This window comes from Aethalodelphis obliquidens, unplaced genomic scaffold, assembly GCF_003676395.1.
Source record: "Aethalodelphis obliquidens isolate GAN/ISIS:26980383/991018 unplaced genomic scaffold, ASM367639v1 scaffold65, whole genome shotgun sequence".
Lineage (NCBI taxonomy): Eukaryota > Metazoa > Chordata > Mammalia > Artiodactyla > Delphinidae > Aethalodelphis > Aethalodelphis obliquidens.
In genome coordinates, this window is record NW_020838009.1 from 10,862,409 (window position 1) to 10,986,176 (window position 123,768).

At 49.4% G+C, this 123,768-nt stretch overlaps 3 protein-coding genes across 4 annotated transcripts; 2 read left to right on the forward strand and 1 right to left on the reverse strand.

The window, feature by feature from the left end:
* Positions 1–50,497: 50,497 nt before the first annotated feature.
* MFGE8 (milk fat globule EGF and factor V/VIII domain containing) lies at positions 50,498–64,629 on the forward strand. Its single transcript, XM_027089075.1, has 9 exons — positions 50,498–50,641; positions 53,356–53,484; positions 53,871–54,002; positions 56,190–56,371; positions 56,791–56,946; positions 57,634–57,778; positions 62,298–62,482; positions 63,607–63,762; positions 63,884–64,629. The coding sequence occupies exons 1-9, from the start codon at positions 50,569–50,571 to the stop codon at positions 64,019–64,021; spliced, it is 1,296 nt and encodes a 431-aa protein (XP_026944876.1). The 5' UTR covers positions 50,498–50,568; the 3' UTR covers positions 64,022–64,629.
* Positions 64,630–67,432: 2,803 nt separating this feature from the next.
* Positions 67,433–83,523, forward strand: HAPLN3 (hyaluronan and proteoglycan link protein 3). 2 transcript variants are annotated; one of them, XM_027089077.1, is made up of 5 exons: positions 67,433–67,819; positions 75,652–75,831; positions 77,790–78,158; positions 80,624–80,926; positions 81,831–83,523. In XM_027089077.1, exons 2-5 carry the CDS (start codon positions 75,708–75,710, stop codon positions 82,115–82,117), a joined length of 1,083 nt encoding a protein of 360 aa, XP_026944878.1. In that variant the 5' UTR covers positions 67,433–67,819; positions 75,652–75,707; the 3' UTR covers positions 82,118–83,523. The 2 variants fall into 2 exon arrangements, with proteins under 2 accessions (XP_026944878.1, XP_026944877.1); XM_027089076.1 differs by lacking the exon at positions 67,433–67,819 and adding an exon at positions 68,521–70,290.
* Positions 83,524–84,467: 944 nt separating this feature from the next.
* Positions 84,468–120,686, reverse strand: ACAN (aggrecan). The gene is made up of 16 exons (XM_027089252.1): positions 120,386–120,686; positions 118,248–118,631; positions 117,158–117,332; positions 115,718–115,845; positions 113,692–113,985; positions 112,265–112,669; positions 110,232–110,406; positions 109,606–109,733; positions 108,003–108,296; positions 105,996–106,211; positions 99,838–102,936; positions 88,247–88,405; positions 87,741–87,823; positions 86,733–86,877; positions 85,740–85,922; positions 84,468–85,367 (listed from the first exon to the last, which is right to left on the reverse strand). The coding sequence occupies exons 1-16, from the start codon at positions 120,453–120,455 to the stop codon at positions 85,291–85,293; spliced, it is 6,015 nt and encodes a 2,004-aa protein (XP_026945053.1). The 5' UTR covers positions 120,456–120,686; the 3' UTR covers positions 84,468–85,290.
* Positions 120,687–123,768: the final 3,082 nt, after the last annotated feature.

The window sequence follows — 123,768 nt, forward strand, 5'->3', positions numbered from 1 at the left end:
GGATCCCGCATTCCTTGTGGCCCGGGAAACTAGGACATAAAACAGAGGCAGTGTTGTAGCAGATTCAGTGGAGACTTTGACAATGATCCACATCAAAAAATGAAAGAAAGAAAGAAAGAAATGCACTCTGGGATTGCTCTGCAACAATATAGGGAATTGAGATCACTTCTCCAACAATGTATGCATTTGCTTCACTAATATCAATTTTGTACCTTACTGCTATTTCTGTGACTTTCTGCATCCAGAAAGACCTTTCATTTCAATGCCAAATCATAGTATAATCCTTCTGAAGACATTTTCATTAGCAATTAAGCTCAGTATGTGTAGTAGCCACAATGCATATAAATCTTTTGAAGTGCTGACAGTACAAAAACTAAGTTTGCACATGTGCCAGCAATGGCATCCACGTGATAAGAGCCACCTGGCTGACAGTTATTGTAAAACACAGCCTGATTTCAGAGATGTTAAAATTGGGGGAAAATGTGAATTTTATTTAATTAATTAATTAATTTTATTTATTATTTTATTTTTTGTGTATTTAAAAGTCAACGAGAGATTGGTTCAAGATGGCGGAGCAGAAGGACATACGCTCACTTCCTCTTGCGAGAGCACCGGAATCACAACTAACTGCTGAACAATCATCGACAGGAGGACATGGGAACTCACCAAAAAACATACTCCACATCCAAAGAAAAAGGAGAAGCCTCAATGAGATGGTAGGAGCGGTGCAATCACAATAAAATCAAATCCCATAACTGCTGGGTGGGTGACTCACAAACTGGAGAACACTTATACCACAGAAGTCCACCCACTGGAGTGAAGGTTCTGAGCCCCATGTCAGGCTTCCCAACCTGGGGGTCTGGCAATGGAAGGAGGAATTCCTAGAGAATCAGACTTTGAAGGCTAGCGGGATTTGATTGCAGGACTTTGATGGGACTGGCGGAAACAGAGACTCCACTCTTGGAGAGCACACACAGAGTACCGTGCACATCAGCACCCAGGGGAAGGAGCAATGATTCCATGGGAAACTGAACTGCACCTACCTACTAGTGTTGGAGTGTCTCCTGCAGAGGTGGGGGGTGGCTGTGGCTCACTGTGGGGACAAGGACACTGGCAGCAGAAGTTCTGGGAAGTACTCGTTGGTGTGAGCCCTCCTGGAATCCGCCATTAGCCCCACCAAAGAGCCGGGTAGGTTCTAATGCTGGGTCGCCTCAGGCCAAACAACCAACAGGGAGGGAACCCAGCCCCATCCATCAGCAGACAAGCAGATTAAAGCTTTACTGAGCTCTGCCCACCAGAGCAACAGCCAGCTCTACCCAACACCAGTCCCTCCCATCAGGAAGCTTGCACAAGCCTCTTAGATAGCCTCATCCACCAGAGGACAGACAGCAGAAGCAAGAACCACAACTCTGCAGCCTATGGAAGGAAAACCACATTCACAGAAAGATAGACAAAATGAAAAGGCAGAGGACTATGTATCAGATGAAGGAACAAGATAAAACCCCAGAAAAACAACTAAAAGAAGTGGAGATAGGAAACCTTCCAGAAAAAGAATTCAGGATAATGGTAGTGAAGATGATCCAGGGCCTCGGAAAAAAAACGGAAGCAAAGATTGAGAAGATGCAAGAAATGTTTAACAAAGACCTAGAAGAATTAAAGAACAAACACCTAGAAGAATTAAAGTACAAACAGAGATGAACAATACAATAACTGAAATGAAAAATACACTAGAAGGAATCAATAGCAGAATTACTGAGACAGAAGAATGGATAAGTGACCTGGAAGACAGAATGGTCAAATTCACTGCTGTGGAACAGAATAAAGAAAAAAGAATGAAAAGAAATGAAGACACCCTAAGAGACCTCTGGGACAACATTAAATGCAACAACATTCACATTATAGGGGTCCCAGAAGGAGAAGAGAGAGAGAAAGGACCTGAGAAAATATTTGAAGAGATTATAGTCGAAAACTTCCCTAGCATGGGAAAGGAAATAGCCACCTAAGTCCAGGAAGCACAGAGAGTCCCAGGCAGGATAAACCCAAGGAGAAACATGCTGAGACACATAGTAATCAAACTGACAAAAATTAAAGACAAAGAAAAATTATTGAAAGCAACAAGGGAAAAATGACAAATAACATTCAAGGGAACTCCCATAAGGTTAACAGCTGGTTTCTCAGCAGAAACCCTACAAGCCAGAAGGGAGTGGCATGACATATTTAAAGTGATGAAAGGAAAGAACCTACAACCAAGATTACTCTACCTGGCAAGGATGTCATTCAGATTCGATGGAGAAATCAAAAGCTTTACAGACAAGCAAAAGCTAAGAGAATTCAGCACCACCAAACCAGCTCTACAACAAATGCTGAAGGAACTTCTCTAAGTGGGAAACACAAGAGAAGAAAAGGACCTACAAAAACAAACCCAAAACAATTAAGAAAATGGTCATAGGAGCATACATATCAATAATTACCTTAAAAGTGAATGGATTAAATGCTCCAACCAAAAGACACAGGCTTGCTGAATGGATACAAAAGCAAGACCCATATATATGATGTCTACAAGAGACTCACTTCAGGGACACATACAGACTGAAAGTGAGGGAATGGAAAAAGATATTCCATGCAAATGGAAATCAAAAGAAAGCTGGAGTAGCAATACTCATATCAGATAAAATAGACTTTAAAATAAAGAATGTTACAAGAGACAAAGAAGGACACTACATAATGACCAAGGGATCAATCCAAGAAGAATATATAACAATTATAAATATATATGCACCCAACACTAGGAGCACCTCAATACATAAGGCAATTGCTAACAGCTATAAAAGAGGAAACTGACAGTAACACAATAATAGTCGGGGACTTTAACACCTCACTTACACCAATGGACAGATCATCCAGAAAGAAAACTAATAAGGAAACACAAGCTTTAAATGACGCAATAGACTAGATAGATTTAATTGACATTTATAGGACATTCCATCCAAAAACAACAGATTACACTTTCTTCTCAAGTGCACATGAAACATTCTCCAGGATAGATCACATCTTGGGTCACAAATCAAGCCTTGGTAAATTTAAGAAAATTGAAATCATATCAAGCATCTTTTCTGACCACAATGCTATGAGATTAGAAATCAATTACAGGGAATGAAACGTAAAAAACACGAACACATGGAGGCTAAACAATACATTACTAAATAACCAAGAGATCAATGAAGAAATCAAAGAGGAAACCAGAAAATACCTAGAGACAAATGACAATGAAAACACGCTGATCCAAAACCTATGGGATGCAGCAAAAGCAGTTCTAAGAGGGAAGTTTATAGCAATACAAGCCTATCTCAAGAAAGGGCTTCCCTGGTGGTGCAGTGGTTGAGAGTCCGCCTGCCGATGCAGGGGACACGGGTTTGTGCCCCGGTCCGGGAAGATCCCACATGCCGTGGAGTGGCTGGGCCCGTGAGCCATGGCCACTGAGCCTGCATGTCTGGAGCCTGTGCTCCACAACGGGAGAGGCCACAACAGTGAGAGGCCCGCATACCGCAAAAAAAAAAAAAAGAAACAAGAAAAATCTCAAATAAACAATCTAACGTTACACCTAAAGGAACTAGAGAGAGAAGAACAAAAAAAACCCAAAGTTAGCAGAAGGAAAGAAATCATAAAGATCAGAGCAGAAATAAATGAAATAGAAACAAAGAAAGCAAGAAAAGATCAATAAAACTAAAAGGTGGTTCTTGGAGAAGATAAACAAAATTGGTAAGCCATTAGCCAGACTCATCAAGAAAAAGAGGGAGAGGACTCAAATCAATAAAATTAGAAATGAAAAAGGAGAAGTTACAACAGAACCACAGAAATGCAAAGCATCATAAGAGATTACTACAAGCAACTCTACACCAATAAAATGGACAACTGGAAGAAATGGACAAATTCTTAAAAAGGTATAACCTTCCAAGACTGAACCAGGCAGAAATAGAAAATATGAACAGACCAATCACAAGTAATGAAATTGAAACTGTGATTTAAAATATTCCAACAAACAAAAGTCCAGGACCAGATGGCTTCACAGGTGAATTCTATCAAACATTTAGAGAAGAGCTAACACCCATAACACCCATCCTTTTCAAACTCTTCCAGAAAATTTCAGAGGAAGGAACACTTCCAAACTCATTCTATGAGGCCACCATCACCCTGATACCAAAACCAGACAAAGATACCACAAAAAAAGAAAATTACAGACCAATGTCACTGATGAATATAGATGCAAAAATCCTCAACAAAATACTAGCAAACAGAATCCAACAATACATTAAAAGGATCATACACCATGATCAACTGGGATTTATCCCAGGGATGCAAGGATTCTTTAATATATGCAAATCAATCAATGTGATACACCATATTAACAAATTGAAGAATAAAAACCATATGATCGTCTCAATAGATGCAGAAAAAGCTTTTGACAAAATTCAACATCAATTTATGATAAAAACTCTCCAGAAAGTGGGCATGGGGGAACCTACCTCAACATAATAAAGGACATATACGACAAACCCACAGCAAACATCATTCTCAATGGTGAAAAACTGAAAGCACTTCCTCTAAGATCAGGAAAAAAACAAGGATGTCCACTCTCACCACTATTATTCAACATAGTTTTGGAAGTCCTAGCCACGGCAATCAGAGAAGAAAAAGAAGTAAAAGCAATACAAATTGGAAAAGAAGAAGTAAAACTGTCACTGTTTGCAGATGACATGATACTATACATAGAGAATCCTAAATATGCCACCAGAAAACTACTAGAGCTAATCAATGAATTTGGTAAAGTTGCAGGATACAAAATTAATGCTCAGAAATCTCTTGCATTCCTATACACTAACAATGAAAGATCAGAAAGAGAAATTAAGAAACAATCCCATTCACCATTGCGACAAAAAGAATAAAATACCTAGGAATAAACCTACTTAAGGAGGTAAAAGACCTGTACTCAGAAAACTATAAGACACTGATGAAAGAAATCAAAGATGACACAAACAGATGGAGAGATATACCGTGTACTTGGATTGGAAGAATCAATATTGTGAAAATGACTATACTACCCAAAGCAATCTACAGATTCAGTGCAATCCCTATCAAATTACCAGTGACATTTTTTACAGAACTAGAACAAAAAATCTTAAAATTTGTATGGAGACACAAAAGACCCTGCCAAAGCAGTCTTGAGGGAAAAAAACGGAGCTGGAGGAATCAGACTCCCTGACTTCAGACTATACTACAAAGCTACAGTAATCAAGACCATATGATACTGGCACAAAAACAGAAATATAGATCAATGGAAGAGGATAGAAAGCCCAGAGATAAACCCACGCACCTATGGTCAACTCATCTATGACAAAGTGGCAAGGATATACAATGGAGAAAAGACAGTCTCTTCAATAAGTGGTGCTGGGAAAACTGGACAGCTACATGTGAAAGAATGAAATTAGAACTCTCCCTAACACCATACACAAAAAATAAACTCAAAATGGATTAAAGACCTAAATGTAAGACTGGACACTATAAAGCTCTTAGAGGAAAACATAGGAAGAACATTCCATGACGTAAATCACAGCAAGATCCTTTTTGAGCCACCTCCTAGAGAAATGGAAATAAAAACAAAAATAAACAAATGGGACCTAATGAAACTTAAAAGCTTTTGCACAGCAAAGGAAACCATAAACAAGACGAAAAGACAACCCTCAGAGTGGGAGAAAATATTTGCAAAGGAATCAACGGACAAAGGATTAATCTCCAAAATATATAAACAGCTCGTGTAGCTCAATATTAAAAAAAACAAACAATCCAATCAAAAAATGGGCAGAAGACCTAAATAGACATTTCTCCAAAGAAGACATACAGATGGCCAAGAAGCACATGAGAAGCTGCGCAACATCACTAATTATTAGAGAAATGCAAATCAAAACTACAGTGATGTATCACCTCACATCAGTTAGAATGGGCATCATCAGAAAATCTACAAACAGCAAATGCTGGAGAGGGTGTGGAGAAAAAGGAAGCCTCTTGCACTGTTGGTGGGAATGTAAATTGATACAGCCTCTGTGGAGAACAGGATAGAGGTTCCTTAAAAACTAAAAATAGAATTACCATATGACCCAGCAATCCCATTACTGGGCATATACCCAGAGAAAACCATAATTCAAAAAGACACAGGCACCCCAATGTTCATTGCAGCACTATTTACAATAGCCAGGTCATGGAAACAACCTAAATGCCCATCAACAGACGAATGGATAAAGAAGATGTGGTACATATATGCAATGGAATATTACTCAGCTATAAAAAGGAACGAAATTAGGTCATTTGTAGAGACATGGATGGATCTAGAGACTGTCATACAGAGTGAAGTAAGTCAGAAAGAGAAAAACAAATATCGTATATTAACGCATATATGCGGAACCTAGAAAAATGGTACAGATGAACCAGTTTTCAGGGCAGAAACAGAGACACAGATGTAGAGAACAAACATATGGACACCAAGGGGGGAAAGTGGAGGGGGGTGGGGGGATGGGGGTGGGATGGGATGAATGGGGAGATTGGGATTGACATGTATACACTGATATGTATAAAATGGATGACTAATAAGAACCTGCTGTATAAAAACTAAATAAAATAAAATTCAAAAAAAAGAAGAAAATTAAACAATACCCTAATCTAACACACATCCCCCCAAAAAAGTCAATGAAATATGACAAAATTGGTTCCTTCTGGGAAAGGAACAGGATGGCTGGAGAATGACTGGGAGAGAGACATTGCATTGTATACCCATTTGCATTTTGAGTTTTGAGCCTTGCAAATTTATAACATGTCATATAATATATATATGTATATATATATATACATATACATACATACATATGTATACATATATATATGTTTATATTTTAACTGGCTCCAATCTTAACAAGACCTGCTTTGTGATTCCAGGACCCAAGCCCCAAATCTCCAAGTCACCTTTGGGCTCCTCAGTGGTAGTAGACCGTGTTTTTAATGTAGCTTAAGATTGAATTGGCGTTTTGGCAGGCTCCCTCACATGCTAACAGTTCATTTCAAGGTTATAGTAAAAAAACAAACAAAAGAAAACAAAACCTCTAAACTTCTAAGTCCCTTATCCATACTTTTTTTTTTTTTTTTTGGCACGCCATACAGCTTGCATGGTGTGGGATCTTATTTCCCCAACCAGGGATCGAACCCATGCCCCCTGCATTGGGAGTGTGGAGTCTTAACCACTGGACTGCCAGGGAAGTCCCTTTTTTTCTGTTTTGAATGTGGAGGGATAGGTGGATGAGGGAGGAAGTTTATATTTATTCTTGTAAAATAGGATGCTGTTGGTGTCAGCCCATTTTTCTAAAACTATGGTTTTCAAACTCTATTGCACATCACAGCCACCTGGAGAGCTTATGAAAACAGAGGTATCTGGGCCCCATTCCCAGAGTTGATTCAGTCCATCTTGTGTGGGGACCAAGAATTTGGATTTCTAACAAGTTCCCAGGTGATGCTGATGGTGCTAGTCTGTGGAGTACACTTCTACCATCGGTCTAGCTAGCCTGTCCTTATGAGTCATGATGCCATTCTCCATGTATTAGCTGTCCCTCCCAGCCTGTTTTCTGTATCTTCATCTAAGTCATTGATAAAAGGTTGAACTGGGAGAGACTGAGGACACAGCTTTGCAGCAAGGCACTTCAGACTGACATGGATCCACTCACTGGCCCTCGTGGGATATGATGGATTTCTATCAGCGAGAATGCCAATAACCATACTCTTCAGCTTGTAAGTCTCCATCCTGTCCCTGGAAACAGCACAAGGAACTCTGTGAAAATCTTGCTGAAATCTAGGCAAGCCCAGTGTTCATTCTTGTTCATCCTTTTGAGGGTTGTTGTCATGCCCTAATTCAAGGCTGTGTGATCTTAGGCAACTGCCTTGTCTTCTTCCATTACATTTGGGTGGGGCAGGGAAAGCTCAGGTGCACATGTTTGAGTTAGTCATTCTGGTTGGTATCACTGGTCCCTGAAAGACCCCTCTCCAGACCAATGGTACCAAACAAGATGCGTTGTTTTATTTAATTGATTAGTTCCCTTGCTAATCAGAATAGCCCAGGATTTTGTTGCAGTAACAAACACCCCCAAGTCCCAGAAGCTTAAAGCAACAAAAGTTTATTTCTCACTAAAACTAACTGTTCCATGCAGGTTGGCAGGGTGGAGGGAGGGGAGGGGGTCATGACCTTGTCTTCACTCAGGGATCCTGGCTGATGGATGTTTCTTCTCAACTTGTGCTTTCCTGAGCATTTGCAGTAGGGAAACAGAGCACTGGATGACCTCCCACAAGAAATTGAATGCTCTGGTCTAGAATTAGCACACATGACTTCCACTCACAACTCCTGGGACAGAACTAATCCCACAACCCTGCCCAACTCTGGGTGAAGGTGGGCAGAGAAGTGCAATCCTCCCACATGTTTGGGAGGAAAGGAGAATAGCCTATGGGTGAGGTTTAGAAGAATCCATGACCTTTGCTTTCATCTCCCTTCTTCACTCCCACCCTCTTCTTTCTCTCCATAAATAGGAGTCTAATGTGTTTGATGTGTATACTTTTATTTGTGTGTGTTCTTGCAAAAGATATCATGTTGTTTTACGGGCATCTGCTTTTAATTTACATAGATGTTATTGTGCTATAGGCATTATTCTATTTCTTTTCTTTCCACTCAACAGTCTGTTTTTAATATGCATCCATTTTGCAAAATATGCCTCTAATTTGTTACTTCTGATGGATGCATTTACTACATTTTACATATTTACTCACCCAGTGGTGGGCACCTAGATTGCCTCTAACTCTTTGCTATTACAATGCTAACATGAACATCCTTATAGATGGAATAATAAGGGAATTTCTTTGGGAAATTTACTTAGGAGCAGAATTGCTGGTTATGGAGTGTGCGTATTACTCAACTAAGTAGTACCAGATTGGCCCCCCTGCATCGGTCTGCACTCCTACCAACAGTGAATCAGGGTTCTCCTGCCTCCAAATCCCTGCCAAGCCTAGACATTAGCCAGCTTTCTAGTTTTTGCCCTTCTGATGGGGATGCCAGTGGGGTGTATTATTGTTTTAATTTTGTATTTCTTCAATTACTAATAAGTTTGAGCATCTCTTTAAATGTTTGTTAGCCTTTTGGGTTTTAATCTTAGAATTGAGCTATTTACAATTTTTGCCCATTTTTCCTTTCGAGTTCCTATAGGATTCTTTTTACTTGATTAGAAGGAATTTTTATATGTTTATAACTACCCTTTAGGTCTTTAACGTCGCATATGTATTTTGTCAGTCTGTGAGATGAATGTTAACTTTCTTCATGATGTCTCTCATTGAATCATAATCCTTAGTTTTATAATCTGTCCATTTTTTTTTGCTTATGGCTATGCTTCCCTGTCGCTGCATTCTCCTATATTATCATTTTCATGCTTTATTATTTTCCATTTCAAATTTAGATATCAAATCCACTGGATTTCCAGCTTTGTATAGTATTAGGAAGCAATTTTATTTGTCTCTATGTAGGTAGTCAGTTTTCCTAGCACAATTTTATTAAATACCCTGCTTTTTCTGCATTATAAGTGGTGATTATTTATTATATATTGAGTTCTTATGCATACATTGGCCTATTTTTAAAAAAATATATCTATGTTTCATTTATTTCTATCTTTTCTCCTTCTATCTTGATAATTCCCACCATAGGCTTCTCTCACTAATACATATTTCAAAGAATCAACTTTTGGTTTTATTCATTTTCTTTATTTCTTTTGTTCTCTTACATAAAAATTTTTGACTCCTTCTTATTTCTTTAGGCCTACTCTATTGCTCCCTTTCTCCAACTTCCTGAGCTAAATGTTTACTCATTTATTTTAAACCTTTCTTGTTCCCTGGTAAATATAAGTAAAACTATATATTTACATCTCCAAATACTGTTTTTAGCAATGTCACTTAGTGTTTGACATGTAATGTTTTCATTGTCATTTAGTTGTAAGTATTATATAATTTCCCTTATGATTTTTTAACCCAAGGTGTTAAAATTGTATGTTATTTTGTTTCCAAACATGAGATTTTTAGTCATCATTTTGTGATTGATTTTTTTAAAGAAGCTTCTCTCTGGTGCTTGCAAACAGCTCTCTGCATCTCAGAGGCAGCACAGGGCATCAAATCGTTCTCATGCTGCCATGTCTTTGATGCAGCTAGGAAAGATTTCTCCACTTTTAAAGACTTATGTTTTACTTTTTTTTTTGTTTTTTGTTTTTGAAATAGGTTAGACAAAAGAGGAATTTATCAGAAGGACATAGGGGTGTGTCACATAGTCAAGTCCCGGGAAGGTCAGAGGGGAAACTGAGACTTAGAAAACCTCCAACCAAGGACTTGAAAACCACCAGAACTCTCACCACCCTTTTCTCTGCTTCTGTCTGTGTATCAATTTCATTCTCTTTCACTGCACATGCACCAGAGAAAGACCAGCTGTGTTCTCTCTGAAATTCAACAACTCCTGGGAAAGTTGCTGATTGGCTGGCCACCTGGATCAGATTCCATCCCAGATCAATCAACTTCGACCAGAAGGGTGGGGTCTATAAGAAAGAACATGGCAGCTTCCATGACTCCAGTCCAAATGGTTAGAGTGTGACAGAGGAGAAGCATCTTCTTTCTTTCTTTTTTTTTGTTTCCAAAATTCAATTTATTTAAACTAAAACACACACACACAAACCAAACAAATAAAACAACAACAACCAAAAACAGTTCACTTATTTCTCCTACCCTCCAATTATAATTATTATTGGTCAGAAAACATAGTCTGTGTGATGATGATTCTCTGGTATTTATTAAAGCTTCCTCTGCGGCCAAGTACACAGGAAATGTCTTGTAAATATCCCATATGTGCTGGAAAAGAATGTGTGCTCTCTGATTTGGGTTGTAGAGTTCTACATAACCTAATAGCTCAAGCTTACCAATTTTATGTTTTAGGTCTTCAAGAATTCCGCCTTTTTGTTACTGTTGTTGTTTCTGTGGGTCAGAAATTTAGGTGTGGCTTGATTGGGTAATTCTGGCTCATAATCTCTCATGAGGTTGCAGTCAAGATGTAAACCAGGGCTGCAGTCATCTGGAGGCTCGGCTGGGGCTTGAGGGCCTGTTTCCAAGATTGCTCACTCACGTGGCTGTTGGCAGGTGGCTGTTGGCAGGTGGCCTCAGTTCCTCACCACATGGGCCTCATCATAGGGCTCCTTGAGTGCCCTCGTGAGATGGCAGCTGGCTTTCCCCACAGCAAGCAATCCAAAAGAGTGAGAGCAAGGAAGAAGCCACAATGCTTTTTATGACCTAGTCCTGGAAGTCACACCCTGTTACTGCCTCCATAGTCTATCTATTAGAAGTGAGCCACTAAGTCCAATCCACACTCAAGGAGCAGGGACTCAATCACCCCTTCAAGAGAGGATTATCAAAGAAGTTACACACATATTTAAAAACCACCCAACCTACTAATATCCTCTCTTAACTCTTTGAAGATTCTTAAAATAAATTCATATTGACTTTGCTTCAACGGATATATTTTGTTGTTTTCTGTGTGTGTGTGTGTGTGTGTGTGTGTGTGTGTGTGTGTGTGTTCCTTTTTTGATGGGATGTACCTCTCAGGTACCTGGTATTTTGGCCTTGAAGTCCATGTTTCCATGGTGGTATCTAACACTGTCTTTTGGGCAAGTTCATGCCCTAGTCTGTGCCCCTGGATGAGTTTAAGGAGAGTGGCTTGGATGAAGCCAGGCATAGAGCCCCAGGCACCATGCAACCACTACCGATCCCCATTCTCCCCTCTCTGTTTGTGGCAGGGCCACCAACTAAAGCTTCTGCTCAGGGATTCGCTTTTGAACACTTAGAAAGAAGCAGTGCTGTGAGGTGGGAGCTCCTCCCCGGAACACTACCAGCCCTGGTGGTGGGACAGAGAAGCGGGGAGAAACGAATGTCTGGGGGAAGCTGGTCAACCACACCTGTTTCCACCAGTTTCTCACCCCAGCAGAGCTACTGGGGTGCCCTGATATTACCCTACCAACACCTGAAGCCAGAGCTATTGCTCCAGCTCCTGTCACACAGAGGGAGTGGGGCAGCAATGACCGTCCCAATCAATGTGGGGAAGAAGCAAGAGGAAGGATGGAAAGATCTCTTGCAACCCCTTCTCCCACGGATGTGTCAGGCCTCTCTACCCCCCGTTGATATCCCACTCCCCACTCTCCAAACTCCCACCACACACATACTGGTTCACCACAGCCTTTGGGCTTCCTGGGAGCTCATAAGGTTTTAGGTTTGTTTCTCAGATCCAAGCTTCTCTCTGCTTCTACGGTTTCTCCAACATTAATTTTGTGAATAGACACCCATAGCCCACGCTAGATTGCCACCTTTTAAGGAATCAGAGGTAATTCCACCCCTGCACTCCTTTCCTCAGCGTCTCTATAAAATAATGGAGGTAGTTTAGATCAGGGTCACACACTCCAATGCCTGCTGGAGTAGGCAGATTACCGATGGGTGAAGCTGGCGATGGGTGAGGCAACAGGGAATGATGGGGCCTGGGGTGAACTGGAGTGTGCCAGCACATGCTTTGTCTATTGAGGTCAGGGATACCCATTGCCCGGCAGGAATGTAGGCCAGTATCCTCATGAAGCCAGAAAGGTAGATTTGATGGGAAATTCATTTGTTTAAGCACGTGAGGGTTGAATTCAGCTGGGAGTCACTAGTTTGAGTGAAATCCCTGTCAAACCCCTGGTTTCTTAATCCCTAAAGATCCTTTTCAGATTTAACAAGCCAGGAGTCTTGGAGTCTAGAGTATTCCCCCCAAGTAACCTTTCAGGGGAGAACTTTCTCAAAAATGGAAACAAGGTCTGTCTGGCATAACCCAGTCTTAACACGCCCACAGTGCAGTCTTGTCCAGTTTACCAGCCTGCTGTTCTTAGAGTCTGCTTGTTTTTCTTTTGGAAAATTAGAACAACATTTTCCTATTTCCAGTTAGGTGGAGCCTCACCCATTCTTAAAAATTCCTTAAAGATTACAAACATTGCTGGGGCTTAGAATGTAACCAAAGCAGCCCTTGTTGACTTTAGAGGATTTTTAAAAATTTTCTTATTTAAAAATAAACCTCACCTCATTCTGTGCTTTATTTTCCCTCACATTCCCTTCTTATGATATTCTATCATCATCTGAAAAATGTTTGTCTTGACTTTAAACTTCAGATCAGGTTTTGACTCTTCCGTCTCACACTTCCCCTTCCCCAACCTCCATCAGATCAATATAGAATTCCACCATAGCTGTGTGATCTTGAGCAAACTCTCTATACTCTCTGTACCTTGGTATGCCCTTCTATAAAATGGGGAAGTTGAACTGGCTGGTCACCAACTCTCCTTCTAGAGCTGAGTTTTGGGGTTAGGGATCCTTTTGCTAATTGGTTAAAAACCGTGGACCCTCATTCCAGAAAAATGAACACATGGTTTATACTGGCTTACTTTGTTTTGTCTGCCAAGACTACCATTCCCCCCTTCTTTCAGAGGACATTCTTCCCTGACTTCAACTATTAGGCTCTAAATGGGCTACCAATAAAAATACTTGGCTGAGAAGAGTGAGGTGTCAAGTCCTTTTTGTTTTCTTCTGTTTTTGAATGGAACCAGAATGGAAGATTTCTTTTCCTCTTTGGTAGAAAGCCAAGGATGTGAATCCAGATCTGCCTGGGGCCATTTTCTGGCTTTGCAGAGAAAGCCCTTCTGTGTAGGCCACAGGGAGAGAGAAGCCTGGAGATTGGGAGGGGTGGGATGTGTGAGGGGAAGGGGTGAGAGAGTCCTCCAGGCATTTCAGGTCTGGATCCAGCTGTCCCTGAAGCTAGCCCTTTCCTACCCTTTCTTCCTTTGGTCCAATGAGCCAATTTTTTTTTTTTTTTTTTTTTTGGTTTGTGTGAGTTTGTATAACTGGCATTTGCAGCATAAGTCCTGGTTAGTATAGGCACGAACTTACCCTACTTTGTATCATATTGATTCTTACATTTTAATACTGTCCCATTCCTTGTCCTCATTGTCCTCACAAGATTCTAGCTAAGCTCTTTTTTTTTTTTTTTTTTTTTTTTTGCGGTACGTGGGCCTCTCACTGTTGTGGCCTCTCCCGTTGCGGAGCACAGGCTCCGGACGCGCAGGCTCAGCGGCCATGGCTCACGGGCCCAGCTGCTCCGCGGCATGTGGGATCTTCCCGGACCGGGGCACGAACCTGTGTCCCCTGCATTGGCAGGCAGACTCCCAACCACTGCGCCACCAGGGAAGCCCCTAGCTAAGCTCTTTTAAGGCACCTTTAAAATGCCTTCTGCAACTCCTTACACATGTACTCAACTAGTTTTGACAGAATTAAACAGAATTTTAGTTATTTTCTCCTATGGATTCATGTCATCAGCCCCCTCTCTCATAAAACTATAGTTTTTGGAGGACGAGGACACTGTTTTCTACTTTTTAAAAGTTCCTGAAAGGTGCTTTGCACACAGTAAGAACTCACAAAATGCTGGGGATTGAGCTGGTGGTAATGACCACATCAGAAGAGAAGCCTGCTAACTTCGTGCACTGTAACATTCTCAAACACGCTGTGTGCGCTGGCACCACTGACAGCGCGAGTCACACGGATGACAAGGTCACATGGCAACAGAGACCCTTCTGCCGGGAGTCCACCCTGGAAGCTGAGAGTACACGTGACTCCCCCCAGCACCTCCCTCTCCCCAGGGAATTTCAGTCAGTCCCGGCTAAAGAGGACAGCAGCTTCTGGAATTTCCCCCAAGAAAGTAGCCCTGCGCAGTAAGAGCCTAAATAGGAATCGCGGTGGCCACAGCCACAGTCTGTTTTTAACACAAGGACCAGAAGGGCCTGGCCTGGTTAGTGGCTCCTGTCCTGGGAAGCTCCTGATATTACAGCGAGGGAGCTGGGTGCACACACAACACACATGTACACACACCAAACACGTTGTCAGCAGACAAATAACATGCTTTACCTACTTATGTAACTGCAACTTTTCAAAAACATTTTCTCAAGCACATTTACTGTCAGGAGCATGTGTGGAGGTGCGGGTGGATGTGTGAGGGTGTGATACCCTCAGTGAAGTATTCTGACTTGCGAGTCCCACATATCCGAGAACCTTAGCCGGGGTGGTTAAGGGGAGGCGAGAAAGCACTGGGCCCTGTTAGCCACTAGAGGGCACTGGGGAGCAGGACATCGCAAATTCGGGTGAGCGCCGCATTTCCCTCCTCGCATCTAGAAGGCCAGAGGAGGGGCCTCTTTAACAGATAGAAAGCAAGGTACGTGGCCAGCGGTGAATGAGTGGGAACAGAGCTGCACCACCCAGTACTGTGCTTTGGGCATTTCATGGCTTCCGCTACCAGGAAAGGCCAGGGAAGTTCCCCCTCTGTGGTTAAGCTCCAGCAGCCCTAGGGATGTGTCTTAGCTTCATCACAATTCTAAATTGGGCTTCTTTGTCCTAGCCAGTTGTCCAGCCCCTAAGCCAAATCTGTGTGTCTTCTGTCTCACTAAGGCACTGAAGGCAGGTCCCGTAGGCAGTGAGGGGATTAGGTAAGTGTGGGGAAGGAGATAGAAACCCACAATGGCCTTGTTGTCTTGCCTGAAGGCAGCAGCAGGAGACCTGCTTCAGGAGAAGGGCAACCTCAGTTTTTCCAGGTGAGTGGGTGTCCAGGAAGTGCCCACAGAGTTGGTTCCAGGACAATGAGTCATTTATTGGGAAAATGGCAAAAGAATTTATTCGCCAAGACTATGGAGACATTTTACCAGGGAACCGGTAGGTCTTTTTCCGTTGCTGCCCTGATGTTGTCACTGGCAAGGCAACCCAATGTAGAAGACATCAAAAGGATTCCTGACCCTTAAAAGGCCTTTTGGGCAACAGACTATGGTCCACCCCAGCCCAGGATAGTTAACACACCAAGGGTGCTCCCCTGTGCTTAGAAGGGTCAAAGGAAACTTTCTCCCTTTTAAAATCCTCAACCCCACACCCCTTCTAAATCAGTAGAACGCATTGCCTTCTTATTGAATGAGCAGCTACAGAACCTCTGCTGGGTCAAGAAACACTTACAGTGCTCTGCATGTAATAGACAAGGTAATTAAACTTACAAGCTTTTGCACAGTAAAGGAAACCATAAACAAAATGAAAAGACAACCTACGGATTGGGAGAAAATATTGGCAAGTAGTGCGACCGACAAGAGCTTAGGTTCTAAAGTGTACAAACAGCTCATACAGCTCAATATCAAAAAGAACAAACAACCCAATCAAAATATGGGCAGAGACCTGAACAGACGTTTCTTCAAAGAAGACAGACAGATGGCCAACAGGCACATGTAAAAGATGCTCAGCATCACTGATTATTAGAGAAATGCAAATCAAAACTACAGTGAGGTATCACCTCACACCAGTCAGAATGGCCATCAATAAAAAGCCTCCAAATGGGAATTCCCTGGCAGTCCAGTGGTTAGGACTCTGCACTTTCACTGCAGGGGGCGCAGGTTCAATCCCCGGCTGAGGAACTAAGATCCCACAAGCCGTGCGGCACGGAAAAAAAAAAAAAACCCAGAAAACTCTCCAAATAATAAATGTTGGAGAGGGTGTGGAGAAAAGGGAACCCTCCTACACTGTTGGTGGGAATGTAAATTGGTGCAGCCATTATGGAAAACAGTATGGAGGTTCCTTAAAAAACTAAAAATAGAGCTACCATATGACCCAGCAATCCCACTCCTGGGCATATATCCAGAAAAGAGGAAAACTCTAATTTGAAAAGATACATGCACCCCAATGTTCATAGCAGCACTATTTAAAATAGCTGAGATATGGAAGCAACCTAAATGTCCATCAAAAGATGAATGCATAAGGAAGATGTGGTGTGTGTGTGTGTGTGTATATATATATATAAAATGGATATATAATGGAATATTACTCAGCCATAAGAAAGAATAAAATATTGCCATTTGCAGCAACATATATAGACCTAGAAATTATTATACTAAGTGAAATATTTGTCAAAGACATATATGATATCACTTATTCATGGAATCTAAAAAAAATAATACAAATGAACTTATTTACAAAATAGAAACAGATTCAGACATAGAAAACAAGCTTATGGTTACCAAAGGGGAAAGGTAGGGAGGGATAAATTAGGAGTTTGAGATTAATAGATACACACTACTATTTATAAAATAGATAAACAGCAAGGGCCTACTGTATAGCACAGGGAACTATATTCAATATCTTTTAATAACCTATAATGGAAAAGAATCTGAAAAAGAATATATATACATAACTGAATCACTTTGCTGTACACCTGAAACTAACACAATATTATAAATCCAGTACACTTCAATTTAAAAAATAGATAAGGTCTGTGGAATGAATGATCATTTCACTGAGAAAATTAAGGGCCTAGTTAAATCCCAAACTTCCTTCACTCTCCCTCACACCAAGACTATTTTCCAAAGTGGTTGCACCATTTTATATTCCCAGTAGCAATGTTTGAGAATTCCAATTTCCCTACATCCTTACTAACACTTTTTATTGTCTGTCTTTTTGGTTATAGCCATCCTACTTTGTGTGAAGTAGTATCACGTGGTGATTTCGATTTGTATTTCTCCAGTGGCTCATGATACTGAACATCTTCTCATGTGATTTTTGGTCGTTTGTATATCTTCTTTGAAGAAATATCTACTCAAATCCTTTGCTCATTTTTAAACCGGGCTGTCTTTCTGTTGTTGTAAGTTCATTATATTCTGGATATTATTAGGCTCTTATCAGACAAGTGATTTGCAAGTATTTTCTCCCATTCTTAAGGTTGTCTTTTACTTTATCAATAGTGTCTTTTGAAGTACAAAAGTTTTCAGTTTTTTTTTTTTTTTCCGGTACGCGGGCCTCTCACTGTTGTGGCCTCTCCCATTGCGGAGCACACGCGCCGGACGCTCAGGCTCAGCGGCCATGGCTCACGGGCCCAGCCGCTCCGCGGCATGTGGGATTTTCCCGGACCGGGGCACGAACCCGTGTCCCCTGCATCGGCAGGCGGACTCTCAACCACTGCACCACCAAGGAAGCCCTGTTTTCAGTTTTGATAAAGCCTAATTTATCTTTTTTCTTTTGTTGCTTATGCTTCAAGTATCATACATAAAAACCCATTGCTTGACCCAAGTTCACAAAGATTTACTACTATGTTTTCTCCTAAGAGTTTTTTAATTTTAGCTCTTATGTTTAGATTTTGATCTATTTTGAGTTAATTTTTGTATATGGTATAAGCTAGGGGTCCAACTTGTTTTGCGTGTGGATATCAACCAATCCTAGCACCATTTGCTGAAAAGACTTTCTTTCCCCAATTGAATGGTCTTTTTTTTTTTTTTTTTCTTGGCCATGTAGAGCGGCATGTGGGATCTTAGTTCCCCGACCAGGGATCAAACCCGAGCCCCTTGCATTGGAAGAGTGGAGTGGTAACTACTGGACCACCAGGGAAGTCCCCACCAATCGAATGGTCTTGACACCCTTGTCGAAAATCAGTTTCCCATAAATATGTGGAGTTACATCTAGACTCTCAGTTCTATTCCCCTGATTTATGTCTATCCTTATTCCAGAACCACATAGTCTTAATTAATGTAACTTTGTAAAGTAAGTTTTGAAATTGGAAAGTGTGAGCCCTCTAACTTTGTTCTTTTTCAAGATTGTTTTAGCTATTCTGGGTCCCTTGCATTTCCATATGACTTTTAAGATCAGCTTGTCAATTTCCGCAAAAAGGCAGCTGGAATTTTGATAGGGACTGAGTTGAACCTGTACATTAATTTGGGGAGTATTACCATCTTAACAATAGAACAACAGAAGTCTTACAGTCCATGAACAGCTATGTCTTTCCATTTATTTAAGTCTCCTTTAATTTCTTTCAATGATGTTTTGTAGTTTTTTATGTAAAAGTCTCGTGCTTTTCTTGTTAAATTTATTCCTAAGTATTTTTTTCTTTTTGATGCTATTGTAAATGGAATTTTCTTAATTTCATTTTTGATTGTTTACTTCTATTGTATGAAAATACTGTTGCTCTTTGTATATTGATCTTATATCCTGCAACCTTGCTGAGTATATTAGTTTTCATAGTTTGTGTGTGTGTGTGTGTATGTGTATTTCTTCGGATTTTCTGCGAATAGAGATAGTCATCTCTGAATACCTGTAAATAGAGATAATTTTACTTCCTCCTCTTCAATCTGGATGTATTTTATCTGTTTTTCTTGCCCGGCTGCTCTGGCTGGCACCTCCAGCACAATGCTGAATAGAAGTGGTGAGAGCAGACATCCTTGTTCCTGACTTTAGTGGGAAAGCATTCATTCTTTCACCATTACATATGATATTATCTGTGGGGTTTTTTTTTGTGTGTGTGTATGCCATTTATTAGGTTGAGAAAGTTCACTTCTATTCCTACTTTGGTGAGTATTTTTATCATGAAAGGGTATTAGATTTTGTCCAATGCTTTTTCTGCATCGGTTGAAATTATTGTGTGTTTTTTTTTGTCCTTTATTCTATTGATATGGTGCATTATGTTGATTGATTTTCATTGTTAAACCAGTTTTTCATTCCTGGGGTAAATCCTACTTGGTCATATTGGGTAATCCTTTTTGTACGTTGCTAGATTCTATGCATTCTTTTTTTCTATTTTAGGTCATATACCTATTTTCTTCATAGATTAGTTTTTACCCAGCTTCTTAAAATATACTTACATTATAACAATAATTCATGTACACAATACAGAAATAGTAATTCTTTCAGTATAACAAATTATAACATGAAATATCAATGTCTTCTGCTTTATGTTCCCCAACCCACAACCCAGAGGTAGTCATTTTGACATCTCTGTTTTGTGGCTCTGTCTTGGGGCCTTTGTTTTTTTGGGGTTTTTTTAGAGCAGTTTTAGGTTCACAGCAATACTGGGCAGAAGGTACAGAGATTTTCCACATACTCTCACATCCTGCACATGCATAGGCTCCCCTATTATCAACATCCCCCACCAGAGTGGTACATTTGTTACAATTGATGAACCTACACTGACATCATCATCACCCAAAGTCCACAGTTTACATTAGGGTTCACTTGTGGTGTTGGACTTTCTATGGGTTTAGACATATTTGTCATGACATGTGTCCACCATTTCATATTTCTTGATTTATCAGCGTTTGACTATATATGGGGTACGTACTTTTCAAGCTCACACTCTCAGCTCCCTTCCCACCTTTCCTCTCCCCAGTGTTGATTATCTATCTGTTTTCTCCTAGTGGTATGATAGATTGTGTTTTCAAAGTTGATTGCAACAATATCTCCCATCCCACATGCTCTCTGGCAATATTAATTTACCTTTCTTCCATAAAGAGATGGAGTCTATCTTTCCCTTCCTTTGAAGTTTGGCTGGCCTTGGGACCTATCTCGACCTATAAAATGCAAGCAAAGTGATGATGTGTATCTTCCAAGGCTGGACATTAAGAGATCTGTAACATCTGTCTTCACCTCTTGAAATGTTCCTTCTTGGAACACAGCCGTCATCCTGTGAGGAAGCCAAAGCAGACGTTAGAGAGGCTGACATGGAGAAGAGGGGCCCCTGGCCGGGGCCCCCGGCTGAGCTTTAAGCTGGTAGTGAGCGCCCACTGCTAGTCATGTGAGGGAGGCTATTTTGGAGCACCAAGCTATCCCAGCTCCTCAGCTAATGCCATGGGAAGCGGAGCCGCCCAACCTCGCTTTGCTTGAGTTCATGACCCATAGAATCATGAGCAAATAAAATGATTGTTGTTTTCAGCCACTAAATGTTGCAGCCGTTTGTTATACAGCAATAGGTAACTGAAAGACATGGTTAATTTATAATTTTAAATTCTATCCTTAAACTTCTATTTATCGATTCACTTCCCACTACATAAAATTTGTTCATCCTGTTGTGGACAAAGAATGTCGCCTGCCATTTCATTAAACAAAGGATATTGTGGCCATCAAGCCAGCAGCCACTGAAGCTGCTCCCAAGGGTATAGTCTGAGGGGATTCAGGCTGGAGAAAAACAGGATACTGGCTCTAGATAGTTAAGATGCATGTCAAAAGAATGATTTCAATAAGCCCAGATTCTTGCATGTTTCCATAAATAGAAAAGCACCAAAGTCATTAACATGAGATGTCTGTTTTTATGATTAGCAGTAATCTTTTGATGTTCCACAACATGGTTGGGGTTTTTTGGTTTGTTTTTCAGAAAAACTGCTATATATCCTGGCTCTTCCCTTACCTCTTTGGAATTGTCCCTCAAAGCTATCTGAAACGCTATATCCCAGGCTAAAGTCCTCAGTAAGTTTAAGTTGTGCACTTTTTTTTCAGACACTGATCTTTCCCCCGCATTTCCCAACCTCTATGACTGTATCATTATTTCTACTTTGTCAATGTTTAAAAAAGGTACGTTCTATTTTATAATTATGATAAACTATTCTGTGCATACAAACCTACTCTGTGCAGTGTATTCTCTGCATTATTTAGCTTTGCTCTGTCAAACATGGTAGCCATGAGTCACACGTGGCTATTGAGCACTTGAAATGTGGCCAGTCTGAATTGATTTGTGCTATATGTGTAAAAACACACCAGATTTCTAAGATTTAGAGCTAAAAACAGAAAAGTAAAATATCTCATTAATAATTTTAATATTGATTAAATGTTGAAGTGGTATTTTGAGTATGTTTGATTAAATGAAATAGATTATTAAAATTAATTTTACCTGTATTAAGCAGTTTGGGCTGCTATAACAAAATACTAACAGACTGGATGAATGGCTTAAACAACAGATATTTATTTTTTCACACTTCTGGAGGCTGGCAAGTCCAAGATCAAGGTACCAGCAAGCTTCATTCTGAGGCCTCTTCTCTTGGTTTGTAGGTGGCTGCCATCTCTCTGTGTGCTCATATAACCTTTTCTTTTTTCTTTATTTTAAATTTAAAAATTTATTTACTTTTTTTGGCTGCATCATCGACATGTGGGATCTTAGCTCCCTGACTAGGGATCGAACCCACGCCCCCTACAGTGGAAGGGCTGTAAGACACCGCTTGGTTAAGCAGTGTCTTAACCACTGGACCACCAGGGAAGTCCCACATGACCTCTTCTTTGTGTGAGTGAATAGAGAGAGAGACAGAGAGCTCTGGTATCTCCTCCCCACACCCTCCTTTTACTGAGATATAATTTACATACAACACTATAAGTTTAAGGTGTGATGATCACCTTATCATCAAATCATCAATGTCATGATTTGATACACAAATATATTGTGAAATGATTACCACAAAAAGCTTAGTTAAAACTTTTATCACGTCACATACTTTTTTTTTCAATGTGCGAACACTTAAGATTGACTCTTTCAGCAACTTTCAAGTATGTGATACAGTATTGTTAACTAGTCAACATGCTGTACATTATCCCCAGAACTTATCTATCTTATAACTGGAAGTTTGTACCCTTTGACCACCATCACTCATTTCCCCCATCCCCAGCCCCTGGCAACAACCGATCTACTCTCTGTTTCTATGAGTTCAGCTTTTATTAGATTCTACATACAGAATTTGCCTTTCTCTGTCTGACTTATTTCATTTAGCATCATGCCCTCAAGGTTCATCCACGTTGGTGCAAATTGCAAGATTTCCTTCTTTTCCATGGTCTAATAATCTTCCATTGTATATATAAACCACATTTTCTTTATCCATTCATCTGTTGATGGACACTTAGGTTGTTTCCATGTCTTGGCTATTCTGAATAATGCTTCAGTGAACATGGGAGGGCAGATATCTCTCTGAGATAGTGATTTCATTTCCTTTGGATAAATATTATACCTAGAAGTGGGATTGATGGTTTGTAAGGTAGTTTTACTTTAAACTTTTTGAGAAACCTCCATACTATTTTCAGTAGTGGCTGCACTAATTTACATTCTAACCAAAAGTGCACTGGTATCTCATCCTCTTGTAAGGACACCAATCCTATCAAACTAGCGCCCCACCCTTATGACTTTATTTAACTTTAATTACTTCCTTAGAGGCCCCATCTCTAAACACAGCCACACTGAGGGTTAGGGCTTTAACATATGAGTTTCGGGGGACACAAGCATTCAGCCCATAATATCACCCATTTCTTTTTACTTTTGTAATATGTCTACTAGAATATTTAAAATTACAAATGTTGTTCACACTATATTTCTTTTTTTTTTTTTTTTTTTTTTTTTTGCGGTACGCGGGCCTCTCACTGTTGTGGCCTTTCCCGTTGCAGAGCACAGGCTCCGGACGCACAGGCTCAGCGTCCATGGCTCACGGGCCCAGCCGCTCCGCGGCACGTGGGATCCTCCCGGACCGGGACACAAACCCGTGTCCCCTGCATCGGCAAGTGGACTCTCAACCACTGTGCCACCAGGGAAGCCCCACACTATATTTCTATTGGCAGCACTGGACTAGATATTGGGTTTAAAAAAAAAAATTATAGTGGGCTGAATGGTCAACACACCCACCCAAATATGTCCATGTCCAAAACCTGTGAATGTGACTTTACTTGGAAAAAACTGCCTCACAGATGTAGTTAAGCTAAGGATCTTGAGAGGAGGATATCATCCTGGATTATCTGGATGAGCCCTATTTCCAATGACAGGCATCCTTATAAAAGACCCACAGATGAGAAGACACAGAGGAGAGGAGGAGACAATGTTACCCATGGATCCAGAGATTGGAGTGATGCAGACACAAGCCAATGCGTGCCTGGAGCCACCAGAGGCTGAAAGACACAAGGAAAGATTATCCTCTCGGGCCTTTGCTTACACCTCGATTTCAGACTTCCGGCTACCAGAACTGTGAGAGAACAAATTTCTGTTGTTTTAAGCCACCAAGTTTGTGGTAATTTGTTACAGTAGTGCTAGGAAGCCAATACATCAATAAATATCATTTACAGTATTAGGACACAAAATTATGATTGGATCCATAAAGAAATAAATGTAATTCTTTGTACTACACTTGTGCTGCTTGAAGGAGATGTTCTAAGAATCAAGGTCAAATGGATTCTTGTTTATGATACTCCCTCTATTTCTGAAAATGAGCTTGTTTCAGATCAGTGGTTGCTTTTGGTCAGAGAGGACTGACTGGGACATGAGGGAATTTTCTGGAGTGATAGAAATGTACTTTATCATGATAGTGGTGTAAATAAGTGATGTTAAATGAGATTACACATTTGTGGCAGCTGATTGAGTGGTACTGTTAAGATCTGAGTACTTTTCCAAATGTATATTATACCTCAATTTTAAATGAAACAAATAAATAGCTTCTGATGGGGTTCAGGGCAGGGTGCCCCAAAATATGCCACTGTGGCATGTTGACTGAGTTAAAGTTACTTGAGAAACAGCAGGTGCAAGGACACTCTGACCCTCCTCTCTGTGCCCCTGAAAGCAGGAAATAAATCTCCCACACAAAAGGTCCCTTCCCTGCACCAGGAGGTTAAGAGACACCCTTGTCGCCAGAGATAAGGATTCAGCGCCCAGAAGGCTGTGTAAACAAACTCTACTTTGTTTCTTCACTAATTAGTACCCAAGCCTAAATTCCTTTGTCTTGTCAGTTCTTCACAAATTTATTGTCTCTTTGTCTAAAAGATATAAAAGCTGACCTGCTTTGGTCATTTCTTTGAGTCTCATATTTCTATGAACTCCCATACATACCAGATTAAAATTAGATTTTTTCCTGTTAATGTCACATGTTAATTTAATTATTAGACCAGCCAGAAGAACCTAGAAAGGCAGAGGGAAATTTTTTCCTCCCCAGCACTTTATATATGGATCACGACTGTCTTATACCCCTTTTTTTTTTTTTAATTAATTTATTTATTTATGGCTGTGTTGGGCCTTCCCTGCTGCATGCGGGCTTTCTCTAGCTGTGGCGAGCAGAAGCTACTGTTCGTTGCCAGGGCATGTGGGATCTTCCCAGGCCAGGGCTTAGAACCTGTGTCCCCTGCATTGGCAGGCAGATTCTTAACCACCATGCCACCAGGGAAGTCCCTTATACCACTTTTTGTTTTCCCTAGAGTTTTAAAAATTGCTTCCCCTTTTTTTCATTGATGGGGAGAAAAGAGCATCTCTTTCATAAACATTATCTGTTGGTTGAAATCTACTTTCTCCTTGAAAGCATTCTTCATGTAACTCCTGGACCTCTTGCTCTAACTGAGCCACTAATTTACAGGTCTGTGGACAACTGTCATTCTGGGATTTTTTTTCCCCCATTGTGCATTTCTTTTTCCTGAATTCCTTTTTCATTTTGCTAGAGTTTGTCCTTGAATCTTTTTTTTTCTTTTTTCCAGAAAAGGTGCATGGGAAGTCAATAGTCTGAGTCCTTCCATATCTGAAAAAAAAATTTATTTGGAGCTTCCCTGGTGGCGCAGTGGTTGAGAGTCTGCCTGCTGATGCAGGGGACATGGGTTTGTGCCCCGGTCTGGGAGGATTCCACATGCCGCGGAGCGGCTGGGCCTGTGAGCCATGGCCGCTGGGCCTGCGCGTCCAGAGCCGGTGCTCCTCAACGGGAATGACCACAACAGTGAGAGGCCTGCGTACGGCAAAAAAAAAAAAAAAAAATTTATTTGATCTTTTGGCTGGGCATACAATTATAGAATCAAAACAACATTCCCTGAGGACTTGGAAGGCATTGTTTCAATCTTCTAGAATCCAATATTGCTGATGAGATGTTTTAGGCTAGTTGGATATTTATTCTTTTGCAGGTAACCTGTTTTTCCCTCTCCAGAAACTTAGGATTTCTTTCTTTTTTTTTTTTTTTCCATTATCCTTAGAGTGCTGTAATATCATCAAGGCTGTGTCTAGGAGTTTTGTTGGGGTTTTGTTTTGTTCCTTTGTTTATCTTGCTTGACACATGAGTCTTTGCAAGCTGAAGATTCATGTCTTTCTTCAATTTATGGATATTTTCTTCTATTATTTCCATCCTCTCTGTCTCCTTCCTTCCTTTCTCCTTTTTCTCTGGAATTTTCATATGGACTACTTTCCTGTCCCTTACTTTTTTTTTCCCCCTGTTTTGGAATTTCTTTATTGGCTAGCCCTTCAAGTGCTGGAGTTTCCCCAGCGACCAGCCAAAGGGTCTCTTGTCACTCACCACTTCCTCTCGGGATGATTACATCTACTCCCATAGCTTACCTCCCTCCTGTATTTTGAGGCCTGTCCAAACTATAGTGCCATAAGTCTCAGGAGTTCAGACACAAATTTCCTTCTACCTGCTCAGTCCACACAGTATTTCACAGGTAACTTAAAATCCTAACGAAAATCACTTCCTTCCCACTTGTAAAGAAAAACAACACACTCCTGTGTGTCTCCTTTACTCTCAGTTTGCTACTACAACACTTCTGACACTTCCGGTCACCATATGTGTGTTTGTGGTATTGGGGTGGGAGGTTCTCATATTAAACAATTCTGTGACACCAGCCAGATGTCCTACAATTAACTCAATTCTGACACTATCTACCTGGAGATAACATCACATCCACAGGTGAAGCACCGCCCCCCCCCCCTTTAGACATCCATTGCCAGTCACATGTCCAGGTGGTCACCTGGGCTTCTGACCAACCAGCTGTAAATTGGAGGTTCTCGCCACCCCTTCCTCGAGTTTGATTCATTCGTTAGAGCAGCTCATAGAACTCAGGAAAACAGTTTACCTACTAGTTATTTGTTTATTACAAAGGGTAAAGGAACAGCCAGATGAAGAGACTCATAGGGCGAGGTGCAGAAGCATCCTGAACGCGGGGGTCTCTGACCCCGTGGAGTTTGGAGTGTGCCACCATCCTGGCATGTAGATGCACTCTTGTTCATCAACCCATCCTTTTGGCTTTTTAATGGAAGTTTTATTACATAGACACAATTGATTAAATCACTGGCCATGGGCAATGGAACGCACTTTGCAACTCCTCTCCCCTCTGCAGAGGTTGGGGGTGGGGCTGAAAGCTCCAATCCTCTGATCACAGGGTTCATTCCCCTGCCAACCAGCCCATCCTAGGGGCTTTCCAAAAGTCTCCTCATTAATATAAACTCTGGTGTGATTGAAAGGGGCTTGTTATGAATAACAAAAGGCATCTTGATGGGTCTTATCACTTAGGAAATTCCAGGAGTTTTAGGAACCCTGTGCCAGAAATGGGGAAAGACCAAATATATATTCTTACCATAAATCACAATATCACACTATCCTTTCGCCAACTCTCTCCACATCCTTTGTCCCCTGTGTCAGTTAATGGCTTCACCGCCCACCCAGCCTCTCAGACACTGGCAGACACCTGCTTCTGTCCCCTAGGCCTCGGGGGAGTCTCCTACACCCACAGCACCTGTCCCTCCCTTTCCGTGCCACAGGGTCTGGCTCTGTTCCTGCCCTGGTTCTTTACTATCATCTCCTCCAGGGCTCCCTTTCTCTGTCCCACTATTTCCATTGTCCGCATTTTTGTGGAAATGAGAGAGAAGATGGGGAGGGAGGAGCGAGGAGGAGAAGGAAGTAGGAAGGGAGGAAAGATTAGAGGCTGGGGGGGATGGGTCATTCCTGAAGGGGGAAGGCTGTCGATGGGCCTTGGATCCATACACTTGTTTTTATACTGCTGGAATGAGGATAAAATCATTCTCACGGATAGCCTTAAAGGGGAAAAGAGGTCAGCAAAGGGCGACAGGCATGCTGAGGGCTGAATGTGGAAGGGGGACATAGAGAGGTCCGGGAGAGGAGGTTCTGGAAGAAGGGAAAGAGTTCTCCAGCTCACTCTGTGCAGGGCTTTTTAGAACAAGTTGGGGGGGGGGAGGGGAGCCCCTCTTTCTTCTCGAAACCCCCCTCACATCCCTAATGTGAACCAGGGGCCTCAGTCCCAGCAGCCCCACAGATAGTGAGGATGGCTGAGATCTGGGAATCCAGGAAAACCTGGATTGGTTCTGGTTGGACAGGAACAGGGTGGCAGAGAGAGGGATTTCTTTTTTTTTTTTGCGGTACGTGGGCCTCTCACTGTTGTGGCCTCTCCCATTGCGGAGCACAGGCTCCGGACGCGCAGGCTCAGAGGCCATGGCTCACGGGCCATGGCTCCGCGGCATATGGGATCTTTCTGGACCGGGGCACGAACCCGTGTCCCCTGCAATGGCAGGTGGACGCTCAACCACTGTGCCACCGGGGAAGCCCGGGATTTCTTTTAAGGAATGGGTTGATGGGTCTGAAATTTCTAGGACAGCTGGCAGGCTGGAAACTGGTGCCGCAGAAGTTTTTCTTACCCAGGAAACAGATTTTGCTCCTACGACATTCAACTGATTGACTGGAGCTGACTCACAGGATGGAGGATCATCTCCTTTACTAGAGTCAACTGACTCTAGTTAATCATGTCTACAAAATATTGGGCTGGCCAAAAAGTTCGTTCGGGTCTGCCATACGTCGTTACGGAAACCCAAACGAACTTTTTGGCCAAGCCGATAGCTTCACAGCAACTCCTAGATTCATGTCTGATTAAATACTGGATACTCTACCCTAGCCAGGTAGACACATAAAATTAACCATCATTGTAGGTAAGGTGGGGAATAGAACAAGCAGATTTTGTGTTTCTATTTCAAGGCAGCAGAGAATCACGTGGAGTGGAAAACAGCAGTGTCTTCACATGACTCACCATTTTGAATGATAGTCAAGCAGTTTCCTGAGGTTTAGCTCCTGTTGATTTGAACGCCGGTTAGTTGGTTTCACAGAAGCCCTGATGCTTTTCCAGCATCAGTGCTTTCCAACTGGATGTTGGATAATGATGGAATGGAGACTCAGATTATTTCCGGTGTTTGAATTTTAATAGGAGTAGGAAGGATAGGCCAATAGGCAAGCCATAACACCACCTTGGGGGAACACTGCTGGGTTAGTCAGCTTCCACTGGGTTATGATGCAGTAACAAACCACACCCACGTCTCAGTGGCTTGGAACAGCCACAGCTTGTTCCTCACTCACGTTACATGTCCGTGGCTACAGCTCTGTCCATGTGACTGCTCATTCCAGGACCCACGCTGAAGGAGGATCTCCTATCTGGAACCTGGTATTCCCACGACAAAAAAAAAAGAGCAAGGTTGCTGCAAGAAACACGCAATGGCCCTTCAGGGCCCTGCTCGGAGGTGGCAACAGTCACTTGCACTCCCATCTCACGGGCGGTGCTAAATCACAAGGCCGCGTCTGACACTGTGGTGGGGAAGGTATCCTCTTCCCTTCATGGTGGGGATAACAATCCTTTCACAGGAAGGGAGGGCAGTAGATAATGGGAACCACAGCACAGTATCCCAGGCCCAGTCCTCTTGCTTCTCAGAGTTACAACTGGCCTCTTTAACAGCATAATTTAACCAACACAGCGGACAGTGAAGAAAATCGTTTTACGCCAGGGAGTCCGTGGGAGGGAGCACAGTAATAAAACCAGGTGTTACTGACCCGGGTCCTTGGACTCTTTAACCAATAGAAATTGATAAGAAGCCAGATGAGAAATTTCGGCAAGTCTTTACTGGGACTCTGGCTGCAGCACGAGGGAGAGAAAACAAGCAACAGGACCCTTGCTTGCTCCCTGGAGGGAGGGGGATGAGCTGGTCCCTTAAATGGGGTGACGGTAGAGGCGGATCAGTGGGTCTGGCTGGAGGGACAGCTTAGGGGGTCTGCCCACCCTCTTTGTGGTGCTGTGTGCAGGGATCACGCACAGGACCCAGTTTTGCTCTCAGCGCCTCACAAATGGCAGCTGGGTTTTGGCCTTTCCGTATCTCGTTCATAATTTGCCCTAACTGTGCATGTATACTGTGATTTTTAGCCCCTTATAGTTCTTTGTGTTTTGTTGCTCAAGGAGATGTTTGTCCAGGTGCAAGCACTGCAGCGAAGGGTCCCAGGTCCCAGGTCCCAGCCTAACTCACAGGCACTGGGTGAAAGGGTCAGAACTTGGGCAAGGGCTCTCTTTCCTGTTCCTGATATTCTGGCCAGGGTGTCAGAAGGAGGCCCAGCCCTCCTGGGGCTACTGGGATTTCCCTCTGGCCTCGGCTTAGGGCACTGCCCTCCCTGGGGTTATGGGTTCAGTCTGTCTGGGACCCTGGTGGTAGGATTCTTTTGGGTGTTTTTTTCCCTGATAAACAAAGTGAGGGGACAGAAAGGATGAGCTGGCCACACTGTCTGAAACCTCAGGAAGTGCTGTGGTTTGGACTGTTGTAAACATCTGGATGCAGTTGGTGGTATGGGCAGACGCAGACGGAGAGGAGAACCGCACTCTTTGGAAGCCACAGGCCCCGATTTCTCTATCGTTTCCCCCTCACCCCTGCCCCCTTATTTTGGTAAAAGAATCAGATTGTTAGAATAGAATTTCAGATCAAAAGCAGAATTATATAATCATAAAAAGTAAGATTGGGAGGGACGCTGGATATCATCTGGGTGCAGCCTATTGAAAAAAGAAAGCCCAGATATGGTACATGACCAGCCTGAGGTCTCCCAGGAAAAACTGAGCATGCTGCATCCTGTCACCCTGGGGACCCAGCATCCAGTGGGTACTGGGTCTGTGTTTGCTCAATGAGAGAATAACAAGGTGGACTCATCCATGGATCCCACTCCAGGACTTCCAGGCGACAGGGCTCCCAGTGAAAGACCAGGCAGCTGTGTAGAGGTCTTCAAGATCTGAGAGTCCTCCTCTTGTTTACTTAGTGGTGGGGAAGGGCACCGTGATGCCTCTCCTGATTTGTGACTCCAGCTTTTCAAGATTGTGTCAACTCAATGGAAAAGCATTTTTGGATGTCCTGTGAATAATCTGTGACCCACATACCCAACAAGCAAATCAGCACACTAACTCTTGGGCCTATGGGTCTGGCATTTCTGGTGGGGAAATGGCAGAAGTGTCAATGTTGTGGTCTGGGGGAAGTGAGACTCTGAGACTTTACTTCTATTTCCTTCATCCAGACTTTCCCAAAGCTGGTGCTCTGAGATTCCACTTCAGAAGGTGAATGCATACAGGTGGGAATGGAATGTAGGAAATGCCAAATTAAATAAAATTCAACAGGTTGTGTTAACAGTAACAAAACCTATCTTTATTGAGCCCTTACTACCTGCCAAGCACTATTCCCAATGCTCTAAATGTACTTACCTAACAAAATGCCCATAACGTAGATACTGCTATGAAAACACTGGGGCACAGAGAGGGTCAGGAACTTGTCTAAGGTCACACAGCTAGAAGGCAGTGAGAGTTGAGATTTGAACCCTGACAGTCAGGCTCCAGAACCCACACTCAGCCTATATCACATTACCTCTAGCAATGATTATCACTATTGATTGAGCACTTACCTTGGGAGTGGGAGTGGGGGAGCATTCGGCTAGTGCCTTAGAGCTACCTTATTTCATTTACTCCGGAACAATCCCTTTAGGTGTGAGGTAATAGTTCCACTTAATGCATGAAGAAACAGGCTCAGAGAGATTGAACAACTCGCCCAGGGTCCCAGCATTAATTTGTGGTTAGACTGGGATTCCAACATCGACTTGATTCCCAGATCCCTGCTTTCCCAGGTTCTTAAATGTTGATCATTGTTGAAAGTGGATGATATATCCAAAGGGTTTAATTTTACTATTCACTTCACTGTGTGTATATGAAAATTGCCTTAAAAAAACCCAACACCGGGCTTCCCTGGTGGTGCAGTGGTTGAGAGTCCGCCTGCCGATGCAGAGGACACGGGTTCGTGCCCCAGTCCGGGAAGATCCCAAATGCCGCGGAGTGGCTAGGCCTGTGAGCCATGGCCACTAAGCCTGCGCGTCCGGAGCCTGCGCTCTGCAACAGGAGAGGCCACAACAGTGAGAGGCCCGCATACCGAAAAAAAAAGAAACACCACCAACTATGCCCTTAGCCACTGTGTTGTCCAAATTCCACAGGTTTCGGTGTGTTTCCTTGATGGGTCAGGAAGGGAAAGAGGGGAAGGTTAGACCTGGGTCGGCAGAATTTCTTTTCCAACCATAGAACCCCTTTTTTTATTCTTTGAAGCATTGTGTGAGACAGGGATTCTTTTTTTTTTTAAGAATTAAAAAAACTTTTTTATTTATTTTTGGCTGCTTTGGATCTTCGTGGCTGTATGCAGGCTTTCTCTAGTTATGGCGAGCGGAGCTACTCTGCATGCCGTGTGCAGGCTTCTCATTGCGGTGGCTTCTCTTGTTGCAGAGCACGGGCTCCAGTAGTTGCAGTACGTGGGCTCAGTAGTTGCAGCATGCGGGCCCTAGAGCACGAGGGCTTCAGTAGTTGTGGCGCACGGGCTCCGTAGTTGTGGTGCACAGGCTTAGTTACTTCGCGGCATGTGGGATCTTCCCGGACCAGGGCTTGAACTTGTGCCCCCTGCATTGGCAGGTGGACTCTTAACCACTGTGCCACCAGGGGAGTCCCAAGACAGCGATTCTGAGCCCTTTCTTTGGGAAGCGGATCTCTCTCTCTGTGGGGACACTCAGCCCTGCCTGGGTCTGTGCCATCAGAGAGCTGCCTCCTGGGTGGCTCTGGTCCTGGGGCTGGGTATCAGCAGGAAGTCAGGAGGAGTGGGGGAGCTGGGTCCCATGGAGCTGGCTGTCAGAGGATGTGCTCCAGACACTGTCCAACGAGGCACTGAGGAAGCCTCGCTGAGCCGTGGCCTGGGATGTACAGACACACCCAGGGTACAGGAGAGGGTCCCCTAGTATTTCCAGGTCACTGCGGGAGGTGGATGTGTCACGTCAGGCTGGGAATCTATTACCACAATGTGTCTTTGTCACACACCTTTTCATTTGCAAGACACTTTCCCACACAGCAACTCACTTCATCTTCATGACACCCAGGTAAGGTGGGCCGGGTGGTGTCACTTCCTCCATTTTATGGCGCTGAGAGAGGAATGTATGTGACTCACCAAGGTCACACCATCAAGGTCACACAAGGGAGAGGGGGGTGTGAGCCCAGGTGTCAGTGCCCTTGCCACTGTCTCACCCAGCATCGCTGGGTTGGAATCTTTACTTTTGGGGGATCTCTTTGGTCTAGAAAGTGTGGGTGCAGCTGGAGATCAGGTGGGCATGCTTGGAAGGGACCACACAAGCAGGAGGGGTGGACAGAGCTGGGTGTGAAATGCCTGACTTCGGGAGAGATGGGTTCTTCATGCAGGCTCTGGTTTAGGATGGCAAGAGGCTGGATTCTTGAGCAAGGGAGGCTGGAAGTGGAGGAGGGGCCATAGGGAGGGAGAGAACAGGTGCAGGAAGGGATTCCAGGGACCCTTGGATCCTGACCAGTTTACCAGGCGTGTCCCTCTTGTGAGCCCAGCCTCCACCAGGGGCCGGCGGGTGGAGGGATGCTGAGCCTCCAGGCTGACCCGCTGTTGGGCCGCCCCTCTCCTGCGTCCTCCCCTCCCACATTCCATCAGCCATTGTTCCTTTTACTGTTGTTTACTTCTGCTCTCAAACCTCCTCATTATTGTCTTGTGTTATCACCAGGGGTTTTACTATGAGTGACACTGACCTTCTTTGGTTCTTCGTTCCATGACTTTCTTAAAAAAGAAAAGAAAGAAAAAGAAAAGAAAAATAAGTCATTTGGATGTTTACAAAAAAGAAAAGCAAGGTAGGGTCCTGTCATCTAGGCTTGGAAAGGCATAGCCACCAATTACACTTCTGAGTTGAAGGAGCAGAATTGTGATTCTGGTTTGATATTTTTTGTTTGTTTTTGTAAAATATGCATAACATAAAATTCGCTATTTTAAGGTGTTCAGCTCGGTAGGAGTTAGTACATTCACAATGTTGTGCAACCATCACCACTGTCTAGTTCCAGAACATTTCTTCACTCCGAATGGAAACTTTTTATCTCTTAAGGAGCCACTCCTCATTCCCCTGTCCCCTAGTCCCTGACAACCACTCATCTGCTCTTTTTCTCTGTGGATTTTCCTGTTCTGGATATTTCATATAAACAGACTCATACAACACGTGGCTACTCTCGACTGGCTTCTTTCACTTAGCATAGTATTTCTAAGGGTCATCTATGTTTCAGCGTGTATCAGTACTACACTTCCTTTTATCGCTGAATAATATTCCATTGCATGAATATACCACATTTTGTTTATCCATTTATCAGGTGATAAACATTTGGGCTGTATTCCACCTCTATGGTGAATAGTGCTGCTATGAACATCTGTGTACGTGTCTTTGTTTGAATACCTGTTTTCCATTCTTTTGGGAATATATCTAGGAGTGGGATTGCTGGATTGTATGATATTTCTCGGCTTAACTTATTGAAGAATCCTGGTTTGATTTTTGATATGTAGTTCGAATCCTAATTTTAATGTCAGTTCCCCATAGAATACATGTAGAGTGATACCAAGCCACGTTTCAGGACAGGGGTGCCAGGTCATACTGCTAGCAGAGTATGCAGTATGCATAAATTTCTGTTGTTTTAAACCACCAAGTTTGTGGCTTGTTATTTTTATTTATTTATTTGTGCAGTCACAGGCCAGTAAGAGACTATCTCCCCCATGGGCCTGCCTCTGGCTCCTGGGAGTTTGGACAACAATAATGGTAACAGCTAGCATGCATTTAGTGCTTATTATATTCTAGGCACTGTTCTGGATAAAAAATGTGAATGAAAGGACACTTACCATTTTATTTGAACCCCTGCCCATGGCTACATACATTGTCCATTTTAATATGACTTCAGTTGTTCAATAAAAATGGCTAGGTGTGTATGGGGTTGCGAGGTTATTTCACAAGCTTTGGCTTACTATGTCCCTGCCCCGCAATCACTGTCGGAGGATCATGTGTCTGAGGTCCTGGGACCTACAAGAGAGGTAACATAGTATAGTGATTGCTAACATCTGGGTTCAAATGTGGTCTGCACCACCTCCTAGCTGTGTGATCTGGGTCAGCTTCCTTAAACTGTCTGTGCCTGTGTTCTCCATCTAGAAAAATAAGCACATCTTCACAGGGTTGTCGTGAGGTTGATAAGCCTTAATACATGTAATATACATGTGCACGTCCTAACCCCCAGAACCTGTGAATGTGACCTTATTTGGAAAAAGGGTCTTTGCAGATGTATTTAAGGTAAGGATCTTAAGATGAGATCATCCCTGATTATCCACAGGGGCCCTAAATCCAATAACAAGTGTCCTTATAAGAGACAGAAGAGGCAGCAACACACAGGGAAAAAGCCATGTGAACATGGAGGCAGAGCTTGCAGTGATGCAGCCACAACCCAAGGAATGCCTGGAGCCACCAGAAGCCGGGAGAGGCGAGGATGCACTCTCAACCTTGAGCCCTTGGAGGGAGCGTGGCCCAACCAACACCTTGATTTTGCATTCTGGCTTCCAGAACTGTGAGAGAATAAATTTCTGTTGTTTTAAACCACCAAGTTTGTGGCTTGTTATTTATATTTATTTATTTATTTATTTGTGCAGTCACAGGAAACTAATACCACACTTAAAAAACAGAACTCTTGCCAAGTGCTCGGTGAGTTAGCGACTATTATATAAGGGTTAGCTATGATCTTGTTTGCTAGGTGGTGTGAACTGCAGTCCAGGGTGTGCTGGGCCACAGACCCCTTCGGGCCTTACTTTGAGACTAGGGAGGGCTCTGCAGTTTTGGAAAGGATGTGGTGGCCCACGCTTCTATCCCCAGAGGACACCCCTTCCCAGGGAACCAGGGATTGACCCAGAATTTCAGTCGACCTCTGGACTCAGGTCAGGTCCCCCAGCATCATGGAACATCTGGTCACAGGGAGATGCTCTGAGGAGCTCTTCTATCAGGGCCCAGGTCTGGGGCTGCTGCTTTGAGGGCCTTTGGGACAGTGAGGACATTCAGCCCACACTGCCCAGGGACAGAGGGTGAGTTCTGACCTGGTACACCCGAGGCCGGCTGATTCAGGGACCTCACTCTTGTCTGCTCATCTCCTTGGCAGGCCATGAACGAGGCCCTGGCCGGAAATGCGGACTCCAGCTGTGTTCACTTGTGGTGGCTTTGTTCTTGGGGGAGGACGAGGCTGAAATTCAAGGAATTTCCAAATGGAAATTGGAAGCAGCTGCTACACACAGTCAGGGCTTTCTATTGTCAGACTTGATTTTAAGTCATTTAACACATTACCTTGTTAATCTTTACGGCCACCCCATGCTGTGCGAACTATTACTTTGTTGCTCTTCTTAGGCATGGATCCAGGTTTGTGAGGCTCTGAAGCTTATAAATTTGGGGGGCCCTCTTTAATTAAATTGCAATTATATAATAATAAATACAAAATTAGGTTCAGAACCTTGACAAATGAAGGGTCGCAAAGCTTTGTTAGCTTTGCAAATGCAGAAATTAAATCTACAAGAGGCTATTTGCCCAAGGTCACACAGCCTGTAATCAGCAAAGGGGGAATATAAAGCCAGCTCTGCCTGACTCTTCACCATCACCCTGCGCTTCCCTGCAAATGAGAACACACACACGTAGCATCGAGTATGTGCATCGAGTATGTGCCAGTACTGTTCTAAGCACTTTACATATTTTAAATCATTTAATTCTCACAACAACCCTGTGATGTACAAGTTATTTTTACTCCCCACTTTTGTATCTGACATTGAGGCACAGAGAGGTTAAGTAATTTGCCCGAGGTCACACAGCAGTAGATGGGAACCCTAAGACACTGGTTTGCTGAGACATACAGCAGGAGTTTGTGGTAAACAGAACCTAGAAGGTGACCTTGGGTCATCTTCAGTACCAAGCGCTCTTGAAAGACAAAACAAAACAACAACTGAACCTGAACCTCTTGTTTTATGGCTTCTCTAAGACCTTAACTTGTAACCCCAGCCAAAACCTTGGGTCTCAGTCTGAACTTACGGCAACTTTGTCAAGATCCAGGGTTTAAAAGAGAATAAACTGTACCTTAAAGAGATAGGGTGGTGAGTTTATCAGAACTCATCTTGTTAAACGATATGTATCATATTCTTTTTAGTTTTTAAGATTTTTTTTTGATGTGGACCATTTTTAAAGTCTTTATTGAATTTGTTACAATATTGCTTCTGTTTTATGTTTTATTTTTCTTTTTTGGGCATGAGGTATGTCGGATCTTAGCTCCCCAACCAGAGATCGAACCATCACCCACTGCACTGGAAGATGAAGTCTTAACCACTGGACCATCAGGGAAGTCCTTGTGTCATACTCTTTTTTTTTTTTTTTTTTTTTTTTGCGGTACGCGGGCCTCTCACTGTTGCGGAGCACAGGCTCTGGATGCGTAGGCTCAGCGGCCATGGCTCGCGGGCCCAGCCGTTCCGCGGCATGTGCGACCTTCCCGGACTGGGGCACGAACCCGTGTCCCCTGCATCGGCAGGCGGACTCTCAACCACTGCGCCACCAGGGAAGCCCCTGTGTCATACTCTTTGACCCAATCATTCTTACGGTAATCTGCTCTGAAGAAATCATCTTAAGGATGATGCTTTATGCATAAAAATGTCAACTACAGAGTAAAAACTGGAAAATAATTCAAATGTTCCACAATACCAGAATGGCTAAACAAATCATGGATGAAGAATTGGACAACAAGCAGATGTGATGTTTACAGAGTTATGATAACATAGGAGAATACTTACATCATTAGTTTAGGCTTTAAAAATAGTTTATAAAATTATATATGTAGTTTATTAGTTATGTATCAAGGGATAACACATTATTATAAAACATTGTGGCTTAAAACAACACAAACATTTATTATCCCACAGTTTGTGTGGGTTGGGAATCTGAGCACAGCTTAGCTGTGTCCTCTGCTTCTGAGTTTCTTAAGAAGCTACAAAGTGTCAATCAGGGCTGTGGTTTCGTCCAAAGACTCAACCGTGGCAGGATCTGCTTCCAAGCTCACTCACATGGCTGTCGGCAGGATTCAGGACCTCAAGGCTGTTGGGATGAGGCTGCCCTCAGTTCCTTGCTGGGTGGCCCTCTCTATCAGGGCAAGCATATGAGAAGAGCCAGAGAGAGAGAATGCCAGCAAGATGCAATTCAGTCCTTTATAACCTAATCTTGAAAATGACATTCTGGGAATTGCCTGGCGGTCCAGTGGTTAGGACTCCATGCTTTCACTGCTGAGGTGTGGGTTCAATCCCTGGTTGGGGAGCTGAGATCCCACAAGCCGAGTGGTGCGGCCAAAGTAAAATAAATAAATAAATAAAAAGAAAATGACATTCTATCACTTTTGTCATACTATATTCATTATAAGCAAGTCACCAGATCCAGTGCATACCCAAGCGGAGGAGATTACACAAGGGTGTGACCACCCAGAGGTGGGGGTCAATGAGGGCCATTTTAGAAGGCTGCCTATCACACAGGGCACAATTTTTAACTTTGTCAAAATTGCATCCATAGGACAAAGATGAAAAGAACACAGGCGGCCGAATGATGATGTGGTTCCTTCTTGGTTAGAGGATTAAGATATTGTTTCTTTCCTTCTTAAAATGCTTCCATATTTTCTAAAGTCCTGATAAGGAGCATGTAATTCTTGTGAAAAGATGTTGCTCAGTTTTATTGACTGCCCAACCAGGGAAGAGTCTGACCACTGTGAAGCCATGCTCCTGTGTGGGGTAGAGTCAATGCGAGGGCAGTGGGCACAGGATCAGGCCACCTGAACCCATTGCCTTGGTCTTGCCCAGGAGTGGGAATGGAACATCCTGACTCTGAATTTGAGCAGCTGGACCCAAAGGGAAGAGGTAAACTGACACCAATGAGTTGCGAGCAAGAATTCTGGGTGACCTCTGGCCCATCCTGGATGCTGCTAGGGGAGGACTGCAGAGGCTGGCTTTAGACCCCAGTACTCTCATCTGGAGGATGAGGGGCCAATTCCCCAAAGACAGAGCCTGCTGCCTTGGTCTCCCCAGCCGAATACACCAAACTCATTCTCAACTCATATCTTTGCTGTCACTGATCCTCCTTTGTGGAAGCCCCTCTCCTTTTTTTCTCTGCTTCAAGGCTCAATTTAAGATCTACTTCCTCATGGGGCTAGATCACCCCTGGGAATCCCAACTATACAGTATAGACTTACACCACTCATCCAACCTTTGGTCCTCTCTGTCTTGAAATGCCTCTTCTCCCCTTCTCTCTTGCAAAACAATAGTAGCTGATAGAGCTATGGGTCAGGTGCTTCCTCTGGACAGTTTACATGCCTTCTATGGATTATCTCATTTAATCCTCAAAACAAGCCAGGCAGCTGCTTTTATCAAATCCATTTTCCAGACAAGGAAGCGGAAGCTGAAAGCAGTGTAGTATCTGACTTGAGGCCACATAGCTGGGAAGCGGCAGGGCCAGGACTCCAAGAACATATACTAGTCTGCGTTTAACCTCTTTGTTCCTGACCTATCTTCAGATTAAGCTAGAAGCTCTAAGAGGTGCCTTAGACCTCTTGATGTCCCCAAGGCACAGCTGAATGGCTAGAACTAACTGGGCATGCAATGTCAGTGGAGAAGTGGGGAAGGGAGTGTGGGCATTTTGAAAAGGTTCATCTCCAGCTGATGCCGAGCTTGGAGTTGGGAGGAGAAACCACAGATAGAAATGTGTTCCCTCTGCAAATGGGCCTCTGGGGTGAACCTGGTCTGTCAGGAGGCTAGATTCTGGATCCAACCTCATTGCCGTTAGGCCCCAGCCCAAAGTCCTGCCTTGTTCAGCCAGGGTCTGGACCCCTTGCTCTTCTGAAGGCCGACCTTGAAAGCCAGGTCATCATGGAAGGGTCTGACTTTTACTTGGTGCTGGTGTCTCCAAAGATCTTAACAGTTTTTCTAGTTTCTACAAAGGTTCCCAAGGCCCCTGGGAACAGGATTCCAGTCCAAGATCTGCCATCCATCACTTTTAGCTGTGAGACCTTGGACAGGTCCCTTCTGGACCTCAGGGTCCCACCCGTGCCTGCTCTGCACCGTTCCTTGTTCAGCAGTGCGAGCCAGTGCACATGCGTGTGTGTGTGCGTGCGTGTGCTTTGTAAACCCCACACTCTTAACACCACTTCCTGTCACGCACTGGGCATCCTGCTGGCATTTTATTTATGTTAACTCACTTTATCCTCACAGCAATCCAGCGAGGTACTCACTGCTACCCTTGGGTGTTGTTTTCTAATTCAAATTCTATTTTTTAATATATAGTAATTGGAACAATTCAAAACTTTAAAGTTCCAAAAAGTACACTCTGAAAAGTCTCCCTCCCTCCCCTGATCCTCAGCCACCCAATTTCCTTTCCTGGCGGCAACTTTTTGTTTATCCTTCCAGAGTCGCTTCATGCACACACAAGCGAACCTGTGTAAATATCATGTCCCCTCCCCCGCCTTCTCCAGTGGTGTCACACTAGCCATGCAGTCTGCACCTCGCCTCCTTTACTTTGCAATATACCCTCCCCTCATTATTTTAAATGAGAGGACCCTGAGATTCCCGGGGTTACGGAGCCTGGATGGCTAATCAGGTCTCTTTGAATGCAAAGCCTGTGCTGATTCTGGGAGGGAGCATCCACTGGCCTGGGCCTCCTGGGTGTGCCTATTCAGGGCTTTTCCTCAATGGGCCTGGGCAGCTCTGACTGCCATACGTCCCGGTGCCAAGAGAGCTGGGAAAGAACCAACCAGTGGCCCAGCCTGGCAGAAGGTTCTAGGACCTGGAGATAAAAGGGTTTTGTTCTCCTCCCCCTGAAGACTGGCAGAAGTTGGCCTGTCCGGCCACGCTGCCTTTCTCTCTGCTCTCTATAAGAGCAAAAAACGTTTTCTCTTCCTGCCAAGACCTGATGGCAGTTCGGCGGGTCCTGTGGTGGTCCCTCCAAGGGCCCGGCTCCCACGCCTTACCTCCTTTTGATGGCCTTGCCGGCGATGGGCAGCCACGGGGATCCCTGCCAAGACCTGGGGACCTGGCCTCCCTGGGAATGTGCATCTGCTCCATGTCTGGATCTAATTGCTGTGCTGGGAAGGAACTCTCCGTGCCCATGGTCTGCGCCAAGCGGACTTCTGGGGTTGGCATGGGGGTAGGAGGCCAGAGAGAGCTGGCTAGCCTGGCTGATGAGGAAATGTCGTTGGTAGTTAAGTGTGTTTCTCTGCTTTTCCCTACAAAGAACCCCATTGGTGGCCTCTCTGTCACCTGCTGTCCCCCAGGCTCTCTGCTCCTCAACAACACTCAGTCTGAAAGGTCCCCTGGGAGGCTGCAGGCGGCTTCCTTCCGGTGCACTTGCTTCCCAGGGAGCCTGCTACCGTCCAAGCTCGCTGGCTGAGGGAGGGTGGCCGGGCTGGAGGCTGGGAGCTGCCCACCGCTGACGGTTCTGATGAGGTTTCTTCCCAGGAGAGCCAGTGTCGCAAACCAGGATCTATTCTTTTTGCCCTCAGAGCCTGGGCTTCCAAGCAAAACACCCGCAGCTGTGTGCCCAAGCAAACAGCAGGTGGGAGGTCTGTCTGGGTTGTCCTCCGAACTGTGAAATGGGCACAATGAGGAGATCTGATGGCTGCGGGGGAGGCCAGATGAAGCGGGGACGGGGGCAGGCCACAGCCCGAGTCTCTATGGGGGAAGTTTGGCTGGAAGAGCAGAAATAGGGGGCCTGCTGGAGGGTGGGGAGAGGAGAGGGCTTTGTGTTGCCTGGGGCCCACACTCGCCCCCGGGGGAAGTGAGCCCTTAAACTGGCATTAGGGAGACATACCCCTAGGCGTCTTCAGCAGTGAGTCTGTCCTTTGAGGGATGGCAAGGAGGGGCATCCAGTGTTTGGAGTATAGGGCCTGCCCCCTGACAACTGAGCAGCACGATGTGGTCCGAGCCCACTTCAAGGGGCTGCTGGTGGCAGCTTGAGGTCACGCAGGCGGGAGATTTCAGTAGCAGCAGTGGGGAAAATGGTCAGGGTGATTGGTGTGGGCAAGAAAGAGCCTGTGGATTCTCTGGTGCGGGGAGGGGGGATGGCAGGACAGCAGGTTTGCAAGAATTCTCTCGGAAGTGCTGGGGAAGCCATCTGGGGACTGTCACTCTGAAGACACAGGAGCCAGGTGCCAGTGCTAAGGCTGAAGGGGGAGGGCTTTGAGACACTCCTCCCTCCACATTCATCAGGGAGGTCTGGCAACTAGTGGGCATCCACTTGCTACTTCAAAGAGGAAATGGATTCTCAGAGTTCTGCTGAGATCCCTGGCGTTGAAAGGCTTTAGAGCTGCAGCCGGGAGGCCTTATGGAGACAGGCATGGAGTGTGCGGTGTGTGATTCCAGCTGTTTGTCCGGTCTCTGAGAGCCACCGTGGTCTTTGCTAGAGTGTGTCACGGGGTCCCTGTCTCCATCTGCCTTGTTAGCCTTGGATAAGCTTGCTTTCCCACTTGGCTTTGAGCCCCTTCTGGTCACCTTTATGTCCCGTTGGCACTCAGCACCAGCCTGGCAGTTACTAAATGCTCAGCGTGAGGATGGAGAATTCAGTGAATCATCTGTAACTTTCCAGGGCCACTTTGCAAGGGTGGATAAGTAATCTGGATCAACTGTGGCTAGTAATTTGAGGAGTCCCTCCCCTCCTAGTAGAAAAGAGATCTTTTAGTAAATATAATAAGGCAGCAAAGTCAAGTTTAGAGGTGATGCGAAAGGTCTGCCTAAACAGCTGACTCTCACCTTGATGAATCTGACGGGGCCTCCTGCAGGCTACTAGACCCCGCGCATCATGTAGCTGGTCCTGGTTACCCCACCACAAAAATGGCAGAGCCACAGGTTCCATCTCACTTTGGAGGACTCAGAATTCCATGGCCTTCTCGTCTGCTAATGTTGCCTTGGGGCCAGCAGGCACTCAAAACCTCTTAATTTCCTCCTGCCCCTTCTTCTCCAAGTATCTGGGGAAGCTGGGCTGAGGTGAGGGAGAGCATCTTTGCAGAGCTGGGCAGGTGAAAGCACGCAGGTTCTGCCTTCTTCCTGCGTCTGCCCCCAAGTGAACGTCCCCATTTTCACATCCTGGGTTGCCACCTTAGAGCTGATGATTTTCACATCTATCTGTATGGATCAAATGGCTCTCAGGAGCTTTATTGCCAACTTCCTGGATGCCTTAGGACATCTCAGCTTTACATTCCCAAACACAAAGATCACCGGAAGAATGATCTCCCCCCTACCCCCCCTTCCACCCCCGAGATAGAGGGGCGAAGGAGGAGGAGGGCCACCCTCCGTTAAGGATGCAATTGCGCCTTTACAAGCGGTCACTTCAGAGCTCCAGCCGGCTCTTTGTGTGTGTAGCTGAGTGCAGCCTTTAAGGAATCTGTTCTGGCTGGGACGCTTGCTTTCGCATCCTGGCAGCCCAAGGGGCTGGGGGCGGGGTGGTGTGAAGTTCTAACTCAGTATCTGAGGGTCCTTAGGGACATTGTTTTGTCCTCCTTAAGGGTTGGGTGGTGCTATTTCTGAGAACGAATGTTTGCCCTTTGGAAACCTGGGAGTATCTGATTCAGCAATGATGCACTGGATTAATGGGAAAATGAAGGGGCTTTTCTGCTAGTCGCCTTGCTCGTGAGACCTTGAAGGGGTCTGGGCTTGGTGGGCCAAATCTTCCCCAGCCAAAGGCCACCACACTGTCAGGAGTCCCCAGGGCATTAATCAGTATTCTAGATTCTAGAAAGACAAATAGACTCTAGAATCTTAATTCTAGAAAGACAAATAGCTTAGACCTGTGGAAATGCTGGGGAAGGAGTAGATTCCGGCTCCAGGCCTGTGTCTCAGGGAGTTCCTCAGCTGAGGTTAGCAAACACTTGGAGAGTGAGGGTGGGAGGGGTGCAAGGCTAGGAACTGGCACACACACACACACCCCCACAAGGGTCCCCTGAGAAGGATTTAATGTTTTAGGATCAAGAGATTGGCAGTGCTAGGTAAGGGCTTTAGGAGCTCCAGGTCTTGTTGAGAACTGGAGGGTAAAACAAGATTCATTACAAACCATTGTTGACAAGGAAAAAAACTTTTCCTCTATCCTCTTATGATCTGTTTCTGAGGGCCTGTGAATTAAACTGACAAAAGACAGATTAACAAGAATTTATTTACACACAGGAGTGCTCAGTGGTGAGTAACTCAAAGGGGGGTTACAATTAGGGGTTGTGTATTAACTTAGCAAGGGAAAGGGTAGAGGGAGAAAAGGCTCCTATGGAAGGAATAGGTTTCTCTAAGAGAACTAAGGGGACATAAGAATGTTTGTGATAATATTGTCTGAAAAGGTGTGAGTGGTCTTTCTGTCTTCTTCAGAGCCCTAAAACTCCTCCAGAGAGGGGTTTATGGTAGGTTTACTCTTGGTCTCTTCCTGGGAGCAGACCCACCCCAAAGAGGGCATTTATGGCAATCCTCATTTCTCAAAATTTTCTGCTTTTAGTCATATCGGGAAGCTCCAAGAAGGCTTCTTTCTGCATCTACTGAGTTTCAGATGTCTTCAGCTTAAAATAATCTCTATACCAACTCTGAGGTTCTGAATGGGCCCTCACACCACCTGGCTTCGCAGTTGCTCAATAAATATTTTTGAATGACTGAATGAACACAGTAGGGATTAGGTAGGGAGGATGTTGATTGATGGCAAAGCACGTGTGACACCGGGGATTGGGGCAGGAGGTGTGGTCCAAATTCCCCTCTCTGGTGAGAAGGTTGCCCCATACAGCCAAGCTGGGGTCCCTCTGGGCTCAGCAGCATACTTAGAATCTGGCAAAGACTGGGTAGACCAACTTCTTCACTTGGCAACTTTACAAAAGGTCATCTGACATCTGCTAGGACTTGGGAGTTGAGTGCTAAGAGGTTTTGGGGCCAGAGCTACAGAGTAGTAGGTTTGGAGCAAGCAATCAGAAATTTTAAGTCTGCTGCTCAGTTCATTGAGAGTTAAATAACAAAACTCAACCAAGTACATTTTAAAGATCTAATTAGCTTTATTGAACGATTCATAAATTGGGCAGCATCCCAGGTAGCAAGTAGAAAGGAGCTCTGCTGAGCTGGAGAAAAGGAAAGATTTTTAAAGGCAGAGAGGGGGCAGAAAGAGGAAATTATTAGCAAAAAATGCATTGTTTCAGGCAAGGTTGCCCTCCTAAGGGGAACGGAATATCTCATTAGTGCTGACCAGGTAATTTCAGGTTGGTTAAAGATTACATTCCTGGGGGAGGTTGTAACTGCAGTTAGGTTAGGTATTAAGTCTTGGTTTGCTAAAATGGGGCTTTAACACAAGTGATTCCATTTTGGACCTGTTGTCTCATTTTTTTTAACAGGAGGGTTGAGTTTTTCTTGGAAGAAATGGCAAAATGAGTGTCTGACAAATTCTCCTGCGGCTGCTGACTTGAAAAGGGGGCAGCAGTAGGAGAAAGAAGACAGGTCAGAGACAAGGAACCCCTATCCTTAAAGGGAGGTCCTTTCAGCTGGAGGATGAGAGAGTGTTGCTTGGGAGTGGGGGGAGGGGTGAGGTTAGCCCGTGACAAACCCTCCTGGGCCTGTGCTTTACTAACCACCCCTTGACCCTGCCCAACCTGGGGCTCTGGCTTCAACCATCCCTGGGTTGATTTCCAAGAAAGGACTTGATATTCTTTCGGAAATGGCCTTGCTCTGGATGCAGGCAAGAGATGGGTTGTCCAGATGTCCGGCTGGCTTTGAGCAAAGCCCTTTAAAAATAGATCTTTCCAAGGCATTTCTTCCACGTCCTTTCTGCTCTGCAGACCAAATCCCCAACCCCAGTGTGGGTGTATTTCTTTTCCACACAAGATGCTCACTGGTAGAACTGCTCTGGACCAGCAAGGCAACTTCCTTTCATGCCACTGACCTCCTGGGAAGGAGGAAAGGAAGCAAACTTTGAATGAAGAAAATAAATGTGCCTGATTAGCAGCTTGGTAGAGTCACCAGGCAGCTAAGATGGGAAGCTGGGGCTCAAATCCAGGTCCCAGGTCTAAATCTTCTGTAAAACACCCAACTGCCTGTCTCAGAGGAGCAGACAAACCAGGTGGGGAGGCATCACAGGGCGCCACTCAACTGTGCACAGGAGACCATTGGCTGCTCTGAGCGTCGGAGCTTCAGGAGTTCAGAGAAGGGGAAATTAGTTAGGGTGGAGGAAGTCACCAGGGAAATTACTGAGCACAGTGGTCAACAGAAGTCCCAACAGAAGTGAGGAAAATCACATAAAGGAACCTCAGAATTTGGCCCACCCATTTGGTTTCAGAGAGAAAACACTTTTACATTTTTAAACTGAAAGCATATTTATTCTCCAGCGCTGGCCCCTGGCCCTTGGCCTTTGGCTTAAAAACAAAAGGAGGTTGTTCATTCCCTGGGCTGAGATATTTGCTCATAGATCATGATGTGTGCTTTGAGCATGTGGTCTTGGAAAGGGGGTGTGCATTTGGAGAGTGTGAGGATGGGACTGCTGTGCTATTCTGCTCCAGCCCATGTGATGCCTGCATTCACAGATGCTGGAGAGCAGAAGAAGAGGGGCTGGACCAGGCAAACTCTTCCTTCCTCTCCACCTGGATGGAGTTGGGCAGTGTTGACAAATACGTAATTGTAAACCAGCATCTCTGAGAGAACGTAGACTTCAGAGATCACCTGTCCTCACTGTGCCTCTCAAACACTGTCCCCCTGACACATGCCCTTTGCTTAAATCTCTCCAGTCACAGGGAGCCCACTGCCTACAACACCAATCTGCCTCCCAATGCATACATAGCTGCTGTCATTGGAGAGCATTTGAGCACTTTCTGGATGCTCCAGGCTCATCTTACATTCTCCCTGTCCTAGAAACAGCCATTTCTCCAAGGAACTCTCATCCCTTTTATTGGCGAATGGTATTGGAGACCAAGGTCTGAGCACTGAGGTGCTCATTGCTACTGGGGTGTCACTGTTTCTAGTCCCTCTCAGCAGACAGAACTAGGAAATAAACATATGTATTATAACCCTTGTATACACACATATCTATAATAATTTCTGTACCTACCCGTCTGTATCTAGGTTAAGTTAAACACGAAGTCCTACTGGTATCTCTGATTAATGTAGTACCATGTGGATTATTCCAGCCTCCTCCCTTGCTTATCTATAAGTTCCTTCTCCAACCGTGAGAAGTCCGACTCCTACCATCAACCATCCATTTACTTACTTGTTTAAGCCCCAGCATACATGCGCGTGTTAACCAGAATCCCCATGAAAAACAATTTTAGTGACTTTTATTGACTTTACTGACTAGGTTTCAGGGATTATGTACAGTTCCGTTTGTCTTTAGCCTTATAGTTTCCAGTCAAAACACTGTTTTCCAAAGTTACTTAGGTCAGTTCCTCTCCACTCCACTTCTCTCCTCATATAACAACAACTCGCACTGACGTTTTGTCATACATTTGCAATAAAGTTAGATTCTTTTGTCACAATCTGGTGCCCCCCAGCATCCCGGTTGATTTTTAAAAATTTGCATATGTTAAATTTCACTCTTTGTGCTATAGTGTCTATGGATTTGGCAGTTGGGTAGCATCATGTATCTACCATCCTAGTATTATACAGAATATTCCATCACCTAAAAACTCCCCCATACTTCCCTTTTGCGGTTAACCACTCCTGCTTCCCCAAACCCCTGGCAACCACTCATCCATTTTTCATCCCTATAGTTTTACTTTTCCCAGAACGTTATGTGAATGAAATCATATAACATTCAGCTTTTTTGGTCTGTCTTCTCTCTTAGCAAAATGCGTTTAAGATTCATCCGTGTTGTCGTGTGAATCAATATCTCAGTACTTTTTATCACAGATACTATTCCATACTATATGGTTACACCACAGTTTGCCAATTCACCTATTGAAGGACATCTTGGTGGCTTCCAGTTTTTGATGACTATGAATGAAGCTGCTGTAAACATTTGTGTACAGGTTTTCATGTTGACATATGTTTTAATTCACTTGGGTAAGCATCTAGAGTGTAACTGCTCCTGGGTCATATGGTAAGTCTATATTAAACTTTATAAGAAACCACCAAACTGTCTTCCAAAATGGCTGTACCATCTTGCATCCTCGTGGGCAGTGAATGAGAGTTCCTATTGCTCTGCATCATTGTCAGCATTTGGTATGATGAAGTTTTGTTGGATTTTAGCCATTCCAGTAGGTCTGCAGTGGTATTAAATGGTTGTTTGCATTTTTATTTTCTTAGTGAAAAATTATGTTGAGCATCTCTTCGTATGCTTATTTACCATCCATTTATCTCCTTTGTCAGTTTAGATTTTTTGCCCATTTAAAAAGCTGGATGGTGTGTTTTCTTATTTTTGAGTTTTAACAGTTCTTTATTCTGGATACATGTTCTTTACAACATATGTGATTTGCAAATGTTTTCTTAGTGTGAGGCTTGTCTTTAATTCTCTTAACAGTGTTTTCACAGGGCAAACTGTTTACTTTTGATAAAGTCCAACTTATCAATTTTTCTTTCATGGATCCTGCTTTTAGTATTGCATTTCAAGCTCATCACCCCAACAGAAGTCATGCAGACTTTCTTCTAGAAGTTTTATCGTTTTCCGTTTTAGAGTTAGGTCTATGATCCATTTTGAGTTAAATTTTGTATAAGATGTGAAGTTTAACTTTGTTTTTATTATTTTTTTGGCATATAGACATCTGATTCTTCCAGTACCATTAATTGAAAGAACCATCCTTTTTCCATTGTATTCCCATGGCACCTTTGTCAAAATTCAGTTGACCATATCGGTGTATACATTGTGGCCAATTTCTGAGATCTCTGTTCTGTTCCTTTCTCAGAGCTTTTGCTTCCTCAGATCCTTCTAAGGCTGGCTTCTTATTCAGGGTCAGTGTGAAAATTACCTTTTTAAAGAGGCCTTTCTGGGCCACCCTGTTTAAACATGTCCTCCTTTCCTCCTCCTTATTCAAATCACACCATATTGTTGTGCTGTCTTTGCAGCACTAAGACCTGAAATTATCTAGTACTGGGTAAGAAAGTATTCAGGCCAAGGAGATACCATCCCACTGAACTCTAATCACATTTTTGTATTGTTCATTTCCCGTGTAAAAACTACACAAGATTTTTGTACACTAACCTTGTATCCTGTGACCTCGCTCAACTCATTTATTGGTTTTAATAGACTTTTTTTTTTGGTGTGTGGATTCTTTAGATTTTTCTATATATGAGTGTGTCATCTGTGAATAGAGACAGAGATAGTGTTACTTCTTCCTTTCCAACCTCCATGTCTTTTATTTCTACTTCTTGCCTAATTGTCCTGGCTAGAACGTTCATTGCAGTGTTGAATAGAAGGGGTGAGAGCAGATCTCTTTATCTTGTTGCTGATTGTAGGGGAAACATTCAGTCTTTCACCATTAAGCATGATATTAGTTGTGAGTTTTTCATAGATATTCTATATCAGGTGAGAAAGCTCCCTTTTACTCCTGGTTTGTTGATTGTTTTATCATGAAGGGGTTTTTCACCAAATGCATTTTCTGTGGCTATTGAGTTGATAATAGGTAGTGATTTTCCTTCTGAATAGTTTTAAGAAGGGCCTCCTGCCAGTAGTTATGTCTGACTCTAGTCCCAACTTAGGTATCAACATACCTGGTAGGGGAGATATCTGGCTGCTCTTTTTTTTTTTTTTTCCTGTGTCTAGTCTGACTAGAACACTATTATTAAAATTATTATTATTTTTTGTAAATATGTAATATCTGCACACGATAAAAAAGAATCATTTAGGAAAGAGTCAACCATGACAAGCAAGTCTCTTCCCACCCTGACACCCTGCTTACCTTCCCCTTTAGCAACTGCTATGCTCATTTCCTGGAATATTGAGGTACCTTCCCGCTACAAGGGCCGAGGTGAATAGTTGCCCCAGAGACTTTATGGCCTGAAAATCCTCAAGTATTTTCTATGTGGCCCTTTACAGAAAAAGTATGCTGATTCCTTTTTTTTTTTTAGTCTCTTACCATTTCAAAGGATGCCGCTACGATATACTATGATATCGTTGTGTATGTCATTTTATACGTGTGTTTTGGTAGAGTGAATTCCTGTAAGTGGAATTGCTAGGTCTTACTGTCTCAGCATTTGTCATTTTCATAGATACTACCACACAGCTCTCTTGATAACTTGAACCAGTTTACATTTTCTCCCTTGAGCCTGTTCCCGTAGCCTCGCACTAACAGTGCGCTAATAATTTGATACTTGCCAATCTGATAACTGAAACATGGTACTCGTAATTTGCATTTTTCTTATTATGAATAAGGTTTAGCATATTTTCTGAAGCCAACAGTTAAAAAATCAAAAAGCAAAGAACAAACAATTCCTTCTGAGCCCTTTCTAGCCCAGTCGACTCAGGACTCAGGGCCTGGTCACCACCAACACCACGCGGGATGCCGGGCGTGGCCGGAGCTGGAGTGGGTGGCCGCGGAGCCCTCGGTTCCCCTCCATCCCCTCCCAGCCGCGGAGCCCCGCCCCGAGTCCGCCTCTGGCGGGCCTGGGCGGAGCACGTGGCCCAGTGGGAGGTGCTGCGCTGCCTGATTTATTCCCGTCCAGGAGAAGGAGTGAGAACCGCCGGGTCTGAACAGCCCGAGCGCCGGGTCTCGGGCCCGCATCTCCACACCATGCCGTGTCCCCGTGTGCTGGCCGCGCTCTGCGGCGCGCTCCTCTGCGCCTCGGGACTCTTCGCCTTCTCCGGTGAGTCGATCGCGCCGCCCTCTCGCCGTCGCCCCTCCTCTCCGCGCCGCTCGGAAGTTCGCCGCCGCGCCCTCCCTCTACTTCCACTGTTTACAAACTTGGTCAAAGAACCGGCGCCAAGCGGAGGGGTGACCGCTCCGGCTGCACCCGGGAGGGAGGCGGGGATGCTTTCGGCCTCTCCTGCTGTCTCCGCGCCGGAGGGCTTTTGGCCGGTGATAGAGGCTTGAGCGCTGGGCGGGGACTCGGGACACTGGGTGACAGCCCAGCCTCCCCCAGGGATGTGGCTTACACAGAACAAAGGAATCCGCTGTGTTGGGCCTCTCTTTTCCCATCTGTAAAATGAGGCCATTGAACTGTGTCTGACTCGCGCGCTCCTTCCACCAGAAAGTTTCTAGGACTCTTGTATTGATAAGCCTTCTCCAGCCAACTTTCCCTGGTAACTCCCTTCCCAGCCCTGGCGGCTGGTCAGTTCACTGGAATTTTATCCTCTGCTTCAAAGTAGGTGTCTGGTCAGATAAGCGAAGGGCTGGGGAGTTGGTGGAATGGAAGGGCCTCCAGCTGGGACCCAAGAGGGGGCAAGGAGCCTGGGGAGGGACTTGGAAAAGGGCTCCCTCCTGAGGTGGCGGCTCCTGACTACCCCCCTCCCCCTGCGGCCTTGGGCTGCTGCTTTATCTTCCTTGGTCCTCCTCCTCCGCCTAGGATGCATCGTGCTGGCAGCTGGGCCTCCAGCAGGGTGGTCATGGGGATGCCCTATTTGCTTCACAGTGGGCTGAGGAAAGGGTGCCCACGGGGTGGGGGGAGATGGCAAAGACTCTTCAGGCACCCCCTCCATCATTTTCTCATAGAAATAGGATTGGTTGAAGCAAGTTGGGGGTGGGTGGGTGGGTCCCAGATGAGCCCTGGCTGTGCCGTCCGGCGCCAGTCTGACCCCCAGGCTTGGAGTGGAAGCCTGAGGCCTCTCCAAGCTCCCTTGAGACATGGAGTGCTGGCTGGGTCTTACAAGTCCCTTGCCACTCCTCTCTGGCCCCAGAGCCTGAGCCCTGGCAAAATGTCCCTGGGGAAATCTCCCAAAGAGGGTAGGACACTGAAATCCCAAAGGCGGTTTTGTGGAGGGTGACCTGGCTTTGTGGGAAGGGGGAAGTACCACAGCTGCAGTGCACAGGTGAGTCAGTCAAGGGCCTGCCAGATAGGGGAGACCTTTCCCTTTCCCTTTTGCCCACTCACCTGCTTTGCCCTGGAGCAGTACAGGGAGAGGGCACTTTGGGAGGGGGAGAGAGGGGAGTTGGACCTTGCCTGGTCGGGAGCCCAGGGCTCTGGCCATTCTCAAGCCTCTGCCGTGGCAGTGCCCACCGCCTGTCAGGTCAGGGAGGGGATTAACCTGCTATTTAAAGCCAGTGACTAATAGCTCATTGGGAGCCTCCTTAAGCTCCCGAGGCCCACGCTGAGGTGGAGCTCTGAGGCCTCCATTGCTCATTGACAGTGTTCCCTTCCCTGGAGCCCCCGCCCTGGTCTCTGGAGCTTTGGGATCTCAGGAGGGCCTCCAGCCTGGGATGGCTTGACTCTGCAGTGAGGAAAAAAGATGTCCCATGTTTTACCCCAAATGACGGGTTTGGGTGTGGGGTCTGAGGCAGCCCTTCTGGGATGCTAAGGTCAGCTAGAAGGTGCTCTGCAGGCCTGGCTGACCTAGTGGGCTGAAGTTCACTCGAGTCAAGGGATTGGGGACAGGCTAACAGTGCACATCTGTCAGCCAGGGCCCCAGCCGGAAGCTGTGATGTCCTCTCTAGCCCTCTTCCCACCTCTGCTCGTTGTCCAGTTTTTCTCAAATCTGTCCTTCTTCCTCACCCCTTCGCCTGACTTCCTGTCTTACCAGGAGGCCTGTGACAGCCTCCCTGATGCTCTCCTGGTTTCCTACCTCACCTGCTCCCGTCCTGTTTCCACACAGAGCCAGAGGGATCTTTGTGTAGCTACAGGAAGCCTCCCCACCCTGGGCAGCGCATCCACATCTCTGCAGATGGCCTTTGCTTGACATTCTCCATCCCCAACTAAGAAATGGCTTCCCCACTCCCACCTCATGCTTGAGAATCTCTGACTTTTTTTTCCTGGTGGACAATGGTGGGGAGACTAAAGGAAGGTTAAGAGCCCTTGTTCTGCAGGCTGAAAAGTCTAAACTTGTCATTCTTAAGAGTCCCTACCAGTCTCCCTTTTCAGCGATGTCTTACTGTTCTCCAGCATACCATGTCCTCTGTGCTTCTGCTTTTCTGAAGAAAGTTCTTTCCTCATTCCCCAGCCTGACACCCTCCCACTCTGACTTTTTTTTTTTTTTTTTGGCCATGCCACAGGGCATGTGGGATCTTAGTTCCCTGACAAGGGATCGAACCTGTGCCTCCTGCATTGGAAGCACAGAGTCTTAACCACTGGACCGCCAGGGAAGTCCCTCCCTCTCTGACTTTTAAACTAGCTCAAATGTCCCCACCTCTGAAACATCCTGCTCCCTGGCAGAAACCATCCTCCGCTGGCCCCTCATGCAGGCTTCCGTCAGAGCTCATGGCCCCTCTTCATTATGTGGTGACTTGTCTGCCGCTTTCCTCTGGCTTCTTGAGGCCTAGACTGCATCTGATTTCTCTGTCTCAGGGGCCCAGGACGTACATGGTAGTTGGCCCCCCAGATATTTACTCAATGAACGACTTGTTCCTGACTCAGAACTGTTATTGCAGGTGACTTCTGTGACTCCAGCCAGTGCCTGCATGGTGGGACCTGCTTGTTGGACCAGGACAGAAAACCCCCCTTCCACTGCCTCTGCCCTGAAGGCTTCACGGGCCTCATATGCAATGAGACTGAGAGAGGTACCCGCCCTGGGACATACCTGCCACTTCCCACTGGCTCCCAGTTGCAGCCCAGGCTGCCGGGCTGAGCTCCTCCCGAAGTGGACACTGGTCTCCAGCATCCCTCCTGTTGCCCGCCAGCTTTTCCCTGGAAGCTCCCAGGCCACTTGGAAAGCTGGGTGCTTCCTTCACTTGGGCTGACTCACCTACCCGTGACCCTTCTTGGCTCCAGGCTGGCCCAGGCCCCATCGGGCAGATTGGGAGGGGGGAGGGACGAGATGGTTGGGGGAAGCGGGCAGTGGGCCAAGTTTGGGCGGAGGGTCCTTTTGGGCTTGGCCCATCTGCTTCTGCCTGTCCCCAGCTCCTTCCTGATCACCTGCCCATCTCACCTGCCTCCCTCTCCCCAGGTCCCTGTTCCCCAAATCCCTGCCACAATGATGCCGAATGCCAGGTGATTGACGACTTCCACCGAGGGGATGTCTTCACCCAGTACATCTGCGAGTGCCCTCATGGCTACACAGGCATCCACTGTGAGATTGGTGAGTATCTGGGGGTGCCTGTTCCAGGGGGCAGACCCTGAGCCACAGTCCTGGCAGCCCAGGCAGTGTGCTGGCCTTATTCCTGGGTCAGGGTGCATTGAGGAAGTGGACAGAGCCTCAGTTAGGCCGGGGTGGTGTGTGGGGGAGGAGCGGGGGACCCTGTTGTCCCTCCCCAGGCTTCTTCCTGCCTGGCCCTCTCTCCTGGGACTGCAGGCCAGGCCTGATGTCTCTGCAGGGGAGTGAGGGCTGGTGGTAACCCCAGAGGTCGTGGGAGTGTTATTTTATGTCACCATGAATCAGACACACAGCATTAGGGTAAAGTCTTGACATTTTTCTACCAAGAGGGGAAAACCAACAGATTCTTAATCTTTTGGGGCCCAGGAGGTTAGTTAATAAGGTTTGAGCCTCAGGGTCTGACAGTTCTGGCCCAGGTCTGATCTCTGGCTTCATCACAGAGCTCTGGGAAGAGGGAGAGGCCTGGGCAGGCTGGGTCATCCCTTCACGGTCAGGCGCTCAGAGGCCCTGCGTGTGCAGAGGGGCTGACCCGCCTGGCCTGCTTGGTCATCCACGTGGCCACAGACCGGTGCTGGGCGGGTACCCGGCAGACCTGGCCAGCATTGTGCACGCCGTCTCCCTCCTGGCCTGGCTGGGGTCCCTCCCACAACCCAGGACTCTTCCTCACTTGCTGTGGGGCGACAAGGTCATGTCTAGGTGCAGGGGTAGGGGGACTAGGGGTGGCGGTGCCAGACGTCTGCAGTCCGGTGGCTCTGTCACTGAGCCCTGCGGGCAGGGGGCAGGTGCTCCTGCTGTAGGCAGATGTGGGGCTGGGCTCTGGGAGGAGGAGGGAGGGCAGGGCCAGCCCGGTGGGAGCTGGCTCCTGGGGAGAGCAGATGAAGTGCCTGTGTCGCCCTTCATCTTAGAGGAGACAGCCCCGAGGGCCTGGGCCCTGGGCCCTGGGCTGAGGCCGACGTGTCTGAGATACTGGGTGGAGGAATGCGGGGGGGCGGGGTCGCCAAAGCTGACAGAGCCCTGGGTGGGGCCAGGTGGGCCCACTAATTACGCTGCTGGGAGCCCAGGTAACCCTGGGTGTGCCTGAGTGGGGATTACTCATCTAGCCTCCTTCTGCTTCTCGGCCTGGGGTCTGTCCAGCACCTGGGGCAGAAGGCAGGAGGTGACCACAAAGCTGGAGGAACACCCCCAGAGAGACCTTTGCAGCCCCTCCTTATCTGTTACATGGTGTGTTTCCTTGGAGCCCACCAGGACCCCACAGGCCCAAAGAATGCACGTTTGGGGCCCTCTGGGTGTGGGCATGGGGGCTGTGAGGACAGAGCAGAGCAGACCTGGCTTCAGGTCTCTGCTCAGCCAGTGGCCGGCTCTGATCTCGGGTGTATGGCCTCCCTTGTGCCTCACTCTCCCTGCGAGAATGTCAGACACCGAGCTTGGCGTGAGCCTGGGATTTTGGAATAAGAGTGGATCTGTCCCGGGTTCTCTGCTTGGGAGCTGAGCCCCAGGCACACAGGCTCGGCCCCCAAGGACCACATCGCTTGGCCAGGGGCATCTTCCCAGATGGCTGGGTCAGGACCAGTAGCTAGAAGGGGCAAAGGGTATGAGGGAAAACAGAATGGCACTCACACCCCATCCAGAAAACTCCTGCCAGTGGGATTCTAGAAACCTCCAGGCAGATGTGCTTCTTGCTTTATGTGCAGTACGAGTAATGTTCACTGCTGTCTGAGGCGTCGCTTCTTCCGCAGCCATCCTCCTGGGGGAACCAGGGACCGGGCTGGGTGTGGCGGTCCTCCTGATGGGGCGGGGGCACGAAGGAAGAGGAGGCCACGCTGCTATTCACTCAGCAGCCCACCCCCCTCCTCGAATAATTGCTGCTCCATATCCTGTAAGAACGAGACCACCTCCTGCAGCCTGGTGGGGGGACACCAGCTGCCAGTCATGGCAGTACCATGAGTGCCGGCCTGCCCTAGAACCTTCTGGCAGCCCAGGGTCCCAACCCCCAGTGACTCTGCCCGGCCCCTCTCTTCCTCACTGTGCACCTTGTCTTGGTATCTCCTTGGCCTTCGTTGTCCCTTCGTGGTCTCTGCTCTGGGTCCCCGGCAGAGGCCACACTGTCTTGTTCTTGTGTCCTCTGGGCCCCGCATGCTCGGGTGGCCCTCTGACTGCCCCCTCCCCCCTCAGTCTGCACCTCGCCGCTGGGCATGGAGACGGGCGCTATCGCCGACTCCCAGATCTCCGCCTCGTCCATGCACTTGGGTTTCATGGGTTTGCAGCGCTGGGCCCCGTATCTGGCCCGCCTGCACCTCACGGGCATTGTCAACGCATGGACATCCAGCAACTACGACAGAAGCCCCTGGATCCAGGTATGGAAGGGACGGCTCAGGGGTGCGTAGCGTGATGGGAATGAAGAAGATGGGATGAGTGCACCTGCATTTGGGGGTCACCACGGGAGGATTCATAACCGGGATCCAGGTAGCATGGTAGCAGGTTCCCATGGGTGAAGTAGCTTTAAGTAGAGGGCAGCTTTGGGGGGCCTGGAGTGCGTGGGCAGGATGAAGGGGAGTGAACGCTAGGCCGTAGAGGGGCTCTTTGCACTGTACGAGGCCTCTGGAAGCTTGTCCTTGTGCGCTTCCCTGAGCACTGGGCCCAAAGCCTGGAGAGGGCCAGATGAGAAAGCCGCCCTTATTTGTCTTGCTTGGGTTGTTCTCCTTCTGGGCTGGGGAGTGATGGCGGTGAAAAGAACCTGGGAGATAGGGGTTCTGTCCTTCCTGTCCTGGTCCAGGTGAACCTGATGCGGAAGATGCGGGTGACGGGTGTGGTGACGCAGGGTGCTAGCCGCGCAGGCAGTGCCGAGTACCTGAAGACTTTCAAGGTGGCCTACAGCACCAATGGGCGCAAGTTCCAGTTCATCCAGGGCGCAGGGGAGTCAGGAGATAAGGTGAGGTTTGTCGTGAGCCCTAAAGAAGGGCTGTGGTCAGCAACCCCTGGGGCTCCAGCGCCGTTTGAGGGCCCCCAATGAGGTGAGAGCGCCCTGGGTGATTGGCCATGAGGTGGGTTTTCAGGTGTATCTTGGTTTGAAGAATTTGGGAAACCCAGATTGTGCCCGTGCTCTGTGGTTAAAAGTAATAGCCCCACTTTATAGATAGGAATAGTGAGACTCAAAAAGGTTCAGTGACTCGCTGAGGGTGGCGGTAGTGGTGGATATGGGATGCATTCAGAGCCGTCAGGGATACCATGTACAGTCATACAGGTTGTATACTGGTGTCATTACTAAGTCAGCACCATTCACGTCATGTTTGTGTACTTCTATCTGTGGGAAAATTGTTATAAAAATGTCTTTTGAGAAAGGAGTACCTTTTCCTAATTTGCACAGAGGCACCCTATAGATCATAGGTGGCCCTGTGCGAAAGACGGGGCTTTATGCCCAGGCCCCATGGTGACCAAGGAAGATCTGAAAAAGGGAATCTGTGTTGAGGGCTGTGAGGTGGCCAGAGGAAGGGCTGAGCCCCTCCTGGCTCTGCTAAGCCCACCTCTGCCTCCGGGCCCAAAGAGGAAGGGGAGACCACCCCAGGAAGTGGGACTGCCCACACTGACCCACTCCTCCAGTCTGCCTCTTCTCTCCTAGATATTTATGGGTAATGTGGACAACAGCGGCCTGAAGGTCAACCTGTTTGAAACCCCTCTGGAGGTGCAGTATGTGAGACTGGTGCCCGTGATCTGCCACCGGGGCTGCACCCTTCGCTTTGAGCTCCTTGGCTGTGAGTTGAATGGTGAGTGCTGGAGGCTCTGTAATCCTCGGAGTTGGCTTTCCCTGCCCGCTCTTTTCTCAGCCAAGCTGAGCTGAGTAGGGTGGCAGCAAGGCCCGGGAACCTGGGCTGTCACAGGAGATGGCCACAAGAGGGATCATCTGGCCATCAGCAGTCCTGCCCAGGTGTTTGCTCTTTGCTGATTGGTAGAGGAAAAAAGACACCACTTCAATTTTCAAAATATTTTCACTTAACTCTGATTGGTTCCTTGAGCTTCTAGAACATGTAGCATTAGTTCTGTTTTGCAGATGTCAGTTCCACGAGGGCAAGGAGTTTGTTTTGTTCACTGCTGCGTTCCCAGTGCCTAGAATAGAGCCTGGCTCATAGGCACTCAGTAAATATTGATGGATGAGTGAGTGAATGAATGAATGAGGAAAATGAGGCCCAGATAAATTGTTTATCAGGGGCACACAGCTGGTAGGTATTAAAAGTTGGTCTGAATTCCTGGGCTTCTGACACCTACCCATCCACTGTTTCTTCCCCCAAACCTGTAGCCTGCATTCAAGAGAAACATGGGGACTTCTAGGGTCATAGGGCTGGAGATGGTGCTTTTTTTTTTAAAGAGGACAATTTTTAAAGTTTTTATTGATTTTGTTACTATATTGCTTCTGTTTTATGTTTTGGTTTTATGGCTGAGAGGCAGGTGTTCCCTGACCAGGGTTCGAACCTGCACCAGGGTTCGAACCTGCACCCCCTGCATTGGAAGGTGAAGTCTTAACCACTGGACCTCCAGGGAAGTCCCCTGGGGATGGTGATTCTTTTTTTTTTTTTTTTTTTTTTTGGGGTACGCGGGCCTCTCACTGTTGCGGCCTCTCCCGTTGCGGGGCACAGGTTCTGGATGCGCAGGCTCAGCGGCCATGGCTCACGGGCCCAGCCGCTCTGCGGCATGTGGGATCCTCCCGGACCGGGGCACGAACCCGTGTCCCCTGCATTGGCAGGCGGACTCTGAACCACTGCGCCACCAGGGAAGCCTGGGGATGGTGATTCTTGTTGCTCTTTCCGGAGAGATTCTCAGATGGAGGGATGGGGGGCCAGAAGGGGATAGGTTTCTACTGAGTCATAAAAAATCTAACCACTGGAGAGGTCAGGGTGCAGAGGTTGGGCTGAGGGCCTTGTCTGCCCAGCTCAGCTCAGCCTTGCCTTCTCTGAGGCCTGGATATTTCCCTCTTTTTGCAGCCACAGTGCCACCTGCTGGCCACCGGCAGAACTGTAGGGCTCACTAGGCAGAGCTGCAGAGCAGAGGTGCTCTTTCTCATCTTAACCCAAGACCCACCCTCTGCTCCCCCTTCCACCCACTGTGGCACCTCTTTCTGTTATCCCATTTTAGTTACTGCCCAATACCACTCAGAGCTCAGTTCAGTGACTGTCTGGGTTTAGTCTTTTTTTTTAAGTATGTACTTGAGCCAGCATATTCTTGCTCCCAGGGTCACTGCTTTTTGAGCCTAACTGTTCTTTTTTTTAAAAATATTTATTTATTTTGGCTGCACCAGGTCTTAGTTGCGGCATGCGGGATCCTTAGTTGCAGCATGCATGTGGGATCTAGTTCCCCGACCAGGGATCGAACTCAGGCCCCCTGCATGGGGAGCATGGAGTCTTAACTACTGGACCACCAGGGAAGTCCCCCAAGCCTAACTGTTTTAAGTGGGGAGTTAAAGACTGCCTTTTGCTAAAAGGAAATTCAGGCGATTGGTAAAGGACATAGACAGGTCTGGGGCCCCCCACCCTGGGATCCTCTCCCTGGAGTCCCTCACTACTCACTGTCATAATCTGAATCCTTTGGCTAATTTCCAGCCTAGGCCTGTCACAGCCGGTTACCTCCAAGGCCAAGAGAGGGTGAGTCTGGCAAGCCGAGGAAGTGAAGTTTTTCTGTCTGCTTCCCTCAAGGACTGGACCATCTCCTTTCCCTTGTAGGCATTCCGGTCACCTGGAGAGAGTGTTGGTGTGTGCCTGTGTGCACATGCGTGGGGCTGAGGTCTGGGCATTTCTGGGCATGCCCTGCACCAGGATTTCTCTTACCAGCGGGCAAGGTGTCCTTGGTGAATTGATTAGTTACTTAACTCAGTAGATAGACATTTATTAAGATATTTATTAAGCTCCTCCTGAGTGCCTGGCTCTAGGGAGCAATATTGGTGAGATCCCTGACCTCATGGAAATTGCATTCTAATGAGGGAGGCTGATGTGAAACAAGGATCAAATAAAAGAAAGGTCAGATAGCAGCAAGAACTATGAAGGAAACATTAGAGGGAGATGTGATGAGGGTGACTTGGGGTGAAGAGAGGGAACGGCATGGGGACTACTGTGTTGGATGGCGTTTGAGTAGAGGCTTGAATGATGGAGATCAAGCCGCGTGAAGAACTTGGAAAGGGCATCCCAGGCAAGGAATTGACACATGCGAAGGCCCTGGGGCATGTGAAGGATAGAAGGGAGGCCAATGGAGCTGGAGCCTAGAGAATGAGGGGTAGCTTGGTGGGTGATGAGGCTAGAGAGGTAGGCAGAGACGGACCAGGCAGGGGCCACGTAGACCATTTTAAGGATTCAGGTCTTTATCCTGAGAACAAGGGGCAGCCATTGTGGAGGGAGTGCTACTAGGACACGGTTAGAGTTGGGTCTAGAAGAGCTCCCTTAGGCTGTATAGGGAGAATGGGGGCAGAGGGCCACTGTGAGTGAGGGGAGAGACATGTGGGAAGATAAGGTGGCTTGGATCAGGGTGGTGGGGTCAATGGATTGGGCAGATTAGAGCCTTCTACTAAAGTGAGCTCCATGGACCAGCAGGATGAGCATCACCTGGGAGCTTGTAGAAATGCAAACTCCCAGCCCCACCCTTGACTTTCTGAGACAGAATCCTCATATTAACAAGGTCCCCAGGTGATCTGTGAGAAGCACTGCTCTGGTACCTCATTTTATAGATGGGGAGTCTGAGGACCAGAGAGGGGAGGGACTTCCCAGGGTCGCATAGCGAGTGGTGGAGCTGACAGTCCTGCTCTCGGCTTGGCACCCTGCCCAGGGCATTTTATGTGGAAGGCTGTCTGACATGCCGTAAGCGATGGGGGCATGAACTGCTGGAGGCAGATGATCTGTAGAAGGGTCCACTGTGGGCAAATGATGCCTTGGTGTCCTCTGCAGAGTGTTCCAGCCTTGGGCCGGTCTCATGGCCCTCCAGGCCTGGAGCCGTGGGATGAGCCACCTCCCAGCCCAGCAGCCTCTCTTTGTGGGAGCAGGGTAGAGGTTACCTGGTGCACCACCGTCACGAGGAGATGGTACGATTGGTCGGCATCAGCACACTCTGGAGGCAAATGTCTTTACTGGCAGGGGAGTGAGCGTGTGGGGAGACAGTGAGGAAAAGCACTGGGTTCTATAGTCAGCTCCCAGATGGAGCCATGACTTTCCAAGCCCACTCTCCCACTCCTGACTTTGCAAAGGGACAGGCAGTTGTACAGCGGTGATTCTGCCACGTGTGAGACACGCCCATCGTTCTTTTGGGAGTTTTATCTCCTGCCCGTTCCCAACTGTTCTGGCCACCTGCAGGTGCAGAACAGCCAGCACATTCCTGAGTGTTTGGAGCAGGCCTGAGTGAAACCAAGGCCAGCTTCTCAGGTAGCCCTCCCAGGCCTCTCTGACAGCATGCCAGGTAGTGAGTGTGTGAAGGCCCTCTGGGAGGGGCTGTGGGGCAGGGATACAGGGTTGTTCCTGAGCCCCAGGAATTCTGACTTTTCTGCTTCCACCTGCTAGAGAGCAGGAATATTGTCCTGCTCATCGCTGGGTCACCACCAGGCAGGCCTTCACGGCTCTGGGTTGGTGCAGGAATGGTGGAGATAGTGTCACAGTGTGACATGGTGATTAGGAGTGTGTGTGTGTGTGTGTGTGTGTGTGTGTGTGAGACTTGGGCACAATGCTTAATGTCTCTCAGCCTCAGTTTTCTCATCTGTGGAATGGGGTTACTAATATCCTCTTCGTTCCGGTTTTTGTGTGGTAGATTAAATGACTGAAGTCAGCACTGAGTCAGTAAGATGATTGTCATTAGCACTCTTGACGGTTATCCCAGGACTCAGCGGTGTGAATAGCAGCTGTACTGTAGGAGTGACAGAGAGGAAGTGCTGTGAGTCCAGAGAAGGGAGAAGTCCCACCCAAGTGAGGTGGTCAGGGCAGGCTTCTTGGAGGAGGTGTCCCATGAGTCAGGCCTTGAAGGAGGGTGGAGGTGGTGGATCAGGGCCTGCCGTGGTGCAGAGGGAGAAGAGCGGTGGGTGATCTGTGCAGAGCAAGTGAGGGGCGCTGGGTGGGAGCTGAGCTGAGGAGTGGGTGGGGCTGTCAGTAAGCAAATAGAATGGTTGGCCCTAAAAGTGGAAGGATCTTCCGTCTGTTGTCTAAGAGGATGCCAGAGATCGGTCAGGAGCCACAGAGTTCTTTCCCCTTCACCACCTCACGCTCACACCCCTGGGAGGCTGTGGACCCCAGATCTGGGTGACAGCACCCCCCTTGTTGGCAGGATGCGCTGAACCCCTAGGCCTGAAGGACAACACCATCCCCAGCAAGCAGATCACAGCCTCCAGCTTCTACAAAACCTGGGGCCTCAGTGCCTTTAGCTGGTATCCCTCCTATGCGCGGCTGGATAATCAGGGCAAGTTCAACGCCTGGACCGCCCAGACCAACAGTGCCTCTGAGTGGCTTCAGGTGGGTCAGGCTCCCCCTGGGGTGCAGGGCTGGGGTAGGCTGGCGTTGGGTGGGTTTGGGTGGGGCTGTTGGATCTATGACCCTGGCCCAACCCAGGCTTCTGCTCCCCAAGAGGGAGTTTCTGCACGGCCTTGTTTGTGTTCGGTTTTGCTCCTTCTTCCTCTCATATCCCCACCTTTCTCCTGATTCTGTAACTCCAGAGGGGGGGATGGTGGGGGAGCTCAGTGCTGCTTCCACCAAGGCCCCCAGCCCCAGGTGGTGAGAGTGTGTGTGTGTGTGTGTGTGTGTGTGTGTGTGTGTGTGTGTGTGTGTGTGTGTGTAGGGGTAGGGCCACCTCCATTGGCTGCCACAGGGTGATAAGGCTGAGCCCACGTACAGCAGGGCAGGATGGAGGAGGGACACCTCAGGATTTCTCTGCCTGCACTCAGAGGATGCTCTCTAACTCGCTGTCTGAGAACACACCATGTGACAGCCCTTGGATTTCACTGAAATTGGGAAGCACAGGAGAGTCATGGAAAACCAGAGCATCCACTCATTTTATAGATGAGGAAACTGGGTCCCAGCAGGGTGAGGATTTGCCTGGGGTTCACCCGCTTGTTGGCAGTGAGTTGGGTTTGCAGCCTGGGTCTTCGCACTGCCTGCCCAGGGGCAGCCGGCAGGCTCCCTGGGATGGGCAGGGAACTGGGGGGCAGGAGGGGCATCTCTAGGCCCCAACAAGCACATTAGCCTGTGGGGCTGGGTTCTGTGAGGAGCTGCCTGCCTTTGGAGTCCTCAGGACCAATGTCAGGCTGTGGACAGCCCTGCAGGGGCCTCAGGAGCAGTTCATGTCCCTGTAGGCTATGGCCTCCCCTGTCCCTGTTCCTATCCTATGAGGGGTTGGCAGTGAGTTGGCTGGAGCCCAGGCTCTGAAATCTGAGCTTCATTGCATCAAAGTGCTTAACAGTGTCTGACAAAGTAAGTGGAATTATTTATGCCCATTTTATAGATGGAAAACTGAGGCTCTGCCAAGTGAAGTAGTTTTTCCAAGACTAGATTGTATGCCCCAGTGTGTCTGCCTTTTCCCACCTTACTGGAGATGGTCCAAGCAAAGAAGATGGGGTGGATTTTTTTTTTTTTTCCTGTAGATTGACCTGGGCTCTCAGAAGCGAGTGACTGGCATCATCACCCAGGGGGCACGAGACTTTGGCCACATCCAATATGTGGCAGCCTACAAGGTGGCCTATGGTGACGATGGTGTGAACTGGACTGAGTACAGGGACCAGGGGGCCGTGGAAAGCAAGGTGAGTGTGTGTTCAGCTGTCCTTCCCTCCCCACTCCAGGGATGCCCTGCGAGTGGGATCCGGGGCCCTAAGGGGAGGAAGGCTGGCTCTGGGGCCCTCCTGACCCCCTCTGTGTCTCTAGATCTTCCCTGGCAACATGGACAATAATTCCCACAAGAAGAACATGTTTGAGGCGCCTTTCCTGGCTCGCTTTGTGCGCATCCTGCCTGTGGCCTGGCACAACCGCATCACCCTTCGCGTGGAGCTGCTGGGCTGTTAGTGGTAGGCCCGGCTGCAGTGACCGCAAGGGCCGTGGGGGCACCTGCCCCTTTCCTGGTTCTCCTGGCCTTCTGGGGACCTGCTGCCTTTTCCACCCGTCCTCCTGATTGTAGCTGACCTGGGGGCGGGGGTTTCAGTCGTCTCTCCCTCCCTCCCTCCCTCCCCCTCCCACGTGCCCATGGTGCCTACCCCTCACGCCATCCCATTTTCTTAGGCACGGTGGGAGTTGAGTAGGTCTGGGATGGACAGGGAAGGGCGAAGTAGGGCGCGTGGGTCCTCCGTAGCGCCTCTCCCACACCCCCCATTCCCAAGACCCTGGAGGAATAGGCCCTGAGGCCCCAAGCTGGAGAGTGCTGGTCTCCTGCCCCTCAGCCCTGGGGCATGATGCTGCCACTCTGCTGCTTCCACCTAGCCCCCCGACACTTCCCCCTCATCTCCCTGGACACCCCTCTTGACCCTCCTCCTAGCCTAGAGGGAGACAGAAGCGGGTGGGGTGGGTCTGTGGAGAAATGGGGGAGGAAGTGGCTGGGCCTGGGCGGCCCTCTGTGCTGGTTCTTCACCCCTGAGTACACAGGCAGCTTTCAAAATATATTTATATCACCCCCTGAACTCTCGCTGTGGTTCATCGTTGCTCCGTCAAAATGGGCTTTGACTTGGGCTGGTGTCCCCACCCTGAGTCCTCCCCGAGTCCCAGCATTCTTGTGTCACCTGCCCGACTATAGAGAGGGAGGAGACTACTGGGGGGGGGGGTCCCACTGGAGGGGCCAGGACTCTTCCCCTCAATTCTCCTCCTCCAGACCCATGCAGCCCCAGGGCCATCGCTGCTGCCAGGTGAGTGCCTGGGGCGGGGCCTATGCAGAGGCTGTCTTCACAAATGCCTTTGCTCCCTTCCCACGCCAGGAAGACAGGCAGAGGCTGCTGGTTTTCCCCTGCGGCAATTGCCATTTTCTCTGCAACTGGAGCGGTGGGCTGGAGAAACTATTAGAAACTCAGTGAACCTGGGCTGCTTTCAGAGCTGCAGGAGCCCCAGGATGGGGTACAGCGTGGGATGGGAGGGGCCAGGGCTCTGCCAAGTGGGTGGGGCGTTCCTGGCCCAGCACACTGGTTCCTGAGAGGCCACTGGCAACTCCACTCCAGGGCTGGGAGGAGAGCTCCAGGGGTACCCCTCTCCCCCCACCTCCTCACACCATGCAGGGGCCATCAGGAGGTGGCCAGTGGGAGGCAGTGCAGGCCAGTGATCTGGAAGTGGGGCTTGCAGATAAAAGAGGGACTGACTAGCTGGGAAAGGGCATATGAAACCACCCTAGTATTCAGTGCCTTGGGACACAAGATGGATTTTCCAGAACAGACTTTGGGAGCCATGCCTTTGTACACATAGGCACCTCTAGGCAGCAGATCTGGCCACGTGGCTGCCAAAGGGAGGGTGTGGCTTTGTTGGAAGTTCATCAGAGATGTTAGTCTGGAAGTGGCTCCACCCCCGCCCCCCAAGAGCTCCTGTTGCCAGGGCTTCTTGGCTGGGCAGGGATGGAATAAAAGGCCCAGGCTGTGGTCTCTGAATGAACTGGGTTTGTGGGGCTCCCCACCCCTGGGGGTCTATTGGCTCACTCCTTCCTGTCTCAGAGCTCTCCTCTGTGGAGTTGCATGGGTTGGGTTTGAAGTCAGTCTTTCTGGGTGGTTGCTGGCTTTAGGACTCCCTCCTGGGAGCATTTCCTACCACCCAACCTGTTCAGGCCTCTCCTGGGAACTCTTGGATGCCTCCTCAATAAGTAACTGCAGTCGAGCCTTGTTAGAATGTCCCACTTGCAGAAGGGGAAACCAAGCATCACTCCCATCTGTCAATTTGTCCCTCTTTGTGGCGTTGAATATTTTCTGTGGGCTAGTCTCATTGGCTGGTTGGCTGGGTGGGCTGGTGTCACAAGCCCCCCACCTGGACCAGGAGATCCAAGGTGACTATGGAATTGCCTAAGCCACCTCTCAGTCCCTTCTTCCTGCTCATCTTTGCAGCCTTGGATGTGTTGGCCACAGCCTTCTGAAAGTCCCCTTCCTGGGACCCTGGACCTGGGCCCCCTCCCTCCTGACCCCTTCTGTCTTTGGCTTCTCTCCCTGAGCAGCCCCCTCCACTTCCACAGTGTTCACTATCACCTCCACAAATTTACTTTTTTATTCCTGACTGCAGTCCCGAGAGCCAGCTCTGAGATTCCACCTGCTGGCCAGCCCTGCCACTGGCTGGGACATTAAACTCGCTTAGCTGTTACAAAACTGACCTCTGCTGTCCATCCCGCTCCCTACACGTGTGGCTGTCAGCACTGGCATCTGTTGACCCGCCTCTCCCAGGAGTCTAGATTGCTTTCCGTTCCTGGTTTAAATATAGTGGAGTGATTGGGAGTGCAAGGCCTCAAGTTGGAGAACCTGGGTTCAAATCTTGGCTCTGAGTGACCTTGGGCAATTTCCTTAAATCTCTCTGGGTCTCAGTTCCCTATCTGTAAGGTGGAAATAATAGAACTGACTCCATGGCCTTGAGACTGATGGAGAGAATGTACATAAGCACTGATGTAAAGCCTGGCCCATCAGAGGCCTCAAAAACTTTGGTCATTGTTGTTAGAAAAGCTTGCAACTTTCCTGATTGGAACTCGTGTCCTATTTATTTCCCCCTCCAATCCATCCTGCATCCAGTGCACAGACTGGTCTCTCTTCCTTATGGAGGAACTTTCATTGGCTCCCTTTTGCTCATCAAGCTGGCAGTCACTTTGTGCAATTTAGCCTTGTCCACCACAGCTCTTTGTGCTCTGATTTGCTCCTGGCTGTGGGTATGTAATGCATGCGTGTGTGTGTGCGCGCGCGTGCGCACACACACACACGCTGTCAAGGTGTATTTAGGAAGAGGCTCTGGGTTCAGTGACCACTTGGCCAAGGCTGAAGGACCTCCTTAGGCTTTGCTGCTGAGGAAACGAAGGGGCTGTCCAGGCCAGGCCTCCTGTTTGTCTGGAGGGGAAAGAAAACACCCTGTCCAAACAGAGGCATCCTGGGAGGTGGCTGCTTGATGGCTGTGCTGACAGATGTCAGGATTCTAAGGTAGGGTCACCCCTGTTGGAGGACCAGTCAGAAAGGCTTCCGACCGCCCCTGTGGGCTGCTGGGATCACCATCCCCCATCCTGTGCTCCCCCCCCCCCTCCCAGGGCTCATTCAAGCCCCACCTACTAGGGGCAGCATCCCCGTGCCTGACACTGAGTTAAGAGGCGGACTGGTGATTTCCTGACGGTCAAACTCAGAGGCAGGAGGGATGTCAGCGCCCCCTTGCCTTCTATAGGGGGAAAGGCGGGTATACAGAACGCTCAGCCCTCCCTCTCCTGAAGGTGGGGGGCAGCCATAGTCCACCTGCAGTGTGGAGAGGGGCTCCACCTGCTTAGTCCCAATGCTTTTGGTAAACCGGAGCGTGCTAATGAGACCCTCCCTCTACAAACGCTCCGCTTCCATCCTCCCCCACTTCCTTCCCCCAGATGTGACAGCCTCAACTCCTGGATACTCCCTTCACATCGCGGCCAGCAGCTCTGCGGGTTGGGTGGTTTCCAGCCGAGTCTGGAGACAGCCCAAGTCTGTAGCACCTCCTCCCTTTGGGCCCAGCCCGAGGGCGGGAAAGGGGCGTGTGTTCCTTTAAGGGGCTGGCCCGCCGGGAGCGCGGGGATTTGTCCGCTGCCGCTTCCTTTCTGGCCATTCAAGATCCCCAAATCCGCCTGCTTCCTCGGACCCTGTCAGCCCGCAGCCTGGAGCGCTCGAGCCGTCGAGGAGCCGCCTGGGGACGGTACGTGGCTCAGAGGTGGCCGGGCTCCTGGGGCCCCCTGTGGGCCGGTTCCTCTTTTCCCGCTTGGGGTCTCCTGCAGGCCCCACGCCTCCCGGGGCAGGGTTGGGGAACCGGCCGGAGGATTGAGCTGGGCACCGTGGGGCCAGAGCGGAGCTGGGTTGTGATCGCCAGCGCCGGTGGGGGGGCTCCCCCGGCGCCAGTGGGTTGAGAGCAGCGCGGGGCGCGGGCTGACTTGCCTGGGACCCTTGTGCATAGACCCTTGTTCGCGAGGAGGCAAATGCCGAGGGAAACCAGTGGCCTCCGAGACCACTACCCGGGTCCCCTCTTTCCCACTGGGAGCCACCGGGTCCCTTCCCGTCTCGTCCTGTCGCGGTCCTGCAGCCTCCAGCACAGCGCAACGCCCGCCAGGCTCTGCCCCGGGGCATCTGTCCGATGCTTCCGGGGGCCGCGGGAAACCTGGCACGGGCTGGGGACAACTCGTGAGGCAGCGGGCAGGCGGACCTGCGCCTCTCGGCCTCTTACGGCCTGCTCTGGCCATCCCAGGGCAAACGCAATGGATGCCCATAGATTTCAGGCCTGGGTTCACTGGGGTTTCTGTCTTAGGGACAGCAGAGGGGCAGGGAGGGCTGAGGGTAGAGCCCTGGGTGGGAGATGGGATCGCTCAGGGAGGAATTTAGGGCTTTTGAGCAGACAGGAAAGAAACAGCTCCGGGCACTTGGACCCAGCTCTGTCACCAGCTCGCTGGGTGGCCTACAGCAGCCTGTGACCCGGTCTGGACCTTGGCGTCCAGCGCCGACCTCCGGAGTGCCTTTGCCCTCTGCAACGAGGGGAGGTGATTGAGAGGGGCCCTGACCCCTTTCCCGCGGCCTTGCATGGGCCAGTGGGCTGGGAATGCTGGTAGGAAACACCTCCAGCTTCCACTTTCCGGGAACCGCAGGTTTCAAAGGCCCTTGTAAGCCTTGCCCAAACAGGGGGCACCGAAGTCAAATTCCTCTCGGGGAGCCGGGGCTGCTGCAGACCTGGAGGGCAATGCTGCCCTCTGCTGGTGTCTGGGAGACCTGTACTCCACAGCTGTGTAGTCGGGGTGGTCCGCTGGAGCTCCATCTTCCTTCCAAGTCAGGGTTCAGCTTACTCGGGTGTGTGGAGGGGTCCCAAGGCAAGTGGTGCTAGGAAAAGCAAGGAGATGGGCCGTCAGGAGACCTGAATTTTCTCTAACCTGTTTTCCGAAGATAAAGCCTTGGGTCTTCACCTCCCTTGGCCTCAGTTTCCCAACAGTGGCTGCTTCTCTTCTAGACGACGAGAGAGAACAATCTACTGAAATCTTGTGAGACTCACTTTGTAAACTGTTAACAGTAGTAATCGTAGCTAATATTTTTTGAGTGCTTGCCCCCTCCAGGCAGTGTTCAAAGTACTCAGTAGCCATTCTCTTCCTTAATCTTCACAAAAAGGTTATTGTTGACTACCACTTTACAGATGAGGAAACTGAGGCTCCGTGACTTGCCCGGCGACAGACTGTTAGTAAGTGGGTGGAACCAGAACTGATTCCAGGTGGCCAATCTGATTCTAGAGCCTGAAGCCTGTCACTGTGTCTTCCGCCAATATGTATTAGCTACTATTTGTTGAGCGCCTGCTGTGTGTCAGGGGCTGAACAAAATTCATCTTTATAATTCTCACCACAGGCCCATAGGGAGGTGCTACTATTATTATTTTTTACAGGGGAGGAAGTGGAGGCCCAGAGAGGTTGAGTAACTTGCCCAAGGTCACACAGCAGGATGCAGGTGTGTCCAGCCCTAATGCTGGGCCCAGACCTGTGTGCCCAAGTCTGGGTGCCCCAAATCAGCTGGAGCCACTCACTGCCAAGGTGACTGGGCTGGACTTGAACATGGGCCTTCCAGCTGGTGACATCTCTGTGGTGGTCCTGAGGGCCTGATGGCGGGGTAGCCAGCCTCAGGGAGCAGAGGCCGTCCATCGCTCCCCTTGGTGGCTGTGGTTGGGGATTGGCCCGGGGCAGGGCAGCAAGTAGGCAGCAGTTGCCACCCCTGATTCACACCCAGGACTCTGTTCTGTGTTTTAGCCTTGACATTCAGGGTGGTCCTTGTCCTCAGGCCCTGAGCCTGTTAGTATTCTGTTAGTATTCTCTGGAGAAAAGGAAACTTCTGTGCAGATGAGTCAAATGACTTGCCCAGGGTCAGTACTCCTAAGGAGGGTCGTAGCTCCTGGACACAGGCTGATCTTTTCTTCAGACTCATTTTGTTTTTCCTGGCATCCCCACACCTATTCTAAGGTTGCTTGACTGCTGGGTTGACATCCCAGAGGGATGTTAACCAGATCACACCTCTTCATTTGCAGCTGTGTTAATAAGCCAGGGAGTGAACCAAGGCGGGTGCTCAGACCGGAGGAGTAATGGAGAGGACTAGGGCTGTTTGTAGCTGGAAAGAAAGAGCCAGGATGAGGACATGCACTTGACTGAGGTAGGAAGATAGCCAGAATCATCCTTTTAGAATGTAAATCAGATTCATGACACTCCTCTGTGGAAAACTCTTCCGTAACTTCCCTTCAGGGCTACAGCCCGGGGCCCGTGACTGCTACTTGGACCTCACTTCCTGCCACCCTCCCTTTCTCTATCTCTGGGCTCCAACCTTACTGGCCTTCAAGCTGCTCCCGCCATAGGCTTTTGCCCTTGCTGTTCCCTCTTCCTGCAAAACTTTTCCCTGGGATTTTCAAAGCTCATGCCTTCACTGCCCATCCGCTTCTCAGGGAGGCCTTCCTGACCCATCCTGTTGACAGGACCCCCCCACCCCCTGCTTCATCCTCTTCTGTCACGAGCCACATGTTCATTCACATCACATTATCCCACATGGTGTTTATTGTCCGTCTCCCTGACTAGAGTGTAAACCCCACAAGGACCCTTGGTTTGTAATCCCAGTGCCTAGAACCATGCCTGGCACATGGTAAATGCATGATAAATATCTGTTGAGTGAATGCAGTCAAGTCCCAGCTCCTTTATCTATTACCTGAGTAACCTTAGCCAAGCAACCTAGCATTTCTGAACCTCAGTTTCCTGGTCTGTACAATGGGGATAATTCTGACATTGTGAGGCCTATAAGCAATGATGTTCATGAAAGTGTGTTGACAAGTAGAAGGCAGCCCTTCAGTATGACAGATTGTTATGGAGATTGGCTAAAAAGAGTTCAACAGAGTCCTGCCTCTACCACCTCCAGGCTGTGTCACCTTTAGACAGTTGCTTCATGCCTCGGTGTCTCTGTTCACTTAATTCACTTGTGGATTAATTGGGGAGAATGAAATTCTCCTTGCTGATCAGGGTGGGGGTGGGGAGCTCTTGGGAGGATCAAGGGAGCTGTTGGATGTGGAAGCCCTTTAAAAGCCAGGGAGAAAGTGTGGTGCCCAGGCTCAAGGTTGTGAGTGTGTGCCGGGGTCTCTGAGGCTGGGAAAGGGTGCCTCGGAGACTTACACTCTGCAGTTCTGGAGGGCAGAACTCTGGTTCTGGAGACACCAGAAGGTGCAACGGTCTGTTCTGCCTCAGCTCATGTTTCTGAACTGTGAATTATCTCATCCATGGTTGGTAAGAACCCTGGGGGAACAATGTCGGTAAAACATGGAATCGCATTGGTCTGGTGGTGATTTTTTTTCCAGCTCGCTAATGTATTGGAGTGACTGAAACAAGAGTTCTCACAATTAAAGAGAAAACCTTAGCAATGTATGAATTCCTTAAGATAAATGCTGCCAGTCCTGCAGAAAATGCTTTTCTTTAACACAGATGTCCCTCGCTATCCAAATGCTTGCTATTCACTGTCCAACACAGAAACCAAATAGATTTGAATAACACAGCATCCCTCCCTATCTGGATCCCCCAAATTCTCAATATCCAAACTCTTGCCATCCCAACTCAAGGATGCAATAGATTTGGTGAGGGAGGAATGCCTGTACAGCTGGTTTAGCTGCTTAACAGAACTTAGCGTAAAGTTTTCTGATAAAAGTTGGAACCAGCTGAAGAAGTTGCAAAGACATTTCCTCTGTGTTAAAACAAAACAAACAGAACATTGAAGAAGGTGACTTCACCCTGTGGCAGATTTTTAATTTTGGTAAATCCATTGGAATTTACCAAAATTGGAATCCAATGCCCCCAAGGACCTACATGTTGAAGAAAGAAGCACTTGCCCCAGTGGTGGGTGAAGTCTGCAAAGGACTGATTGATGGGACGTGGGTGCCAGTGTCAGTGGAGTGTTAACGATGCTGGTGTTTTTTTGTTTTTTTTTTTAGAATTGCTCTTGTTTTTGTTAGTGCTCTGGTTATAAAGTTGCATATGTTTTGAGTAGTTTGCCCCAAACTTATTTTTCCCCTAACCTTGTTACTTTTTAATACATGATTTTACAAAAATACACATTTTTTTTTCCAGGCAGACAAAGATCGCTTTGTGGCAGAAATGCCTGCATTTGCTCATCCTGGGGAAGCCGTTTCTCACTGGGGAGCATCTGTACTAGATGAGGTGCTGGAAAGAGGCTGGAAACGTTGCAGGCGGAGGCTGGGGAGCCCCTCTGCTCCAGGAGGCTCTGGGTGCCCAGGGACAGGGCGGACCCTGGGACATCCAGCCTCTCCAACCTCATTCCACTTTTCTTTGCATTCTAAACATGGAAACCCAAGGAAGCGAAAGGAAACTAACTCCTACGAGGACCTGCTGTGTGCCAGGCAGTGGACTATGTGCTTTATACATGTCACTTTCCCTAGTTTGATATTGTGGTTCCAGGCTTTGGAGCTGGAGTGCGTTCAAATCCTGGCTTTGCTGCTTCCTAGCTGGATGACCTTGGGCAGATTATTTAATCTTTCTGTGCCTTGATTTTCCCATCTGTAAAATGGGGATACCAATAGGTCCCTCTCTAGAGGTTGTGGTGAGAATTAAGTGAGATAGTAAGTGCTCATTAAAGTCAGCTGTTAATATTTTTATGCTGATCATAGCAACCCTGTGGAGTTATTTTTTAGGCCAAGTGTGGCTAAGCTACGTTCATGAAGAGACTCAAATGTGGTGGCTTAGATACAATAGGACTTTCTTTTTCTCTCATGACACAGTGTAGGTGGGGGAGATCCAGGGCTGGTGGGGTGGCTCTGTCATTAAGCCTGTGGTTTCCATCTCTGAGTCTAAGGTGGCTACTCTGGCTGCCAACAGGTTTGGGGAAAGAATACCAAGGAAAGGCATCCCAGATCGTTTTCAGTGTAAGACCTGCATGTGGCGTGTATTATTTTTGCTCACAAGCATATTAACTGTGAGCATATTAGCTGCACAGCATACATATAACAGAAAAGTGCATTATCAGGGGTCCAAACTTCTGTATTGGGTTGTTTGTGCTTAGGCTGCCCAGATCCAAGTCACCAAGAGGCTTTGTGGGTGTCACCTGGGGATTCCTCTTGGACAAGAAGCAAGACTCACGGTGTCCTCCTGTTGTGCAAGGCACAGAGGGCAAGTCTGGGCCTTGGGCTCTCTGCAAAGAGGCCTAAGGGAACAGTGGATTCTACCCCTCAACTTCCTTCACATCCATTCCTTCCTCTCCAGCAAGAGCTCCTAACTGTTCTGGAAACAAGAATGTTTCCCCCACAATCCCACCACCCTTACAGGCCAATGCATTTCTTTTCTTTTTCCTCCCTCCCTTCCTCTCCCTTTCTCTCCTTTTGCTGCTCCCTCCCCTTCTGGTTCCTGTTCACAGGCATTCTTAGGGCCACACACTTACAATCAGAGCAGAGTGGCAAGTCTATGTTCTGCCTTGTCTATTCTAAATGATACCCTAAGCACTTTCCACGTTGCTGCATGATAATCACAGTCATGCTTCCAAATGCCTGCTGTCAACTCTGGTCTTGTTGCCCTACTTTCCACTCAGCCCCCAGAGGGATGTTTCTAAGATGTAGGTCTGATCCTGTGGCTCCCCTGCTTAAAGCCATTACTCGCACCCTAGGGCTTTGGGGACAAAGGACAGGCTGCTGGGTCTGACACACAAGGGCATCTAGACTCTGGTCCTGCCGTGCCCTCTCCCCTCCTTTCCCCTATATCAGCCAGGGCCTTGGCAGGAAGCAGAATTCACCCTAGATGTTTCCAATAAGAGATTCTAATGATGCGATGACATTTAGAGAGGAGAGTAAAGGCAACAAGCTAGGGAGTTGGGGCGCAGAGACAAGCAATGGCAGTCGGTGCCCCCCTGGCCTCGAGGAGAAAGGGGAGGAAAGAGTGTTACAAAGCCATGAGAGTGGTATTGGGGAGAGGAGCCGCCCGGCGGAGTTGTGATCCTGACGGGACACGGGTACTGCAGAGACACAACCTCTCTCCCCTCCTGCCCATCTCCTGTGTGTGCCTCCTGTTGCCTGAATCCAGCTGGAAGCCAGAGGGCCTGGGGGCCTGGGAGGAGTGATCAGTGCAGGGCAGAAAAGAGCAGAGATGGACCAGGGAGTTGGGGGGGGGGGCACAAATGGACACCTGGCAGCACACCCCAGCCCTCCACGTGCTCTCTGGCCTCTGAACCTTTGCACTTGCTGCGCCCCCTCCTGGGCAAACCCTGCTGTCCTTTTCCACCTGGCTACCTCCTGTGTCTTCAAGTCTAGTTTTCTGTACCTTATCTTTGTACTCACCACACGATATCTCCTGCCTATGGCTCTGCCCCTTCCCTGGACGGGGCTCCTGCAAGGTGTGACCCAGCCTTTTAATTGTTGAGAGTACTCAGTAAATGGCAATGAGCAGGGCAGGGATGGGGGGAGGTGAGTGAGTCACTAGCTTCATGTGCAAATTTAAGGGAGGGGAGTGTGTGTGCAAAAAAACTCAATAATCAAGAAATAATATTTTGGGACTTCCCTGGTGGTGCAGTGGTTAAGAATCCGCCTGCCAATGCAGGGGACACGAGTTCAAGCCCTGGTCCGGGAAGATCCCACGTGCTGCGGAGCAACTCAGTCTGTGCACCACAACTACTGAGCCTGAGCTCTAGAGCCCACGAGTCACAACTACTGAAGTCCACACGCCTAGAGCCTGTGCTCCGCAACAAGAGAAGCCACTGCAATGAGAAACCTGCACATCGCAACGAAGAGTAGCCCCCACTCGCCACAACTAGAGAAAGCCTGTGCGCAGCAACAAAGGCCCAACGCAGCCAAAAGTAAAATTTAAAAAGATATAATATTTTGATGCAATACAAAAAAATAGAATCAACAAACTACAGCCCATGGGCCAGCTGCCTATTTCATTTGCATGTCCACTGAACCTGGACTAGCCCCCCAGAAGTACTCTAGCATGGTATTAAATTTTTTTTTTTTTTTACCTTGACCCAGGATAAGAAATAATTTCACACTCTGACCCCCCCCCCCCCACGACCTCATCCCCACAGATATTTCTGGACTGAAACAAAAGCTCTGCAGTGCAGGACTCATCTTCACTAACCATGAATGCAACCTGATGTTTTCTAGTCTAATCTAGTCTCTTGGTTGTCATTAAAAAATGCTGCTCACAACTTTTCCAATTCAATCCCGGTGTTTGAAAAATGGTGATACTGTCATATCATCCTGCTTAATTTTCTCCATGGTCTTTTTGCTGCCTCCTAACTCCTGTTTAGGACTTGTTGGCTTGCTTGTTGCCCATCTTGCCTGCAGGGTGCAGTCCCCTGAGAGCAGGGACCTTGTCTAGCTCATCACCACTGTCTCCTTGGCCTCGAGAAGGGTGCCTGGCACACAGAAGATGCTCTACAATTTCCTGTCGATCGAGTGAATGAGTGGGTGCTGGAACCCAGGGGTCCCTGGCCCCCCGCCTCAGGGCTTCTCTCACTGGCTTGTTTTTCTCCTCTTCCCAGTTTGCCCCAGCCCCCAGCCTTCCCCGACGCCTGGGCGCTGCCACGTGCGGGACGCCATGGGCCTGCCGCCGCTGGGCCTGCTGCTCTCGCTGTGCTGCGTCTCAGGCCTGCCCTTCTACAACGGCTTCTACTACTCCAATAGTCCCCACGGCTGGAACCCGGGCAAGGGCCATGGCGAAGGTGGGTGGTCTCCTGGGTCGACTTCTGGCTTGGCCAGGTGACGAAGACCTGTCCTGGCCTCTGCTGTGTTGTGCAGGTTCCAGGCTGGGACAGGGGCGAGGGTATGAAGCCAGCAGCCCCTCTCCCAGCTGTGCAGTGGTCCAGCCTCGTTTCTAAGATGAGCAGAAGAGGTGTGGTTCTGTTACTCTGTGTTTGCTGGCCCCTCAGATGTGGAGCCAAGTGCACTGTAGGACAGTCATTTTTGCTTTTTATACTTTCCCCAAAATCCTGCCAAATTTTCCAAGATTCTGCTTAAACATGACCTCCCCAGGTCTCCCCATTGGAAAGGGGGTTTGGGGTTAGGGAGATGTGAGTCTGAATCTCAATTTTGCCACTTCCTGGCTACGTGGCTTTGGGCAGGTGACTCTTTATCAGTGGTTTTACACACCTACTATGTGTCAGGCATGCTTCTAGGTGCCTTACATATGTTACCTGGTATGATCCTCACAGAAACCCTGACATAGGCGAGGCCTTGTTAGGTGTAGCTGTTTTTCAGCCTGAGCTCCTTTGCAGGGAGCCTCCCTGTCTGTCTCCTGATTACCCCCGAGGCTACCCCCTGCCCCCACCCTGTGTACCTCCAAGGTCTCAAGTCCAGACCCAAGGTCCTGAGACCATGAGGCCCCTATAGAGGGGCTCAAGTTAGAGATGGGCCAGCCTTAGCCCATAAACCTGGTTCTTGTGGTGCATGGGAGGCTCTGTGTTTGTCCCCCTGAGTCCTGACTATAATCTCTAGAAGTCCTGGCCTCATCTCACTTGTGTTTCCGGGTGTTTGGGAAGAGTCGTGGTGGACAGTGGACAGAGAGTGAAGGGCAGGCTGTGGTCTCCTGTGGCCAGTGTGTTCAGGAAGGAGACTCAGGGGGATTAGAGTCCCAGCCATCCACCCATCTGGGGGTGCTCTTGCTGCCTGCTACACCAGTTTGCTTCTTTTTTTAAAAAAAAAATTTTCTATTTTATCTTTTTTTATTTTTGGCTGCGTCGGGTCTTAGTTGTGGCACGTGGGATCTTCCTTGCAGTGCACGGGCTTCTCTCTAGTCGTGGTGTGCAGGTTTTTTCTCTCTAGTTGTGGCGCGCGGGCTCCAGAGCACGTGGGCTCTGTAGCTGTGGTGTGCGGGCTTAGTTGCCTCGCGGCATGTGGGATCTTAGTTGCCCGACCAGGGATCGAACCTGTGTCCCCGGCATTGGAAGGAGGATTCGTTACCGCTGGACCACCAGGGAAGTCCCCCAGTTTGCTTCTTTTTTTTTTTTTTACATCTTTATTGGAGTATAATTGCTTTACAATGGTGTATTAGTTTCTGCTTTATAACCAGTTTGCTTCTTATACCTAACAAACCTAGTGGCTTAAGACAACAGCCATGTATTTTGCTCATGATTCCATTTTGGTCAGCATTTTGGGCTGGGCTCCATCTCTTCAGTCTTGGCTGTGCTCACTTAATTGATCGTGCCTGAGGTTGGCAGGCAGATCAGCCGGGGGCTGGTTGGTCTAGGATGGCCTCGGCTGGGATGGCTTGTCTCTGCTCTCTGCGTGTTCTCACCCAGCAGATGAGCCCAGTCTTGTTCTGATGGTGGTTGGCAAGGTTCCGGGAGAAAGAGTAGCCTCAGCAGGGCCTCCTGGAGCCTCGGCTCAGAGCAAGCACCACAGAACAGTCACTTCCACCATATTCATTTGGTCAAAGCAAGTGGCAGGGCCAGCAAGGATTCAAGGTTGCAGGGGGGCGGGGCATAGAGTCACCTCCTGATGGAAGGAGATGTAAAGTTGCGTTGCAGAGCGTGTGGATGCAGGGAGGGGTGCAGCACTGCAGCCATTCTTGCAATCTAGAACTCCTGGGCCTAGCGGGAGCCGAGAGTGAGGGTGGGTTGGCCTTTGCAGGGGTACAGATGTGCTGCAGCGGGTCCCCATCTGCACCCGCCTTTCCCCCCAGGCATCTTCAATGGAGTGAAGCTGGTGGTAGAGACGCCTGAGGAGGTCCTGTTCTCCTACCGTGGGGCCAACGTGACCCTGCCCTGCCGCTACCACTACGAGCCGGCCGTGGTCTCTCCTCGGCCTGTACGCATCAAATGGTGGAAACTGTCGGAGAATGGGGCCCCGGAGCAGGACGTGCTGGTGGCTATTGGGCTGAGGCACCGTGCCTTCGGAGACTACCGAGGCCGGGTGCATCTGTGGCAGGAGAGGGAGCGTGAAGTGTCACTGGAGATCCGGGACCTGAGGCTGGAGGACTATGGGCGCTACCGCTGCGAGGTCATTGATGGGCTGGAGGATGAAAGTGGCCTGGTGGAGCTGGAGCTGCGGGGTGAGACCCCAGTGGGGGCTGGGTCCTGGGAACTACAGGGAGAGGGCTCTGAGAAAGCATCCAAACCTCTGTGCTTTCGGCAGATAAACATTTAATCCTCAGAACAACCTCAGGAGGAAGCTGCTCTTATTCTCACCCCCATTGTACAGCTGAAAAAACTGAGGCACAGAGAGGTCAAGTCACTTATCTAAGGTCACACAGCTCATAAACGGCCAAGTAGGGGTTTGACCTCAGGCAGTCAGGCTCCAGAATCCACTACTCTCTACTCCCTCTTGCTCACATCCTGTTCAGAGAGAGGGGGACAAGAGCGGGGCACACAGCTGATGGAGACAGAGCTGAGATTCAAGCAGGGTTGGCAGGCAACACAAGCAAATGAGGCAGCCCAGGGTGAGTGATAGGGAGTGGTGGGGACTGGGGCACACTCCTGAGCCCTCATCCATCCGAAAGGAGCTGCTCTATTCAAGCCCAGCCGATGATGCCACATCAGAAGCAGGCCTAGTGCAGCCAGATTTTCTGATTTGAAAAGAGAAGCTTATATTTTTATGTGAAATCTAACTAAAAAAAAAAATCAAACCAGTGCTGTGCAAGCCAGCCAAACTCTACACACTAGATCTTATGTGTGGGTCCCTGTTGTGATCGCTACATGACTCCTACCTTCTCTGTCCCTAGGATGGGGCTCTGTGTCCTCATATATCTCCTACCTGTTAGGGAGGCAGCTGGGGGGTATGTAGAGAAGGGTGACCTGACTCCATGTCCATCCCATCCCAGCTGTGGTACCCTGGGTCAGTGCTTCACTCCCAGAGCTGCAGTCCCCTCACATGTAAAATGAAGAACAAGGGCAGTTCCTCCTTTACCTCCTTCGAGGAGATGAGGATAAATGTGAGTCAAGGGCCTATCAATCAGTGCAGCTCTTTGCCATCAGCAGCCGCATCCCCAGTCCACGTGGCTTAGATGGTGGCCCAGAGGTGGCCTATGACGTTGGGGATGGGAGGGAGCCTGTGAGAGCCATTTGTCTGGGGACCACAGAAGCAGCCTAGAGAAACAGGGAGCCCTCACCGTGTTCCTGCTGCTGGAAGGGCTGGGAATTTGGGACGGAACCAGGCATGAAATAAGCCCCCTGCAAACACACATGGAGGTTGTACGCTGATTGTCAAGGCCCTGGGGCCTCTCTGCCTCTTCAACCTGGCTCTGCCCAGGGGCCTGGCTTCCTGCCCCAGGTGATATTGGGGGTGTGGGGCCCAGATGTTCCCAGGCCCCTGGCCACAGGAAGGAGATTCTAAGGACTCCAGGCCCTGCTTCTAAACAACGTCAGTCCGAGGCACTAGGGACACCGCCTCTCCTTAAGGTTTCATCTGACTTGGTAGAGACTGGATCTAGGGTGTTTAATTTTTTTTTTATTATGGTAAAGTTTCAAACATGAATGGTGACTTTTGAGGGAGCCTATGGTACCTATAAGCCTCTGGCACCAGAAAGGGAAGCCCCCTGCCCAGGACCTCCCTGACCTTGAGCCTCCCCTTTATTAAGACCTTTTACCATCCCTCCTCTTCCCCTGAATTCCGTCTGTCCCACATGGAAACTTGTATTCTCCTAAGAAGCTTCCACATTAATGTTAGTGTTAATGTAGATGATGAGGTCTCAGCTACCGACAGGAAGAGCCAGAGCCCAACAGTGCACCCTCTCCTGTAGATGGCAGTACCTCCTCACTGGTGTCTTGGCTCAGGCTGCTGTAATAAAATACCGCAGTGTGGGCAACATAAACAACAGCAGCAATTCATTTCTCGCAGTTCTGGAGGCTGGAAGTCCCAGATCAGAGTGCCAGCATGGTCAAGTGAGGGCCCTCTGCTAGACTGCAGACTTCTCGCTGTGTCCTCACACGGTGGAAGGGGCTGGGGGTGGGGGGTGGTCTCTGGAGTCTCTTTTAAAAGGGCACTAACCCCATTCATGAGGACTCCACCCTCCTGACCTAATCACCTCCCAAAGACCCCACCTCCTAATACCATCACATTGGGTGTTAAGATTTAAACATCTGAATTTGGGGGAACACATTGAGACCATAGCACTGGGGTTCTTGCAACAGCCCTGTGAATTAGGCCTTAGTCTAATTCTGTAGTTGGGGATATTATTCTGTAGTTGGGGATATTAGTTAGCTGATTAATTCATTACCTTAACAAGCTAATAGTTTTCTGAGTACTGCTGTGTGCCAGTCTAGCTCTGGGAGGGAGGTGTAAAGCAGATATAGGCTCTGCCTCAGATTTGGATATTGGACAAGAGATGACAGGTTTACAGAGTTTTTCTGAGGGATTTTGTGTGTGTGTGTGTGTGTGTGTGTGTGTGTATGCGTGTGTGTGTGTGTGTGTGTGTGTGTGTGTGTGTGTGTTGAGGGGAGCATCTGTCCCAGTAGATTTGGGTCTCCAATCAGCTGGGCCCGGCCCACCCATTCAAGCTGCTTTTTCCTCCCTCCCCAGGTGTGGTCTTCCCTTACCAGCACCCCCAAGGGCGCTACCAGTTCAACTTCCACGAGGCCCAGTGGGCCTGCGAGGAACAGGACGCGGTGGTGGCCTCCTTTGAGCAGCTGTTCCGGGCCTGGGAGGAAGGCCTGGACTGGTGCAACGCAGGCTGGCTGCAGGACGCCTCTGTGCAGTACCCCATCACGCAGGCCCGACACCCCTGCGGTGGCGTGGGCCTGGCACCTGGTGTGCGCAGCTACGGCCCACGCCACCGCCGCCTGCACCGCTATGATGTGTTCTGCTTTGCTGCTGCCCTCAGGGGTGAGTGGAATGGCTGAGCACAGGCCTGCGGGTGGAAGGGCAGTGTCTGGGGAGCTTTCAGACCTCTCTCCCCACCCTGCTGGCACCTTCACCTGGAGGTCTGGAGCACCCGCACATGTTGAAGCCATGTCCAGCTGAGTTTTTTTTTTTTTTTTTTTTTTTAAGTTTCCTGGTGTTCATTAGGGATGCTCTTTTTTTTTTTTATTTATTTTGGCCGCGCCTTGCAGCATGCGGGATCTTAGCTCCCCAACCAGGGATTGAACCCATGCCCCCTGCATTGGGAGTGTGGAGTCTTAACCACTGGACCAGCAGGGAAGTCCCCCAGCTGAGTTTTGAGTGCTTTGCTGCTGTTGCTTCACACCAATCATTGGTTTAGTCATTCATCAAACATTTCCTGAGTGCCCACTATGTGCTGGGGCCAAGGCTAGGCACTGGTCATCATAGACAAATAAAACACAGCCCGTCCTCACAAAGGAGTTCATTTCATGGGAAGAGAAATGAATAAAAACAAATTGGTTCCGTGCCATATCCCAAGCACTTAGAAAATTGCCTGGCACATAGTAGGTGCTCAGTAAATGTCTGAGTGAATGAGAGACTCTGATTGGTCCAGCAGAGGTGGGGCACCAACCCAGGGTGCAATTAGGGAAGGCTGGGGTGGTGTACCGATATGACTGGAGGAACCCCAGCCCCATGGCAGGTAGGATGGCACTCTCAGAGAGGGAAGTTATCCCCCAACAGTATCCACTGCTGATGCCCATAGCCTGGCATCTCCCTAGGCTCAGAGAGCTGTCAGGTCTTTGGGGGCTGGTTGGTGGGGTCTGGATGGGCTGGCATTGCTCCAGGCCCTGTTGTCTTCTCTGGCTGCCCACTCCACTGCGCAGCTCTCACGCCCCACATCCCACAGGGCAGGTGTACTACCTGGAGCACCCTGAGAAGCTGACACTGGCAGAGGCAAAGGAGGCCTGCCAGGAAGACGGTGCCCAGATCGCCAAGGTGGGCCAGCTCTTTGCCGCCTGGAAGTTCCACGGTCTGGACCGTTGCGACGCTGGTTGGCTGGCAGATGGCAGTGCCCGCTACCCTGTGGCTCACCCACGTCGCAACTGTGGGTCCCTGGAGCCTGGGGTCCGAAGCTTCGGTTTCCCAGACCCACACAGCCGCAAGTATGGCGTCTATTGCTACCGGCCACGCTAGCGCCGGGCTCCAGCTCTGTACTCACACCTACCCCATCCCCTCATGGGCTGTATTTATTGAGTAGTTCATTTTCCCTTGCAGGTTGGGGCAATTTTCATTTTGTTTTTATACTTTTCAACTTAAAATTTTTTTAAATACTATTTTTTTTTGTAAATCCCACAGATCCTAGATCTTCCCTTTACTCAGGTAGACACCCCAAGGCTCTCCCCCTCCACGAATCCTCCTGCCCCTCTCCTCCAGGACACTTGAGGTTCATGGGCTCATGAGGGTGCTCTCTGCCATTGCTGAGTCCAGCCCCTTTTCCCTGCCCCTGGGAGGCTGGCGCCCAGAGCTGGCAGTGGCATGAGATGCCAGGGCGTGTTGGCTGCAATCCTCCCTCCGCCTCAGCCTGAGGGAGGAGAGGGCATCCAGGGCGGCTGTGGAGCTGGGCTTTGGGCCTTGCAGCCTCCTGCCCCCTCGTACTTCTTTGGCAAGCAGTTGGCCCACATCAGCATGGCGGAGGAGCTAGGGCTGGAAGTGGGTCCCTGGGCTTCTGTGTGACATCCCAGGGAAGAGAGAGACTTTCCTCCCCATCTTTTCCTTTTCTTAGTTCCAAATAGTCCATATTTTGTTCTCATTTTTCCCTATTTGGGGAGCAGCCCTCAGGTGTGTGTACTTTTTTTGGACAATAAATGGTGCTGTGATCCCTTCCTCCACCCCGAGTCCCTGCTCTGGGTCTCACTCTTTATCTCATTCAGTCTTAGGGCCCAGCTCCCTGCCCGGTGGGAATGGGGGACCATTCTGTCCCAGACTTCAAAGGTCGACTGGGTCTGTCCACTGGAGTGGGTGGGAAACACCATGGGCTGCACCTTTGGGCTGCCATGGTCTGGCCTTGCCTGCCCTGGGGACACCCTGCCTCGGGGGCTGGCCTAGCAGCTGGAGGTGCTGGCTCGCTCTCCCACCATCCCACTCCCGGCTGTGAGTCTGTGCGGACACAGCACAAGAGTGGGAGGTACCTCTCGGGAGACCAGAGGAAGCTGTGCCCTGCAGAGGGTCTTGGAGACCAGCCCTCTCTGTGCCTCACCTTCTGTCCCCACCGCCCCCCATGTCAGCCTCAGGAAACCAGACCATTTGCCTCTGCACAGGCACACCTCTGTCACCCACAATCAGTAACTCACTCTATCCTTCACGTAGCCCAGTGCTTCTCAAAGTGTGGCCAGCACCACCAGCTTCACCTGGGAACGTGTTCGAAATGCAAATTTCTGGACCCCACCCCTGACCTGCTGAGTCAGAAACTCTGGAGTGGGACCCAGCACAAGCCCTCTCGTTGCTGATGCAGGCTCAAGGTTGAAAACTACTGACACAGTCGTGTTCCCAATGAATCAGTTAATTAATCAATAAACTGCATGATTATTGCGTTCCTCCTATGTGACCATTGCTGCATCCTCTGCTTTTGTCCACTGATCCTTTCCAGATCTGTAGGTAACCTGGGTACACAAAAATATTCACCAACAAATAACCACACACGTACACACCCAAAGAGACACTAGCAGACTCACACTGGCACACACTAACCAACACCCAGACACCTTCATAAACACAGAATCAGTGCCCGCTGAGCAAGTGTGATGAGAGGGTGGCGCCGACCTGGCCTTCTAAGGAGGAGGCTGGCGGAGGGTCACTGCCTGGAGTGCACACTCCAGCTCGACTCAAGGTCTGTTGAGGGAAATCCATAAACAGTCGAAATCGTTTTCGTTGGTATCCTACAGCCTACTTAAGGGCAGGATGCCCGGACCTTTGTGCTAGCGGCTAGCTAACCATTTGACCTCAAAAATGTATAAGCAAGATTCACTGTTCCTAGGCTGTCTGCAATTTTTTTCTTCCCTCTTATAAATCCTGATTTTGCTTCTGTTCTTGGACTCTCTCTACCAATCGACTCTTCCTATGTGAGCAAACAGTGTAAATCAAAGGACCAAACTCCGGATAGTGGCCAGATGTCTCACTTGAGTTGTTCTTTGACAGCATGCCAACTGGCAAATCCATACACAGCACCCGTTGGCTGTCTCTCTCTCTCACACACACACACACACACACACACCCACACCCACACCCACACCCACACACACACACACAATCCATCATCCGCACAGGTACACTTGCGAAAATAAAGCACCACAAGTGTGACTGTCCCAGGCTTTCTGATCAGGCAGAATTTGCAAGAATTCGGGGTCATTTGATCAAAATGTGTCCCCACTGCCCCCATACCTAACAGCCCCTTCAGTTGACCCTGGACCATGGTCGCCTTCTCTTTAAATTAAGAAAAGAAGGGAAAAGAAAAGAAATAGATCTCTTCCAATGTCTTTATTATCATTATAATTATCATAATCTTTAGTTTTCAAAAATATAAATAGGTGCACGGAACCCTGGTGCCTGCACGGTCCCGGGGGGTGGGGGAGGGAGGGGGGAGGGTTGGGCGGCACTCCCACTGGGAAGGAAATGCCCCCCGCCCAGCCCTGCCAGAGATCGAGATCGACACCTGCTGGGGTGGCAGACCTGGGTGAGACGACTCTGGAAAAGGGTCCCTCGGAAGGAACCCGACCCCCACGCCTCGGAAGATCCCTCGATTGCTCTCTCCTGCCCGCTCACCTGCGGCCGGAAGCCACCCCGTCTCCCCCAGGCTTCTCCCCCGCACAGATGGTGCAGCCCTCAGACTCCGTCTCATCCCATACATTCAGCTGCGGTTCCGCACTCTTCATGCCCTCAGGCCTCTGCCCCTTCCTCCCTCCTCCCTAGCTCTCCCTGGAGGTGAAAGAACCAACGATTGCACTGCTCTTGGATAAAGTCAGGAAACAAAAAATTACCTTCTTTATTTAACTTAACTCCTCCCCTTCTCCCCCTGTCCCTGCGCTGGTCCCTGGAAAGGCACAACGGGAGATTGAAGAAACGTCTCTAAATTCAGTCCACGGGTTACATTACGTTTGCTTTGCTTTGGCATTTGGGAGGAAAATTAGATGCAGTTTGGCGATTTGGGGGGGTGGGGGGGTGCATACACAATGTGGGATTTATTTTTTTTCCTTCTTTAATGGAATTCCTTATATGACAGAAAGCGACAAGGAGAGGACACCATCCCTGTGGGATGTCAGCCTGGCAAGGCTCCTGGGCTCAGCATCCTGGGCACATCCTGGAAGCTCCTCTCAGTGGGCCGTGCTGGGGCGGCTCCTCCGCAGGGGCTGTGAGCTCCGCTTCTGTAGTCTGCGCTTGTAGGTAGAGGCTGGGGTGAAAGGGAGATGGAAACATCTGGGTGAACCCTGGGAAGAAAGTGGGCCAACCCAGCCTCTCCCCGTCCTGACCCTTCTCCGCTGGCTCCCCTCCCTGCAGAAACCATGGGCTCTGGAAGGCAGCCTGAGGCTTTACCCACTTCCTGGTTTTGACTTTTCTTGGAACCACCTTGGGCTTCGGGGCTTCGGGGCTGGTGTTGAAAAGGAAAGTGGGCCACCTGCTTTCATCTTCACCTTCTCAGTGCAAGTGAGCCCTCCCTGGGGGCAGCGGACATCTGTGATTGAGCCCATGGACGGTGCAGACAGCGGGGGGCAGGGAGGAGGACGTGTTGGCGGTATCTAACGCTGTGTGGGGCGATGCTCACGGTCTGTGCAGGTGATCCGAGGGTCCTCCCAGTGCCCGCTGGGCTGGCACCGGATGGTGGGCACATGGCGCTGGACAAAGCCCTCGGTGCACTGGTACCGCACCAGGGAATTGATCTCGTACCGGTCCTTCTTCTGCCCGAAGATCCTGGCGTGCTCCACCACGGGGGGCTCTCCGCAGGCCACTGAGGGGCAAACACCCTTCAGAAAGGGCTCTGAGAGGGTCTCCCGTGATGCCCCATGCTGGTCATGAGCCAGTATGGCCCCCTCTGGCTGTGAGGAGATGGGCTCAGAGCCCAAGGAAGGGGCACGGAGCTGGAACACCCAGCAGTGAGCCCTGACTGCTGGGGAAGGGGTGCTTTCATGCCGCACTAAGAATCTGGAAAACACTGGTTCTAACATTTGGGTTCCTTGATAATTTAGAGCAGCAGTAAGGGAATAAAAGGGAGAAAGGTGGGGAAAGAGGGTGAGAGCCCGGCAGACTGTCTGTGACTTCTCTATGAAAACAGTGATGCAGGGGAAAGTGGGAACTAAAGGAGGCCTCGGGGGCAAGGGAGGGGAATGCGGCCAGGAGCGGGAACAGGTGGGGAGTGTCCTACCTGCACCTAGGTGTCCACAGACTTAAAGCTGATGATCAAGGCTGACAACTCAGACTCTGCGACTGACGGGCTTGGGAACCCCAGAGAGGGAGGCTCCCAACCTGTGTGTGATTGTGGGTGACTTTCTGTGCTGATATCCAAGGCACCGTATGTGTGGAGGGGGTCTGTCCTCCTGTGACCTTCACCCTCTTCCTGTCCCTAGTGGGCTGGCCCTTTCCATCAGCTCTGGGATGCTGGCATTGGGAGTGGCCCCCCAGGTCAGCTCCAATCTGCTAGTTGGGCGGGCAAGGTGACCTCAACAGCCAGGAGTCCGGATGACTCGCCCCAGGTCACACAGCAGGAGCCTGGAGTCTTGATTCTCTCCACGCTGCTTATCCCTCCCAGGCTGCTGCTTACCTGTGCCCTTTTTACACGTGAAGGGCAGCTGGTAATTGCAGGGAACGTCATTCCACTCGCCCTTCTCATGCCAGATCATCACCACGCAGTCCTCCCCAGTGGCAAAGAAGTTGTCTGGCTGGTTGGGGCGCCAGTTCTCAAATTGCTGTGGGTGGGAGTGGGGAAGGGGTGAGGAGGGGGCAGCCGCAGTACAGCTTGGCCGGACCCCTGCTCTCCCTCTGCATCAAGCCCCTTCCTGGCGGGGGCGCAAAGACTGCTGGGAGTCTGGTCAGGGCTGTCCCAGGTGCCACGGAACCCACAGGCCCTCCAAAGAACTGCTCACACCACCTGGCTGTGGTCCTTGCCAGGAACTCAGAGCCCCCAGGACTCACAGTCCCTGTTAATGAGCTGACAACACTCTCCTCTTCCATATGGGCCAACGGGGCTGGTCACCCAGGCTGCCTGCTTGGGCAGGACTGGGAGGTACAGATATGGCTCGCAAGTCCAGACTCTGCCATCCCAGGCTTCTCCCTCTAGCCTGACTCAGGGACAAACAAGTCCCCTTTCCTCTAATGTAACTGCTCCCCTCCCCCATGACTCTGTTCATCTTCGCCTCTTCCAGGGAGCCTTCCCTGAGGTCCTTTGCTGACCTCCATCATTTACTATGTGTACTGTTCAGCTGGCAACTATGTTGCTTTCTATCTGTCTGTCTGTCTCCTTGAGTGGACTCGAGTCCTCTGTGGGCAAGGAACCACTCTAAAGCTTCCACGTTCCCTCTCGGTGGTTTGCCTTCATTCATTCATTGCCTTCCTCGTCCCTCACCCTTCCTTTCATGCCATTATTCAGTTGTGCAGCCCTGGCCTGGTCTCTAAAGGGACAAGAACGAGACACAATCTCTGATCTCAGGGCTCGCAGTCCAGCAGCTGCTCAGTGAATGTCTGCATGTGATTTGAATGTGTCTCTCTCTGGGGGTCTTTATTCATCTCCTCTGGGCCGCCAACTATCCCGGGTGCCCCCAGCAGAACTCACCAAGGAGTGTCCATCTGACCAGCGGAAGTCTCCTTCGATGGTCTTGTCATTCAGGCCGATCCACTGATAGTCCTGAGCATTGTCTGGAGAGAAGACATGGGTATGGGGCGCCCTGAAGGTGTCTGAGAAACTTGAGCTCGTAGAGACAGAGGGGATGGAGGGGTGGCAGGAGCTGGGTGGGCTCCTAGGAGCGTAACACCTGCCTCCAGGGTCCTGACAAGGGTCTTAGCACCTGCACGTTTGGAGTGCATTTGGACCATCTCCCTGAGCTGACATGGACTGGTGACAGACTCGGGGTTAATCCAGGGCTGACTCTGACAGACAGTGGGCTGTCCTGGGTGCAGCCAGAGCCGTTGGCCCCTCAGGCGGCAGAAATGCCCTTCCCTCCCTCCCTGCCCCCAACCCCTGCCGCCTCACTGGGCCCAAGTCCGCTGACTGCTGTCAAGGGAGATCCTTCGCCCACGTGACCGTTCTCCATTTGGGCCCCTGAGGCCCGGCGCACTCACTGTTGACAAATTCCTGCTCCTCAGGGGTGACGATGCTGCTCAGGTGTGACTGCTGCTTCCGGCACTGGCCCTCGGCGTCCACCCAGGTCGCCCGGTCGGGGAAGTGGCGGTAACAGTGGCCCTGGAACTTGGTCCAGCCCTTCTCACACAGCTTCTGGTCTGCAACACAGGTCAGGGGCTTGAGGAGAGGGCCTGGAGGCCGACTGGGGATGGCGTCTGCTGCCAGTCTCAGGGCAGGGATTCCTGCGTTCACCCTGCCTTCCGTGTCGCTCCCCAAAGGAAGGGAGAGGCCCGACTGGATCGGGGCTCAAGTTGGAAGCCAAGAGGCCTGGCCCTGCCCCCTCCTCCCCCAGGAGCCTCTGGGAAATGCCAGGGACCCTTTCTTTTCCTGATATTGCCTCCCACCCCCAAAGCTTTTCTCCTGTTGAAGTCTGCTCTGCAGGGCTGGCAGAGCTCAGCAGCCAGGTAAAAAGAGATGGGAAGGTAGGAGGTGTTGAGACTTAGGGAAAAACATGGCTCAGAGGCTGTGAGGGGCTCCAGGGAGAGAGGGAGCTGTGGGGAAGTGTGTGAAGGGGGCAGCAGCAGGCGGTGCTGGGGGCATGAAATGGAAACTTGGGTGGGGACAGAGGAGCAGAAATGTCTGCTTTGGGTCCAAAGAAGACACAGAGCTCTAAGTCTATCCTATCAGAGCACATGATACTGCCTCAGGGTCCACGACCCAGGGACCCTGGCTTTTCATTCTATTTCTTGGTGGCAGATGGGAAGAGGGGAAGGGCTTCTCTGCTCCCAAGCCTACATTGGTAATGGATTCTGAGTCCAGCAGAAGGCACTGATGTGGAGCTCTTGGAGCAGAGCCTAGAGGGACAGACAGAGGCAGGTGGTGCTGGAACTGGCCCCTTCAGGCTTGGGAAAGCCATTAGGAGTGTGTCTTCCCAACTCGGCCTTTATTTTTTAATTTTATTTTATTAATTTATTTATTTAACTATTTTTGGCCGCTCTGTGCGGCATGCGGGATCTTAGTTCCCTGACCAGGGACTGAACTCGTGCCCCCTGCAGTGGAAGCGTGGAGTCTTAACCACTGGACCATCAGGGAAGTCCCCAACTCGGCCTCTAGTGACATTACATTGGTAGCTTTAACTGGCCCTCGTGAGAGTGTTATACCCCAGAAATTGGCAGATGCTACAAATCAGGGATCCTCCTTCCTCTCTGAGAGTCAGTTGTTAAACACCTGCCAGCACAGTACGGGACAGAGGGAATTCCAAGACCCTCTTTTCTTTCTTCCCCTGGTGCCTCACAGGTGAAGGGCTGTCCCTAGGGCCCCGGAGCTGAGTGTAGGGCCATGAACCCCCCAGGCTGTATGGCGGCCTCCCTGGTCTGGCTGTTCCGGGAAGAAAGGACCAGTACCTGAAGGGAAGGATGCTTAAGCTGAAGGGGTGGATGCTTGGCAGGGTTGGAAGACGGACGCTTGGGAAGAGCAGAGAGAGAGAAGAGTTTGAGGCCAGCAGCCTTTGAAGAAAGAGGCAGAGCAGCAGGAAGGCTTGGGAGGATGCTGCCAATGCCTTCCCCAAGGGTTTGGAAAGAAAGGCAGAGAGACTTCAGAGGTAGCTGAGCACCTGAGGAGGCCAGAGACATGTCATCCCAGGGCTGACTGTGGGTCCATTTTGGGGCCACCTGAGTGCCTGAGGGCTGAGTTGGGTGGGCAAAGCTGGAGGCAGCAGCTGTGCTGGGAGGGGCCAGGGCCATGCAGGATGGAGGCTCTGGGGAAACAGCAACACAATTCCAGGAAGGCTGCAAGAAGGAGCAGGGCCAGAGCCAAGGCTTGAAGCACCCCTGGGGTGGTGAGCGCTCAGGATTGGAGTAGGAGAAGAGATGCAGCCCTGCTCGGTTGGGCGCCCAGGCCCAGGGACCGGTTCGGGGGCTCTGGCACCCTCTCTCTGCTCCATCAGAGTGCAGAGCCCTCTGCGGGCCTGGCCTCCGCTCCAGCAGGGCACTTCCTCTCCCAGTCTGACACCCAAGAGCTGTTGTCTGCGTGGACATTCCATGCCCTTCTCCCTGTGGCAAATATTCTGGCACCCTGGGGAGGAAATCCTTGTAACTCTCCACTCCCACCTCAGACAAGACCCCATGCACCAGTTTCTTGGAGTCTTGGGGTGAAGGTGGAGAATGGGAGGCTGCAGGGAAGGAGGGTCCAGGCCAAGTCTTTTCTTCCAGAAGTTCCTCCACCAGTCTGTAACCTTGGCAGTGCCTCCAAGGAACATGCAATCCAAAACTACCTTCCCACTCTGATTAGGAGTTTCAGTTGCTGTCTGGAAGTTTCTGGGATGTCTAAATTGAGAGTTCATTGAAAATGGTTTTGAGCCCCTAAACACTTCCAGTTCTGCAAGGACCATTGCTACTAGCAACTGCAAGCTCCACCTCCCCATTTCTGAGACGGGGTGGCCCTGAGATGGGGAGACTAGGAAACACTGAAGGTGAGAGGGCTGTGGGCTCAGTCTGGCCTCAGGAAGTTCCTGGCCCACAGCTCCCCTTGGCAGGGCCTGGCCCAGGTGCAGAAACTGAGGGGTTGGCAAGGCCCAAGAGAGGAAGCTCAGAGCCCTTGCAGCGAGGCTCTGTTCTCTCTGGCCAGCCTTTTGCCTTGCACAAGGGAGGGAGCAAGGAAGCGTGGACCGGAGTGGCACTGATGTGGCAGCTGTCACGGTGGCAATGAGGACAAGGTGACATGCAGCTGTCCTTGTGCATGCATGACTTGAGCATGCTGGTGACACGGGAGCTCTCAGACAGATAGACCATAGCTCTTGCCAGAGAAGAAGAGGAAGGCAGCTTGACCAGTGTGGCACGGTGGCTCCCAAGGCCATGGAGGGGCCACAGAGGTCCCGTGGGCAATACGGCAGGCAGACACATGCCCATGGCCATGCTGGGAAGATCCGGGGCTCTCATCCGGAGCAAGAACCAATGACTCCCACCCATAGTGTCCTTCAAGACAAATGCATGGAATTGGCCCTGTCTTCTTAGTCTGATGCATGCACCAACTTTGCTGGTGGCATCTGGAAGCCCTGGAGCAGGTTAGTGTTTGAAAGGTCCCCCAGAGCCCCACCTTCCAAAGTGCAGGCTGGCCCGGCCTGCATGTCTCTTCTGCGGTCAGATCAGCCAGTGCCCCAGAGGAGGGTTTCCGCAGGGAACAGCAAGAGAAGGAGTGAGAGTGAGTGGGGCCGACTTCTCACTTGTGGCCCCTGAAGTGGCTGTCTGGATGGATCTTGGGGGCCCCACAGGGCCTAGAACCTGTGGTTAGCAGGGAAGGATGAGGGAGGAAGAGGGGGTGCAGCAGTTAGTAACATTAGCTGAAGCCGAGACGGTCGTACCGATCTCACACAGGTCCCCTTGGTAGCTGGGAAGGCATAAGCATGTGAAAGAGTCGATGGCGTCCACGCAGGTGGCTCCATTCAGACAAGGGCTTGAGAGGCACTCGTCAATGTCTGCAAGAAACCAAGGGCCACCATTAGGACTCCTGCCGGCAACTCCAGCTTCACAATTGCATTGCAGCTTCTTTATGGGTGGCCAGCCCTGCTGCTCTCCAGAGCCCTGGATTTTCTAAGAACTGTTGCTGCTGCTGCTGCTGCCGCCATCTTGGAGTGCTGAGCCAAAGATCCAACAAGGGTTTTCTTGGATGTGTGTGGCTCTGGATGGGCAAGCTTGGAGCATTGGAGCCAGGTTTCCCAGTGGGTGAAGGGATCTGCTGCTTCTGAGGGCAAATGCCTACTGTGAGAGTGAGCTTGGAGTTCCTCCAGGACGGCTTCTCTTGTGAATATTTCAAGAGGCCTTGAGGTCTGAATTGGCTCTCAAACATGGCGCTGCGCAAGGACACTGGAATTCCAGTTCTTGAAGCTTGGTTAGAGCTCTTTCTTTTCCTAGCTTCTTCTGTAGTTATGAACCAAGGAAAGAGGACAAGGCCGTGCAGTACTAGAACAAACAAGCTAGAAGTGGTTCACGGAGTATAGGATCGTGAGAAAATGGCAGTGTGGGATATCCACATGAGATTGTTAGATTTTTTTTTTTTTGGTTGCAGACACCTTCTTTGTCTTCAGTAAATTAGATTCTAGAGTATCTTATAAAGATGAAGCCAACATTGTTATCTTGGGGGGAGGGACAGAGACCCAGCCTAATATTTCCCCATGTAATCTCCTTCCAGTTTAAGGCCTCAGAACATGGACATCTCCAATGAGTCATGATTTCTAGAAGGGCTGCATCCTGGCCAGTGGGAGACCAGTGTTTGAAGCCAGTGAGGCACTTAGTAAGTGGCCACCCACCAGCACCAGCCTGGGCTACTGTCAGGTCCCCATCAGCCTCTGTTCCCCAGAAGACTCTTCTTTCCGTCTGTTCTTCTGGTCCAGGATGTTCTTTGTGATCCAACTTCTTTGTGGGACTTACATTGGTAAGTCATTGGCCTTTGCCTCAAATTTTCATCCATTAGCCAAGGTGAGAACTGAAACTCCTAATCTGGTCTTTCTGCACTTTCAGAGAAGCCAGAGACCTAGAGGATCCTTCTACTCTCTTTGTATTCGTTCTCCAAAAACACCGGCTGGGTTACTTCCTCTGGGAACATTATAAAAGGTATTGTGAAGCTCCTCTTCCCAGGGGATTAATAAAATTCTGGAATGAAAGGGTTCCACTGGCTTATGGGGGCAGCATGATATGTACAGCTATGTTCATACAACCTTCAGGACCTGGCGTGTCTGTGGGTGGTCTCATGTAGGCAGCTCCCTAAATATGTTCCAGGACTTAGTTCTTACCTCTCGTAAGAACTGACTAGATCTTAACGTCAATCCTCTGATAAGAAGATAAAAGCACTTTCTTCTGGATCCTTTTCACTAGTGCATAGCCGATGTTATCTAGACCAGAGCTGGGTTTGTGCAATGGGAGGCCTGAAAATCTCAAGTCCTCAGGTATGTCTCTCTTCCCACGAAGTTCTTGACTTTATTTCACGGAGTGTACACCATGGGCTAGAAACCAACAGTTCCAAGTTTGAAACTGTTCCAAGCAAAACCAAAATGCATGGAGGAATGGACTGAAATCCCAGCATGCACTTGGATTCCCAGCATGCACCAGGATTCCCAGCAGCAGCAGTAGCAGCAATAGGTCAGGCCGGTGGGCGGAAGCTGGGGGAGGTTCTCCTGCTTCAGAAAAGCTACTGTTGTCTTTCATCCATTAGCGTCATTATGGAAGATGGGAAGCACTGGGCAAGGGGGTATTAAGCAAATGTAGGCGCTAAAGCAGTTGTACAGAGCAGGGGACAGGAGTGGCCCGTGGGGAGAAGAGCCAGACATCAACCCTGGGGCCTCTGGCCAACCCATGCGGAAGAGGGCGGGAGGGCGGAGGCCCCAAGGGAGGTCAGGCCAGGTAGCTTCCAGTGGTCCCAGAAGCTTATTTCACATCACTCGCCCCCACAAGGCGGCCTGAGGACTAGGACAGTTTTCCTTTGGTGTTTGGCCAGGGCACAGGATCTGAGAAGGCTGCAGGGACTGAAACTCAAGGAACCAGGTTCCCGGGCTCAGAAGCTGTTTTATGCAGGGCCCTGGATTCACAGATGAGGAGGAAAGGAAGGGCCATAATCCTGAAGACCAGAGAGCCTGTGAGTGGCTCTGGAGAAGCTTAGAGAGGCCTTCAACAGTACGGAGAGGGCTGAGCATCCTGCGTGGGGCCTTCTCAGGCTTGTGGTGCATCCTCTCCCCTTCCACTGGCTGGAAGAGCCACTCTGGCCCTGATTTGCCCACCTCTTTCTGTGAAAGCAATTGGAACATTGCTTGTCTTCTGGAACCATGAGAAGAGTTGGGCTGGGCCCTGCTGTACTTTGGGTACCCCAGACAAGGTGACAGCAGATGGAGGACAGGAAGGGCTTTGGGCAATGGGCAGACTGTATGAAAGAAGAGAGGAAAGAGAAGGAGCCAATATCTCCCCAAAATCTTCTCTGAGCCAGACACTATGTCTCACACACACTTATCCTCCCAGCGGCCCTATGGCATGGATGTCGCTGGGCCATTTTACAGATAAGAAAACAAATGAAGTGACCTGCCCATGCTGGTAAGTGAGGGAGACAGACTGGAGAAGATGGAGGAGAGAATTAGACCATGAGGATGAAAGCTGGGCCTCTGTTCCACATGGAGAGAGAGAGAGAGACACTGGACTCCTGGATCTCAGCATCTCATTACCATTTCTGCTGCGCCAGCCAAGGGCTCACCGGTCATCACTAAGCAGGGACTTTGAGTCCTCTTCTCTCTACTCTAACCAAACGGGATGGTTTGTTCCTGAACAAGGCCCTCTAGTGATATTCTAACTTAAGGGAGAAAATAACTGAGAACCCTGGTAAAGGTGAGGGTTCTGAGTTGGAGACCACAGCGTCTCCACCCTGAAGGGGTCTTGTCCAGCTGTTGCCTGGGTCAGAGCCCAGGATTTCCAAGTTAGAGCTTATTTTGTTCATAGAAAAGGTTGAATGAAGTGACAGCAGGCGCTTTTACTCAAGTGATACCCAACCAAAGGGGTTGCCACTCGTAAATAGCATGGTATGAATGGTACCCCTCAAGTTGTTCTGTGTACAACCTGTGCAGCTGTAGGTACTGACCCTGGACATGACTTTCCTGGACAAGGATAGGGGGAAAATCTCCTCAAGAAGCACAGAGACAATTTCTTAGCTCAACAGATGCTCTGCACCCTGCAAAGACCTAGGATTAATCAGGATGAACAGAATTGAATACGTACACTCACTTTCTGGTGTATCACAATCGGCAGAAGGATTACAAGAGCATATTTATCAGTTCCAATTTGCTTTAAAAACAAACATGATTAGTTTAAAAGTATGTTGTAGTTATTTATACTATCAAGTTGTTTATATTTTTAAAGTTTGATCTTGAATGTAACTTTAATATCCTGCTAAATTCAATTAGTTGCCTGCTAAAATCTGCCCATGGACTTCTTGGTTAAGTCAAGAAGGTGTAATTTGTATTTTCACTTGTAACCCTGTATTTTCACTTGCTTGGAAAGCACTTCCCCCCACCTCCCAGGGATAAGGTGTCACTGGAATTCAAACATCACCCCACTAGGGGGAGAGACAGGGTCAGGTCATAGATCAGAACCCCAAGTCCACAAAGTAAAAGATGTCAGTTAAACAGAAAAGAGGCTGATTAAATTTTAATTTCACGCCCTTCTAACCAAGGAGTTTAGAGAAATCCAGGCAATGCCAGTGATTCCTGGGAAATTGGATGTGAGATCTGATTTCTCAAATTTAGCTGCCCATTAGAATCACTGTGGTAGTTAATCTTTAGATTAAAAAGAATTACCACCAGCACCAGAGTCCCCGTCCCCGTCCCGCCCCCCCCCACGCCGACCAAGTGAATCAGAATAACTCAGGGCGGGGTCCAGCTATTCTGATTCTAAGGAGTTGCCAGGATTGAAGCCTCAGAATCAGAAATCTAATCCCCACAGGAAATACTGTATTAGCAATGGAGGTGGGGAGGATGCTTCTGCTTTTTAAGTGGATCCGAATAGGATAGTCCTGCTTTTCTTTTTTGGCCACGTTGCTAGGCATGCGGAATCTTAGTTCCCTGACCAGGGACCAAACCCGCACCCCCTGCAGTGGGAAGCGCAGAGTCGTAACCACTGGACCGCCAGGGAAGTCCCCAGTCCTGCTTTTAATTGCTAAAGAATCTAAGTATTCATTAAACATATTTATTTTGATGTAAAGAGTAGAGATTAATAATTTATCAAGAACTTATTTGTGGAACGCTGACTAAACAAGATGACACTGATCTATACGGTCTTTTAACAACCTGTGGTTCTCAGTTCTAGAGCCAGATGACAGGTGGGTGATCTGTGGATACTGGACACTTTCTGCAGTCCTTTTGGAAGCACCAGATCTTGAGCCTGAATTGAACAGGAGCGACTTGGGACCCCACGGGTAGAGTCATGGACAATGAGACCCCAGATTTTGCATGTGGATGACTCTTACCACTTGCCCTTTAGAGATGACAAAGCTTTTTGTAATCAGTGGCTTGAGAGATGGGGAAGGGGAACTGGTCAGATGTACACAGATGGTCTTAATCCTCATAGCAGTGTTTCTCAGCTCTGACTGCACACTGGAGTCACTTGGGAGTTTAACAAACCCCAGTGCTGGGCTTCCCTGGTGGCGCAGTGGTTGAGAGTCCGCCTGCCGATGCAGGGGACGCGGGTTCGTGCCCCAGTCTGGGAAGATCCCACATGCCGCGGAGCGGCTGGGCCCGTGAGCCATGGCCGCTGAGCCTGGGCGTCCGGAGCCTGTGCTCCGCAACGGGAGAGGCCACAACAGTGAGAGGCCCGCGTACCGCAAAAAAAAAACCCAAAAACAAAAAAAAACCCCAGTGCCAAGGCCACAGGACCATTCCAATCAGAATCTGCGGGGATGAGACCCAGTGCCAAGGTCACAGAAACACTCCAATCAGAATCTGCAGGGGTGGGACCCAGGCATCAGAATTTTTTTGAAGCTGAGAACCACTACCTTTGACCCTATTTACAAATGAGGTAGTGAGGGCTTGTCTGTGAGTGTCTAGTTGGACCAACTCCAATTCTACAGCTATTCTTCATTCTGGTTCCCCTGAAGTCTGGCTTCTAGCTCTTTAAGACCGACAACTGGTTGTTATGTTCAAGAGAAGGCTTTTTATTTAACCGAGTGTGTTAAACAGCGAACACCTCAATTCTTGATTGGACTTGCTCAGTGAAGTTAAGCAAATCACTTAACCTCTCTGTGCTGCAGTTTCAAATGGGGATGATTACCAAGCTCTCAGAGCTGCCTAGGAAGAAACTGTGGGAAAGAAAGCCCTTTGGAAATATACACCATTAGAGAAAAGCTGTCCTTATAGCAGATTAGTTAAGGGCCATTGTCACCTACTTCTAATTTCAGAGGTGCCAGGACATGAGTCTTGCTGTGTGACTTCTGATACCAGCGTCACATTTTTGCTTCAAGCATCAGATTGGGGAAGCAGTTGTTAAGAATGGAGAGAGGTGTCAAAAGATACCAAAAGAGGGCAAAGGGGGTCTGGTCCTGGCGGCTCTCCCCACCCCGGAAGTCCTGTCGGGCTCTGAGTCTGTTCCTCCCTGACCCAGGATGAGCTGGCTGACGGAGCTGAGCTCCACAGCACTTCACCCAAGATGGGCCCCCTGCTGCTCTCCATCTGCACACCCAGACCCAGGGGGGGACGTGTCTGCACACCTGGCACGATGCCCTCCAGGGGCACTGCTCACGGGAGAGACAGAGCCACTCCCACTGCCGACTGAAGACTTTGTGTGCTGGAAAGCGCACAAGGTCTCCCCAAGTTTTCATCAGGGGCGGGCTCTCCCAGGACAGAGGCAGTGCTCTGCCTTCCCTTGGGGGTGGATGACAGAGGGGTATGTCTATAGCCCCTGGGGTCACTATGGCTCAGTGGAAACACTGTCCCCTCGGTAGAAAGGCCAGGACCTTCCTAGGAGAGCCTACCTTCTCTGGCCACGGAGGCCCATAGTGTTCTCAGTCACAGCCCCCCACACGTGGGCACAGGCTGACCCCAAATCAGGAGAGAGTGAATAGGTATTCACCTTAGTGCCTGTTTATATAAACATATATATTTCCTGTCTAAGTGCCAAGGATACAGCATCTTTATATTATGAGTATATAATGTATTATGAGGTGTTATTCTGCATATATATTAATGTCTATAAACACAGAATGCTTCTTTGTGTATGATGTAAAGGTATTTTGCATGTGTCCTAGGTATGAAGCCCTTTTAGGGAAGGCCTTGGGTCTCTGATGCCTGACTTCAGACAGGACGGGGCTAAGGGCCTGGGAGCAGCGCAGAGAGCTAACCCAAGAATCTGAGCTTGGAGGGGACCAGGAGTTTCTTTTCTCAAGGGTGGTGATGTTCATGAGCTGAGATGTCCTCATGGCCACAGGCCTCAGGGTGCTCAGGGAGCGACAGGTAGATTCTAATCATCTTGTTTTCAGGGCCACCTTCAATCAGAGGATCCCCCAGACTCCTCACTCATCCCACAAGCTGCTTGGGCAAACAGGGGTCCCAGGGTGGTGGGTGCCCAGGGGTGGGGCACTGCTGGGTCACAGCTGACCTGCAGCCATGAACCCTGGAGCTGGGAGTGACAAGCTCTGTCTGTGTCATCTCCTTCAGGGCCAGAAGGGGACCCAAACCCCGCCCAGATGCAAGCATGGAGGGGACCATAGGGTCTTTCCTGGAGGGCTCCACTCTGCATGATGCAAGACAGCCTCCATGGAGATCCCCTCCCAGGAGCTGTGGGGCATGACGGGGTCTCCTCAACACACACCCTAGCTCAACATTTCTTTGAAGTCTCAAGTTTTATCTTCAAAATTCCAGCACGTTTTGCATTCTACTCATAAAATAATCATTGGCTTGACAAAAAAAAACCGAACTATTTCTCAGTTTAATTACTTGACTTTTTTCTCCTAAACCGCCATGTAGACCGGACACTCTAGAAAGACGTGCCATGTTTACACTGTGCCTGCTACCCAGCACGTCACTGTGTACTCTCCTTCCCGGTGTGAGAAGCCTGAGCCCCAACTGACCTTGGTTGCCTCCTCCCAACCCCTCTGCCTGTACCCGCCATGGCCGATGAGGCTCTTACCTATGTCTCAGTGCTTGCCAGTGTGGCCAGGGGGACACAGGCATATGATGTGTCCCTCTGTCTCCTGGCAGGTCCCTGCACCGCAGGGCTCCTTGGCACAGGTGGTGGGGTCTGCAACCCCCGGGGAGAGGCTGAGCATCAAGAATGTAGATGCCTGGGGTACAGTGCAGCCTCTACGACCTCGAGGGTGGGGCCTGAGACCCCAGAAGCCCACAAGGCTGGTTCTGGGTCAACACGCTTCTGAGGACCCTGTCCCTCCTGAGTCCCAGCATCTGGGAGTGGTTGGGGGCTCTCTGACTGGGGAAGGTCTCTCAGTACACAGGGGGAGGCAAGGGATCCCAACGCAAAAAGCAAAGGAAAATCATCAGCCTCTGGTGCCCAGTGCCAGGTTTGTGTCAAGGTGAGGCCATCACTATAGTGCAGAGGATTCACCTGCACAGGGTGAGGGTGGGGAGGCAGGGTCTAAAGGCAGGACACAGCCAAAATGACACTTCATAGTTCCTTGAACTGTGCAGGTTTTCACCCTGCACAAAGCAAATACTGGGGCATAAATGTCATCAGCAGATTCATTCTCTCATCTCACACTCACTCCATGGGAAACGGGCATAAGCAGAATTTCCAGCACTATCTAAATAGTGCTTCCCGTGCCAAGTACAGACAGTTGAATTCACATATAAATGTTTGTGTCATGTAACTCCACTGTAACAATAATAATCACGAATCTACAAGTGTGCACTGTGTGCAAAGTATGACGCTTGTTCTCTACATATTTATATCTTGCTTAATCTTTCTTGGTACTATTCCCGTTCTACAGATGACGCTCAGAGAGGTTAAGAAACTTGCTTGAGGCTGCACAGCTCATCTGTGCTCAGAACTTGAATCTACACGGCTACAGTCTGAACTACCCAAACCCATTTAAAGGAAAATAATCCCAACAATACCTGCCATGGTTGCCTCTGATTCATCTGTCCCTCCTGGAGAGTTTGGGATGGAAGCATCAGTTGGGGAGGTGGGTGTTTTGGCTCTTTGGGTCTCTTCTCCTGAGTGCTCGGGGCTTGAGGACTCCATTTCTAGATGCGCCTCTGCAGGGCTCTGGGTCTGCTGAGTCCACTTGGATTCCAGGATGGTGGTGCTGATGACAACATCCAACCCCAAGGTGTGACCAGACAGGTCTCTGCTGATTTCAGTCCTGTCTCCAGAAGCCATGGGAGTGGCCGAAGGTGAGCCTGATGCCTCTGTGCCCACATCATAGGTGGTGGTTGACTCTCCGCTCACTTCCAGGGCAGCCGAGCCCTCCCTGGGGCCTTCCTGAAAGGCTGAGGTGCTACCTGTCACTCCCAGGCCTGAGGCTCCCTCCAGATCAGCTTCATGGAAGGTGGAGGTGGTTCCACTCAGATCAGGGGACCTGGAAGTGCCTCCGCTGGCCTCGGGGACAGCAGATGCTCCCACCTCAGCCTCAGGATAGGCAGACGTCTCGCTGCTAGATTCTGGGACTGATGATGCTTCTACCCCAGACCCGGGGAACCTTGGTGCATCCCCAGATGCAGAGGTTTCTCCACTGGACTCAAAACGCTGGGGGGTGTATGTTACAGGGGGTCTTTGGCCCAGTTCCTGGGAAACAGTAGGCTCAGTAACACCCTCCACGAACTCAGAAATGATTAAAGTAACTTCTGGAAGTCCTGAGGCCTCCCCACTGGTGCTCGTGGGTGCAGAGGATTCTCCGCTTACATCAGTGGTGCCAGAAAAGTCCCCACTAAAATATGGAGTACTTGATGGCTCTCCACTGGGCTCTACCAGTCCAGACTGAAGTCCACTTAGGTCCAAAAGTCCTGAATGGTCTCCAGACATGTCTGGTGCTCCAGACGGGGCACCACTAAGTTCCAAAATGCCCGAAGGCCCTTCTCCTGCTTCTTGGGCTGTGGGAACCTGGGTTACAGATTCCACCAAAGTTCTGTCTACAAGAGAGACAGTGGAGAAACCAGATGGAAGTCCACGGCCGTCATATGCTCCGGAGGGCTGGCTGCTCCCACTCTCAGCTCCAGAGGACTCTCCACTGACCTCAGCTACTCTGCTTGGCAGGCCACTGAATTCTGGAGGCTGGGGTGTAAACCCACTGGAGTCAATTACTCCAGAAGAGAGTCCACTGACATCCACTATCCCAGATGTGCCTGAGAGATCTGCCTCTCCTGAAGGGAGGCCACTGAGTTCCACGGACCCTAAACCTTCTTCTTCTTTAAATGTAGTTGGGGTCACTTCAACCAAACTGGTGTCCACGAATGTAATGCCAGAAGATTCACCACTGCCACTCACGGCACTGGAAACCAGGTCAGGGATTCCGGATGTTGTCCCACTGAACCCTGGTAACCCTGATGGCTGCCCACTGAGATCAGGGATCCCGGACGTTTCTCCACTCATGTCGGTTATGCCAAATGGTGGACCAATGCCAGAAAGAACTCCAGAAGCTTCTCCACTGATTTCTGGTTGTCCGGAGGACAGTCCACTAAGCTCAGTCACACCAGATGTTTCCCCAGAAAACCCTGATGGCTGCCCACTGACCTCAAAAAGTCCAGATGTTCCCCCACTAATGTCAGGAAACCCTGATGGCTGTCCACTGACACCAAAGAGTCCAGATGTTTCCCCACTGATGTCAGGAGTCCCAGATGCCTGGCCACTGAGTTCAGCTCCTGAAGAGAGTCTGCTTGCTCCTCCACTAATGTCCAACTCACTGAAGGGCAGCCCAGATGTTTCTCCAGCACCACTGATGCCAATGGTTCCCCTTCCTTCTAGTTCACCTGCAGTGGTGGCTGTGACCACTTCCACCAATGTAGTATCCACTAGGGAGACAGTTGGGAACCCAGATGGAAGTCCACTGAAGTCAGGAAGGCCAGAAGATGGGCCACTTCCAAGGTCCACCCCAGAATACTCACCACTAAATCCAGAGGGAAGGCCACCTGCTTCTGGAGCTTGCCCACTTCCTAGAGTTCCAGAAGGTATTCTGCCAAGGTCCAAGACTCCAGAAGCTGACCCAATCAAGTCTTCTTTTCCAGAAGTCAACCCACTAAGATCCTCAGCTCCAGAAGCAGAGATCTCCAGACTTTCCCTTCCAGAAGGAAGTCCACTAAGGTCCCCTACTCCAGAAGCAGAGGTCTCTAGATGATCCTCACCTACAGAAGGAAGTCCACTGAGGTCCTCTACTCCAGAGACAGAGGTCTCTAGACCCTCTCCTCCAGAAGGAAGTCCACTAAGGTCCTCTACTCCAGAGGCAGAGGCTTCTGGACCTTCTCCAGAAGGAAGTCTGCTGAGATCCTCTATTCCAGAGGCAGAGGTTTCTGGACCTTCTCCAGAAGGAAGTCCACTGAGGTCCTCTACTCCAGAGACAGAGGTCTCTAGGTCCTCTCTTCCAGAAGGAAGTCCACTAAGGTCCCCTACTCCAGAAGCAGAGGTCTCTAGATGATCCTCACCTACAAAAGGAAGTCCACTGAGGTCCCCTACTCCAGAGACAGAGCCCTCTGGGACCTCACCTCCAGAGGGCAACCTGTCAACTTCAGGAGTGGTGGTCCACGTAATTCTATCTTCATCTCCTGAAGCCAGTCCACTTTCCACAGGCAGGCCTGAGCCCACTGTAGAGGTGAGCCCACTGAAGTCAAGGTCTTCAGAGGGCAGTCCACTTGCAATTTCCCCTGAAGGCTGCCCACTGGAGTCTAGGTGTCCTGAAATTTCGCCACTGCCTGTGAAGTCACCACTGACTTCAGGCACCCCAGATACCTCCCCAGAGCCTGGCAGCTCAGTCCTGCTGGGCACTGGGGCTGAAAGTGTGGATGGCTCCTCTGAGGGGAACAGCTCCTCTGAGGGGAACGGTTTCTCTGAGGGGAACGGTTCCTCTGAGGGGAATGGCTCCTCTGAGGGGAATGGTTCTTCTGAGGGCAACGGCTTTTCTGAAGGCAATGGCTCCTCCGAGGCTGAGGGCACTTCCGTTGCAGAAGGGCCTTCTGTGCTCTCCTCTGTTGCTGTGCTAGTGGGAAGCCATGTAGGAGGGACCCCTGGAGGAAAGGAAGAAGAAAGATGAGGTGTGGATTTAGTAACTCTGCCCCATTTTAAGCTCATGCAGAGAAGCTGAACTCCATTCCTTCCACAGTAAAACTTTTCTCTCAAGAGCTCAGAAATGTGTCCAGACATTTTCTAATGGAACCTCGCACAGCCTCTTGGGAAGGATGGGGACCAGAAACTCCCCGCCACCCTCAGGCTACGCTTTGTGAGACCCTAGGGGGCGCCATTCACACTAGCTACAGAATGTGGGGGACTGGCTGCCACTGAAGACAGTCAAGGTCACCTTTCAAGTACTTGCACATTATTACCTCATTTATCTAAAACCATGATTTTTAAAGTGTGGTCTCCAGGCCATCAGCACCAACCTTCACCTGGGAACTTGGCAGAAAAGCAAATTCTCAGATCCTACCCCAGCCCCATTGACTTAGGAATTCTGGGGCGGGACATGGCACTATGTGTTGGTTTTTTTTTTTTTTTTGCGGTACGCGGGCCTCTTACTGCTGTGGCCTCTCCCGTTGCGGAACACAGGCTCCAGAAGCGCGGGCTCCAGAAGCGCGGGCTCAGCGGCCATGGCTCACAGGCCCAGCCGCTCCGCGGCATGTGGGATCTTCCAGGACCGGGGCGTGAACCCGTGTCCCCTGCAGTGACAGGCAGACTCTCAACCACTGCGCCACCAGGGAAGCCCATACTATGTGTTTTAATAAGCTCTCCCTACCATGCTTATACTCCTTGAAAGTGGGAATTGTTCATCCAGACCCATCCCTCTGAGGCTGAGAGGGCCAGGTGATGTTTGCAAAAATACGTGAACTTTTTCAATTCTGAGGGCCCTATTACAGAGAACTTGGAAAATATAGAAAAAAAAGAAAAGAACAGAAAAGAAAACCCCACCATCCTAAATAATTATGGTTACATTATTTTCTTTCTGTCTTGTTTCCTTTGGCATTTAAAAATAACTAGCTGGGATTATACCTTGCATGTATTTTTGGGCTAATTTCCCAGGCAGAGAACATGAGCACAGAGGGTACTGGGTCCCAGTGGGCAGGTTTACAGCCTACTCTCACTTAAAGGAGAATCCTGGAGGTGGGGTGGGGAGTTCGATATAGCAGTGGTGACATGTAAGATGATTTTAAATGGATATATACACACACACACACATACATGTATTGGGTTGGCCAAAAGTTTGTTTGGGTTTTTCGGTAAGAGGCTATGGAAAAACCCGAATGAACTTTTTGGCCAACCCTATATATATACCACATATCAGAAAATAGACACTTACAGATATGATATAACGTTTCTCTTTGAAATACACCTACATTTCTTTTCAAAAGGAGGTCAATTTAAAGAAAAGATACAGAGTTAATAGCAGTAGAGATGGTTCCCCGGTAAGGCTCAAATCAGCGAGGTGGTGGGGAACTGAAGAAATATTGGAAAACATTTCTATGGGGCCACTGGAGTCCCCTCCCATGGATAACTCCCGTTAGTGGCTGCCTGAGTCCTGTGCCAAGCCACACACTCATGACAAAGAGGCCTTGGTTATTCTTGTCCTTGTGAAGGTCAAGGAAAGGGCCTCAAGCAGGTATGGCTGCTGGGTGAGGTCTTGGGGTTAGAATCCCACCTGCTCCACTGATGCACCTTTACCTTCTGGTTTTGCATTTCCAGCACCCAGAGGAGCACTTGGTGTGGCCAAATTGCTTGGGAACTGTGCACTGAATGACTGGATAAATTAGTGGGAAGCTTTGATATATTCCTTTCTTCAAATGCATGTACCCCTGGGCGAGCTGACTCTAAAAGGTGCACACAGGTTACTGTGCATTGCTCTAATTCAGCCTTACCCAAAGTGGGCCATGTTAAAAATGCTCCGTGAAGGGGCTTCCCTGGTGGCACAGTGATTAAGAATCTACCTGCCAATGTAGGGGACACGGGTTCGAGCCCTGGTCCGGGCAGATCCCACACGCTGCATAGCAACTAAGCCCGTGCACCACAACTACTGAGCCTGCGCTCTAGAGCCCACGAGCCACAACTACTGAAGCCCGTGCACCTAGAGCCCGTGCTCTGCAACAAGAGAAGCCACTGCAATGAGAAGCCCTGAGAAGACCACACACTGCAGCCTAAATAAATAAATATATGTTTATTTATATAAATATATAAAGAGCAGCCCCCATTCGCCACAACTAGAGAAAGGCCACGTGCAGCAACGAAGACCCAATGCAGCCTAAAAAAATAAATATATAAATAAATTAATTAATTAAAAAAAATGAAAATGCTCCATGATAAAAAAAGACCCTCTGATCAGATTCATTTGGCACACACTGAATACATTGCCCCCCTCTGCCTTACAGTGCATATTAGCATATCCAAGGCTCTGAGAAGGTCTGCAGTGGGGGAAATCTGTATCTTCCTGTAAGCCAGGATTTCCCAAACCTTATGGCTAGAAAACACTTTTTCCAATAGGGTTTGGGGGTCTTCCGATTTCATCCCATCAAATCCCATCTGATTTAATCATAACAGATGTTGCTCAGCAAGTTCTGACTGGGGACGCCTGGCCCAGAATAGGGACACGGAAGGCGAAGTGGGGCAAGGAGACAGGTCACAGTCAGACTGCCCACAGCCACCCCTTCCCAGGCCCTTTCCCCTCTACTGGAGCTCCCCCTGCAAGAGAGTTTTTAAGAGGTTAGAGAGTAGGGGTGTAAATGCAGGAGCACAGAGTGAGAGCCCTCTGATTGACACAGTGCTGGGCATTTGGGGGTGTGTAGCTGGAAGACAGTGCGGAGAGAGAGAGAGACAGAGAGAGAGAAAGAGAGAGACAGAGAGAGAGGGAAAGAGGTGTGTTTTATGAACAAAGCTGCCCTTTCTCTCCCTTGGGGTTTGTCCTAGAGGCCCGCTGAGGTGGCCGAAGTTGCCCACAGCGGCACACTTAGCTAGTGTAAGGGCTGGGGAAACAGAGCACAAGTCCCAGGGGGAGACCACCCTGCCCTCCCCCCACCGGGGCACACCCTAGGCTGCCAGGCGTGTGACGCATCGGGACGTGGCCCGGAGCCCAAGCCACACAGACCTGGCAGTGGGGAAGTGCCCGCTGGCGTGTAGGCGGGCTCCCATTCCGTCTGGTTTTCTGGCTCAGTGGTGAAGTCTGGGATTGCAGTCGTCTCCTCCCCAACAGGGACAGCAGCCACGCTGGGCCCCACTTCAGTAGTGATCCAGGCTTCCACCTCAGGGCGCTCTGTGGGTGTCCTACCCTCCTCTTCTCCTGGAGAGGGCGCCGCTGGGATGCCTAAAGGGCACGTGGGTGGTGAGGGTTCCTTCTTACCAGTGACCCAATCCAGGCTGGCCCTTCTTGAGGGCAACTAGAGGATCCTGAGGTGGGCCAGGCCAGTGCACAAACCTTACTGGTCCTTGGCCTCCCACCACCCCACCCAGTCCAGTAGGATGGCTCTTGTCCTCAATTAATAAGAGCCGTTTGCATCAGCTATATCGATATGCACACACCACCGGCACTTTATTTCAGAGAGGTCTGGGGCACCTCTTCTACAGAATCTATTATACCTGCCAGGCGTTGTTTAAAGGTGTTATGCATATAAAATCATTTTATCCCACAATGGCCATGTGAAACAGATACTATTATCTCATTTACAGATAGGGAAACTAAGGCACAGAGGTAAGTGACTTGTCCAGTGTCAGTGGCTTCTAAGTGATAGATCTAGTCTTTGGACCCAAGTATCCGGTGCCAGACTCTCTGCTCTCAAGTACTGCAATGATGCTGCTTTTCTTGGGGACAGAAATTATATTCCAAGTGTGTCTGGATCAAAATCAGGAGAGTGCTATTTAAAATGCATGAAGCCATCCTGGCACTGATGGCTGAAGGCAGGATTCATTGACTGGGGGTAATTGTTCTGGTTTAGTGGGCTCGATTGGGAAGGAAGCCAAACTTCTTGGCAGTTATGTAAGAGGCTGAGTTTACAGAGGGTTGGGCATGGATGGTGGAGATGCATGGGAGGAATTTACTGGGAGGCTAACTGGCTTGGCTTCTAATTCCCAGAGCAGGGAGAAGGGTACTGGGGCAAGAGCCTCATCAAATCCTCTGGGAGGGGACTGGCTTTCTTAGGCTGGCAGAGTGGGACTGAACTTTCTTTGAATTAGGTTTTAATAGGGGACCTGAAAGTCTGGGAAACTTTGGGGTTCTCAGGGTTTTTTAAAAATTAACTTTATTTTGAAATAATTACAGATTCATGGGCAGTTACAACTATACTGAGTTTTGATGTATAATATGTAAAATATGGCACAAGCCATTACCCCAATCTACATTCTAGGCAGTGCATCTAGACCCATGGACCTTGTGAGAACTCATCCAATCAGAACCCAGCAAGGCCTTGGCCATGCCCTGGCCATGCCCACTGAGTTGTTTGATGACGTCACTCTCAGAACTCTGGTAACATGGCATCGAGTACCCAGCATGGGTCAATTTAAAATGTGAATTTTTGGTGCTTGGTGAAGAATAATAATTTGACTAAACTCATCACAGAAATATTTAGAAGGTGAAAATTTGACAAAGGTGTACAAATTAAAACAGTATATGAATATATATGTGTGTGTGTTATTTACTTATAATAATAAAGGTAACATTTATTGAGCACTTACTATGTCCTAGGCACTATGCCAAGCATACTGTGTGCACTACCCTTGTTAATCCTTCCAGCAACTCTTTGAGGTAGAAACTATTGTATCACTATTTTATAGATGAAGCAGAGGAACAGAGAGGTTAAGTGACTTGCACAAGGTCACATAGCTACTAAGCAGCAGAGCCATGATTAAAATTCGGGTCTGCCTGATCTTAGAGCCCAAGTTCTTACTCATTTCTCTCTATGTGTCTCTGGGAGCATTTTAGAAGGATGTGCTTGCCTTGGGGTCAAAGTCTAGGGTCATGCTAGCTCCAGAGCTGCCCCTGCCCAGAAAAACTGCCTTTTTCCTCTTTGCTGTGGTGGATGGACGGAGGTCAGGGGGGATGAGCCGGGGGAGTCACCACCCCAGACAGAAGGGGTGCCGGAGGAGAGGTGAAGGCACATACCTCGGAAGCAGAAGGCGTGGTGCCGGGACAGCGGGTCCAGGAGGCCTGTCTGGTTGGGGTAGAGATAGACGGTTCTCACACCTGGCTTGTCCCCGCCGCAGGCAGGCCTTGGGGTGACGATGGGGTAGCGGAGGCTGCCGTCAGATAGCCAGCCAGCGTAGCACTTGTCCAGGCCCTGGCTCCAGGCAGCATAGAGCTGGCCCGTGGTGGCCAGTGTGGCGTTTTGGGTTTCACAGAACTCCTGTGCTTCCTGGAAGGTGAACTGCTCCGGGCGTGTGGCGAAGAACACCTCCCCTGGGGGCAGAGGCAGATGGCAGGTGTGACCCTCCACCCTCACGGCCAGAGTAGCCTCTGCTCACCCAGGGTCAGGGCAGCTGAAGTAAGATGAGTTGGTTTCTCACCATGGGAAGAACCTTCCCGCCTTTCTGGATTCTCCAGTCACACTTAGACACCCCCTCCTCTGGCTAAGAGAAGAACTCCCTTGGGCACCCCGTGCTCCCCCTAACCACAGCACTTAGTCACTGAGCACTGAGTGCTGTGGACCTGCCAACCCACCCGCCCCACTGTCATCCCCACCCTGTGAGCTCATCGAGGGCAGGAGGTGGGGCCTGTAGCCGCTGTTGGGGGTTGGGGTCCCAATACCCAGAACAATACCCGGTCTCTGTCTGATTTTGGGGAAGGAAGTTCACATTTACTGAAAACCTGCTTATACCAGGCACTTTTCATACACGTCTTATTTAATACTCAAAAAAGTCTCTGACATAAGCATAAATCAACCACATTTTATAGATGAGGAAACTGAGGCCTAGGAGGTTAAGTAACTTGTCCAGTTCCCAAAACAAGTGAGTGGCAATGTTGAGATCTTTCCTGAATACGAGCATTTCCAAAATTGGGTTCACTGGAACGGTAATTTGGTGATTTTAATTGAAATGAAAAGAAATGAAATAAGACCAAACAAAGGGTCTGTGTTTTTTGTTTTTTTGTGGTACATGGGCCTCTCACTGTTGTGGCCCCTCCCGTCGCGGAGCACAGGCTCCGGACGCGCAGGCTCAGCGGCCATGGCTCACAGGCCCAGCCGCTGCGCAGCATGTGGGATCCTCCTGGACCGAGGCACGAACCCGTGTCCCCTGCATCGGCAAGCGGACTCTCAACCACTGTGCCACCAGGGAAGCCCCAAGGGTCCGTGTTTAACTAAGCTGGGGCGATGCTTGGTTAAGCAGAGTTAAAGAGATATTTTTTACTGCAGGACCTGTCAGAGCCTTTGATTTGTTCATAGGCATTGGGATTCTCCATGAGGCAGAAGGTGTATGTAATACTTTTTGGTATAAGTAAATTAATTCATTTATCCTTAGAACTTATTGCTTTTTCAAGAAACCAACGCTCCCCCGCAATGCTGGGGAATCCACATGAACCATCTGGGAGGGAGAGGAGGGGCCTGACCTGAAAGACCGGTTGGGAAGCCCTTCTTTCTTAAACAGGATCCTTCCCCTGCTCCCCGCCCAGGTGGGAATGGGATTAGGTAGATGGTAATTCCCTCTTCTCTGTGTCACCCCATCAGCCCCCTGCCTGTCTAGAGACCAAAATGTGAGAACGTGGTCTGTACCATCGAGTCTGTCCACGTAGCAGTAGACATCGTAGGTTTCTGATGGTGGTCGCACGCCATAGGTCCGGACCCCCGGGCTGCTGTCCTTGTCACCCACACATGGGGTCCGTGGGCTCACAATGGGGTATCTGCAGAGGAGTATGGGAAGGGCAGATGAAGGCCTGTTCCGGGGCCTGGGGATGCAGGGCCTCAGAGTGTGGATGGCAGGTCACTTGGGGACTTGGGCAGGGTGTGTCTTCTGCTGTTCAGTGGGATTCAAACCAGGAAGGAACTTCTCAGTCAGCACATTCCCTGTGTGGCTGGGGGAAGGGTCTGGGGGCCGCTGGGGGATTCCTGGCTTCAGAAGAAAGCCCACGGCGTGGAAGGGCCAAGCTGGGGAAGACTGCGGGGCTTGACAAGGAGCTCTCTCTATGTCTCTTGAGGTGAAATGGCCAAGGAGTTAATGTCACCTGAGGCCCATCCCCACTGTCTCAGAATATGCCTTGATTCTGAGGGAGAAATTAAGGGATTAGCCAGAAACCACTAATTAATGGGCATGCAGTGTGGTGGGTGCCCACTCTGGCTCCCCAAGCCTGACCTCTCATGGTTGGGTTTGGGTTAAGAAGGGAACCCAGCTAGTCTGTCACCTGACGGTCTGGTCCTGCAGCCAGCCAGCGTCACACTGCTCGTAGCCTGCTTCATAGGCGGCCTGGAGCTGTTCGGGCGAGGCGATGACGGCCCCGGTGCGCAGGCAGGCCTGCTGGGCCTCCTCAAAGGTCAGCGAGTAGCGGGAGGAGCCCGGGCGGTAGTGGAACACAACTCCTGGGTGGGGAGGAGAGGGAGAGAAGGAGAAACAGGTCAGGCTCAAGACATGGACCAGGTGCCACAATGCCAGTGACCATGGTGCCTGGTTCTCAAGGCTCTGCAGGTATGGAGGGAGCCCTGGCTCCTTGAGGAATGACCTCCCTTCATCCCCTCCTTCCTTTCCTACTCCCGATCTGATTCCTAGTCAAGCTAGTCCTCTCTGCTTGTTCAAACCACTCCTGAAAGCCACCTCCTTGAGAGAGCCTTCTAGGACTCTTCTGCCGTAAGTCTTCCCAACCCTCCTTTCTGGACTCCCTACTCCTAGGCTGCTCATTTTTCCTATTACTCTTGAAAACAAATGCATTTTCTCTTATTGTGGAAAGAATAAACAATCATTACAGAGCATTTGGAAAATATAGAGAAGGATAAGGAAGAAATCAAACAACCACTGCATTTCTTCCACTTGGCCCAGGGTCCAGGGTTCAGGGGATGGGTGGTCCTCCTGAAAGTGGCCGCAAGAGTTTGTGTGGGTGCACCGGGTGTATTTCTGGTGAGTGAGCTCATAGCTTTTGCCAGATTCCCAAAGGGTCTGGGCTCCACACAGCTTATCCTGGAGCCTCTACTTACTCTGCCTCCCCCATTGCATTCAGCTGGACACACATTTGCTTTTGACACTCCCCTGGGTGACTGGCCAGTTTATGTCACAGCTGTGGATCCCCAATCTGAGTCTGCCCCTGTTCTTCTCCTGTTCTGGGTTAGCTGTTCATGTGTCCATTGGCACCTTCCCATGTGGTGGCCACGTGGAGACAGTGAGGGTCTCTCCAGCCCTGGGCCAACCCTGGGACTCAGCTACGGTTGGTGTTACTCCAAAACTTCTAAACAATTCTTCCTTCTCAACATACTGTATTAATCTGGGCAATTCAGGCTGAAATCTCACTTGGTGGTATCATGGGTGTGATGGTGGATGGCAGTGTCCATTTGCCCCTCCTCCAGGAGGGGACACCACCAAGGTCCTTAAGGAGGCCACCCCACTACGTCCTTCCTGATCACGGACTTGAGTCTGGGGACCAGCTGGGCTTTATGTGATGTGACATTCCAATAATCCAGACACTTATTAAGCACCTGAAACACCATCATCCCAGAACTGGGGTGGCAAACGTTTTCTGGAAAGGGCCAGACAGAACACTTTTTAGGCTTCGTGGGCTAAATGGTTTCTGCACAACTATTTAATCCTACCATGATAGCCCTAAATGGCCACAGACAACATGTTACCAAATGGGTGTGGTTTTTTTTCCAATCAAACTTTATTTGTAGACATTAAAGTTTGAATTTTATATAATTTTCATTATATGTCACAAAATATTCTTCTTCTTTTGACTTTCCCCCTCAAGTATTTAAAAAGTTTCTTAACTCTTAGTTCATGGGCCATATAAAAACAGAGGATGGGCTGGATTTGGTCCACGGGCCAGTTTGCTGACCCCTGTCCTGGAGGGTCAGTGCTGTGAGAGGCCCAGGGGTCACCCAGTGCAGCCGACCTCAAGCGGTTCTATTCTATGGAAGTGCCTGATGGGGCTAGGAGGGCCCCTGGGAAAAAGAGCCCCCATTCTCCATCACACTTCACCTCTACCTGTTGATATATACCACCTATGACTTCATTGGAAGGAAATGCTTTGTGGCAAAAGAGCCATAGACACACAAAAGAGCGTGGGTATCACTGGTCTGGCCCATCCCCCTTGTTTCACAAATGAGGAGAGTCAAGTCTGAGAGGAGGGAGGCTTGTCCCACGTCCCAGGTTAAGCTAAAGGTATAGAAGACCCCCAGGCCAAGCTCTTTCCACCTACCCTCGATGCAGCCCCCCTGAGGGGCGGGCACTTACCCCCTGGCAGTCGTGGCTGCCCAGGGACCTCGGTTGCACCTGGGGCTGCGGTCACCTGCACAACGAGGTCCTCGCTGGTGAAGGCCGTCGGAGCGCCCAGGCCAGGTGTGGACTCCTCGGGAAAGGCCCAGGGCCGGGTAGCCTCTCCAGTCCTGTTCTCGGCCTCAGAGAAGGCGGTGGCCCCTACTTCGGGGGCAAAAGTGAGGGGCTCCTCGGGCTCCAGGGCGGTAGGGGTGATGTCAAAGACGGGTTTCACTGTGAGGATCACGCTGCCTCGGGCTTCACCCTCGGTGATGTTTCGTGGCAAAGGCAGCTCCACATCAGGCCAGGTCACCGTCTGGATGGTGATGTCCTCCTCACCACCCACCCCGAAGAAATCTTCTGGGATGTCCACAAAGTCTTCACCTGGGGCCGGGGGTTAAAGACAGGCATTAGTGCTCAGCCTGGGGCTGGCTTGGGGGAGGTGAGCAACGGATTGCCTCCTCCTCTGCTAAGGAAGGAAAGCACCTACTGTGTGCCTGGTACCTGGCTAGGCCCATTGCAGTGGTCCTCAACGATTTGAGTATTTATTATAGGGGTGCCCACGATTTCCAGACTGTAAGAGAATGCAGTCACCAGAGCACAAGACTGACCAATCAGCTCACTGCTTGTAAAACCATCTTGTTCCAACATCCCTTCCTGATTAATGCCAGCCAGTTGTCTCCTTACCTATCTTGTGAGTATCTGTTGACCATCTGATGTTATAACTAGCCAACCGGACAATGTAAATCCGCTACAAAGAGAAATGGAAAAATCTTCCCAAGGATGCAGGGGCTCATGAAGTTGATGAAGGTGCCATGAGAGAACTGCCTGCCTCAGTCATGAACAAACGGGGGTCTGGCAGAAACAAGCCATTTAGTAATTAACAAAGAGAGCAACCATGAGGAGGCTAGAACTTCAAACAGGGTGGTAGGAATATTGAAAGGTTAAGAGAAGTTTTGGGGGAAATTCTAATTATTTTTGCACAAGTAACCCTCTTCATGTAAGATCAGGCTGTGGAAGTTAAACATGAAATAAGCTATGTTGTTGTGCTACCACCAGTTTTGTCATAAAATTTACTCAACTCCCAATTATTCATTGTTTTTTTTCCCCTCCAATAATTAGCACTTAATTGTAAGTATAACCTAGACTGTGTAAAATATAAGATAAAAACATTTTTTAAAGTTTTAGTTTAGTTTTAGTTTTAAGGCTGGGTACGCTGCAGCCTTCAGTGCTTCTACCTTATCTCCCCTAGGAACCCGTGAAAATAGGGGGTGCTAAGACAAGGGGTTCAGGTACCCAGTGGTCCTTTGGAGGGGGTAGACACCAGCCTCCCACTCTAAGATCTCATCCTCTGGGCCCGAATTTCGGTGGCACGATCCCCTTTCCGGCCTCCAGCCCAAGCCCACCTGTGTAGCAGATGGCGTCGTAGCGGGATGAGGGGTCGGGGTATCCCGTCTGGTTGGCGTGCAGGTAGACAGTCCTCACGCCCAAGAGGTTGCCCCCGCAGTTGGGCCGGGCCTTGGAGATGGGGTAGCGCACGCTGCGGTCGGCCAGCCAGCCAGCGCTGCACATGTCCATGCCACTCTGCCAGGCCAGGTAGAGCTGGCCCGTGGTGGCCAGCCGGGCGCCCAGTCGCCGGCACTCATTGGCTGCCTCCTGGAAGGTGAACTTCTCCGGGGATGTTGCATAAAAGACCTCGCCTGCGAAAGACACATCCGGCAGGGTGAGGCGCTCCCTCCCACGCCTGCCCCGTGTCCCCAGGGAGATCCATGTGGTTCCTTGGGGTTTGGCCTCTAACTTCTCAAAGCCCTGGTCCCACATGTCTGTATTTCAGATCCTGCCCTCCACTTCCTATGGGCTTTTGGGTGGGGTGATGTCAGTTTCCTAAAACAGGGACCAATAAAGAAGCTGCCAAAAAGACAAAGAAGTGAGGAAAGGGCAGAGCAAATGTGAGGCCCGGGAGGAAACTCCTGCCGGAAAGCATCTTCGCCCACACTTTTCTATGGAACTTCCTACCACCGGGGCATCTCTCCTATGAGTCAAGCATTGCCCACTGGAACAATCCTTTTTTTAAACTGATTTTTAAAAAAATATTTATTTATTCGGCTGCGTCAGGTTTAGTTGCGGCACATGGGATCTTTGTTGAGGCATGTGGGATCTAGTTCCCTGACCGGGGATCGAACCCACAGCTCCTGCATTGGAGTGCAGAGTCTTAACCACTGGGCCACCAGGGAAGTTGCTGGAGCACTCCTTTTTACAATTCCACATTCTGATGGGAAAAGCAGGCATCAGACTTTGACCCTAATAGCAGTGTTTCCCAAATTGGGGTCTCTAGGCCCCAAAGTGTCCATAAGGTCAATGGTGGGGGCCTGTGGGCTCTTTTTACTGTTTTTGAAAACCTAACAAGGTTGTGCTGCAGGGAGGGATAGGGTGGTGGGCATCGCTCCCGGGGGTTGTTCTGTCTGTCCCTGCTCAGTGGCAGCTCTGGTTGGCCCTAATCAGTGTCTTTAATTAGCCCAAAGTGGGAACACAAATATTCGTTACTTAATCTACCAGCTTGGGCCCTGGGGTGAGAATGAGGAAAGGGGTCACGGTGGTGAGGAAGCTGGGGACGTTCCCTGCCTCACAGTGGGCCAGGTTGTCAGCCCTTCTCCTGCCTGGGCGCAGCCGTGATCTCGGGGTAGGGGTGGAGGTGCAGAGTTTGCAATGTCAAAATGTGTGAATGAGTGCTGATGGGGGAAGGGGTGTCATCCACTTGCCTGGGTAACTTGCTCAGCTCTGACTGTGACCAAACCTAACTCCCCTTACAAACCAGAGGAAGACTATAGGTTCCTTCTCGCTGCCCCTGGTGCTCTCCAGAACTAGCCCATTGGGGTGGCCTGGATAGGGCTGGGGGCTGGCAGCACAAAAGCTGAGAGAGGGTGGCTGGGAGGCCAGCTCTCCTGGGAATGACATTTCTGTTAGGCTCTCCCTGGAGTGGCCTGGGTGGGAGGGGGTCCTTTGTGAGGGTGACAAGGCTGAGCTGGGCTTTAATTGTGCAGTGGAGCTTGGGACAGCGATGGGCTGGTCAAGCAGCGGGGGTCCTGGCTGGGAGGAACAGTCACAGGTGAGAGACCAGCTATAAATATTCTTGGGCCCAGTGATGGCCCAGTCTGCAGGTACCTCGGGCCACTGAGGCCCTCCCCCAATGTGGAGAGTGAGGGGGCCAGACCCTCCCTTCCTTAACTCTTCCCTCCCCCACCCACGCTGGGCATGATGAGGCTGGGGGCCAGGGAGGGGGGCGGGGCAGGGGCGGGGAGGAAGGGGGTGTTGAGGGTGTGATGTCCTGGGTCAATGCCCTGCCCAGGAGGAGGCCCCTGTGATCCTGAGGGTCAGCAGGATGAAGGGACTGGGGAGCCGGCTCTTGGGAGGTCGGGGGGGGGGTGGCCTCACCCTCCATCTCCTCTGCGAAGCAGTACACGTCATAGGTTTCATTGGTGTCACGGATGCCGTAGGTTCTTACACCGGGAAACTCATCCTTGTCCCCATAGCAGGCTTCCCTTGGAGTGTGGATGGGGTACCTACCAGGAACCCAAAGTAGGGATGTGACAGTCAGGGGATGGAGGGGGCCAGTGGCCCGTGCCCTTGTATCCTCCTCCCTTGTGGGAGGAAACGGTGACTTACTGATGTGTTTGCTGAGATCTGCCTAGATCTGTGGGCTACTTGTTTCTACAGCTTTTTCCCCAGCTTTATTAAGATATGTTTTCACCGTTACTGGTGATTAAAGGTGGACCCCTTTACTGAATATCTATTGGTACCAAACATGTTCTATCAGGAGCTTGCAAATCTTTTCTGTAAAAGGGCACATAGTAAATATTTTAGGTCTTACAGGCCATAGGGCCTTCATTGTGACCTTGCCATTGTAGTGTGAATGAAGCAACCACAGACAAAATAACAGGAGTGGCTGTGTTCCCATAAAACTTTGTTTACAGAAACAAGGGGTGGGTTGGATTTGACCCATGAGCCGTAGTTTGCTGACCCTTGCTCTGTAACATTTGAGTCTCACATCAACCAAATGAGGTGCTATTACAACTCTATTTTAAACTGGAAGAAACTGGGGCCCAGAGATGTTAAGCAATTTGTTCCCGGTCACACAGCTTCCAAGTGTCAGAGTTGGGATTTGAGCCCAGCTCTTTCTGAGGCTGAGGTGTGGGCTCTAGCACTATGCTAGGCTGTTGTCTTATCTTGCTTTAAAAAAAAATGGCTAATGGGTTTTGTGTCCTAAGATCTTTTGCCTACCCCAAGATTACAAAGGTATTTCCCTTTGTTTTCTTCTTGTGGCTTTGTGGCTCTGGCTTTTGCATTTAGAGCTCTGATCCATCCCCAAAGAATTGTCTCATCTTGCTTTTACAGGCTTGATCACACAATTGCAGTCCCTTGAAGGCAGGGCTCTGACTGTCCTGCTGCGCAACCTATTCCTCAGCAGCTGTGCTCAGGGAAAAATGCATCAAGAGGCTTAATTTACATATGCCTTGCCTTATTAAAGACAAACTGAATGTAAAGTGGTTTACAAAAATGTATAAACAACAAAGTTTTAAAAAGATATAAGTGAAGAAATCATGGCAAAGGGAAAAATGAGTAGGAAAAATAATCATGTGTAATTTGCATGGAGAAAATGCTCGTGTAGCGCAAAGTTGCTAGTGGCCACTCACTCCACCGCAGGACAGAAGACCAAGGATTTGGGACAGGTCATCGGGGCCTGACCTAGAACTGGTCAAGGCATCCCTTCAGCCCCAACTGAGGTTGGGCTCTGTGTCTGGCCGGCACCAGCTCAGTACTGTTCAACGTTCCAGCCCATCACCCACCCTACTCCTATGGTAGCCTGGGGCTCACCTGACAGTCTGGTCTGCCAGCCAGCCGGCGTCGCACTGGTGGAAGCCGTCCTCATAGGCGGCCTGCAGCTGCTCGGGCGTGGCGATGATGGCGCTGTTCTGCAGGCAGGCTCGCTGCGCCCTGTCGAAGTCCAGGGTGTAGCGTGTGGAGATGGCTCTGTAATGGAACACGATGCCTGCAAGACACGAGACGGCAAGAGAGCAGGTCAGGCACAGCCTCCCGCTCCCAGGCCCTTGCAGAATTAGGGCAGGAGTCAAGGGGATGTAGAGACATCTGGTTGGGCCCCTAGCTGATGGGTGGCTCCTGTCTCCACATTTGCATGTGGTCCTTCTGCCTTTCCTGGAACACCTCCGGTAATGGGGAGCTCACTACCTCACAAGGCATCTTTTTGGAAACCTGTGATAATTCTGATAATCAGAAAGTTCTTTGACTTGAACTAAAATCTGCCTCCCTATAATTTTTTCTTGTCATTCCAGGTCCCTATATTTGCTTTGCAGAAAGAGACACTTAGAGCTCCATGCACCCTCAGCCCAGGGGCATCCTAGTGGGAATCCTGTTTAAGGCACAGGCAGGAGTGGACCGTCTTTGGCAGAGTCACCCAGCGGAAAAAATCTGGTGCTGACTGAAGTCCTAGAGCCAACCAAGGACAACCATATTCCCTGGTCCATCGAGAGCAAGGGAACCAGGGTGTCCTCATCCCTTTCTTTGGCTTCTGGAACTGGAGATGGGGGAGGGAAAAGACACCTGGGTAGAGAGTCAGGAGACTGCTCTGGCTCACTTCCAGGGAAACTTCATTCAGGCAAGTCACTTAACCTCAGTTTGCTTGTCTGTAAAATGGGGATGATCACAAGGCAACCGAATCACAGGATTGATGGGAAGAATAGACTGTCATTTTCATGCGACTGTGGCCCTGAAGAATTTAATTCATTTAAATTCCAGAGAGAGTGATGTTACCAGCTCTGTGTTATGAGGTGCAAACCGTCAGGGGGAGGAGCCGGGATTTGAAAGCCAGACAGCCTGGCCCGAGAGAGGATGCCATTCTGGTTCTTCCTGCAGGTGAAGCAGGGCCCCTGTGGGAGGAGGCTCTCACCTTTCACCACGACCTCCACGGTGGCCTTGCTGTCCTCGATGCCGTGCATCACCTCGCAGCGATAGATCCCAGAGTCATTGGAGCGCAGGTTCTGGATTTCCAGGGTGGCGTCGCTGGGGATGGCCGGGTAGTTGGGCAGCGTGACCCTGTCTCGGTAGGCACTGTTAACCCGCACCTGCCCTTCAGTCGCCACCAGCAGCACCAGCTCCTTCTCCTTGGAAATGCAGCTCCACTTGATTCTTGGGGCGAGGGGGGCGGTGGAGGGGGCGGTGGTCACGGGGTGCATGGGGTCGATGAAGTAGCAGGGGATGGTGAGGGAGCTCCCCAGGAGGACCCGCAGCGGGGACGGTTCAGGGATGCTGACACTCAGCGAGTTGTCAGGGTCTGTGCGGGAGACACGGGGGTGGGAGACAGACCTGTTAGTGCCCAGAGCGGACCACCCAGCCTCCCTGTCAGTGCTTCTGGAAATGACAAAGTCCCACGAGTGTGCTGGTGTCTATCCTGCGCCATATGGAATTCCCTTTCCAGAGCAGCTTTCTCAAGACCTCTGGTCTCTGTGCCTCAAGACAGGAACTATGGAGCCAGAAAGGGCTGCAGAGGAGGGCAGGGGAAGCTTCAGAGGGGAGACCACCTCTCTGTTTCTGAAACTGGGGTACCCAAAGCGATGCCAAGCCATAGGATAAACAGAACCCATCTTCCTGGAGTGACAGCTTGACTCAAAAATTGGCAAAAAATTATCTGGAGATAGAAAAAATTATTATAGGGAGGAAAAAATATCCATACAACTTTTTAAGCTAAGATATAAAAATATCAAATACTTAAGGAGTATAGCGAGGCCTGCTATAAGGAGGTCTGCTTCAGGCTCCATCCTGACCTTGCAGAAGGATGAATCATTCCCTTCTGCTGTTGGGGGATCAGGAGCCTAGCTGGAGAAGCATCAGAGAGGATCGGACATTTAAGTCTGCAAAGGGTCAGACTGGGGTGGGGTGGGATATGATTAGACTCCACAAAAACACATGGAGAGCATTGATAGGGAAGATGCAGCGTGTCTGCCAAATCCTGTTAGAAGTCAAAGATCTTCCTGGAATTGGCAAGAAGGTGCCTTTGAAAAAATAGCACCTTTCATGGAGATTCATACACTTATTGAATCTTTTTTTTCCAGGAACCTAGAGGTTGAAAATAAAAATGTTTCAGGTATTTGTGGGTGGCAGATACATAACAAGGCAGGGAAAGGGGAGCCAGGAATGTTTGGGGTGAACTCTAACCTTTTGATGTCCTGGCCGGTCACCACCAGGCCCTTCACAGAAACCTCCCTCTGATACTCAACCCTAGCACGTGACACAGTGTGGTTTTAGTGGTGGTGGTTGTCTGGGGACAGCTGGAAGTGACAGCAGCGCCTGGCTCTACAGTTTTGAAAGCTCTCAACCAACCCTCGTGAACTGGGTGGGCTGTGTGGGCAAACCACCCCAGGTTATAGCCAGGAGTCCCAGAGCAAGAGTACAGATGGAGACCCATGGACCATATGTCTAAATATTTAAAAGCTATAAATCAAGCCAACAGATTGTTAAGTAAAACATGTTCTATCTTCTTATTTGACAGTGATACTTTTCAAAATGAAAAGCCGGATTCAAATTTAGAATTCTTGGATTCCTTAGAGTTTTGCATTGAGATGTGTTGGCTAAGCTGGAGGAGGGGAAATCAGGGCCCCTTCTCTTCCCACCACAGCTCTGCACTTTGAGGGGTCTGTGTGTACCCCAGTCCTCACATCCCAGCCCTGTCTACACTCAAACAGCCACCCCTTCACCTCTCAGACTGGAGGCGTGGTTCCTCCATGGGAGGATGGACCCAGAGGAACGAACCATGCAGCCCTGGAAGTGACTTGGGTCCAGCTGGACAGGGAATTCTGGGCGTTCTGGGTACCCAGAGGGAGCACAGATCTGAGCGGACACATCTCACTGGCCCTACAGATTCCTCATTCTTTAGGGAGCTTTGGGGCTGGAGGAGGATAAGAGGGGCCTCTAGGGTGATGGCCCAGAGTAAGCACCAGGACTGGCAGGACTAGGTTCGGTTCCCCCATCCCCAGCGTCCAGTCCTCAGTGCCTGCTGGGGAGATGAGACATGAGTGGGAATGTCCTCACCTGAAACTTCTACTGAGATGGCTGCTGCGATGACTCTCAGAGTCAGAAACACGAAGAGTAAAGTGGTCATAGTTCACCTGGAAGAGAGGAGTTATTCAGAGGTTCAGATACAGTGAGGTTGAGGGTCATGTGTCACATGACAAGTGTGATAAAGTCCTGGCCTGTGGATCTGAAATTGCATAGGGATAAGGAGGCTATACTGTATAAGCACAGGGAACTCTGCTCAGTACTCTGTAATGACCTATATGGGAAAAGAATCTAAAAAAAGAGTGGATATACGTATACGTATAACTGATTCACTTTGCTGTACAGCAGAAACTAACGCAACATTGTAAATCAACTATACTCCAATAAAAATGAAAAAAAAAAAAAAGGTAAGGAAGCTGCCTGTGACTCGAGAGATATCTTCTCCAAGAATCCCCTCCTCACAAAACCTTCACGGATTTCTCAGTTTAATTACCGGTGTGAGGCTGGAAACCTCCTCCTACCTTTTCTAGGGAACCTCTCATCTTCTGACCAACAAAGGCTCATCCTAAAGGATCCCTGCAATGGTTGATTTTATGTCAACTTGACTGGGCTTGACTTGGTCAAACGTTATTCTGGGTGGGTTTATGAGGGTGTTTTGGGATGAGATTAACATTTTTTTAAAAAGATTTTTCGTTTTTTTTGATGTGGACCATTTTTTAGTCTTTACTGAATTTGTTACAATATTGCTTCTGCTTTTTATGTTTTGGTTTTTTGGCTGTGAGGCATGTGGGATCTTAGCTCCCCAACCGGGGATTGAACCCACACCCCCTGCATTGGAAGGCGAAGTCTTAACCACTGGACTGCGAGGGAAGTCTCAAGGATGAGATTAACTTTTAAATTGGCAGACTGAGTAGAGCAGATTGCCCAGCTAATGGGGGTGAGCCTCGCCCAATCAGTTGAAGGCCTGAGTCAAACAAAACGGCTGAACCTCCCCCGAATAAGAGATAATTTCTCCTGCCTGATGACCTTCAAACTGCCTTCAGACTCGAACTGAAACATTGGTTCTTCCTGGGTCTCAAGGCTTCAGACTCAGGCTGGAACAACACCCTAGCTCTCCTGGGTCTCTAGCTTGCCAAAAACCTCAGTAATCATGTGAGCAAATTCCTTAGAATAAATCTCTTTCTATATGTATACACACATCCAAATGGTTCTATCTCTCTGGAGAACCCTGACTAACACAATTCCCCAGGCCCAGAAAAGTGACATGAGTTACCCAACCTCCCTGATGAAATCTGGACCTGCCACCAATTTCAAATTCAGGAATCTTGTGCGTTTTAGGGTGGAGGATGCTCCAAGATTTGGGGCACAATTCAGGCGCCTGGTTCAAGTCAGGGGAAGGATGCTCACCCAGAGAGCTCTGTGGGATGGACAGGTTAATAATTTAGGAGAGAAATGAGAGCCCAGGATCCCTGGAGCCCTCTTGCTGGCCCAAACAATGATTTCATGTGAATTAGAGAAACAAACTTTCCTTATTGCCATCTGCTGGAAAACGGTCATGCTAAGTATACTAATCTTTGAAGGGCAACCCAACCCCTGCATTACTGGGATCCTGACTCCAAGTGGGCGAGTGCAGTTAGACCCCAAGAAAACCCATCTGAAGTTCCAAGAGATCAACCAGAGCAGTGCTTCTCAGCTTTGGCTGCACGTTGAGATCACCTGGGCTTCAGCCTGGTCCTCAGGCGTTTTAAAATCTCCCCAGAAGGTTCTAACGTGCAGCCAGGATGTGGGCAGTCACACTGCTGACACCTGTGACTCGCACCCCATGACACGTGCCCGAGGATGTTTACTGAGCTGTTCTGTTGGATGGACCTGCATTGGCACCTTCCCTACCCTCCTCTCAGTCTGTGAGCGTTTAGTCTTGGTTTAATGAGTGTTTGCATGCTCCGCCGGAAGGAGGGAGGAAGCCTGGAACTAAAGACAAGAAGGGAGCTTTCAGAGCCTGAGAGTAATGCCCAACTGAGGCTGCGGCCAGTGTCCCTGACCTTGACTCTGTCAGCGTCTGATGGCCCAGCAGGCGTCGCTATTGGCTCAGTCACCATCAGCTGGGGCCGGATGGATGTGAGGATGAGGGCCTCCCGTGGTCCCCATCTCTGGAATCTGTGCGGGAGGGGCGGGCAGGGCCCAGGACTCTAGGGACCCTCTTGGGTGACCCCAGTCTGTCATTTGAGTGATCTTTCCACTGCTATCCTTCATTCATTCCACATACATTGGGCACCTGAGGGATGAAGGGCCGTCTGTACAGGTGCTGCTGGGGCCCCAGAGATGGAGCCATGAGGCACCAAATGAGTGGGAAGTCTGGGAAACCCCAAAGGCTTAAGAAGCAGCCCCTTGCTTCTCCTCAGGGATGTTTCTCCTTAGAGGCTGTCTTCAAAAAGAAAAATCTCTGGGGCTCCAGGTTCTGGCTCTCTCAGGTCCAGTGTGATCCGTCATGGCCAAGAAATATTTCCCCGGAGGCTAAAACGGTCAGGTGTCTCCTCCACTGTGAGGAGGGGGCTAGACTTGCAGGCCCCCCTCTTCCCAGAGCCTCAGGGAAACCGTGTCCAGACACAAGGCCGCCTGTTCTTCTTCCCTCAGGAACACCCTTCACGGAGAAGTTCTGTGTATGTTTTCGGAGTTGTGCTTCTTTTCTCACTCTCTGAACAAGCCTGACATTGTCCGGGAGGCAATGGTTCTCTGTGGGGCTTGGGCCCGCTCTGTTTTTCTCCCTGGCCTCGGCCAGGAATGAAAAGGGCAGGGAGTGGGCATGGGGGAGGCGGAGTGTGGGCAGAGAAACTAATTTTATTTCTTCTTCTTTTTTTTAAGACAAACTTTGGGATAGAAATATCGCAATAAATATGCTCTTGTGTTTGCGTGTGTTTTCTCAGCTGTAAAGAAAATAGGGAGAAATTCCATTCTGTCTGGGTTCCAAGTGTCTCCAGGACTCACTGAGCCTTTATGTGATGAGATGGACTTTGCCAGTCCTTCAACAGGGAGGCCTTTCTCCATGGGAGGCAGAGTTAGTTGTGGCGAGGGGATTGGGTAGCTGGGACTGAGGAAGGGGTAAGGGGGCATCTGAAATGGAGGGAAAGAGGAGCCTGGAGAGTGGGAAGTGGATGCTGGGTGAAGGCAGGGGTGTGTGAGTGGAGCTTCTGTGGGAGCCATGTGTGTGAGGTTGGGTTCATCATCAAGGAATCGGCTTTTTTAGGAGAGAATTATTAGGAGGCTTGATGGGAGAAAGTAAGCTTGCTAGTGCTTTGAACCTGAGCTGAGGCTGCGTGTGTGCGTGTGTGTGTGTGTGTGTGTGTGTGTGTGTGTGTGTGTGTGAGAGAGAGAGAGAGAGAGAGAGAGAGAGAGAGAGAGAGAGAGAGAGAGAGAGA

What these genes read in the sequence shown, in the direction of transcription:
- HAPLN3 (XM_027089077.1), top strand. Translation starts at nt 75,708, where the DNA reads ATGGGCCTGCCGCCGCTGGGCCTGCTGCTCTCGCTGTGCTGCGTCTCA. An exon ending in GGGCAAGGGCCATGGCGAAG is followed by an intron (nt 75,832 to 77,789) that starts GTGGGTGGTCTC and finishes CTTTCCCCCCAG; the next exon opens with GCATCTTCAATGGAGTGAAG. An exon ending in CTTTGCTGCTGCCCTCAGGG is followed by an intron (nt 80,927 to 81,830) that starts GTGAGTGGAATG and finishes CACATCCCACAG; the next exon opens with GGCAGGTGTACTACCTGGAG.
- ACAN (XM_027089252.1), bottom strand. Translation starts at nt 120,455, where the DNA reads ATGACCACTTTACTCTTCGTGTTTCTGACTCTGAGAGTCATCGCAGCA. An exon ending in CTGCAGGACCAGACCGTCAG is followed by an intron (nt 109,734 to 110,231) that starts GTGACAGACTAG and finishes ACTCCTCTGCAG; the next exon opens with ATACCCCATTGTGAGCCCAC. An exon ending in GGTCAGATGGACACTCCTTG is followed by an intron (nt 86,878 to 87,740) that starts GTGAGTTCTGCT and finishes TCCCACCCACAG; the next exon opens with CAATTTGAGAACTGGCGCCC.
- MFGE8 (XM_027089075.1), top strand. Translation starts at nt 50,569, where the DNA reads ATGCCGTGTCCCCGTGTGCTGGCCGCGCTCTGCGGCGCGCTCCTCTGC. An exon ending in AGGCATCCACTGTGAGATTG is followed by an intron (nt 54,003 to 56,189) that starts GTGAGTATCTGG and finishes CTCCCCCCTCAG; the next exon opens with TCTGCACCTCGCCGCTGGGC. An exon ending in CCTTGGCTGTGAGTTGAATG is followed by an intron (nt 57,779 to 62,297) that starts GTGAGTGCTGGA and finishes CCTTGTTGGCAG; the next exon opens with GATGCGCTGAACCCCTAGGC.